Source organism: Rhopalosiphum padi, chromosome 1 (assembly GCF_020882245.1).
Source record: "Rhopalosiphum padi isolate XX-2018 chromosome 1, ASM2088224v1, whole genome shotgun sequence".
NCBI lineage: Eukaryota > Metazoa > Arthropoda > Insecta > Hemiptera > Aphididae > Rhopalosiphum > Rhopalosiphum padi.
In genome coordinates this window covers 28417729-28534037 of record NC_083597.1, presented here as the reverse complement: position 1 = coordinate 28534037, position 116309 = coordinate 28417729, and the positions used below count along the sequence as shown (strand labels likewise).

The window sequence follows — 116309 nt, the reverse complement described above, 5'->3', positions numbered from 1 at the left end:
AAAAAATCTAATAAATTCATACTGACACATACCATCACATAGTTTTTAAACCTTCAACCATTATGAAAAAAGCTGAAGCTAAATTTATTAAGAAAAAAAGTTATACGATAATAACTATAATTATTATATCCTCAAAAAATTACTAAAAACTTTGTATATAATTATTGTAATTACATAAGAAAATAACGCCGAGTTAGAATATTATAATTATTGAAGATTCTAAAGTAGCAACGTCATAATTCATAAGGTTTATTTAAATTTGAAGTGTTAAGCATTTTAGACTTAAGGGTGTAATGTAGAATATATTGATATTGTAATGTCGTGTGTGTAATTTAAAGTGTAATCAGCTACTAATCACCATTTTGAAGCAGGTGGACCATTTGGGGAGGGGGCAGTGTATACTTTGGCTCCCCTATTTTTTTCCGAGTGTTATTGGCCAGGATTAAAATTTACAATGCGCGACGACGCACGGGCGATGGCCAATGGCCCTATGAGTAAAAATTAAAATATATTATTAATTGTTAATTGTTATGAATACTATATAATGCGCAGGTAATATAAATGTATAATATAATATTATTATGTATACGTAGATAGGTAATAAATAATAATGCATAATATTTATTATTTTTAGATTCTTATTAGATCTTATAGCATGAACTATACCTATGATCATTAATCAAAGCTATTTCCAACTTTCCAAATAATGTTTTTTTCGTTAGTAGGTATAAATGCGGTATAATAAAATATAGTATAAATATAGGTATATATAAATATATAATAGGTACGTATCGGTGTATGTGGGTATTCCATTATACAATATTATGCTCGTAATTCAGAATAATTCTATATTTCTAACACTTATATGATGTCGTTACAGACTACTTACGGTTACACTTAGTACCTATAATATGATATAATGTTATATCTTCAATGGATGACAAACGATTAAATGATAATGATGGTCGTAGTGATAGAAAAAGAAGATGCTAACAAAATAAATTTAGACGAAGCCGTAGATAGATTTTCTAAAATAAAAACTAGAAGGTATAATATATAAGCTATAAAAGCATAATTAATTAAAAAAACTAATGTATTTTGTATGCAATATTGTATTATTATTTATTATAATATGTTAATAAATATAATATATACATTTTATTTGGAATAAATTGCATTGATTAAATATAAGTACCTATACTAAATATTTTTGGATCTATACTAAAAGGCAAATAAATTATTAATGAATAATTTGAATTCATTAAAATATACCCTACAAGAGTTTAACCCCATATAAGCGACTTACATACAAACTATATCTGTATTTACTGTTTTGAAATAAGTGGCCTGACAAAAAAAAATTGGTCTGCTTAAATATTTGCACCCTTATTATAAAACTCAAATAGCGCCTAAAGTACTTACATTTTTAAATATGAAGAAGTTTTTTGGTGATAAATCAGGTCTCGTTGGAGCTTTTAATGGTCAAATAATTTCCAAGTATCTACTCTTTTTAATAATTGGCAAAACCGACAAAAACAAAATAGGGGTAGCGTATTTAAAGTAGGTATCTTATACGCAACAACAGTTTTCAAAACGTTGGTTGAAATCGTATATTATAATATATAAGTATATTATCATTTTTTTAAAAATATTTTGACTATTTTATAGCATTTATAACCTTTTAGGTGTTAAAATTGTTTAAAATTCTAATGTTGACAAAATTCGTCAAAATCACGATCATTTTCAAATTATTTTATAGTTAAATATTTATAGCGTAGGCTAGAAAATTATCTACAAATCTTCATAGTTAATTTAAAACGAAACTGAAAAATCTAAAAAAATAAAGAACTAGAATTAAAAAAAATAACATTTGACATTAAAATTTAGACAAAATTAGATACTAATTTAAACAAAGAATAATGATTTTAGTTATTTTGTTGTATTTAAATAAAATTATAAATCGTGATCGTTAATTATAATAATTAAATATTAATAATATGAAAAATGCAAAAATGAATTCAACCTACAGTATTAATAATAGTAAAATAAATTACTTTATGTGTATAAAGCAGCAACATAAATATATCATAAAATGCAATTAGTAATATAAACAATACAATTTAAATAAACACATAAATATTAAATACACGCGTAAAATAAATTAATAGATCTATATAGTCAACGATAATGAAGAGGTTCATATTATATACTCGACTCATACGGTACAACAAAGCGGTTACCTATTTTATCTCGCCTTTTCTTTTTTGAATTATCATTTATACAGATCCGTTAGAAGTAATTAGTTCAGAGAATTTTAGTAGAAAGTTGATGACTATGTTTTATATTTTATATTTTTTCTTTTTCATAAAAATTAATTATTTATTTACAATATCAATATGTTAATATGTCAATATGTTTACTTAGAATTACGATTGAGTATTTTGTGTCTGGTACGAGATAAAAGAGTGGAAGAAAACGGGATATAAGATATGACTTATCTTGAAATCATGTTATCTGTTTTTAAACTTTAGTTTCGTTTTCGTTATTCCAATTGTCTTAGAAATTAAGAATTCAAAGATATGGTGTGTAAAATAATAAATATAAATTTGGTCCTTTAGTGTTTTATTGAAACTTTGCTTCGTGAACTTATATTGTTAAGTATTACAATAAAGTTATTGAGTATTTATAAATATTAATATAATTATTTATATTGTAATTTCAATAAATGTGATATTTTAATACATATTTTTTTAAACAATTAGTACAATTTTAGATTACCCTAAAAAAGCTAATTTTGAAGATATAAAAACTTGTTTAATCAAATTTGCTTAGAAAAATGAGGAATCCCGTCGGGATTGCAGGTATTTTGTTTTTTGTCTGAGAACTTTTTACTGCGCATGGATAAATAAAAATAGTTAAAAATTAATGTTATAAAATACAATTTTTATAAATTAAATAATAATTATAATTATATACATTAACGAAAAACTCCGAATAAAATTCAAGGACATTAATAATTAGTGTAAATGTGTAATCTTACATATTTGATCGCATAGTATAGAATAATCGTGATAGCCACTGTCCTACTGTACTTAGTTTGCATTTTTTTTCACTTCTTGTGAATAAACCAATTATACCGAGCCATTTTTATCCTAAGGCAAAATTCTAGTAATGTACCACCTGGATGGTGAGGGTAACACACTCGAAGTTTTTAATATTTGTTAATGAGAATCGTAAATATCTGAATATTACTGATTAGGTTTCGACCAAAACAAGAAATACAATTTTTAACCACAAGTATGTAATTCTCAACATTATATTATATCTACGGATTAGTGAAAAATCTTATATAGTTAATAATATTTTTTCTTAAGTTAATTATTTAATATTTATGCGTCTTTCAACATTTGGCGCCCAAGGCAAGCGCTTCGCTCGCCTCACCTTATATAGTTACGGTTATAAAGTCCTATTTGGTTATTACATTGTCATAATTAAAGGGTTTGGGAGTGGATAGAGATTGTTTTCCATTTAATTGTTTCTAAATTATACGTCAGTGATACATTGTTTATGAGTAGAATAATAAATATAACTTTATTATACAACATAGTTTAAAATTTTTTTTAGGAATAACTAAATAGTTTCAAATTAGTAATATACAAATACAATAGGTATTTTATTATAATAAAGTAGTGGGTATATTTTTCGATGTAAATTGTATTATAATAGCAAACTTAAATATTCACTTAAATAGCATAAGCATAATTTACATATATTATAGGTATATTATAGCATATTCAAAATATTATTGTAAGTTGAATGTGTGTATATATGTATGTTGTATGTATGTACCTATGTACTTATGTACTAATAAAATTACAATTATTGCAAAAAATAAATCGTACAACCCTTGTCAACTTAAAAATAAAATAAATCCAGTTTGTGTAAAATAGCGTATAGTTTGATAATGGTTTGAATAATAATGAACAATATTTAAAACAATGTGGACTGTAATTTTTTATTAATTTCTATGTAGTATATTAATAATACTCGCCCAGTCGCCCAGAGCCGTCAGCAAGTCAATGACTTTTGAATACACGCATTAGCCGTGTATTCAAATTGAATATTATCATTGTCGTTACGTAGATACGTGATAATTGATAAGATTATAATATTTTATACAATATGTTATTTTTTATAACATGGATGATTAGGTTCACCTTGAAACATAGTTTTAACGTATACCTATTGTATATTAAACTTAAATATACATTATAATATTATATATATGTGTATAATGTATATGTTACAAGCAAAGTAGGAAATCCGGGTATTGTGATACAAAGCCCGGGAAATGTGCACGATTTCAGAATATTTTGGCTAATATATAAGAATGAATTTTTTAATACTACAATTTTTCATACATTCACAAAAGTCAACTCAAAAGTGAATTGAAAATGGTTAGTTTTCAATTATTTAAAATTTAAAGGCCCACGGACGCGGGGGTTTCCGCGCTTCCAACGCTAGCTTAATAAATAAAATATAGTATCAACATTCAAATTCAAAAATTATTTCAAATGCTTATTTTTATATTTCTATTAAATCTAATATCCTGTTGATATGTAGCTAACATTCTAAAAGTAATAAGAATAAGCTAAATCAACACACATAATAAATCAAAATAGTCAAATAATTATTAATATAGATATACATTGGATAGGTATAAACTATAGGTTGGCACAGCATATCAAATGTTGTGAGCAATATACAAAAATTCCAGTTATACAATTTATCAAAAATTATCAAAGACCAAAAATAATAAATAATTATTATTACCAATTGATGGTCAGTGAGTGATTATATGGACAACAAATTTGATATTATATATGAGTGATATGACCTGCTATACATATATCAACGTAACCATATTTGGTGTACGGAAAATTAGAAATAAATCGTAATAACAATAATATAAAACAATTTATTTAGTAAGTACCACGTAGGCTCACGTAGTTTATGAGCAAGGGGCACACAGTCGAAAATCGCAATTTTTAGATCTCAAGTCTTGAACGAACATTTGTAATTATTGCTTATATTAGTCAAGCACTTTTATATAGGGTAAAATGAGTGTATTAACACGAACATGATGCAGGCGCGGATCCAGAGTAATTATTAGGGGGGGGCATTATATATTGTACAATAATTATATTATTATATTATAATTATTACCATAGATTATATATACAATATATATATAATATATTTATTATTTTAATTTTATTATATTCATAATCAATGCTATTACTATAAATATTTCTTTAAATTTTAAAGGAATTAACTTACAACTAAAAATTAATAAAAAAATCTAGGTAGAGGCATTAAAAATAACACTCTTTATTTAAGAACAATTAGTAAAACTATTAAAAAAACTATTGAATATTAATAAACCAACAATAATTATAAAGCAAAATCTAATTTTCTTTTTGTTTATGAAAAATATTCGACATTTGTTAAATTTTTATTTAAATTAAATATTCAATGTTTGTCTGTGAAGAAATTTTCGTTGTAAATATTATCTATACAACTATCTCTGCATTAATAAATTATTATTACAATATGTGTCAGTATGTGAAAAAAGTTAACTAAAATACATCTATTATTTATAATATGGTGTGGGTCTCACACTTAATCACTAATTATTCAAAGAGATACAGGCGTTAAATAATAATGAAAAAAATTGGTTTGCGCGGAAATACAACGCGAGTCACGAACTCAATAATTTTATTAAATTATAATTTATAATATGTATTCAACAACAAGATATATTTGATTTTAAATCACACCATCTTCTTAAGCATATAAATATACTTTGGATTATGAAAAAAAAAATTGTGATACTTCGTTCGGCATCCGTAGCGTCGTCAGTCGGCACAATTGGAAATTACAGAATTATAAATAAAACTATCCCCTAAACAATGTATTTATTATTATTTAATGTAAATAAAAACTAAATATAAAATCCTAAACTATAAAAAAATTTAATTTTTTTCATCGTTTGACATATTAATAAAGTAAATTGATTTTTTTTTCGTGATTTGGGGGGGGCATCGCTCCCATGGCCCCCCCTTGTATCCGCGCCTGACATGATGTCGATTTGAATGGTTGATCTTTAGTTTTTTGTTCCGTTTGTTTCGTCCCTGTAATACAGCCATACAGGGCCTGTATAGTTGACATTACTATTATTCCTAGTTCTATTGAGTCCTAACGTGTAACACGTTGTATCTTGTATACGTGTTGTATAGGACAGGTTATTGCACTCTCTATCATCGAGACAATTTATTGACCGACAAATTGTCAATATTATGTTTAGGCAATCCGTGTAGTGAGTTTTCTATTAGAAAATTAACAGAAGTCTAAATCCATAGGATAGACAGGATCTCATAGAATCTATAAGAATTAAAGAATGCTAATTTAAGCAATATTCTATACCATAATACAATGCCGTATAATATATTAATATCATTTAATTCCATTTATATAATTATATTATAATTTTTCATAACTTATACATTAATCGTGAATTTGCAATAGTCGGGTTTAAATGTATTATATATCTTCATTTTTTTTAGCGCAAAAAAATGATAAATACACTGTAATAAATAATAATATATTTTTAATTTAATCTAAGTATAAAAATTAGCATTATTAAGATTATAAGAGCATAATTATTGAGTGCATAAGTTTAATTAAATATCCCACGATGGACTTAATTAACAACATGCTTACACACTACAATGTATCAGACATAATTTCTGCCTTTTTATTTAAAAAATCGTCTGGTGAGTTTCGTTTTCATTTAGCTTTTTGGCCAAACGATCTTTTCGATCCACGGAATATAATAGGACACTCTGGTGTAGATGCCCGGTGTGTCCTTATTGCCGCAATATTTCCCGAACGACGTTATGCCGATTTGAGTATGCATACACGGGTAGTTTGAGTGTTTGACTATCAGTGGACCTCCAGAATCGCCCTACAGTAAAATGTATACGTTAAGTATATGTTATTATAATTATTAAAATGTATAAGGAAAATTCCGTGTCAATCCTCGACTGATATTATCATTGTTTTCTCACCGTACATGTGTCGATTCCATCTCTAATGTCGCCCGCGCATATCATGCTGTCTTCGATTATTCCGAGGTTTATTCTCGGGTTGGAACTTGGAGGATAACTATACTTACAATAGCCAATTGATATTGGAGCCAGATCCACTTTTAACAAGTCGTAACTAATCGGCCCATCTGCACAGATCACATATAGCGATTGAAAGTTCGTTATGAGTATACCGTAATTATAGCAAACAGGTTGAGATCTCGGAAAAAGCTCCGTCATATCCGGTTCTGCGGAAGAGATTTTGACACTTTCGCCATGCTACCACATTAAAGCGAATGATGACATAAGTCCAGAAGTAGCTTTGTAAAATATCAATTAAATATATCGGTTTTAAGGTAGAAATGTATTCATAAATTGAATGTCTATTTTAGGGAATTTGTTTATAAGTAGTAGGTTTGAAGAATATACTAATCGTATAGGTATTATACTAGAACTATTATAACCGTAATAGCTGTCTATACTATAGCGCTATGTTTAATTTTATAACGCCGATGAACACGCATAGATTTTTGTTATGGTAAGTGTTAACTTTTGAAACGCACCAAAAATATGAAATCTCAATCTACCACGCTGGTAAAATGATAGGTATAGTATAAAATTAATACTTACCGTTCGAAGTCCGACCCCAGCCGATAGCCGTGGCTATATTGAAGCGAAACTTTTGGACTGTGTTTAGGCACACGGGTCGTATGTACGCTGAAAACTTAACTTCTTTACCCAAACGGAACAGCGCTATGTCATTGTACACGTACGCCGGATTGTACTTAGGATGCATCACACGCTCCACGATTTCGTAGTCAACCGGGCTGCTATCTGAATAGATGTTTAATTCGCCCAGGCGTGCCCAGTTTACCAAACGTCTTTGTAATGAAACGTTTTGACAAATGTTTGTATTTAAAATCCTTATACACGTAAATATTTTACTCACTCAGAATTTTTGTTACAATGTGCCGCGCTCATGATCCACCTGTTGCTTATCAACGAACCTCCGCAGGCCCATGCCTTTTCCTCTTTTTTGTTGGACCCATAACCTAACAGTGCCTGCAAGAGGCAATGTTTCAATTGGTCAATTTTCATTTAGATTTTTTTTCATTTTTTATTTTTTATTTCAAATATTTACGGCACAATATAGCTATCATACCATATGCGGAAATTCTTTCGGCTCGGCTTTGGAGCCTCCAACGATCAGTGTTATTACACTGTGACAGTCAAGAATTTTTTCTAGCGACCCCGCGTTGGATGAAGATGTGTTAACCTTTTCATAAACCAATTCCGAGTATTGGCGACACACTGCACAGAGGTTACGAGAACAAATCGTAATTTATTAAACGTTGTCTTAGCTAGAATTGTAATACGTACTTTCAGTGGCAGAGTATGACGATGCAGTATTGGTAGTGCTTGAGGGCGGCTTTTTATTTGTTGTGTTGACTGTTACTGTGGGTGAACAGCAGACTATTGGCTTATGTTTTATAAATGAACATATAGGCGGGAAATTCTGACGTCGGATGTCCTGTTCTAACGATGGACAATTTTCGGGTTGTTTGCAGACATGATTTATAGTACTGTTCTTCTCTGTTTTACATATTTCACCTATAGAATATAAAAGTATAAACGTTGTTGTATTAAATATATATCTATTATATGTACGTATAACATATGCTTATAAAGTATAAATTATATTAGGTAAATTTTCGAAAAGTTGAATTTCTGTTACTTAGATAAACACAATTACGTTGTAAAACCTAAATTTATAGAAAATTTATAAGTACTGGATCAAATAAATGTAAAAAAAAATGTAATTTTAAATGTTAATAGATGATTACAATGGTCAATATAATTAAGTGTTTATTTATTATGGTTTTAAATTACCTATTTAATAGTTATCTATAATAATAACAGTACTAAAATAATATTGCCATATCTGTTATCATCAATTAATATTTCTAATAAAGGCGGACATTTGGGGCTAATCCTCCTTTCAATAGCCAACCATGATTTTATAATTCTATACTTGAATGTTAAAATGTTAATTTAAGTACAAATAAATTAATACGAACGTTTAATAATAATGTGCTACCTATATTAAAACTTTTAATAACTTATCAATATTTTAAACTCACCTTCGTACAAATCAAGTATATTTGCTGCTTTTTGTCCTGAAATTAATAGACATATTATTAAAGCTAGTAAAGTTTTAAAGTATGAGCAATATTTAATTTTAAAATACATTTTTTTGTATTGTTGTTGTTGTAAAACTGATGTGGCTATGATAATACGAATAAGCAGTTTTGCTTGTTTATCCCACCACATTCTAAATAATGAAAAAGATATTTATATTTATGTATATTATGTTTACATTAATAATACCAAAGTACCAAGGTTAAAAATTTAATACAACATTAAGTACTTAACTTGAGCCAAACAGGTTATTTTTGAGGTAAAGAAAATATCATTGCTTCAGTTAAAAATTAATGTGTACAATGTGAAACGAGTTCTAAGTAGGTACAATTCAGTAAAAATTAAAGGCTCATTTAATAAGTTCATAATAAAAGAAAACTTTATAAAAAATAATTTGTGGATGGTTTCAAGGGTATTGATTTTGGATAACCCTTATAATTACGATACTCGTTTGTGGTTTAGCAACTATAACACGCTTAAATTATTTTTAATTTTTTCCACCATACTTTTATGTAGGCATGATAAAATTGGTAAATAGTAGTGAATATAATAAGCGATTAAGTGATTAGTGGTTTATTTTAGTTTATTTCTGTAATCGCTGGTTAGGTTTAATTGTCGAACTTATAATTAATTTAGAGTTCGGATTTTAATGTTATAAAATAATACTAAATAATATTTGTGTATGGCAATGGCGTTTAGGTTTGAATTTAAAACGAATTAATAGTTTCTGTTTACTAGTTATACCTAAATATATTTGCTAAAGTAACTAATAATCTATTATTGTATTTTACCACATTTAGCACCATGGATTGAATTTATGATAAATTCAAATACTTAATATTATGTTCGTAATTTTAGTCTGTTTTTTGCAAATATTTCGGATGAATGTCGGTGAAATATTGACATTTTTATAACAACAAATAATATGGGAAAAACCCGATACACTTTTCTACTTAAATATACTTATGAGCTATGATCTATGCACAATTCAGCTATAATATCTTTATGCATCATGAATATTTTGTTTGAAAATTGTTGTTTAATGTTTTATTTATTTAAATTATAATTTAAAAATAATACGCATTAAAAAAAATCAGGATTTTTACCCAGAAGTGAGTAGAAAACAGGTTTAAAAAAAATGATGATTAAATATTCATTATTCTCGTGGGTTTTTATTAAAAGATATATCATTTTATTTATTTTATATATTATTAACGGAATAAAAATTTAAGTAAGTACAGAAGACTATATTTCTGTCTAGGGCTGAATCTCTGAATATATAGCTGAATTTATAATAATATTATAAAGCATTGCAAATATATTTATTCTAATATTCTATAATATCCAAAAATATCTTGTAGTATGTAATACAATACCTACGTATCACGTATGTATAATACTGTTCAGTGCTGCAGTAGATAGTGGTTAGCGTTCGGAACGGTATATACTATATACTGATTACTGAGAGCCAGTGATGTGTGGTGGTATTTGATTATTTGAAACTTGGTAAGCGCAAAAAAACCCTTAGTTATTGAATGTTTGGTATCACTAAATCAGTTTTTAATAATCGCTCAATAAAGTGCTTCCAACTGCTACGTAAAACAGTTGTCACGGTGTCCAATCGCACAAGGATAATATGCATGTAATATTATAATGTATAATGTTGTGAGCCGGGTAATCGAAATCCCCGGATGATCCTGTAAAAATATTGCATACATAAATAACAAAGTAAATAATTTTTTTCTATTTTTAATATAATATAATATATAATATAAATTCCATTAAAAAATGGAAAGGTATTTCGGGTGGAAACTGGTGACACCCCATGAGAATGAGATAGAACTTTCTATATAAACTTATCCTACAACGTTTTTGTGGAAATTAGTAAACACAGTTAGGTATTCAAATTTATTATATATAAGTTTAGGTACACCATTATATTAAAATGAATATTATAAATGTATAGTAAAGTTATTATCAATATTTAGCAGGTATAAAACTATAAAAATATATAACATTACAGCGTCAACGAATAATTTAATAGTATCATATAATATTATTATTTCAATACGTATGTTATTACTTAGAACAAAATCAAAAAATATTGTAAGAAATAACTTTTAACTGATTTTGTGTATTTACGATCTTATTGGTAAATAACATTAAATATATAGGTAATAGAAATTTGATAATGCGCGTGTTCATACTTTCATTAGCGGATGTTGAATTTCCATTTTTAGTTGATGGTATTTCAATTAACCGTTCATTAGCCAACACTGGACAACAATAACTACGGTTTCTAAATCAATGAACTCTGCACATATATCAAGATAATAATTACGAGTTATAATACTTTCTTTAAAAGCTTTACAATCTTTTGCATGAGTACACACATAATCTTTATTTGATCATTGAGCTTTACGACATACATCACCTAAATTAAATATATATTTGAGCAAAAACATTAGATATAAATTAATCATTTTTCTTTTATTTAAATTAGTTTTTAATTTAATGTGATTTCATGAGTTTAATGAATGAATGACTTCTCATCCAAGTTTATCACGAAAATATTATTTATTTATTAATCTGATTAAAAAATAAATAAGCATATGAATTACTTCCTTTAATCGTTTATGTTATGTTTATAATCATCAATAAGAAATATTTGTACATTATAAATAATAATTTATATCATTAAGATATTACTTTTTTTAAATAAAACAGGTTTTTTTTTGTAATTATTGCTCAGTGGAAACTTTAAATACGTATAGTTATAATTAGGGCTCGGATTTTAATACATTTGCATCTTTTTTTCTGAAATATCTTACACGATACTTTCAAAGCTACAAATGTGTTCCAAGCACTCCATATTCTGACCACAAATTTTTGTGGGGCATTTTTGTCTTTTTAATGCATTTTTTAATTTTTTGACCTATTTTTTGTATTATGACAAAAAAAAATTGACTTCATTCAAATATAAGTACTACTATACATGGTAGGCACTACGTAAAAAAATTTTAAATTATTTTCATTTTGAACATAACATTAGGTAATTTAGTTTTAAATTAAATAAGGCTGCAATTTTAAATTTTTTAAATTGTTCTTATTATTTTATTATTCTAAATGTAATTTAATTTTTTAAACATTTTTTTATACTATAATTTTTTTACCTAATAATTTGAATTTATTTAATAAATAATGTATTTTTTGAAAAGACATTTTCGGTATTTTTATATTCGAGCCCTAGTTATAAATGTATAATTAATAAAATTCTTAGATATTTATAAATTTATGACGTATTACTCATTATATTAGTAATTAGTACTTATTACTTAAACGCTTATAATTACATTAAATTATTTGCGGCTATGTACTTTTTATATTTTTTAAGTAAAAAAATCTTACTAGACCATTGTATATCATTTTTAAAGCTTTTTTCTTATTTTCAAATGAAAATTTTTTCATATTTTATTGAAAAAAAAAACTAAAATAATAGTGGAACATTTTAAATAACTATAATAATAATTAACATAAAAGGAGCTAAAATATTTTAAAATATTCTTCATTATATATTTAAAAAACGCTAATATAAAGATTTAATGAAATATTTAAGTTAATAATTTTTAATTATACTGAAAAACCAAATTGATTTTCTATTGAAAATAATTTTGGGTAAAAGTTTCAGTTTTTTCTTAATTTTATTTTTTTATTATTTTGAAAACTATCTATTGATATCGTACCACTAAAAATACATTATTATATACATTATGTGCAATTTAGCTCTTACTATAGTCGTTACTCATTAGCCTGTAGTCCTGTAGGTATACATTATTTGAAATTTGACTAAAAAAATATACAATAATTAAAACGTATTTAAGTTTCATGTTAGAAGTAATGTTAAAAGAAGTAAAATAGTTTTATAATAAATTAAGTTCAGTCGGTTATATTCAAGTTTTATTATTTTTTTTAAATATTTTCATAATTATTTGATAGCCTATGTCCAATTCAGTATTGTTTGTAATCCAGTAAACGAAATTCCTTTTAAATTTTAACACTTATGATTCAAAAAGGACATTGAAATTATTATTATTAATATAATAATATAGTTTATTCATAATAGTGTTGTATAAATAAATATTCTTTTTTATTATTATTGTTTAGATAATATTTAACAACTAACAATAACTTTTGATATGAAAATACTTAGATGGCAGATGCATAATCATAACAGTAGGTATTTAATTTATTTATAATATGTATACAGTATAACTACAGTTAGATCACTTAGATCTCAAAACTTAAAATACGTTATATATACGAACATTTTTAGATAAAATAATAAAGATTTTGTAATATTGCCAATGTAAGTTTATTCAAAATGTTTACGATCCTCAGATAATATACCTACGATAACTAGTTATATTGAATTTTTATTTCTATAATTTGTTATGCTTATAATATTACTATTTTATAAAATAAATTGACGTACCTTTGCTTAAGCCAAAATTTTTTACCACTAATTGTGAATTGTGATAATGTACTGAAAATGCATAAGGTGATAAGTGTAATGCTAAATAATTTAACATTAAAAAATATGTTATTTTCCATATTCGAATAAAATATTATACATAACCTCTAAAAACGATTCCGATTATATAAACGACTAATTGTATGATAAAATGCTAGTATATAATATTAATTATATATTACTGTTATGGAAATTGTGTTCTATGCTCTCACTGTATTATTACACGTACAGATAATGTAGTACTAATATATTATAGTATTATACTATACTTAGTAGTGGTAAGTTAATGTTATAGTAGTGCTGTGCAGAACAATATATTTATCCTATAAGGTGTTAAAATTATGCTCGAACATCAATAAGTATTTGAGTCTATCTACTTACTTATATTATGGATAAATACACAATTATATGCGATGTTTCTTATTGACGCCACTTATTCACCGAGTAAACACAATTTTCTTTTATCTTTGAAAACTTGCAATGCATTTATTAAAATTTTAGTTTTTGAATTCTAAGAAATATTTAAAAGGCATCATATCTCAAATACTTGGAATTTTATAATTGTACAGCATTGAAGGAGTAACCAATGACCAGTAGCGGATCTAGGATTTTTTTTTTTTGGGGGGGGGGGGGGCAGCGGGGACAACATTTTTAAGATTATTATATTCATATAATTTTATGAACACTATTTTTACACTATATTTATGATTTGACTTTAGGTCTTACATACATAATATAACTTTTTAAAGGGGGAGCGTAATAAATTGTTCTTATATTTTTTAATTATTCATTTATTTTATATATTGACGTCTCAGGGGCATTAGTACAGTACAAATTCTAAATATTAGATAATTAATAATAAGGTAAGAAATAAAAGAACAAAAAAAAAAAACGCAAAACTAGAGAACAATCAAGTGTTATGTAAATATTAACTATTACAATTTTTGAGTTTATGAATTATAGATGGCCGAATTGTAATTTTGTATTATTTTTTGAAATATAATTGCACTATTTGATCGGGAAAGTAACCAATTCAACTTTTAGTAAATTGTCGGTAACTATTCCGGCTAGAATATAGTAATAAAACAAATTATAACTTTAAGTCAAGTAGAGCAGTGGGTATACTAACTATTTTAGATACTCATTCAAACTTACACATTAAAATTCGTCCATAACCAGTAGGTACCTATCTGTTTTAATGGCCCGTCTTTTTATTACTATGATGTATTATAACAGCTATCATAGATACATATTGAGTGTAACTCGTCTTATTTTATTATTTTCGTTGTTATAAGATCGTAATAGAATGCAATTTAATGTAGATAAATAATATAAGATACCTATACTGGCTATACTATTATATATATATAAAAAATGACTAATAAGCTGCCTAGTAGAAATGTCATTCTTATTAATATAACATTATCTGTATGTAGTAGCTCTTGCATTCCAAGGTAATTTCTAGGAATTTCTACACATCATCTATAGGTTATATTGGTAATAGGTGGAATTGCTTATTACAAGGAAAAAAAATATATATTAACATTGAAATTGGCTATATTTATATTAAGTTTCTACGACAATTACTTAGGTACTAACACTTTTATTATACACATATAATACAATAAAGCAAATTACACTTAATCATAATTCATAATATTTATTTTGTTTTCTATAACCTGCAATGGCAACAATATATATCTAAACGATTATCTGTTTTCAAGCCAACATTTAAGGGTTAAATCCAAGGATAAAAATTAGTCTACGACCTGTCATGGACACCAAATAATGTACAAAATGTGGTGAAAAATGAAAATAGGTCAAAACTGGAGATTTTCATAGTCATAGAGCACCAGATAGGCTTTTAATATTCTAAAATAAATACGTTAAAATACTAGTATCCAAACATATTATTCAATATTTTAATACTAATGAGGTGTTAAAATGATCAAATTGGTGTCCAAACAATTAATAACTATTTTAGTAAAAATCATCTGAAGAACTATTATGAAGAGTTGAGCGCAAGTCAGCAATGTAGACTGTAGTATAAGCTTTTTATAGAAAAAAAAACTATTATTGAATATCTTTAATTATTTGAAAACACTATTTTTTCGATCCAAGCTATGTATTTGGATACTCTAGTATAAATTCCAGGTGTATCCTTGTCACCACAAAATTTCCCAAAAGATGTAATTCCGTATTGTGTATACATTCCGGTGTAATTGTCATGTTCTAATTGAAGTGGACCTCCAGAATCACCCTATAATCATTTTGATATTATTTAACAATGAATATTTAGTTTTATACAATTTATTACAACTTTCATAGTCCGTACCGAACAACTGTCTTTTTCACCATCAAACGAACCCGCACATATCATGCTATCAGGCAATATGCCAAATTGTAATTTTGGATTATTGTTTGAAAAATAACTTTCATTGCACTGTTTCGTCGAGAAAATATCCAAATCCACTTTCAACAAATTATCACTAAGAGGTCCAGCTGAAAAATTGCATGTAATGATAAAAAATGATAATGTTTTACTTACTATAATAATGATTTCAGATTTTTTTTTTGTAATAATCATATAAACCAACCCGTTGAGATTCGTCCCCAACCAGTAAGTATCTGTTTTAATGGCGTTAAATTCGGATTTGAGTTAAGACAAATCGGTCGCACTGCATCAGAAAATTCTACATCTCTTTCCAAACGGAATAGAGCTATATCGTTGTATAGCGAAGGTGGTTTATAACCGGGATGTATTACATGTTGTACAATTTGATAGTCTTTAGGTTTATCTAAGTTGCTTTCATCAACGACTCTTTCCGAAACTCCGAGACGAGCCCAACGAGCCATACTCCTTGAAATTAAAAGAAATATATTTCTATGATAAATAAAAGACAACGCACAATAATAATTTTGACTTACTTAATTAATATTTTAATATTTTATTTTATCATACTATTTACCCAGCATTTGCTTGTTGACAGTGCGCTGCAGTCAATATCCACCTTTCACTAATCAGCGAGCCCCCACATCTCCAATCCTCTCCATTTTCTGTGGTTTCACCAAATCCTATTAGCGTCTATCCTTATACAATTACAATAATAAATAATACTATAAATTTATAACTATCTTGATTTTGATAAAATGAATTAACTAATATTACCATGTGTGGAAACTGTTTTATGCTAGTTGGTATACCACCCACAGCTGAATACGGACCATTATCTAATCGAGTATTCAACGGAGTTTCAGATTGCACTGTGTTCGTTAATTTGAAATATTCATTACATTCTGTAAATTATTCAGTTTATAACATTTGTTTTAGTTGGTAAGATCAAATTTATGTTTACGTTGTAATAAATATACAAAAATCGTTAAAAGTCTTGAATGCTCTATCCGATTTTTAAATATATTCAAAAAATAAATAATACAAAAATATTTTTTTTTTTATGATATTTAAAAGTTTTTGAAATTGAACATATAGTATTATAGGCTTTCAACAGTTTCTCCTCCTTTAGTAAATTCAACGACACAAAATGAAGAAAACTTAAATTAAATATTAATTTAAAATGATTTTACAATAATATTACTATCACCAGAAATGAATTTGCCTTATTGTACTTATTTTTAATTATTAAAAAATTCACTGTTTATTTATAGTTTTAAAATAAACAATTCCAATAAAAATATTGTATATTGAAATGATTTACCTATGATATACGTCTTATGTTGATAATAGCATATATTTTATTACTGTTTTGCAATAAAAAGTTATAAACACCATATCTATATAAAAAATCAGTACCTAATTAACTATTTTTAACTGATTTCGGGTATTTACTACAACATAATATGTAAAGGTATAAACATTAATAATTTATGTTGAAAATTAATGTTCGTACTTTTATCGACAGATATTGAATTTTTTTTATTATTTTCTGGTATTTCAATTAACGGTCCGTTAGCCATTTTCGGACAGCAAACTATCGGTTGTAAGCCATTGAATTTACAAATTTCAAGATATTTACGAGTATTAATACTTTCTTGTAAAACCTTACAATTCCGTGCATCCGTGCACACATAATCTTGTTCTGGTCTTTGGCCTTTTCGACATATATCACCTAAAAATGTACGAATATATTTGAGTAATAATTTTAGATTTTAGCTTTTAAGCAGCGATAAATATTTTGTTTTACTATAATTTGTGTTTTTTTTTTATCCGACGTTACCTTTAAGAGTAGTTAAAATATTTAGATTTTCAACTTTTATAGTCAATTCTTGTAAAAAATTTGATTTATACGGTATCTATTTTGGGGGAGAAACAATTACTGGTATTTTATTTAGCTTTATTCTAATACTCAAAGTTTTAATGGTTATTCAAATGTATAACAGGTTTTTTAAAGGTGATATTATATTTTGTAATTATTCTTATTTCATGAGATAAAAACATTTCAATATTACCAACTTATATATTATCGTCTTCTATACACATAGAAATTTCAAAATATATTAATATAATACTAATAGTATTGCCCGTGACAAATTAAACGCCCATTGATTTACCAAAGGGGTAAATACTAAATAAGCTCCGTAAAATTTAAACTGCTCTGATTTTTGATACAATTATTTGGGTTGTTTTTACTAAATATTATATAATATAGAACAAAAATTATGTCTAATTGATCATCATATTTACAACAAAATTAAATAAACAAGTTAGTTAGCCAATAATTATCTTTGTAAATCCCTTTTTAAAAGGTAACATTTTTAAAAATCCGCACACACACACAATCACAGAATCATCGGCTTTGATTAATATTGATAGATAGATGAATGAGCATTCAATATTATAATATGTACATTGCACAGGTAAGGATTGTTTTTTTCCCGTTTTTCAGAAAAGTGATGAACACTGAAAAATGGGAACACATCACGGTAGCCTTACATATTATAATAATTCCTGTAAATGCGTAAATACAATGTAATATTGTTTTTCAAATGTATAAGCGTAATAAGAGTGATTCTTTTAATATGAACCACCTCTCATTATTTCAAAAACTATTAACATTTTTGAAAATACTTCTTTTATACTGTTTACAGACTAAATTAAAATTTTTATTTTTAATTTTTATATTTTATCGTTATACATTTTTTAATTTTTACTTTTTTTAATGAAATCATAGGTACATTTTTAATTTCATACTCTGAAACAAAATATTTTGATATGTAAAAATCAAAACTAGGATAAGTGGTTTATGAAGTATTTAAATCTTAGATGAGCAAAGTAGTAGGCCAACATAATCTTGCGTGGTATTACCTACTACTCCACTCCATTCTTCTAAACTTAAAATGATTATAACTTATAAATGCTCGTCCGAATTTCGATTTTTATAGATCGAAATAGTCCGAAAAATATTCTGTTTCAGAGTATGAAATTAAAAATGAATGTTGTTTTTCAAAAAATTACAAAACTTAAAAATTTACAAAAATTCGGTATTTATTCTCCGGATCCTGCACTAACAGTTCGACAGAAATATGATGTTTTAGAATACACTATACTAATAATATGATTGGAATATAAAATTCAAAAATATATATCCTAAACACGAACAATGGCGTACCAACACGACGAAATATTACACACACACACACACTCACGGAATGGTTGAAAAATACGGATATTATGATGAATATAATGTGGAAAATGTCATTGCCCGTGAAAAGGAGACGAAGAAAATAATGTCGAGTTACAGGAAACACACGAGTGTACTACGTCAGTACCTACTACATCAGTACCTAAAGTACCTTACCTTGAATATTTTTTATAGCCGTAATGGACCGACTATAGTATGTATGCATCGCTCGTGTGCACAGGTCGCAAATCTCGACATCTCGTGATACTTGTATAACTCGTGTACGGATTCTTAGATCCGTAACCGTCTGGGGAAAACCTACAAATTTAATATAATATGTCCGCCGAGGTCAGTACGACGCGGCCCCGCGGCGATGACGATTTATTTATCGACGATGACGCAAAAATGAAAAACGTCTGTACAGTGCCCACCCCCCAGCGGTTGCGGCTCGGGTACGGTGCGGGGGCATCAGATCTGCGGTGACGACCGAATACAGGCACACGACCGACTGGCCAATAATAATTAATAATATATGCACAGAAATCAGAATCGGGATTTGAGCGGCGTGGTCCGCTGGCTATCCGGTTTATACGTCTTGGGATTCCGGCGGTCGAGTTACGCCACCGCCATTGCATATAGTAGGTATATTGTATATTATAATTTATAATATCGCACATACGGACCGGACGGACCGGACAGACGACGGCGGCGTGGCGTTACCTGCAATAAGTGTAATGACAGCAACGACTAGTAGCCGTAGGAACGTTGTAAAGTGCGATAGACTTAGCTGTGGATCCCTTTCACACACACACATTGGCTTTTATTCCATTCCGAAATTTTCTATACGCCATGAAATCGGTATTTACTTAAAATGTATAGTATGCAATAAATAAATGAAAAATATTGCTTAACCTATCGAATTTATGACAGTATAGTACTAATTTTTAAAATATTGTAATATAAATATAATTTAAGATAAACTATATCCCTATAAAACAAATATACTGATCCACCAGTTCCCTACTCTTTCGAGAATCGTATTTTCGTATTAATAATGATTAATTTTTGAATTCAAATTTAACATATCCATGGCAGCAACCTTCTCAATAATGAATACATTAAAATGTAAAGTTATCAGAAGGCAATTATATAGAAAAAACCGGTTCAACATAAATAATATCTAGAAAATGTACTAAGAAAACTAAGCTTTTTTAGTTTTAAATTTTAATTAAAATCCTTGGTTGTTATACATTTAAACTAATAATTTATTGCTTTGCACGCTGCAATCCGTATTATTCAGATATATCAATATTTCTTAACGTTTAATCAGCAACCTTTCATAATTTAAAAATAAAGTATGAGTGAAAATGTGAATGCGTAATACGAGTGCCTTATGATGATAATATTTTGATTCTTTCTGTGATATTTATAAAAATTTTGTACTGTTAATTTATGTATAGATAACAAAATATTTGTTGACAAAACTTGAAAATGTTATGCAAGATTCATCGCCATTTTATTTTTACTAAAAATGTAAAAAAAATGTATGCATAAAACTATGTACTCAATAATTATTACCGTTTTTTTTTTTTTAATTTAAATAATTTTTATCTCGGTAAGAGCAAAGATTTGAATTTTAGTTTCTGCTGTGTCTCTGCCCCTTTTAAACTTTTTTAAATTTAGCACTATGTACTTAATATATTTCCTATATGGTAATTAGTCTGAAAATAATCTTGATATTAACCACTTTATTTATTGGAGTACAAAAATATTTGAATAATTTACTACTACCATTAGGGTTTAGGACTATTCAACACTGCATAATTTAAATACACAATTATGTCCTGTAATATAATATTAAATATTTAAATATTACAGTAAAAACGTGAAAAATAAACATAAATAAAACTGGTAGAAAGGTTCTTAGGTGTTCTTACACATAAAACGTATTTTAAATTAATTAAGGTCAGTGAAGATTTAGGGTTCTTCGTATCTAGTTAATAGTTATCATATTGAATACCTAATTTCAGAGTTTTATAAATATTGCTTAAAATCTAGTAAATAAAATATTTAAATAATAATTTTCATTTTTATAATTAAAAACGTACTTTAGGTATAGTTATTTTGACTTGTATGGAGAATACAGACATACAGTGCAATCTAAATGTAATCCCTATAAATATTCTATTCTATTAATATTATTATTATTTTAATAATCTATGAAAACTAGTCATTAGACTCAAAATACAAAATACATGCATAATTATAACAACTAGGTAACTAAAGCTAAACACTTAAAGCAATATATATTTAAAATATAAATTAAATATGTATACATTGTACTGTAGTAATGTCTTAAATTACATTAAGTAGATTAGATATTCTTAAAAATAGAAGGTATTAAAAATGAGATATAGCTACATAATATAGACTATATAAAATAAATTAGGTTAATTATTATTTAATTACGAGTATCAGAATAACATTCATAACATTAATTATAGCCAATAATGATAAATCGTACTTTGCAATGTTTCTAATATTTTTGTTTAATGCAATGTAGGTACATTAATCAATACTTAAAGCAAATCGACATACCTTTGTCCAAGCCAAGATTTTTTATAACTTGTTGTGATGATATGTTAAAAACGTAAAAAACGATTAATATAATATTGCATAATATAACTTTAAATAATTGGTTATTTTCCATTTTTAAAAAATAAAATATTTATAAAGTTACACCTAAAAACTTACAACAGATTACGGTGATAAAAATGACAAGATATTCCATATGATACACAGGAATATATTATAAGAAAATTATTTATTTCTATTATACGACTGTTAGTACTACTATGTACATTGTACAAGGATTAAGTAGTACCGAAATCACATAGTTTAGTCAATATTAATAATGTTATAGTATAAGCTACGTAATATCTATTAAATATGTGTGGAGTGGGAATTACGATCGAGCATTGATGTTTCAGATTATATTTTAGATAAATCCGTGATTTGTCATAAATATTAGCGACGTTTCTTATTCAACTTTTTTTTTTTTTAACAAAACACAGATTAACATGCTATTACATATAAAATATTTTTTTAATTGCCATAAAAACCGAAAAGAGCATCTGTTTTTTATGATTGTCTTAATAATTATATAGTAAATAATTGTATATCATATAATAATTATGTATCTCGAACTTTTCAAAAGGATGGATTTTATATTCAATCGTTTCTTTTTTCTCTCTCTCATATCGATATCATAATCATTATGTAACAGATTTTGAGACAAAAAAAATGGTATATTAATAAATGGTAGGAAATTGGATCCCACTTAAGTTACTTAACTGTACATTAAGTACTGAGTGGATCATTTTAATGGGTGTTTTACTTATTATTACTAAATATAAAATAAAAACAATATTCATGGGGATATAAGACATTTACGTAAATGATAGTAGCCAAGGGCTGCATACTAGTTGTGGTCATGGATGATTTTCGATATAAGCACATATTATAACAGTTGCGGTCACTGCAAAATTGCGGTCACAGCAAAGACTGAGCTTTAACAATGATAATAAAATGAGTTAAAAAAAAATAGAATTGAAATTATATATTAGTATTAACTAATATAATGTTATAATGAGTATCAAAAAAATTTAATTTGAAATTTGAAGTCTGCGGTTTTTAAGTAATCCCATCTGAAGATTGTTTTTGTATGTACAAGTTCCATGTTTTTGTATTGGAGTTGACTTTAGAGCTATTAAATACCATTTTATGTAAGTTTATACTATATAATATACATATACTGGATAGTAATCTTAAATGATTATCAACCGTAATCGTAGTTTGGTACGATAAAAGACAATATGATAATTATAATACTTGACTTCAACTGAAGTCGACCATTGTTGTTTTTGAAATATAAAAATACAATATATTTAAGAAATGTTTATTTATGTTTGTGCTTTTATCCCACTATTGAGTTATAAAAGTGCAAACAGTGACCGCAATTAGTAGGTAACCTTTTAGTTAGTTGACCGCTGCAACTAGTACGTAATTTTTGATTTGACCGTAACTAGTAAAAACCGTAGCCAAGCTTTATAATATAAAACGTTCACTTAGAATATTAAGTTGTTTTAAAATTTTTAAATATATAATTTTATTAAATTTGGTGTATGAACAAGGCAGCAAGCTTTAGATCTAAATACTACAGAAATTCAAACAAGTGTTTGGAAAAATATTATGTTAGTGAATTTTCAAAATTATCAATAGAGTTAATATACCGAAAAGTTGGGCTTACGCCTACAGAAGGCATTCCATTTTAAAGAGTTTAAAAGAAATTTAAATTCTAAAATATACTAAACAAAATAAAAACAATATATTGTATTTATTTTATTCTTTAATTTTATTAACTTTTATTGAATATTCTCAGTTGTTTGAAAACGCTATTTTTTCGATCCATGTAATGTAATTAGCTACTTTAGTATAAATTCCGGGGGTATCCTTGTCAGCACACAATTTCCCAAACGATGTAATCCCGTATTGAGTATACATATTCTTATAGAATTCATGTTCTAATTGAAGTGGACCTCCTGAATCACCCTGTAACCATTTTGATATTAATATCATTATAAATGTTTTTATACAATACATTAAAACTGTTATAGATCGTACCGAACAACTGTCTTTTTCGCCATCAAACGAACCCGCGCATATCATACTATCAGGTAATATGCCAAATTTTAATTTTGGATTATTATTTGAAAAATAACTTTCGTTGCACTGGTTTATTGGGTAAATATCCAATTCTACTTTTAACAAATTGTCACTTACTGGCCCAGCTAAAACATAGTAACAAAAAAATTGTAGATTTTAGTCAAATATAGCAGTGATTACACTGACTGTTTATGATAATCGTTTAAAATTTTAAACCAACCTGTTGAAATTCTACCCCAACCAGTTAATATCTGTTTTAAAGGTGTAATAGACGGATCCGAGTTAAGACAAATTGGTCGCACTGCATCAGAAAATTCTACATTCCTTTCCAACCGGAACAGAGCTATATCGTTGTAAAGCGAAGGTGGTTTATAACCGGGATGTATAACATGCTGCACTATTCGATAGTCCTTAGGCTGAACTACACTGTCTTCTTTAACGACTCTGTCTATAACACCGAGTCGGACCCATCGAGCCATATTCGAAGAACTTAAAAAACATATATTTTTATTATAAATTACAGACAACGCACAATATTGATTTCAAGATACTAATAATTGTACCTAAATAATAATAATAATTATTGTTTAAATTGTATTATAATATTTACCCAAATTGCTGACAATGTGCTGCTGTCAATATCCACCTTTCGCTAATCAGCGAACCTCCGCATCTCCAATCATCTCCATATTTTGTGGTGTCACCATATCCTATTAACGCCTATAGTTACAGTTACAATAATATTTAATAACAAAAAAGTAACAATTATTAATACCTATCTTGATTTTTATAATGTGTAATGTGTATAATTCAATAATACCATGTGTGGAAACTCTTTTGTTTTAACCGGTGTACCACCAACAGCTGCAATTCCAAACTTATTTGGTACCAATTGAAAATATTGATTGCATTCTAAAATGTATTCAATTCATAACATTTATTTTGAAAGATGTATTTTTCAACAAATACCCAGTCAATTAGAATAAAATCTTTATTATTTGTTTAAATATAAAATTTTAAAAATTATTTTAACTTTTAAGTAATAATTTCTAATTGATATTAATGATATTTAAATTTTTATAGGTAAATAATATAAATTACTAATAAGTTATTGCGTATTCATACTTTCATCGGCAGTTGTTGAATTTCCACTATTAATTGCTGTAGGTATTTCAGTTAACTGTTTATTAGCCGGACAACAAACTATCGGTTCTAAACCAATGAACTCGCATACATCAAGATAATTACGAGTTATAATACTTTCTTTAAAAGCTTTACAATCTCTTGCACTAGTACACACATAATCTTCATTTGATCTTTGAGCTGTACGACATTTATCACCTAATTTAAAGATACATTTGAGCTAAAACATTATAGATATAAATAAATCATTTTTTCTTTTATTTAAATTAATTTTTAATTTAATGTGGTTACATGAGTGTCATTAATAAATGAAAAACTTTTCTCGTCCAAGCTTATCACAAAAATATTATTAATTTATTAATGTGTTTAAAAAATAAATAAGTATATGAATTACTCCTTTTAACCGCTTATGTTATGTTATATAATTATAATCATCAATAAGAAATATTTGTATATTATAAATTATATTTTATATCATTAAGATATTACTATTTTAAATAAAACCGGTTTTATGTAATTATTGCTCAGTGGAAACTTTAAATACCTATAGTTATTATTAATAAAGTTCTTAGGTATTTATAAATTTATGACGTATTATTCATTATATTAGTAATTAGTAATTAAACGCAAATTATTTGAAATTTGAAAATGGATTTTAGTTTTAAAATATTTGAATAAGTTACTATATTAATGATTTCTATCCAAGTTTATTTATTTATTTTTTTTAATGTTTTAATTAATTTAATTTATATATTTATTTGATGTGAGTACAATACAATATTGTGTGTAATCCAGTATACAAAACATAGTAAAAAGTATCTTTTTAATTGTAATACTATTTATTTTAAAATGAATGTAAAAGTTATTATAATTATTATATAGTTTATAAACTATGCAGACTAAATAAATATTCTTATTTATTGATATTTCGTTAATCCTTGGAAACTTCCAATAGTTTATAATATGAAAACTTCTAGAAGCATAATCATAACAGTATTTAAAATATGAGTTTTTTACAATTTGTTGTATCTACAGTTAAATCACTTAAATATTAAGACTTAAATACGCTGTGAACTGTGTGAAGGTTGCATATTCTTTAATGTAATATTACCAACGTAATATTATTCGAAATATTTATGATTCTCGAATAATATACGATACCTTTTTATATTGAATCTATGTTTGTCTGATTTATTATGCTTGCACTAATACACGAATATTTTAAATTTATCAATATGTATTATATAAATATTGTCGTACCTACCTTCGTTCAACCCAAGATTTTTTATCACTTGTGATGATGCGTTGAAAATGCATAAAGCGATTAATGTAATTTTTAATATTGAATTTTTAAAAAAAATATTATTTCTCATTTTTAAATAAAATATTTATATGTATAACTTCTGAAAACGACTCCGGTGATTTAAACGATGAGTTGTATGATATAATATGCTAGTTATACGTCTAATATTAATTATATATTACTGTTGTAGTGTTATCGAAACTGTGTCTTGTACACTCGTAGTATTACATGTATGAGTAATACAGTACTAATATACATATTAATATATTATACTATAATTATAGTGGCGGTCAAATGATTTTGTCATGGGGGGGGGATATGGCTGATTTTTTATATACACTACTATTATAATCATTAATATATAATTTACGGTTATGCACTTGGCACTTATGCCCAATATCAATTTTTTAAATTAAGGTAAATTAGTAGATACCTTATTTATAACAAGTGAGGAGTGTGTCATTGAACATTCACAACCATCGAGCGGGGTAATTCCCGTATATTTTGCATAAGCAAATAAATATTAAAAATAATAACAGTCTTGTTCCTAGAATGAGTCTAAAATCTTGATAATAATAATATACGCGCATAGGCGTTGCTTTGAGAAAAAAATAAAACACAATTTAATACATTAACATTATAGTATAATATATATAAATTTAATTTTTATAAATATTAAAGAAAAAAAGTAATGGGGGGGAGATCTATCACCCTCGTTTGACCACCACTGTTATAATATATTAAATAGGTAGTACCTATTGGGTAATTGGTCAATATTATAGTAGAGCTGCGTAGTGCGTACTGTGTAGTACATACGTATTTATATATGCGGCATGAAAATCACAATCGAACGTTATAGAGTAGAGCGTCAATTATCATTGGGTTTCTAATTTTTGACCGAGGGAGTGTAAATGTTTAAATGTTTTATATGATTAAAAATAAAACTAATGTACCTATAGTGGTTTTATAACGTATAATTATAGTATGATAATATAATATTAATATTTATATATTCTTAAAATTATGTAATTTATTAATTTTAATTTTAATTTAAAAATATAAAATAAAAGTACAATTTTTTTTTCAATAATTTCTTTGTGTGGGTAATCTTCGCTCCGCTATCAGTATTTTAGTGTAAATACCTACTTATAACTTATGTGATGGATAATTACACGATTTGTTACAAATAGGTGAAATGTTTTAATAACATTACTTATTCAACGAATACACGTAACTCCGTTTTACACCTGAAACCTGTATAAAATAAATACGCTTATTAAAATTCAGTATTTAGTATTCAGTATCCTTCTGTTTTTCGTATATCTTTGACTGCAGAGAAAACAAATTTTGGTATAGCAGCCCTTTAACAGTCAAATAAACCAATATGAAAAAAACACACTAACATTTATTTTAAACATAATAATTGTTGTCTGTTGGTGTTTTAATAACACGAGTCATTATAATATATTTATAATTTTGTTCAAGTTTGATTTAAGACCAGACGATACTTTCAATCCAAGAAATATATTTTGATACTCTAGTATACACTACGGGATCATCTCCAAAATTTGTTCCAAATGATATTATTCCGTATTGGGTATGTATGATTGATCCGTTGTGTTTATATTGAAGCGGACCGCCAGAATCTCCCTAAACAATTTGATAAATGTATTATTTATACCATGCAAATATACCTGGCTTTAAAAAATATATATCATACCGCAGAAACGTCGATAGTGCCTTCTAGTGGAGTCGCACAAATCATTCTGTCGTTTAATATGCCGTATTTTAACAGTGCATTTGAAATGCCATAACTATCATTGCAAACACTCCCGGAGACGATATTCAGTTCTACTTTTAACAAATCATGACTCATTGAAACAGATTCTGAAAATTCATACTCAATTTTAAGATGGTTTACACGCATATTATAAGTATTTTAATATATTTTTAATACATAGGTATGTAAATGCTAACCGTAAGAAGGTTTACCCCAACTAGTAGCTACTTGCATTTGAGGTTCTAAAGACGGATTTGAATTAAGACAGATCGGCATTACGTACTCGGAGAACTCGACGTTTTTTTCCAACTGGAACAGAGCTATATCGTTGTAATTCGAAGGTGGTTTAAAACATGGATGTATGACGTGTCGCACAATTCGATAGTCTTTCGGTCGAGCGTCGTCTGTAGTCAAGATTATGTTTAAATCTCCTAATCGAGCCCAACGTGCCATTTTTCTTCAAACAGAAATGTACGTATACAAATAGAATACAAAGTTAATATTTTATCGTAAACCTATTTATAATTTAGACAATACAAGGAATTTTTTTAATTTTAGAAACTAATAAGTAATGATAAATAATGGCCATTAGAAAATGAAAAATATAATAGATATAAGTACATAGTATTATATTTAAACATTTAAAAATTTCTTGTGCTCACATTTAGTATGATATTGGGTAAAAATAGCCAAGAACGAAATATAATTTTGTACAAAATATTTAATATTAAATTAAAATATCAAACAGATAAAAAATTGAGGGTTTAAATAACCCAACGAAAAGTATATGAAATGGGTATGGATAAAAAAATTAAAATACTACATCACTAATAATTATTATCTATAATGTCATCAACCCATAAATGTAGTAAATAAATTGGCAATAATTATAACTTGTAAGCTGTAATCCATTATATATCAGTGATTATTATAGAATTCTAATCCTCATATAGTTAAAAACGTATATGGTAAATACTAAAAAGGGTTTTACCGATTTTGACCTTGATTCATGAAAGACATGATTGGTTTCCGGTAAAAGAATCACCCTATATACGGGATGATTCTTTTATCAAACAACACTCATTATTTCAAAAAGTATTAATGTTTTTGAAAATATTTTTTTACATAGTTTCAAATTGTTAAAAAAACAACGTTTTTATTAAAAATTTATATTTTTAAATATTTTTTATCCTTATAATTTTTTTAAGTTTTTTACTTTTTTTAATGATAACATTGTGTTTTAATTTCATATTCCAAAGCAGAATAATTTTCTGAGTATTTTGATACATAAAATTTGAATTTAGGGTGAATAGTTTATGGTTTATACTTATTCAAAGTTTAGACAAGCGAAGTAGTGGACAAACATTTTGCGGGGTAATCCCGTACCACTCCACTCCGCGCATCTAAACTTTAAATACGTATAACTCATAAACTATTTTATTTTTATTTAAAATAATATTAATTTTATATACTAGACATTTACATAACATTATGCCCTTTCAATTTTTCACAATGCGCAGCTGATAATATCCATCTTTCACTAATCAGTGAACCTCCGCAACCCCACGAACTATCTTCCAGCTTCTCACCAAATCCAATTATCGCCTAAAAGTAATAAATCTATTAATTATACTATATTATAAGTATTTGATAATTATTAAATTTTAATGCATACCATGTGTGGGTATTCTTTTGGTTTAGCCAATGGAATATTTTTTGAAATAACTTTCGTGTAACGTGATTTTTTAGTAACTTTTTGGTATTTTTCTATGACAATACTCGTTACTGATGATTTTAAATCTGCTTCACAGTCCATTGAAAACGGCTAACAATAAAGTCGATAATCAATAACACATTATTATTAGTACAGACAGATAGATATAACTTAAATACGCATTTTTTCAACTATCCACTGCAACTTACCATCATTACACGGAGAAAAACTTACGTAAGTGTATTTCTTTGTAAATCCGGACTCTGTTGTAAACTCTGTTAACTTTGCAGTCAAATTAGTATCTTCTATTTTAAACTTTTTCATTAACTTAGAATACTCCTGACACTCTATAAAGTAATAATTATCGTTAAAATATTTGCATATGATGAAAAAACTATATAAAAATATATCAATAAAACTGGCAATACTTTCGTTAACAATGCTCGGTATTTCATTAATCGAATTATTTAAAATTTTTATTCTTCGAATAGTCGGTGGACAACAAAATATTGGATTTTGTTCATCAAACGAACACAAATCAGGATATATTCCATCTGCAATCATCATTTTCAAGGATTCGCAGTTTTCAGTACTCTTACATAAGTTATTTGAATTCAATTCATCGCCTTTTTTGCATATATCGCCTGAAAAAAAATGTAATTATAATTATCAAAATATCCCATAATTTTTCTTATTTATATTTAAATAGGAACGATGAATGTATTGATTTTACAATAATGTGTGTGCTTTTTGGAATAAGTATACATGATAAGACATAATATACAAAAAATACTTAAATTTTCAACTTCATAAGTGATTATATTATTTAGAATTTCGACGAAATTTATAAAACCTTAAAAATTTTCAAATTATTTTGTAGTTGAAAATTTATAAAAATATTTTCTTTTTTATTTGAAAATTTAATATGTAATTCTTTATAAGTTTTCAACCAATATTAAAAAAAAAAATGTTCACCGGAAAGTTGAGTTAATTTTTTATAAACGTTTAAAGTTCTAATTTTCACGACATTAGATTTCACCCATAAAATAATTATTTCTCATTAAATATCTTTTAAACATTTTATTGTAATTAAAAGATGAATAACCGTAGACACATGCAATTTTCCCCATTTAAGAAAATAATTTATTTTACTATGAGTAACATTTAAGATTGAATTAATTTTTGTCGAAAACATTGCGTTAAAAATACAACATAATAAAATATAATATTATACATAAAAGTCTCTTTGAATGTTTTTGAGCTATATTTAATGATGTAGTCTAACGTCTCTACGCAAAATCGATTTTTATATATAATGATTATGATATATCATTGAATTTAAGTTTAATACACCCATTTCAGACACCTGGGTACTGTTCAGCAGTCAGCAAATCGGTGTAAGTACCTTAACTGGTTTAATTAACCATCTTTTTGATGTTTCTTTATTTTTTATCGTTAACTGTACTATTTTTAATAAATAATATTAAACCATTGCAGTATAAATACAAAAATATGCATAAGGCTTATCTATTGGTTTATAATATTTTCAAAAGTATAATTCACTTTTTTTATATATAGTATAGTATTATATGACCTTAGCAATAATATATTAATATAATAATATTCGAGTAGTTACTTACATATTATTATGTATTTAAAACAAATATCTCGTACATACCTTCATTTAAGCCAAGTGTAACTGATTTTTCTGACGACTCTTTGAAGAAGCATACAATAAATAATATAATATTTAAATGTATAATAATAGTTTTCATTTTAAAAAAATTGTAGTAACCTTAAATTTTACTAATAGATGAGAGCAACTAAAGTAGTTATGTGATACCTGTAGACTTATTGCACTGTGTTTTGGTCGAATCCGGAAAATTTAGCCTTGGACCTTATACTAAAATGCGGCGGCCCCACTATGTGGCCCTAAAACAAGTTTTGTGCGAGTCGTCTATCATCATCAAAATATCATTAAATCGAATAATTTATATCAATTAAATATAATCTATATTTTATTATGCTATAATATATTAATAATATATTTTGATTAATTTAACTATGATTGTTTTTGTAAAATTCAAATTATGTACTTATACATTTTATTTTAATTTTTATATCTTTTAATCATTATCATCATTGATGTGTGACTGTTGAAATCGTGAAAAATATTACACTGAACAAAGACCCATTTTTATATCATTATTATGCAAATTAAATTTTATTGACTGTATAGTTTATATGTGGCATGCAAGTTTTTTTTTAAAATTTATACTTGGCTTTATAGCAATAATACAAATATAAAAAAATACAACCCTCCTGACCGTTATTGTGTAGCTATTAGAGATGCATATACATTTTATAAACAGTAATATATGGCCCTTCTGGCTCAATAATAAATACGAATAATAAATATAATATAAATAGTAAGAAATTATTATTATTATTTCCGAGATACGAGGGCTTCAATTTTTTAAACTTAGGTATTCCATTTATTTATTATAACATTGTTATATTATTGTTGAACAGCTACACTTATTATAAATTTTATTTTTATAGAATAAAAACGACCGTTCAACGTCAGTATACATTTATAAGTGTAATTAAAATATAAAGTACTAATAATATTAATAAACTATTGTTTAACATACTTTGCACTAACATAGTACAATGTTAGAGTGTTACCCGGCGTATAGTATAGGCAAAGTAGATTACGTTACTGTTGTAGTGTTCAATATATTTTTCAATAATTAAAATTTAGCCCATCGAAACTTCGTTCGCCGAGAGAATATATATTAAACCATAATACACCGCGGATACTCGGATATCTTAAAATCTGGATAAAAATTAATTCGGATATCTGAATATTATGGATAATCGTGAATATTCAGATTTTGCAATAAGAATTATTCAGATATCACATTCTGGCTTAATATTTAAAAAATCTGAATATATATCCGAACACTAGTTATCACATAATTGTTAATGTACGAGATCACCAAGAGAAAATTGTTTTATAAATTATGGTGTGAAGTAAGTTGAGGTTTAAAACCAACCGATAAGTTATAAGTGTCGCATATTTAATATTGTTTCATGCCTATTCGTTATATCGGCCCCGGTCGATCAACTTATCGTTAGCTTTATTATAATACTGTGAAGAATGTGGGTTAAGAAGTATTATCACCCTCTTACGATCGAGTCGTTTTTATGTTTCGCTATGATTTTATTTAAAACGCTTAATCCTTTGTTTTTTGTTTAGTTGATTTGTACATATGCAATATATTACCTTTTGAGTGTATTATCCCATTAAATAAATTAAAAAATAATGAATAAAGACAATTTGTTATAAGTGAAAAAAATCAAATCAATATCTTATATTGCGATGCACAGACGAGATTATTTTCATGGTGATGGCCACTCTTTGTGTAATCTTGATAAACATTCTTGTTAACGGTTAAGCAGCGGAAGAATATTATAAAAATGTTTAATCTGTGCGTTTTGACCGACACGGATGGCGAGCAAAAATAGTAGCGATATCGCAGTGACAATGATACACGACTAACACTAAAGTGCTAAAAAAGATGGATGGCATTACTTGTTCGCTGAGATTACAAGACGTAAAAGTGATCATTAGCGGATCGCTACACGGGTACTGATGATACTCTAAAATCATCGCGCCCGATCGGTCATGTCTAGCTATTGTAGACTAGTGAATTAGAACTCTCTATTTTATACTACTCTCGTTTATTGATATAAACAATGATTTAATTAGTATTTAATAAATATTTAATGTAAGATACTAAAGGTACGGTTTCTCTGCAGCATCAAAGAGTGAAGCAGCACGGCGTCATGACACCGCGTCTAAACTCTTACTGTGTTCGGACGTTGCAGGGAAACCGTACCTTAAAACAATAACAGTGTTGTGTAATTTTCCTCACCACCTTTATTGTTAAACGACATACAATAATATCGTCCGTATTGACTATTGTATATAAATTTATGAGGTATTACACGAGGCGCGTTTTTTTTATTGTGGTGTCCCCTGTAGGCCTAATCCACATCGTAAGCCAGAAAGCGCGAATGCCGATCGACTATAATAATTGATATAGATAGATAGATCGGTAACTGCACTTTTTCGCGTATAAAATGCGTCTTATACACCAATATAAGTAAGTAATATGTAATATAAACAATTAATTATACATTGAACAAGAAAGTGTTAATTAGTTTAAATTTATAATTTTAGTTTTGTCACAGCACGGCATTCGTCCATTTCCTGCTTACTAGTGTTGAATTCAAATGGGCGACTTAACTTTTAAAGAAATAAGTGAGGCTGCAGGTGCTGAGTAATTATTAGTCATATCTTATTATAAGTCCAGGGAGTTAAAATGGGCTAAACAAATTTTGGGTACCTACTTATCGGATTTTTTTATTTAAATCCGGGTAAACTGTTATGTGGGTTACGGGTTTTGTATTCAAAACCGGGTGCAATTGTTTGAAGGCTAAGGGTGTGAGATACAAAAGTGGAACAAATCGTTTATAAGTTGTGGATTTTGCGTTCAAAACCGGGTAAAAATGTGGTGGTCTATGAGTTTTGCGTTCAAAACCGAGAGCAATTGTTTGTGGGTTTTGTTTCCAAAACAAGATACAATTGTTGGCGGGCATGGAGTACGGGATACCAAAATTAATAAAATTGTTTTTGGGTTATGAGTTTTAGGTTTAGCCCTTATTAAAATTATTTGTGGGTTTTGCATTCAAAACCGGGAAAAATTTATGAGTAGTGTGGGTAAGGTGCTGTTGTCGCTGTGTAAATGGGTTTCAGGTATGGAATAGAATAAAAATGTTTGCGGCTTACCCGTTTTGACTCCCTGAATTAATAATGTGACAGAACTATGTGTTTGTGAAATAAAATTTATAGAAAAAAAAGTAATTAAATTATTTAAATTATATAAAAGATAATATCCTTCCTCCGGTGGCTAATATTTAAATTCAACACTTTTCTAATTCTAAAATTATACTTAATATATATATATACAACTTACAAGTATGTAGTATGGTCAGCGAAAGTCAAACATTTAGTGTCCATTTATTTAATTTTTAACCTATTTTCGGTGAGCACTTTTCATGACTTGAACGTCCCAAAATTGTCACGGCCCATCGAGTTTAACTCGGTAATTTGTCGAGCTAATTCTGCCCTATCAAGACTTATATAAAAGTAAATCAAAATTTCTTACCATCACATGGACTCGCAATAATTTTTCTAGTGTATGTTTAACTGTTATGTAACATTGAAGTAGGTACATAAAACTATTCCTGATCTACGTTCTGAAGAATAAAAACCGTTGTTAATTAATATTGCATTCAATGTTGATGTCTACATCTATGAAGCTAAAACAATATTATGATTTATATTTAAAATAAAAAAACAAATTCTACTTGAACAAAAAGAAACAAGGAAAGTTAAAAACAGTTGCGGAAAACCTTATAAATTACAAATAATAACAGTAATCGAAGAAACATAAATAATATTTATGAAAATAAAAACTGATGTATATTATGTAAATGAAATTTAAAATAATAAAAACAATTATAAGAAATAAACAGTTCAATAGGTTCCTTATATTTATTATAAGAAAATTAATGACAAACATTATTTAGCCAGCATATTATTTTATTGGTAATGGTATTTATCATAAAATATGAATAAATAGTTTAAATTTTATACTATGTCTATAGTCAACATAGAATACCTAATATGAAATAATACTAACTACTAAAGTATTAAATAGGTATATATAACTAGTGGCGTAGCGAAGGTATGGTGAAGTGTGCCTACGTAACAAATATTTTTATTTTACCTTAAAAACTACATTTTTTCATTGTACATTTTAAAGTTGTAGCTGTAATATTTTACATAGCTATAACTAAATAAAAATGATAATAACAATAACAGTAAACCTGTAATTTTCTAGATAATGTTCTTACCTTTAAATTTGATAATAGGTAAATTTACTCTAATATTAAAGCTAATGTCATAAAATGAGTTTTGCTGAACGCAAATTTGTTATGAGTTATGATATACGTTAGTAAGACAGAGACGACACATGCGGGTATAACGTCCTCTTAACATTTCGAGTGCTCGATTTTGACAGGTAGCGGGATCATTATACATAAAATCAAAGTTGCTTGTTAAGTGCTTGTTGTGGAGGTACAGTTCTTATTTCTAAGTTTATAATATTACTTTACAATATTAATTATTTTAATTTTATTAAAAATTGTTCGTAAATAAAATTAGTAATTAGTAACAGTGAGTATAGATAGTTCTATCTATTTTGTGGTTCTATCTTTACTCAATGATATAAGTAAAAAAAATGTTACTATAGAATTGTCTTTAAGACTAAATTCTGGATCAGGGTAATGGGATGCACATAATATTATCAATAAACAAGTGGTACCAATAATGTATAATTGTTTATAATTGTTGACAAGCTACATTGACGTTTACTTACAGCAGAGATGTACAACCTTTTGTGAAAGGTATAGACATACGCTTTAATAATAATACCGTATTTAATTAAAATAATTTTTTCTCGTGATATTTAATATTAATTTATGGTCTTAAAATTGAAGTAAGGTCAATGAGAGCCGCATGAAAACCTACCCACGGTCCGTGAGCTGGAAACACTTGACTTAGAGCAGCGAGTGATTTAGAAATAACTTTTATTTAATTAACTATCAAGTGTGAAACCAAGTGAGAAGAATGTTAATATAATTACGATTCAAACAGATTATTGAAAATGTAATATTAGTGGACTTTAAAAATTATCAGAATTGATGCCCAGAAGTTGGACTTACTTCCGAAGAAGGTACCTATTTCATTTTAAACAAATTTAAGGATATTGGCATTGTAGCTTGCAGGATATATTTGTTATTTGTTACACAATAAAAATAATATATTAAATCGATTATTTAATTTGATTAACTTATATTAAATATTCTCAGTTATTTGAAAATGCTATTTCTTCAATCCATGAAATATAATTAGCTACTTTAGTATAAATTCCGGGGGTATCCTTGTCACCACAAAATTTCCCAAACGACGTAACCCCGTATTGAATATACATTCGTTTATAATTTTCATGTTCTAATTGAAGTGGACCTCCTGAATCACCCTATAATCATTTTAGTATTATATAACAATTTAGTTTTACATAATACATTACAACTATTATAGTTCGTACCGAACAACTGTCTTTTTCGCCATCAAACGAACCCGCGCATATCATACTATCAGGTAATATGCCAAATTTTAATTTTGGATTATTATTTGAAAAATAACTTTCGTTACACTGGTTTATTGGGTAAATATCCAATTCTACTTTTAACAAATTGTCACTTACTGGCCCAGCTAAAACATAGTAACAAAAAAATTGTAGATTTTAGTCAAATATAGCAGTGATTACACTGACTGTTTATGATAATCGTTTAAAATTTTAAACCAACCTGTTGAAATTCTACCCCAACCAGTTAATATCTGTTTTAAAGGTGTAATAGACGGATCCGAGTTAAGACAAATTGGTTGCACTGCATCAGAAAATTCTACATTCCTTTCCAACCGGAATAGAGCTATATCGTTGTAAAGCGAAGGTGGTTTATAACCGGGATGTATAACATGCTGCACTATTCGATAGTCCTTAGGCTGAACAACACTGTCTTCTGTAACGACTCTGTCTATAACACCGAGTCGGACCCATTGAGCCATATTCGAAGAACTTAAATAACATATATTTTTATGATAAATAACAGACAACGAACAATATTTATTTCAAATTACTTAACTAATAATCAATAATGAATCTCTATTGTATAGTAGGTTGTTAAAATAAATTTAAATTTTTCAAATATTAAGTAAAAAAATTATTATATAAGTAGTATTAAAATGTGCGCCCCTCTTAGAATTGTGCTCCTGGCTTCTGTTCTACTACCCTACTAATAATTTATTAGTATTTAATTTTATTATAATATTTACCCATGTTTTTGACAATGCGCTGCAGTCAATATCCACCTTTCACTAATCAGTGAACCTCCACATCTCCAATCGTCTCCATATTCTGTGGTGTCACCATATCCTATTAGCGCCTATAGTTATACAGTTACAATAATAACAATTTATAATAGTCTAAAACTATTAATACATATTTTTAAATTTATAAAATGTATAATTAAAATATACTACCATGTGCGGAAACTCTTTTTCTTTTACCGGTGTACCACCCACAGCTGCAGGAAAAACGACATTTGAAAATAACTGGTGCCAATATTGATAACATTCTAAAAAAATTATCAATTACAACATTTAATTTCAAAAGGTGTGTATTTCGTTTAATAAATTATCAATTAAAAATAAAATCATTATTTTTGGTTTAAATACTAAAATTGTCAACATTTTGATTTTAAACTTATAACGGTGAAATAAAATCGTTCCTATATATATGCATAATATTTTTAATATTCTGTATGAGATCTTTTATTTAATTTTTAAGTTTTTTGATTAAGCCTACAATTTTGAATTTTCTTGACATTGATTGGGACATTGATCAGGTATTTTGTTAAGCTTTTATTATACTTTATATTACTATTAATAGCTACGTTAAATTTGAATCCAGTAATTCAATCATCCATAAAAAAAAACGATTCTGACGGTGTGTCCGAAGTCAGCTTATATTTATATTATTATTTATATTTGTATTTGTAATATTTTACATTTTATTATCTCAAAACATGAACAAAATCACGATTATAAAAAATAAAACTTTTATCATTATGTCAATCATCACTCAGAATCTATTATTTTAAGCTCAAATAGCTCATAAAGTACTTTATTAATGAATACATTGGGAGTTGGGACCACGTTTTAGAAATAATAATTAATATTATAAGTTTTTATTAACGACAGAATAAATAAGTGATTATCAATGTTTAGGTAAACAACGTCGACATATACGTATTATATTATTATTTCATTGAATACTTATACAATATATATTTACAAAAAAATCAAAAAAAATATTATAAGCTATAATTTCTAATTGATGTCGGTTATTTACGTTTTTATAGGTAATAAAATATAAAATATATACAATTAAAATTTGATAAAGCGAGTTCATACTTTGATCGACAATCGTTGAAGTTTTTGGTATTTCTGTTAACTGTTCATTATACGCCGGTGGACAGCAAACTATAGGTTCTAAATCAATGAACTCACATATATCAAGATAATTACGAGTTATAATACTTTGATCGAAAGCTTCACAATCTCTTGCATGAGTACACACATAATCTTCTTCTAGGGTTCTAAGACATATATCACCTAAATTAAATATACATTTGAGCTAAAAACATCAAATATAAATCAATCATTTTCTATTTTTTTAAATTAATTTCTAATTTACTGTGGTTTCATGAGCGTCATTATTGAATGACTTCTCACATCCAAACTTATCACGAAAAACTTATTAATTTATGAATGTGTTTAATAAATAAATATGTATATGTATAACCATAACCACTTATACTTAATATGCTCCATAGGTATATCAATCAATATACTGGAATTTATAGTTATACAATTCAACATTTTATAATACTATGCTCATAAGTTTACTAATAATAATATTATAATGTTGATACAACATGTTGAAAAATAGTTTTCAATATTTTGAAGGTTCCCAAGTTTAAAATATAAATTTAAATAGTATTTCAGCGGATTCTTGAATCTGAGTGAGCTGTAATATTTTTTAGTTGCTTTCATTATAATTATTATCCATTGGTAGAAGCTGTTTGTTAAGTTCATTTATTATTCACTAAATGCTGTTCGAAGGTCAAGACAACATGAAATAGATAATTATGCTGGTATATGTACTATATATTATGTATAAAGTATTTAAGTATAAAGAACTACAAGATAACATAATGCAGCATGGTGAATTTCACAAATACAAAATATACTTTGAGTGGCAAGAACAGATAGAATTAGTGCCATGACTACACTCATTTACAATAAAATCTTATCATCAGAACTTATATTTAAAAGATTCTGAACAAAGCAATATGAATATATCAGTTTCAGTATAAAACACATAAACACATTGTAAAATTTAAATAAATTTACTATTTTCATATATTATTAAATGTATAAATCACATTACCTACTTAAAAACTATACCAAATTCCGCAATAGTAAAATATAGAAATATATATTTACTTAATGTACAGAAATCATTTTTTTAATTTTTTACAAGTATCCTTTAGCATAATAATTAGTATTTATTAAGTTATTTATATTTAAATAAAATTAGTCCATATATTTTGAAAATGTAATCGTGTATAGAAAATAATAAATTTAGTATAATGAGAATATTTCTTGTTGCTACAATTAAATTATGACCAAATAACAAAAATCAATATGATATACTGATACCTAATATTCAATCCTTAGGTGTTAAAATGTTATGCATTTAAAACCTCAAAATAGTTTACATATTTTTGTGATTTTATCTGTAAACACTAAAAGAAAAAAATAACCATCTTTTCGATATTTATTATTTCTGTAAAATCAACCTATGAGAAACGTTGTATTAAATGATGAAGCTTTATTTTACTTACAATAAAATATGACATGTGTTCATATCGAAAAAAAAAACTTAAAAAAATGCAATCTTTATTTTAATTTTTTTAATATTTACCAATTATTTTGAAAAGCGCTGGTATTATTCTGCTTAAAATCTTTAATTTATTTTTATGTTTATATTTTACTAACTATAAGCACTATATTATGTGTAATTTAACTCTCAGCTCTTGATCACTGTATTTATTATTAAGTTCTGAAATATTTAAATAGGTTTATATAAAAGAGTTTGAAAGTTTAAACTATTGAAAACAAAAGAAATATTTAATATTCTCAAATAATATACGATTACTAGTTATACTGAATCTTTATTTGCCTGATATGTTATAAAATTATCAATATGTATAAAATAAATTGACATACCTTCGTTTAAGTCAAGATTTCTTATCACATCTTCTGATGATGTGTTAAAAATGCATGCGGCGATTAATGTAACGATTATTAATATATCGTTAGGAAATATATTATTTCCCATTTTTCATTAAAATATTTATATGTAACTTCTTAAAAAAGAACAATTTCAGTAACATAAACGACAAGTCATATGATATTATTCTAATATATAATATATTACTAATTACTATCATCGAAACTTTGTCCTGTACGGCTGTACTCTCGTTGTAGTATTACACGTTGTATAAGTATAATATTATACTTACTTTAGTCTAAAGCTTTAACTTAATTAGCCATATAGGTAGTGGTAGATAATTGGTCAATTTTATAATATAACTGCGCAGTACATATTTATGTTGTGTGTTGTGTGGAAATCAAGATTGAACATTTTAATAAGTATTTCAGTGGTATACGTATACCTATACATATATGATGATTAAAAACAGGTTTTTTTATTTAAAAGTGATGTGGCTTAGTGAGTAGTGACATTATTTATTCACCAAATACATGCTATTCCCTTTTAAATTTGAAACATTTAATGCATTTAAAAAAATTCTATTTTTTTTAAATTTCGAAAAATACTTGAAAAGGAACTTATTTATAATACTTAAACTTTTATAGGTGTACAATATTCACCATTGATGGAGTATCCTGTAACATACAAACTTCCTATTTTCAAATGCAAAAACCGTTATTTTTATTGTAAATTGTTAAGCCATGTAATGATGTAATGAATCAAATTGGCTAAAATGGCTACAAATGAAACACTACTCTATACTATTATGTTAATTGAGATGTTTATTAATAAGTGTTATTAATAAATACAGAGTGAAGAGACTTGAAACCTAAAATTTCTTTGTCTTGTTCGTGTTATTTATTAAAAGTTATTTATATATATATATATTTTTTAATGTAAATATATGGAAATACCTTATTGTTTCCTATATTCAATGTAAATTTTGTTACACTTATTACACTTTATTATTTATATAATATATATTATATACAATTACTTACTTGTGTACTTTAAGTTAAGTCAATTTCTCCTCATTCTGAATTCAACGGATGAAGGCCCAAAAACCAGATAAACACAGTATAAAAATTTGCTCCTTGATGAAATAATGAATACACTTGGTCTAAATAAATAATGATAAAGATACAGACAAAACGTATAAAAGGTAAAAGACTGAAAGAGAAAGAATGTTTAGATATTGTAACAGTTGCACAGTATATATTTTAATGACATACGAATATACGATATACCTACTATACGTCTATACATACATGATATTTCACTGTTTTACACTCAATATGACGGCTATACAAGCCTACAACCAGTACAACCTAATATTTTGTGTCTTCCCACGCTTGTCTCAATGTTACATGAATTACATCTTTGAAATTACGTATAAACAGTGGCGTATAAAGAAATTAATTTCAGGAAGGGTTAAAAAAAATTTTCTATTCTTAAATTCCAATTAATTATACAATCAAAATGCCAGTACCAAGTACCAACCATACATTTCATGGGGGGAGGGTTTGAACGCCACTGCACATAAATAAATTTGGTTTTAGATAGAGTTCACGTGCATTACACTGCAATTTTATAATATTTTGAAATAAATTAACGCAGGTTAAAATTTTTTGTCTAGAAGTAATGCAAATAAAAGTGGTACCTATATAATGATCATTGCGTGAATACCAGGCTTCAAACTACCACATATCAAGAGAAACTAGACAATTTTCTTATAATTAGTGTTTAAAAGGGAGTTAATGAATCTCTGGTTAATTGAAGTGATTAGATTAGTGCCTAGTAGTAGCCCATTGTACCATCCGTCACCAAAGTCATCATGTACAGTGTATATGCAATATTTAAATAAAACAGTAATTAAAAATTGAATTGTTTTGTAGTTATATAAATAGTGCTAAAATCACCTATTGATTAGTCTGTATACAATTATATTTGCACAAAGTATTTCATCAAATAAATTAAATTATAATTTAACATATATTTTATTCTTAAAACGATTGAATATTTGTATTATTTTCAACATATTATTTTGTCACGTTAAATAGTGACTAATCTATATTTAATCAATCATGTATCTAGATTTAAGAATGTAGAATAATTAATTTAATATATACTAGCTCTTCGCACATCATTGAGTTTTGAAATAAAACCTCTATGATTTTGAACTTTGAAGTGTTGATATTAATTTATTAATTTTCATAAACAACTATATTAACTCATATATGTATAGTGGAATGGCGTTTTATCGACTTATATATTCGTATAGGTACAAAAGAGAAAATGCTTTCCTTCATACACGGGGCGGCTAATATAATATGCCCCAAAGCGAAACACAGATGATACGGGATATTGATTTAAAAATAATATTATATTACAGTGAATCAATAGATCTTCGTAAACATGAATTATTAATTATTATACTATACTCGACGGTTGTATAATAAATTGTATTATGCCTTTTTTAAAGAAAGGTTAAAACAAAAAAAAATAATCACAAAAACATCTACGTCATATACATTATTAGGTTAAAATATTAAAAATCATCGGTAATTTTTCGAAATTAAAATACTTTGCCAAATAAACAAACAACAACGTCGTCAAAGCATACGCGTTGTCATGATGTTATATTTACGTTACCAATCAATCGATCGGAAATAGCCCACCAATAATATAATAATATGTTATATAAATTTATCATTATACAGTCCGTGGGAATATCCGACGTACGAACGCATATAATATTATATGTAACTGACTTTAGTGCCTCAACTAATAATCCTGAAGAATATTTTCGCATATCAGTTTTTATTCCATACTTATACTCTTTTATAAGTCAATTAAAATCTAGATTTCTTAATCATATTGATATTTTTTCGACAAGAATTCTACAACAGAAGAATTCAAAAATTTAGCTGAATTTTACGAAGAAGATCTAAATGGTAATAATAATTCAATAATAGAAGAGTTCCAACTGTGGCAAAGGAAACATAAAAAATTGGAAATAAAACCAAAAAATTCAATTGATGCACTGAAGTTGTGTAATGCAGACATATATCCAGGAGTTATAAGTTATTTCAAATTTTATCTACACTTCCTATATCTACGGCTTCAAACGAACGGACGTTTTCATCACTAAAAAGAATTAAAACATATCTACGCAATACAATATCTGAGGTAATAAAATATTATTAAGACATTTTAATTTTAAAACTAATATTTGTGATTATTTTGTTTTAGAAAAGACTAAATGGTTTGGCCATGTTAAACATTCACAGGGAAGTTGAAATTACTGTTGATGAAGTGATAGAGGAGTTGGCAAAAAAAATCGAGATGACTGGAATTTATTTTATAACAATACTTCATATGTTATGTAGTGCTCAATACAATATATAGGTATATAAATATAATATTACATAAGACTATACAATTATATATTTTGTTCAACTTCCTCCAAAAACTGCATAAGGACGTAACTATTACAAGATATCATAGTTTATAGTATATAAACTATTATTCATATATTATATAGTTTATCATAGATTAATTATGTATAAACTGAAGACCCCCCCCCAGAAAAATTTGAAAATACGCCACTGGATTTCTCGTCACTTATACGACCTATTTGTCTGAATGCATATAATTCTTTAAGATTCCCACTCCCAGTTCCCAGATATAATATAGCTACACAATGGGGAAAAACTGAAACAGGTAAGTCAGATTAATATACTCAATATATAACTAGATATTTAATATCATTATATTTATTCTACATTTATAATTTATAAATATAATAAAAATAAATTATAAAATTTATTTACATGTATTTACAAAATTGTTTATCAAAGCTTTAACTGGGTCGAAAAGAAAACAACCAAAGTAAATTGAATATCAATACCAGATTCATACATTTCACAATTATTTTATTAATATTTAATTATTACTTAATATTTAATAGGTACTATAATATTGGTTCATTTATTTATTAATATTTAATAAATTTAAAAAAGTACATTAATAATCGCATTGTGTTTATATAAAAGTAGATCATGCGATTAAAAATAAAGATTAATAGTTATAATTTATTATTATTTTATTTGTATAGATGTAGGTATATTTGTATATAGGTACTGTGAATGTTTGAAGATAATAAATAAATATAGCAAGAAAAATATAATGATAAATTCATTTCTAAATGCAAATTAGTGATTGATCATAAGATGGGTGGATTGATGGAAATAAGTATAATAAATTTACAAAGTTTTGAATGGCGGGAGGCGAATCATCTAATAACTCATGACAAATTATAATTTTAATATAATTAATAATTTGTCATGCAATAACTGATCTTGTCTAATCAAATTTAAAATATTAAAAAAGACATAATGTTATCATATATACCGTGATTTAGAGCCGTTTTTATCATTTCAAACTACATGCGTAACGCGTTATCACTTATCAACATTTTGAAATATATCCCGATTTTATTTTTCCCTTTGGTAATTTGCCAATTTGGCCTTTATAATTATACAATTCAAAAATTTTTCGGTAAGCTTGTGTTTTATATTTTTATAACAATATTGAAGTTTCTAGTTGAAACATAAATTACAATCAATTTGAAAATATATTATTTAAAAATGTTACTAATCATTGTGTTTTGTTTGTATTAATATAACATTTTTTGTACAATTTTCATAAAAATAATATTTTAGTAACAATTTAATTTTTATTGGTACCTTAAATTTGTACGATATATTATTATTTATTGTTGAATTTAAAACTAAATAATAGAATACATTTTAAATTTTATCATATTCCTTGTAACTACCTACCTTATTTATTAATATTTCAAATACAATATTAAAATTGGTAAGTAGTGAGTACAGACTCATTGATAGATACAAAAAAAAAAGTAGTATGGAAATCAATCATCCTATCCAATTTAAGGACTTACAACTCATTTGCACGTGTTCTGATGATTTCCTTGTGAATGACAAAGAATTTCAACAATGTTTAAAAGGATGCAAATGGTAATACAGTTAAATTATCAATAGTTTTGTTAATAATACAACATTTTCAATATTATTTGTCATTATAAATAGGTCAACTGATGGTCTGAGTATTTTAACAAATAGTGAAGACCAAAGACTTCGAATTTTCAATATTGAAACAGACGAATCAAATCAATGTAAAAAATTTCATAAAGTCAATGAGATAAAAGAAGGTGGTACTATATATGATTATGTATGGTACCCAAACACCGTGCAAAATCGTAAAGATGTAAAGTTGTTAGTAAATGTATATAAACTAAAATATTAAATCAATTAATATCAAGTTTAATATTAATAATTATTGTCATGATATTTTCAGAATTTTATGTACTAGCAACCGATCACCTATTCACCTCTGGAACGCTGTAGATGGAGAATTAGAAGCAACTTATAGAGTATATGATCAGTATGTTTATATATATAATATATATACATTAATAACTTAGAAACTATTAAATATATAATAGTATTTACATGATATAGATATTTTCTTCTCAGTTTAAGCATTGTTTTGAAATAAGACTTTTCTTCAAAAGCTGATAAGACTTGTTATATGATTAATTTCAAACTGTTGAGTAATTATGAATAACTGCAATTATAGGGAAGTAGCCCCCTGCTCCCCTTAATTTGGGCCTAGGTATACCTGTTTATTTCATTACATAGTCATATTAATATATATATATTATGTACATTGTATATATATATATAATGTGTTTAAACTTCAAAATTATTACTGTGGAAAAGAAAATCTTAAATCATCTTATTTGACATTGTAATACCCCCTAATTTTATAAAAATATTAATTTGTAATTTGTATAAAGTTTATCATACTACATGCTTTCATAATATTTATTATCTAACAGTGTTGATGAAGTGGCTCATGTTAACTCATTATGTTTTAACTGGTCTGGAGAAGAAATTTATTGCGGTAGTTATGGAAAATTAAATATTTTCCGTACAGACCGTCCAGGACGTGAATTTACTGAAATATCTACTAAAGCAGATTTGCATAGATCAATAATATCGACCATAACTATGAATCCAGTAGACAGGAGTATTTTTGCCGTTGGTACATACAGTAAAGATATTGGTGAGTTCTTCTTTTATATTATTATTACTGTAATATTAAGTATTTAACAAAATATTTTTCCAGGTATATATGGCGGTAATCAACTTATGTACATATTAAGAGGACATAAGTCAGGAATTACCCAATTACAATTTTCACCTGATGGGTTGAAATTATATTCGGGTAGTAGAAAAGGTGATAATGATATTGTATGTTGGGATTTAAGGAATGTTGGTCAAACTCTATATTCTGCTGAAAGAACAGTGACTACTAATCAAAGAATTTGTTTTGACATTTCATCAGATGGACAATATTTAGTTTCAGGTAAAACCATCTAGTTTTATAATAGCTAATATATATTCAAAAATTATATAATTTGTAAAGTGCATTTATTTAACTTCTAATTTTTAAAATTTAATTATTTTTAAAGACCATTAATTAAATATAATTTAATGATTGCTAAATCACTTTGTGGAAACCCTTTATAAACCTTTCAATATTTTAATTACTGATGAATGTTGATTTACTTATATGAATTATTTATAAGTCCTGACAATTATGAAATATCATTAATTTTAATATTATTTTTAGGTAATTGTACAGGTGAAATTAGTACTTGGAAATTAGACCAAAATATTGAAAAGTCTGATGGTGTAGAAAGTGTTCTTACTTTAAATTCTAAAATTCCTGTTCATAATGACTGTGTGAATGGTGTCAGGTTAGTAATAACAGATTATATGAACATTTACATATTAAATTGTCTGAAATAACATCTAATAGATATTAAATAATAATAATTGAAAAAAATTAACTTATTTTTGAATAAGGTTAATTTTAATTTTTTTAAAGAATTACAATGATGATTATCTTTTGTAAAAAAAAATATAACCTTATTATATTTTATAATTAATTAATGAATTTCGTAATGTTATTTTCAGTTTGCATCCAACTCTTCCTCTATTAGCAACAGCATCTGGACAGAGGCATAATGAAAATGATAACGATGAACCACAATTGAAAAACACTGATATCAGTTTAAAATGCTGGGAGATAATTTAAATTAAAAATTAATAACTTGTATAATTTTGAATTTTTAACAACACAAATGATACATCAATATACAATTAATAAATAATAAACAGATTAATAGTTATTGCATTACATTGAAATAATTAATATTTACTAGTGTTGTTATAAAAAATAAAGATAAAACAATAACATTAATATACTGGTATGAATTTGAAATAGCACTAGATGGTGCTTGAGTAGTTGAATCGGATGGATTGAACCACTCATGCATAAGTGGATGACATCTCTCAAAATAAGCAGAGTTGAGTTCCACTTCCTTGTATGAATCATCAAATGATTTTTTCAATTTTGGTGATAAATAAGTCAAATTTCTGATTGCATTTAACTAGAAAAATAGCATAAATTGAAACATTCATAATATCTCGAAAGACATAAAAATATATACAATTATTTTTTAGTCATTAATATTATGTTATTGTTACTTTATTTAAACAAGTCTAATATACCTCATTAATTTCTTGCATTGTTGCAGCACTTGAAGCCAAATAAGAGTATATAAGTGTAATCATCTCTTCACCTTCCCACATATTACTCAGAGATTCATTGATTTTGTTTTGTAAAAAGTCGGTTGCTGCATAAATACCAATTTGAGTTGATGTTAATGATTTAAACACAGTTTTATAATCTTGTGGACGTATTGGACAATTAGCATCAAGTAAAAGGTTTAAATACCTAAAGTACGATGAATATTATTTTTTGATTATATAATTTAAAATCATCATTTTATTACTCTTTTTTATTAATATGTTATGATATTTACCCTGACAATATTGTGTAATTTGTACTGCAAGCCAATGCTAATAGTGATGCTTGTCTTTCTGAGGTTGACGGCGTTATTTTAAATAATTCAAAAACTTTATTCCATGTTTCAGTTGTTCCATTTTTGATACCACTACAGAGAGCTGCTTGTTTTACATCTGGCGGTATTCTATTGAGAGAAAATGTAGGGATTAATTTAAAACAAATTTTAATTATACCTATTAATCAATTTATAAATTACTCTGTCCCATTTTTCTCCCATGCATTATAATAATTTAAAGCCGATTTAACACATGATTCAACATCTAATTTGCATGCCCAATTTGAGAATTCTTGCATACTAGTCTTTGTCAAATGTTGACCGTCATTTTTCTCGTATTGGTCACTGACTTTTTTATATATTATTTCTGCATACGTTTTTGCAAAATCCTAAGGTTTTAAAATTTTTTTTTAGATTTTGTGTATTTGAAAAATATGATTTTTAAATACAAACAGTTATATTACTTGTACTTGTCCTCCTGTATGTGGACAGCGTCTTAACCGTTCTACAATGTATGACATGCTATTCTTCACTGAGTACCATGGAATATAATCATCTTCTTTCTCTAAATAAGTCACTAAGGTAAATGGTATAAAATGTGACAATTCGCCTGCTCTTGCTAAGTTGAACGAATCATCAATCAGTTGTGCTCTGTTAAGAACATGTATCGTTTTTGGGTTGGACCTCAACTCGGCAATTAGTCGATACCAATTTTTAACATCATAATTAACTCTGTAAAAACCTATAAACAAATAAATACAATTATTTTAATTAATCTTATTATATAAAAATTGTAAATGGTATAATAAATGAAATTGATATTGAATAAAATCATAGGTACCTGTTGATTGAAGATTAAATATTACCCATCCTGCATCATTCATTAGTGGTATAGTTACTTCGGTTTCTGTATTATTCATCCAAACAGTTGGTTGAAGATTATTAAATTGTTGGTTTTTTTGATTAGTATATGTAAGACCAATATGCCACAAAGTTGTGTAATTTAATTTAGGTACGTCTACTTGATATTGTTTCTGCAAAAATAATTATTTTCATGTCATTTAAATAACATTTAAGTACCTACCTAAATGGATTTAGTGGATTGAATATTGATACCTATTACTTAGGTATCTACCTACATCAAAAATTATCATAGACATGAACAGACCACCTTCATGGGCCATGACAAGGGAAGCCTATTTGTTAAAGCCCTTATCCATACATTAATAATTAATTGAATATTAGTTTTGATTTTTCCTACGAAATACGAATAATAACGCAGTTGATAGAATAATTAAAAATTATAACAATATATAATAGCACATTTACTTTTTATTTATGTTGGTAAATATATTTTGTGAGCAAGGTGATAAAAAAAACTAGGAAATCCAATCGGCTGTATAGTAGATCGTACATAGCATGTGTCATGAGGTACCTACCTCATCGTCATTGAATGAATAGATTACTGTATCTACTGAATTTTACGTATACGTATCTACCCTATTATGTATAATTTGAATTTAACAATATAAATAATTATGACATACGATTGATTCTAACTAGAGATGATCTGTTAGCATATATAATTTTATTAGGATATAGTATATACCTCATACCTGCCTACCTATGTGTATAATTATAAAAATAATATAGACTGAATTAATTTTTGACGAAACTAAATTGTATAGGTATATAATATACATATACCTATTATAATAGGTAATTGCCTATTAAGATCTTATTTATTTTGTAAATATATAATAATAATAATACTAACCAGGCGCAAACGAGGTTTTGGGGGTTTAAATCTCCTCCGAAATACTGAAATAAGGTAATAAAATAATAAAAGAAGCAAAAAATAAATTACCTGACCTACAAATGAATAGTATTTTCCTTCCCCCCATCAAAAAAAATAATTGAACTAATAAATCAAAAATTTTAAATATCTATAAATAGCACGAAAAGAGAATATTTTAAAAATGCTAATACCTATGAATATTTAATGGCAAATTCAAATCTTTAAGTTCAAAGTTAAAGATATACCATTTCTACTGCTTCCAAAGGTGATGACTGATGACGGACATAAAAATGAAAAACACGTTACCATTGTAAAACGTCAATAAGTATTCATAGGTATATTCTATATTCCTATAATAGTCAATAGGTATTAGTCGGCTCATCGGTCTCCTCAATAAGTATCTAAAATTTAATTGAGAGTTTCTCATAATCCATAAGGTCTATCTAAATTAAATCCTTATAATCAATCGGATATAATTAAAATAATTAAGATTTAGATTTGGGCACTGTGAGAACAGTGGACAGAAATTAGATTATAATATAGGTACCTAAGTATCTGAACAGTAATATTTATATTAAATTTATGGTGCAAGCTAGTAACCGCAGAGAGAGTCTGCAGTGCATATTCAGTTGACCAGTTCCTCCCGTAGTCGCGCCTAAGAATATTATTGAATAATTTTAATGTTAATATTTATATAAATACGACATACTTGAGTTACAATAAGATAGTTGGGATTTCCTGAATCGACATTTACTACAGGATATCCTGCTTGATCAGTCCATGACCTCATATACTCTTCAACTGTAATTGTATTTCCTAATATTCCTGATTTATAATTCGCGTCAAATATTACATTATCAAATGAATTCCATAAATTTTTTGGTTCAGCAGCTTTATATCTAAAATTAAACAATAACAGTTAGTTAATTTTTAAAGAAAAATTAATTAGGTAATAAGCTAATATATTGTCATAAATAAGACCTATTTTGCCTTTATTAAGTATTTACCTACATACACGTTTATTAATATTATACATATCAAGATATTACATGTAAAATAATTGTTTAGTATATATTTAATATTTTAATATTTATACTTATTAGTTATCACCTGTCTATCCTATTACTACTAATCTATATTAAACGAGCGTCACTATGTTTAGCAAAAATGTAGTACTCTTCCTTTTTTTGATTAAAACTTCAGTTCCCTTTTAATCCATTATCACTATTCGACTTAACACTATCCCTTTTCAACCAGTACAGCGTTCTTTAAAATTTACAATTATAACAACTGAACTTGATAGTTTTTATATTTAATTAAATATGATTATATCCATAAATGTTTGTGATATCAAAGTATCGAAGTTATTATAATATACAACTGTGTAAAAAAACTTTGCTTTCGTGAATATGTATACATAAAATATAAATACCATGGTAAAATAACATTTTTTTGCATGAATCATGAATGAACAAATTTAGATTAAAAATCCTTGGAATGTAATACTTATGAGGAGAAGAATAATTAAGATAGACACAGCTCGAGAGGTAAGTATTTATGTGAATATTTTCCTACTTCTTAATGTTATTATATGATTAAAGGTGTTTAATTACTGTATGATACCTTTTTAAATTATAATAAACTAAACATAACGAAGTTTTTTAATACTAATATTATAATTTATAGTTGCGATCAAGTACCTAAATTTTTAAACTTCCCCTTTAATGAATACTGAATTTAAACAAGTAATATCTAAATTATATCTAATAACTTACTCAAGTTTTTTCAAAACTTACTTATAAGTATTTAAGTATAATGTTAAAGATGTTCTAAATATATCATCATTCAATGCATGTTTTAACATTCTTAATACTGAAGCTCCTTTGTTATAAGTAATTATATCAAAAATACTTTGAATTTCATTTGGTTCTTTAACATTTGCTGTGATTGGATGACGTGTTCTATGATCGTAAACTAATGCTTCTTGATGTTGTTCAATGACAAATATATCTCCAATACGCCAGTCAGGTTCTGCCTATAGAGACCATTAAACAATTATTGTTTAATTAATTTTGATTCATAAAACAATAGCGTTTTTAATAGCTAACCACATGAACTGCAAAATATTCGAATAATGTGGCAAAAGCTTCATTTAACCATACATAATCCCACCAAGAACATGTTACAAGATCACCAAACCACTGATGTGCCAATTCATGTTGAACCGTTGTAATTACAGTTTCTTTATCTTTTTCAGTAGATTTATCTGTCACCAGTAAATATTTTTCTCTGAAACATATATTTAATAATAAAGTAACAACTAACAAGATGAAAGAACCTATAGTACGAGTGGAATACCTATTTAGTTTTATAAATTATAAGTATCTATTTCAGACTAAGAATGAAACACATTTTACCATACTTATATTCATTAAATTAAAAACCAAATGGTAAATATAGTACCTACACGAAAAGAATTATTATTATTATAAACAAATACTTTATATAATTACTAGCTGTTAATGTACCTAGAAATAAGTGAACCTCGATTCGTCAAAAATACCGCTAACTGTTCTTCGAGAATACACTTACCTGTAGTGAATGTTTAGTCAAAACTTTAAGTATTTAAAGTTAAAGGTAAAGTAAAAGGTCAAGGTGCAATTAAATTTGCATTAATTATTTTATGTGGTCTGCATCGCGAGCTTTAGTGTCTAGTTATCAATCATTACCGATATATATCAAATCTTTGTGCCTAGTGATGGCGGAGATAGTGCCTATTGGATATTATGACACGGTAATTGTCTGATATTTTTATTTCGTGAGTCAAAAAGTGAAAGCTGAATACCGTATTTAATTTTCCAGTAATCAAAATAATTAAAATATATTTCAGCTAAAACTTGTAATATTAATTAAAACAATCAAATGAGTACATACTACCGTGGGGCGCCGTACTTGGGGTTGAAGCCTGGTCATGACCAAACCAAATTTTTAAGTGTGGTATATGAGTAATAAATGAATTAATAGTATAAATCATTAAAATATCGCTAATATTAGAATGGGGTGGGTGTTAAAATTTAAATAAAGGGTCAGTGGCTGTTGATCAGACCATTCAAAATTTTGTTCGGCGCCACTGGCATATAGTATAGTACTATAGTATATTAATAGGTTATACTAATTTGTACTTGATAACCAATATACATATAATTTGATATGAGATAATATTATAACAGCTTCCCGTTTTTACCCTAATTGCGCTCTATGGTGTACATATAAAACAAAAAGTAAAATATAATAAGTGTAATCACTAATAATTCAAAAATTACTTTTGAATTATTATACTCGTATGTTATAATATATATAAATAATTTTTATTAACAAATATTATTTTTTTTTACCTATATGTATTTAATCCCCAATTTTCCATCGCACCAAACGAAAAGTCTGGAACTGCTAAAAGGTCTATTTTTGAATATGTATAAGGTATGTTTGTGTAAAGTTCCATCAGATTGAGCAATTTATTCGCCTTTTCTTCGATGTATGTTACTTGATTGGTATAATCTGCATGCGTGTAAATATAAACTTTTTGATCTTTCGTTGTGCTTACAAATTCAGAAACTGAAAATGCTACTAAATACGTAGAGATCGGCTCTGTAGTTTGATACTGATCAGATACATAATTAGGTTTTGAAGATCTGTATAATATAAATTTGACTTTAAAATATAAAATATTTAAATAACTTTTCAAAGCTTATGCTTGTCAGATATATTTTTTTATTATTTTTTTTTATAAGCTTACTCTATGATAATTTGTTTTGCTATCGGCATATTTGATAAAGAAATTTGAGTTTCTAATCTTGTGACTTCAATTGAAAAAGGCGTTTTAAATGCAGGTTCGTCATAACACGGGAACGCCCTTCTAGCATAAGTAGGTTCAAATTGAGTAACAGCTAACCATCTAAAATAAATACAGAATAGAAATAAATAATAAATTAATAAAAAATTATAGTTCATAATGATAAATAGGTAATATAGGTACACATATGTATCTTATTCTTATTTTCTACGTAAAAAAAGTTTTAACATAATTTATCTAAAGATTATAGCATCAAATACATGATAAATTTATGATTTCAAATTAGACATAGTATGCTAGGTACAAATAATAGTAAATAGAATTATTTTTATTATTACTTTATTCATTATTAGTTGTTTGTAAAGTTAATACTTGAAATTAAAGTAATTGAGGATTGGAAACAATGATTTTCTGTATTTATCTAACACACATGGAAATGTGGAATATATAGAAATTTAAACACGTTTTCATTCCAACGGTACGAATGATCTAGTGAAGAATTCTAAAAACAGGTTTGAATTTGTCGTCAAGTTTACTTAAACAGGCAATTCTTTTCCATTGGGCATTTTGAGCACGTACCCAGGGCCCTGCGATCGATGAGGCTCCCTAGCTCTTGCCAGATCATCAACCAATAATCGATATTTATTACCAATAAATAAACTTGTTTCGAGAAAAATCAAAGAATAATCGCTAATAGTAATAAAAAAGTAAAAATTAAAAATAATTTATTGTTAAATTAATCTAATTTTTTCTTCCTTCACCACCCTATTTACCTGTTTTAATAAAATAGTACTCCGTCCAAATCGTATAGGGGCTCCATTATACCAGTGTCCAGGGCCTCAAAATGGTTAAAGATAGCCCTATACTTAAGATTAAATTTCCCAAATGTTTGATTTTATTCTCCTAAATTCTAAAAAATCCATACTAAAAAAGGATTAATATATAAAGAAAAATGGAATACATTTAAGATATTTCTTCATACGGGTAATAATAAATTTTAATTCAAACGGGAAATGCTCAAATAGCAACTAACAACCTATAAACGTATTATGTATACCCAAGTAAATAATAATAAACTTAGCCCTATTTATAAGTTGTAAAAATTTAATGTGTAAAATAAGCCATATTTTTTTTCATTTTAGGAATTAGGAACAGTTACATATACTTTAAGCGAAGTGTATTGGTTTTACAATGTGTTTTTAAAAATAACGGAATTATTTGTTATCATCTATTATAGTTTTTATTGATTGAAAAATAATTTTAAATTACTTTAACTCAAGTAACTTTGAAGTAAATAAAATACTATTGTTATTTATAAAATATACGTACTGGTACTAGATAATTACGAATGTATCTAAAATAAATCTCACTTGGTTTTTTTACTCTTTTCGTCTGTGTACCAGCTTTTATAAAAACCACTCATGTCGTTCCGTAACTCTCCAGAGTATGCGATTTCAACTTCATACACTCGATCAGCAATAAGTCCAGGTGTCTTAAGTTGAATTATAAGTTGTTCATTTTTAACCACAATATGGTTTCCGGTTACCTCGACTTCTGCAGATGATGAATTTGTATCCTTTACATTGATTTTATTAATTTGTAAATCGTCTACATTTAAAGTTAATTCTTCTGTTGTTATTTTCACGCGAATCGTTATTAACACGGTACCAATGAATGTGAAATTGTTATTTTCTGGTATAATAAAAGGTTGTACATTTAACCTATAGGATATTGGTTCGGTATTGTTAGGCAAACGGAACACATCCATATTCTCTCTTACCTTGGTTGCATCCTGCGCAAAAACGCAGGAGCAAGATACAACTAAGAACAATAATTTTAACATGTTAACTTAAGCAATGCAAATTATAAACTAAAAACTAATACTACTCTTACATGAGCATACAAAAATATTTTATCATGGTAAGACATTTAATGATATAATGACTATGAGTCTTGACTCAAGTGTTAGATAAATACGCCCTATTAGTTACTACCTACTTTATATTTACATTGTTTATCTTTTTAATGTGTTTAATCTTTAATGTATTTTAGTATTTAAAGATAGCAAGTTAACAAGTCTAATGAAATAATAATTGTCGATGTATACTATATATTGCACAGTCGATACATATTAACATTTAACATATATTACCTATCTTATATAATGTCAATATATAAGTATAATATATTAATATTACTCATATAGTCCAATCTCTACTTAGGTTAGTGTTATACTTAAATTCATTGGAGTTCCCACTCCCCCTTTAAAATGACAAATAAACATTATTGACTTTTTTTGTGAATATTTTCCAAAGAGAAAAGTGTATTACACTATTACCTATACAATATTTTCATCGTAAAATTGCAATTAAATATTTTGACTGAAAAAATACCTATTATAGTACATTTTTTATTTTAATTCCGCAATCATTGTCTATATATTAACCATATAAATAAGAAATACTTTATTGTGCCAAGCTAAAATTGCCTTAATTGTAAAGGTATTATTATTATTTAACTTATCCCCCCTTTGTTTTAAGCTTTGGTGAACGCTTTTATAAATTGTGAATGTTCTTTAAGCAAAAAAGATAATTGATTTCCTTTTCCTAAAACAATAATACGTAGTTATTATTTATTGTAATATTTATAATTCAATTAGTTCTATACTATTAATTTTTCAAGTGGAGTGATATAGACATGCAAAAATATAAATAATATTAAAATGTATTAATTGTATCAAATATTTAAATACAAAAAAAAGTTACTACGATAAAAATAATCCTATAGACTTTAATCTTATGTATTTTAATACTAAATTCTAGATAGAAAGTGACTGCATATTAAATATACGCCTATACCTACGTTATATTTATACACTATTGTAAAGTTATACCTATTATCTATAATTTAATAAAACTATAAAACAATAAAATTTTGTATAAGTACCTACCGGCTACCAATATTTATAGTTATATAAACTTGTATAGGCTAAATGACAATTTAAATATAATAAAATGTGGGAAGATTAATAAAATAGAATTGAAGTCAAATGTGGAGACAGAAACAATTTAAATATTATACTTTTCTTTTTAATTTTATATAAATATAATTCGGTTATTGTTATTTATTTCAACAATAATCAATAACAGCTCGGTGATTACAATTTTACACACATAAGAACAGAAATACATAAAATTAATGATTACAATTAGATTATATAATTATATATAATTAACAATAAATGATAATAACATATAATTATAAAAAAAATTAGATAATCTATAAACATGATGATGAATAATAATTAAAGAGATAAAGTGCTTTGGGTAATAAGAATTATATTAAAACTGTTGGTAATAGGGTAAGTATATTAAGATATAATATAGAAATAGACGAAGACGAATTTAGACGTAAGGATTTGTTGGCTCACAAAAAATGATTATTATTTTTCTTATATATATATAGGATTGAAATTGGTTACAGAAAATAAAATAGTTATTATAATTGAATACACTTTATGCCTGCATTATAACAAATTACCTTTTGAAACATGATCATTGACCGGTATGGCGACATTAATTCCAGTACTCTCAAACGCTATCGCTTTAATAATTTTTGAGAATATGTGTAGTCCGGTCTCCGGAGTTATTTTTATTATTTTGTATTATGAATTATGATACAATATTAGCAACTGTTAAAATAACACTAACAAGAATTAGGAATAAATAATAAAAACAAGGTATCGTGGCCATTAAAAACACTACAAATCATGAACAATTAATTGTAAAAAAATAACAAATAAACAACTCTACAACTCTATAAGTACCTACAAAATTATTTATAAATTTATTTATTTAACATGCAAATTTAAAACATTAATACATCATGATACTATTTAAAAGCTTTAAATACTGAAACTTTTATATTTTTTGATATTATCACTCAAAGTTAGGTTAGGTTAGGTTTAGTGTTCTTCAAACAAAAAAAAAGAAGTGAAACATATATAGTACGTAGATATTAAGTGTACCCTCATTATTTGAATATCTCTTTATTAAGAAGGTAACTCTAATGGATGTGTTAAATTTGAATTAATTGATAAACATTGTAGTATTGTACCTACACAATTCATAGGTATAAAACGATTCTCAACTTTAAACACAAAATTTCATAAACTATTGAAAATTATAATTGCATTAGATAATAATATAACGTTTCAAATGTTTTACTATTAATATTTTTTTAATTATAACAAAATTACAATAAATGCCCGAAGATAAATAATTATTTTAATTGTGAATCTTAAATTTTGTCAAAATATTAAGTATATAAAAGCTCATAAAAAACGTATGTCACTTAACACTAAAATGTATTTTTTAAACTATTCCGGTTAAGCTTTAAACTTTAGAACAACATTTCTAAACACACATTATTATACAATCAATAGATACATCCATCGCTTTGTTCGTATCGTAAACATATTAGTAAATAGGTAATAATAATAAATTATTATATACCTAGTCTATATCAATTATTCGTCAAAATAAAATATTATACATTTAAATGTTTAACTATGCATCTAAGTAAACTATCATGTTTAATAATAACACTTAAATTGAGTAGGTTTTATGCGTAATTAATGAGTGCTATGGGTGCCTAGGTACTTCGTTTAATACAATATTAATATTTTGTATCTTTAAGTTCATACCTAATTATAATGTGGATAAGATATAACATAGAGCTGAAAGAAAAGTACATATATTTACAAATACATATCTATACATTACTCTTTTCAAATATGAAATAGGTAAGTACAACTATACCAGCTTAAGAATAACCGTATAGGTAGGTTAGTTATTAAAAATTCAAATTAATAACTTTTTACCGCATATACTCAGCAAAACAATATTTTTCTAAATTGCAGCCCATCTTTTTTAATTCAAATTTTGATTACATTGTGTTTTTTAATTAAAAAAATGTAATTATTGAAAATGACTTGAATTTTCAACAAGTCATATAAAATAAAATGTATAAAATCATAAGTAGATGTAAAAATTTTAAATTAAGAATATTATATTATTTTAAGATTATGAAAATGTACTTAACAATCTGGCATGTTATATATGAAGTATTTTAATAGTTAATAATAATTTATAATGTTATTTACACAATTACAATCAGTTGCAAATATTACACAAGTATCTACCTATAATAATACTACTCTTTAATCTTCATGTGGTTTATCTTCGGGCCTACGGCCTACCAGAGGCGACTCCAGGGGGGGCCTAGAGAACGCTTCCCTTAGTTCCTTAGGCGTTAGGCCTTAATCCCGTATTTTTAAAAACTATATATTATTAAAAACAAAATTAAATAAAAAAACATATTATTTATTATACCATCGATTATTATATAAACGTACACCTGTGCAACGTGCGAGTGTGTAGTTATGATTATATACCTATTATTATACCTAACCTACTCTGAAGTATAAATAAAATATGCTGTAGTATGATATTATAATGAATATTATGACTTAGCCCCCCCCTCCAAGATTCTAGAGCTGTCCTGGTTAGGTTAGGTGAATTGACCTATTATCAAACTTTTAGGTAAGAACACAATCTGTGTTTTCTCGTTGGATTTTTACGATATTTTAATTTTTAGGTGAGTTATGAGTATGAAAAATATTAATTATTTGAAAATGCTCATAATTCACTTAAAAATTAAAATATTACATTTACACGTATTTATTGAAATATGAATATACATTATAGTTTTGAATATTTTACAATTATTATCATTTAAAATCTTACAAAATCTCATATATATGGGGTTATTTATTAGGCAAATCGTATAGGTACAAGCGACTTGGTAGTTTGTTCCGACTGTTAGTCAATGGAAAATCAAAGTAGAGCGTAAACTATAATAAATAGATGGAATTTTGATTGTACCATGATTCATACCTAATATATTATAAATGCACACTAAGAAAGGGTTTTGCGAAATTCGCAATTCGCATTTTAAATAGTGACTCACGCATGGATTGGACGGCTCACGAAAAATGATTATTTTTATTACTTTTTTATATAGGGTTGCGGGTTGCTATTAGGCATCAGTTATAATAAGTCAGTAAATAAAATATAGTTATTACAATTGGATACATTTTAAACCTATGTTTTATATTTGATCAAAACCACTGCGATTGTTACACTCAACACGTATTTGTACAGCTTCTACTCGTATCTTGCTTTGTTTCTTCGATTATAATAACCATGTTTAGATATTTTAAAACGTTCTTATTATGAACGTCTTGGTCTTCATATCAACAATAAACTTGCCGTCATGGACAGGTAAATGTCTATAACTTTCTGGGCATCCTATCTTCTATCACTTTATGATTATGAAATATTTATATTTTTGATTTATTATTAAAAATAATACGTGTTTTATTATTTGCATATAAATTATAAGATACTCTTTTTTATGTTATAATCATAATTTTATCCAGTATTAAATAACAAATTGAACAAAGTTTGAATCATATATTCATATAAGAAATGTAATTTTTTCGGACTACGAAGTACACGAGAACAACTAGTTATATTATAATTACCTAAACGATAATAGTAGCGCCATCTATTGCTGCTATCATTTTAAACTTTTTTTACAAGTGCCCCAAGAACGGTGGTTCTCGCAGTCACACGACTGCCACTCGCTTTAGTTTTTTAGATTTTCGACATAAAGCAATCAAGCACAACCAACTATATGTCTTTATACGTTATATATTATAGACGATATAGAATATTACTATATTAGTGATCTGTAAGTATAGGTATGGTGATTTACGATCATAAGATTTATGTTTTAGGACCTAGGCCCTATAGGATCAAGGGCGTTGCTGGGGTGCGTCCCGTTATCTATATCGTCGTGCCCACGGTCTTATATACGACCGTGGTCGTGCCTTTTTAAGAGCCCAAGTGTGTGCGTGATTATATTGCTATTAATTTTGATAATAAATCCCAAGTGCGTCCTAAATTTTATTGCTGATAATACATATACTATAATGATATCTATATTACTACACTGTATATTAGGTACATTATGTTTGCATTTAGGTATTTTGCATTATAGTCGATACTCCCTTACGTAGGAGAAACCTACTATTCGTAAATAATATTACATTCTTAAAAATATAAATAAAATATTATAGAAGCAACAATTTTGATTTAAATTTTTAATCATAATAATATAGGAGTATCTAACAAAATTGGATCAGGCAATGAGAAAATTATGGCAGTGAAAAATCAACCAAAAATAAATAAATAATATTATAAACATTATAAAATATTAGTACACTCACACTACAACATTTTAAAAATGGTTGTAGGCTAAAATAATTAAATAAAAAATAATAACCAAATATTTTTGGGGTATACTTAACTACTTAAGCCAGTTCATATCCTCATTGCTCATGGTGCTCTGGAGTCTAGGTAATTAAATTAATAGGAATGCACTCAAAACATTAAATAAAAATCATTTCCGGACACACTCGGGAAATTCCCATTACTCATGATCTATAAGTTGAAAAAAATGTGTACACTCCGGTTTGAGACTTAGACTTAGTTTATTTTTACATAATCTAACTTCTCGACAAACAACAGCTTTATGTTACGTAAGTTACGTAAATGGTAAAAATAGTAAAAAAATAATTTAGATGATTTATTATTAGGTAGGTATGTTTTCTTTTTTAATTATAATATTAAAATTCCTGTTACCGACATACCTAGTTTAATACAATTCTTATGTAATCATCATGATTTTAAATTAAATAATGTGTTTATTTACCTATTTTACTTAGCAAATTCTAAAAAACATTTGGTAAGCTAAAAATAATAATAATAATAATAAAAATAAATATTAAATTACATTATTTACATTATTATAATGTATAAAAGTTTAATAATTAAGTAAAACTGACAATAAAATAATCAAGGAGAATTAAATCGGTGGCACGCGAAACATTTTTGTTTTACATTTTTCTTGTATATATGTATATATATAGGTACTTTTAAAATATTTTTATTATTTAATATCATCGACACGCAAGAAACAAAAAAAAAAACAAAAACTATGCAATTTTTGGCACGTCACGTTAAAAAAATTTACCACCTCTGTCCTGTATAAAATAATACCTAGTCATATACATATTAAAACTACAAATCGACTACTGAGGAAGTGAGGAGACATCTTAAATCAGTTATAAATCAATCAAAATTCATACTTAATAATAATAGTTTTAAATAGTGACGAGTTTACGATATGCATTAAATATTGAGTATTTGTTATTGTTGGAGATATAAGTTCCTAGATTTCAAATTTATTTTTATAAATTAATTAATAAACGAAAAAGACGTCTTTGAATTTTAAAATTACCTAATACTTAATAGTTTAGCCATATCTAAGGTAGTACCCGTTTGGAACTTAAGGACCAGAAATGGTAGTTGGGGGCTTTAAGACTCGACGACTCAACAGTCAACAGCCCTGACAATAGCGAGGCTCCAGACTAATTATACCTAATACTTTTACACCCAGTATCCACCATACTTTTATTGGTCGCGATTAAGCGGCGGGGGAGGGCTGGTATCTGTGTGACTTAGCCCTCCAAATAACTAAGATAAATATTATTAATTTATGTTATTATTTAACAAATTTTATATAGAAGATTGTAGTCCCCTCCCCTAAAATTCAATCGAGTCTTCACTGATGTCTATCCACAAGCAGAGGCGTGACGAGCATATTTCAAACCCTATAAACAAAGTATTTAAACAATGACCCACCCACTATACCCCCTGCAACATAATATATAATCTAAAACTGTACGTAGTAATCTGGAATTTTAAATTTTAATTATAGGACAAAGGCCAACAAACAATTTAAAATAAAAAAATACCATGTTAATTAACTATAGTACCAACTATACATTCATCCACACAAATTTTAATTTTTAAGCTCAACACAAATTTCTTGGGCTAAGCAATTGCATTAGACAACATCGATCACCACGCCACTGTCCGTAAGGGTAGCAGCGGCTCTGTAACAGTGTTATGTATCATGTCCACAGATTAATGTATATATATTAAAAATCTATATAATATGTTTATGTTTACCTATATAATTTATTACCTAATCTGTGTGCACCGTTTTGGTCATGTGCGTACATACCAATATAATAGTCATATTATATTATAATAATACATTTTATTGCATTATTATGTCTAAAGTTGTTTGTATTATTTATTATTATTATCGATTACCTTGTGGAGTATGGACCTGAGTATAATTGTTTTAAATGTTTTAACATTATAGCAAATGGTTCGACTGCCGTTCGCGGTGCATTAAAAATCAAAACTTTTTCATATCATTTTATATCAATATATATACAATTTGATTAGCCATTAACTACAGTGTACAACGCTCTCTTGTCATGCGCCAGGCCGACAGGCACCAGCATCGAGCATACATAATAGTGCCGTTTTCCGAAAACTAGTCTCGTTTACTCTGCCCAATATTGTTTATTTTGTGCACTTACCAATGGGCCCGATTATACACCGTGCTACATGTAAAAATGTAAACTTTGTGTACCGTGGCGCCCGAAGGTAAGAAGCAAAAAGCCCGTAATATACGTATCTGGACCGCACGTCACTATGTCAAACTACTTGAGTAGCGCCTCCACTAAGAAATCCGAGTAAGTCGATCTGTAAAATTGTGCTTACGAGCAACACACGACACGTATGTGGAGATTTTGATGGGTTGGGAACCTTGTGTGAAACATACCAAACACACGCATATTATATCTAATTGTTTTTCCATTTAATGTAAATGTTGTGGGGGGTTAACCGACCAGTTGTACATCAGTTGATCGACTGGTGTATAATGTGTAAAAATCATTGTATTTTATACTCATCGGGCAGGTGTAGTTTGTCGTTGATTGTGACTTGGATATTTTTTTTTCTTGTTTCAACAGTGACAAGTATGACGACGAACTGACCGATAGAGACGATACTAAAAGGTAGGTATTGCCAATGTTTTGTGACCATTGTGTATCTACTACTAATCGTTGATATCATGTTATGAAAACAATAATCATTAGAAAGTCAAGAAACCTAAGTGAGAAGAAACGCAGGGATCAATTTAACAACTTAATCAACGAATTAAATCGCATGTTGTCCACGACCAATAGAAAAATGGATAAGTCTACTGTTCTGAGAACAACTATAAACTATTTAAATAAACAGAAAGGTTTGTTGTGTTTATTTGTTCTGTTGTAAGATATAATAAATTGCACTTCTCAATCATTTTTAGATATATTATTGAATTCAAGAGTACACGAAATAGACAATGACTGGAAACCAGAATTTCTATTGAATGAAGAATTTACACATATAATTTTAGAAGTAAAATTAATTTTAAAATTTTTTTGTCTAAGCTACATTTTGTGATTTCATAATTATTTAGGCATTGGATGGATTCATTATAGTATTTACATCATTAGGAAAAATTCTCCATGCTTCAGAAACTGTCACTGCTCTTCTTGGTTATCTTCCGGTACTATTTTTAATTACCTTTAATCGTTATTGTAATACCTATTATGTATATAATGCTACCTTTATAATATCTTTGTGGTTTTCATAAAATTATATTTGTTTTAGAAAACCATGGAAAATTTATCAATATTCAAAATAATTCATGAAGCTGATCATTCAATGTTACAAGATCGAATTGTAGAATCCAGACTTTCTAAGAATTATGATAATGGTAATAATTTATAATATATAAGTATCAGTATTGCAAATATTAATATTGAATACCTGCTATTTATTTTTCTGTAGATCAAATTGTATTTTCTTGCCATTGTAAAAGACATGATCCATTTAAAGATAAAGAGGAAAAAAGTCAATTTGAATTGGTGCAATTTTTCGGTTACTTCCAACCAAGTAGTGAAATATATCATGGTAACAATTTTAGGATTTCATCTCCATTTAGCAGTGAAGAAGATGACCTAAAGTAAGTCATACGTTTTTTGAAATATAAATTATGAAGTTCAAAAAAACAAAATTTATTTTTAATGTTTAGCCTAGTATTCGTTGGTATTGGACGAATTATGACTCCACAGCTATTAAAAGAATTACCAGTTATGGAGGATATAAAAAGTGAATTCACCTCTAGACACAGTTTAGAATGGAAATTTTTATTCCTCGATCATAGGTATAAAAAAATATATATTCTGATACAATTTCTTTCAATTTTTAACTTTGTTTATTTTTGTATTAATTTCAGAGGTCCATCAATTATTGGCTATATGCCATTTGAAGTACTAGGGACATCAGGTTATGAATATTACCATATTGATGACCTAGAAGATGTTATATTATCACACCAAGCTCGTAAGTGAACAACTAGAAATGTTTTTAGTAAACATTAACTATTTATTTTTTAGTTATGCTGAAAGGCGAAGGAACATCTTGTTACTATCGGTTTTTAACCAAAGGCCAACAATGGATATGGTTACAATCAAGATATTATATCAGTTACCACCAATGGAACTCTAAACCCGAATTCATTGTTTGTCATCATCAAGTCATAAATTATTTTAATATTATTAAAAAAGAAAGTGAGACTAATGATGGAAGAAAGAATAGTAAAAAAAGATTATGGCATGTTCCTTTAAATGAAATTGAACATCAATCATCAAATAGTGATTATGATTCATATCCAAAGAGATATTATGAACAACAAAGTACAGACTCGCCAAAAATGGTTTGTTAATTAAATAGTATCAACTTGATAATTTAGTAAATAATAATAGCCAGGGTAGACTGCTTAGGGTTATGATAATCTTAGTCATCTACTGGTCTGTTCTAGTTGATTAGCTTCATTTTGAATTCATAATATTTAAAATAACCAATCAGAATATTAACTATTAATATATTACTTTAAAACTTCAACGATATATTTATATATTTAAACTATTATTCAACCTGCCACCTTGTCAATTTCCTCTCAATTTTGTAGCAAGACAAGAGTATTTTTATATTATAACATTTTACATACAAATTTAAGTATCGTAAAAAAAAAAAATTGTTAGAACACATAATGTTCTTAACTATAAGTTGTTTAATAGGTCAATTCACTCTTATACCGAAGCTAATAACACAAGGTTGGTTCAACTGAACACAAATTTGCCATGTTACGGGTGATTCAAATTTAAAATTAATAGTGCTCTGACATCCTTTTAAGGCATAATTATGTCTCAACAACTTCAATTAAAACATTTTATTTTTTGAAACATCAACCTTGGCTTCTAATGTAATTAAAAATTTAAAAATGAATTTTTAATTTTCAAAAATTAAATAAAATGTGTTTTTACTGAATAAATATATAATTAATGTTGATATATATGTACTAAATGTTTAGAAAATTAGATCAATTGAAGATATTCAAAATTCTAATTGTGAAGGTGAGTCATTGACATTGGTAGAAAACAAACAAGATATTTCTGAAACATTAAACAATTATTTAGAAAATGCCCAATCTTCAGTAAAATTACCTGCTGGCTCAGTTTCCCCAGTAAGTATAATTGCTTTAAATAATATATGTTTAATACTATGTTATTTCGTATTTATAAATTTATAACACTAATAACTTATAAGTTGTAAAATAGAATTAAAATTTAAATGTCATAACAACTGTAATTTTTAAATTATGAAAAATTAAAACCAAAACTGATAATGCAATTTACATTTATATTTTGTTCTTATTAACACATTAATGTAAATGCAAAAATAAATGTAGTCACAGGAAAATCTTATTCAAGATCAGTTACAACGTAAACAAGAGCAATTACAAAAAACTATAGTCAAACAACAGGAAGAACTAAAGAAAATAACTAAACAATTATTAATGGCTCGATGTGGAATTTTGCCAACATTTATGGATGTATGTAATATAGGTTTATGGTTTATTTCAGTTTAAAGTTGTTCTAACATTAAAAAACCATGTTTAGGATTCTTTACAAACATCCTCGCAGACTTCTGAGCAAACTACTCAACAAGAGACCTCTACCAATACCTCTACCAATCAAATAATTTGTTCTGATGCCAGTGGAGAACTTTTTGAAACGCGTCCATTAATTTCTTCTGATGTTTTATTATTACACGAACGAGTAAAATTACTTTTACTTAGGTATTAATTATTTATTTTATTTATTTATTTTGTTTTTAAAGAATGAACAAGTTATGCAACATTCCTATTCATCAAATATAACACAGAACATGGTCAACGAGGGAGGAGGACAATTGGATTATAGTTATAATAATCAATCTAATGATGTTCTTTTTGAACAAAGTTCTCCTTGAAAACAATAACTATTTCAAAGGTAGCCTTATTTCTCATGTATATTTCTTTAATGTTTCGTTGTTAATATATATATCCAACGCTCAATGATTTTTTAGTATAATAGTATATAAATAATGAAGTGAGTAATATCACTATTTTACTACAAATTACCAAGTATGTATTTAAAAAAAATTGTATAAAGGATTTTAATCATTTATTCTTAAAAATTAAATAGTCATTTATGTTTTAGATTTAATTTTTTTTTACATGATTTGTAAATTATATACTGAATGAGGTAAAGGAAAAAAATATAGCCTCGGTTTATATTTGATATTTCTAATTATATATTAAGGAAAATGTTGTGAATTCTGAATTACTGTGATCTCTTAATAGTTTTGAAATATAAAATTAAAAATATCCCAGTATGCTCTACAACAACTAACATTTATTTTTAGAAAAACAAAATTAAAATAAGAACCTTAAAAAATGTAATATTTTCAATAATAGAAAATATAATTTTTTTATCCATTTAGTAAAAACTTCAGATATTTATTTTATCAACAAGAAAACTAATAATTAAGTAATCCTTTATATTAATTTATACTATTAAAACTATTTAATTATATAATTATAATTTTTGATCTAAATAATTATTATATTTAGAAAATTTAGAAGACTTAACCTAGCTACTAACTATTTAATTGTAAATATCATAAAATTGTTTGATCTAGTTTCTTCATACAAATATTTTTAATTAAATGAAACCAGCCATATTTTTTGTATATATATTTATATTAAAGTTTTTCAATTATTTAGTAGGCTATACTTGTGTTATTTGAAAAAAGATGTTCCTCTTTGTAGGTTCTGTTGTGGTTCCTTTGTTCTTGTACCTATAGTTATTATTACATGCACAAAGACTTAACTATTTTGACTCTAAAGTTTTAAAAAATATGTATCTGTCAATTAAACACTGTTAGTCATAAGTGTACATTACTTTTTTATGATTAACATTGGGTGCTATTGAATACTCGTAAAGTGATAATTTTTTTTATTATTTTGTAGTTATTTTCATGAATAACAATGCGTTTATTTATATTTAATATTTCATAAGACTTTTTAGTTTGTATTAGTGAAATTACAATAATGTGCTATTTAAAATACATACACATTTTGACTTAAGAATAAAATAACCAGAGACTTTTTATTTAAAATGTGTAGAATACTATAGTATATATTTACTTGATTTGTGTTTTTATTGATTTGAGTGTAACATATATTGGTGTATACAGTAAAAATCACTTGAAAGAGCTGGATAGTTTTGTTGTTAACTATATAAAATTATATGTGAATATAAATAAACATTTCTCATTTGTTTTTATAATGATTACAAATACAATCATTAAATACAATGCACTGTATTTATCAAAACTGTAAATGCAATAAATAATTTTATAATAATTCAAAGGACATTATTTTTTCTATTATATTAACTAATTGATCATGATATAAAATTGTCCTATGATTTGGGTCTAGTCTATACATATACTTTTGTATGTGTAATTACTTTTTTACATATACTTTTGACTGGATTAATAAAAAATTTAATTATGTGATTTTTATTGTATATATAATATATGTAGTGATTTACAATATGACATTTATTATTTATTTTTGTGGTACCTAATCTGTGTATTTTAGTTAGTAGATAATTTTAAATATTCTGTTTATTTCATACTTACAATTTAATATTAATTTTTTTTTATAGTATTTATCTGACCAATTGAGTTCAAATTGTATTTATATTTATGTGTTGTTTCTATTCAATTATATGTATCAATCAAAATTAGAAACAATAAATATATTCAATTTATTATAAAGAGAATAAATAATGTGTTTTACCTATAATTATTTATCAACAGTCACATAGTACATAATTTAAATAATTTAAATTTTTTTTTATTATCTTTAGACAAATATAATTTAAAAAAATATATATAACATACATAGACTTATAAAAATATGAAGTAATTAAAATATATAAACTGGATAATGTCAGTCAACTATTGTCCATTTCTACTCATTTTAATCTCAATTTGTCATTATAATCTCATTAAAATCACTTATTCAGTATGCGATTTTACTGTTTGATTAATTAAAACATTGGTTGTGTTTTCTGTTTCTTCCACAGCATTAGATTTATCCTTGAGTACTTTTCCACCAGTAAATCCTGTAAAATAAAATAAAAATAGCTTTTGGTAATTAATTTAATGTAAAATATTCATTATTTTAGAACTTTTATGTATTAGAGAATATTTTTTTTTACATAATTTTAAAATTTTTACTCTTTTGAATGACAATATATATTGATAATTTATTATTATTCAGAGTATCTCTAGGATATTTATAAAACAGTGAAAAAATTAAGACTTATTGAGGAACCATACAAAATAATTATCGTTGTAGCTGCCAACAACCAATGTATTTTCTACTTTTATAAGTATGTAGGTATCAGAGTAATAAATAATATTATTATCAAATATATTCTTGAAAGAATCCACCTGGTATATAAACTAGAAATTAAGTATATATACTTGTGTTTATTCTTAAATAATAAATATTTTCATAATTCAATGTAATGTTAATTTATTAAAACAATATATTACAATTCATAAATTGTTAAGTAATAAATATAGGGTGAAGCACTAAAATAGCAAATTTTCTAATATAAATTATGAAATTAAAGAATGAATAATATATAGAACACATCAATAATATAAAACAAAGATTGAAACTCAAGATGACAGACTTCTATCTTTATTTCACTGGATCATATTTTTTAAGTTTGATATTAACAACTATTATTATTTTTGTAAAAAGATTGCAGAATTCATTGCAGAATCATGTTTATTGAATGATGTAATGTTTTTGTTAATATTTAATGAGCATTTTATCTTAAATTATTATCAATAAAACCTATTTGAAGAATTGGCCATTTTATTCACTGCCCATCCTAAATAATAAAAAAATTATGAATAATATAAAATTAAATAAAAATGTTTTATTACAACTTTCAATAAGTTATTATTAATCAAATACTTTTTGAGAATATTAAAATGTCAAATGTCAAATGTAAAAAGTGGATATTCATAAATTTGAGAAAAATTAAATTTAACTTGTACAAATAAAAATTATTAACTATGGATGTAAGTTAAATTTAAAGTTATGAATATTACCTAATACAAAACAGGTAACAGTGGCAAATACTCCAACTTTAGCACCAGCCAAACATCCTAATGGACCTCCAACACAAGACCCAACCACAGCTCCAATAAGTGGATAAGACATTTTCTTCAATTTCGCTGCTTTACGTAATGACTGTTCAGCTTGAATTACATTTTCTTGGGTTGTCTCAGTATGAGCTTCAACCTTTTCAACATCTTCTTTTTGATCCTAAAATTTAAACATAAAAAAAATACAACATAAAAATAAACTAATTAATCATTGGACATTTTTCATATATTAATATAAAAATAATAGTTAAAATTTTCAACAAATTAAACCGTTGATTACAATACACAAAAATTTACATTTTAGTATTTACAAAAATAAAATCAGAGATTATTTAATATAAAGTGAAAAAAGCTCATTTTACAGTATACAAAATATGCAAGTACAAATTCATTTTTGCAAGTTTTTAAATGTAAATTTTACTTCTTACTTTAGGGACATATTCACTTATAAGATTTCTAGCAGGAAAAAAAGTAATACATAGACTGACAAGATACAAAAATGAATGTTGGCATTTTTTACATTTCACTCACCTCAACAATAGTGATGTTTTATTATATATTTGAAAGCAATAGTTAATATTACAAAACATCATGGAAAAATGATCATGAAGAAACCCATGCTTGCTGAAATTTCTTCAACATTTTTCAAAGTTTATTTTCTTTACATTTAAGAAAATTAACAATTAAATAAAAAATTGTCTCTTCAAAGACCAAAGTAGCAACTAGACTCAATTATTATCTAATAGACGTACAATATAATTTTGAAATTTTTTGACTTCCTGAAAAAGGGTGCAAAGAAAAAAAAACATTGTAAAACCAATCCATTCATTCCAAACTTTTTAATATTTAAATAAAATTGCTTGGTTTCTACAATCTTTTAGTAAGTAGTAAACATGCCCCCAATAAAAAATCAAAATCAAATCAAAGTAATTTATTTTCAATTATTACTGTTAATTAGTGACATGTAATATTATTCATTACATATTTTTATGAGATTGTCATGGATATATTTTGTAACATGAGAAAAACATATTATTTGAAGGCTGTACTTAATTTTTTCTTATATTATGTCTATACCTATTATAATTTATATACATTATTTATTTTTACATTTATTTTCCTATAGAATCTTAACAGATGTATTATTTTTGATAAATTGTTATGATTAGATAGTTGAAAGTTATGTAATAATTATGAAAGAAGAAAGAACTATTGAGAGAAAATATATTAATAATAAATCTATGCATAAATAAATAATATTTTTCATAGTTTAGTTACTAGAATTGATAAATGAAAGGTAAGCTTAATTTTAATACATACATTTACTAATTTACTGAGATCACGAAACAGATCTTGAATGCCTTGTATGTCTTTCTCTACATTTTTAACATCAGATTCAATCGCCAACATTTTTTCCTGGTTTTGTTTTTCTTCTTCAATAGATATTAATAACATACGTTGTTGATTTTCTGCTTCTAATTGTTCAGTATTGTCTTTATACATATCTTCTAGCACAGCATTAGATTTGTATTCATTTAAATCTTCATCTATTCAAACCAAAAAAAAACAAAAAAATTCACCATAGTTAATGTCTAAAAAAATATTTAAAAAAATTACTTTTAAACATATCAATTGCTTCCAATATCAATTGCCTGCTTGGATTCATTAAGTTATCAAAAGTTTGTAGATCGACATCAGCAACTTGATTTCTTAAGGTATCCATTTCTCTAAGCAATGCTGTAGAGCGTTTGATGGACTGCAAAGCTTTCATTTGTAATTGACGCATACTGCTACGGTTTTCTAAACGTCTTTGCTGTATGCAACAAATTACATAACAGAACAATAAAAATAATCGGTATAACCTGTAGACAATACACTAACCTTGGCAAGATTAGATTTTAAGGTTTTCAATGTCTCCACTTGGTAAGGAATTGCGTTCTCGACAAAATTTTTGATTGGTAGATCTAAATGACGAATCCTTTGTTTGGTGGTCCACAGGCTCGAACTTTCGGCCATGATTATTCTCCAGAATCACAGCCCGATTGTATTAATTATTTAAGTTACGATTGTATTCATGTGATGTACAATTCACAGTATGAACATTCGACCGTACAAATTGTAAACAATGTCGCTCAGTCGCTGAACCGCAAACATCGACTAAAATACTGTGTAGCAGCAAGTTGTTGGTAAATTTAATATCAACTAATAAATAATAAATGTTACAATGTGAACAGTATTAGTGTTCGCGTGATTGAGAAATCGACTGAATGCGACTGAAGACTGTGTAGTGTCTCAGACAAAAGTGCGTCTACTGTAAATTGTAATACTATAGGATCTACCGTCTAGGACTAGGTAAATTATAGTGTTTTATGATATTAAGTAACTGGAAAATACACAAAGAGTTAAGAAATGATAACAACAATATGTTTTTATGTTTATCAAAATATTATTATCACTTGTTTTGTTTTATTTATTATTTTGTTTACTATGGTAAATTCTTACTTCTGTATTTCTGTGTAATCGCCAATTATTGGTCACCTTACTTGCTTAGTTATTTATTCAAGTCTGCAAACTCTTTTCACGCTCTCAATAACAATTTACAATATAAGTCAAATTTTAATTGTTATTTATTCAATAGTTAGTAGTATTACTACTATTACTTGACTTTTTACTTTAGGAGTTACAGCCAATGTTCTCACGTCGACAGTAGTTATACCGGTAATGTATACACCATAACAAACGAACTATTACGTAGTTCCTAATGATTTAGTTAAAATATAATTTCATATTCTTATACGTAACATTATTGAGTGCGGTCGTCGAAAATTGATTGAAACTTACAACACAATAAATAATACAATACATATACTTCAATTTATTACTCATTAATCAACTACTTTCCTATTGACCACGAATTAAGATATACTTAATTAGATATTAAATTAGTGCTATAGACCAATGTGTGGTATTTGATATTTTTAAGGAAAAGTGATGTTATGCAAGACAATTTTTTTGATGGACTAAGAGCTACTACGTGGTTTTGGTTCAATTTAAATGAATATAATTTTATTAAAAATGTTAAATGGTTCCGAAAAGAATATAAAATATTGGTATGACAATATAGTTCAATAAGCTCGTAGACTCGTGGTATAACAAATTTCGGAACAAATTTAGTTTACATCCCACTCGCTCACTCAGACTGTTCAAAACGAAAATATCCCTTGATTTGTCATGCAAAACCACCTAAAATAGGTCACTTAGTAAAATCAAATATATTTTGAGTGCACCTCTAAACTGTATGGGGTTATTCGCTCATTGCAATTACTCGCAAACAAATAAATTGTTTTCCTTCAAAAACTTCAGCGTGCAAAAACACACTTTTTCAAAAAAAAAAAATCAATCAAAAATGTAGTTTTTTATTATTTTTATCGAAGATACCACAATATTTCAAATAATCAATTGTTTTCCCCGTTTTTTTGGTATAACTTTTGTAATAAAAATGAGCAACAATTTTTTAAACACATTCAAATACAGTGCCTTAAAACACACATTTTGAAAAACGAGCTTGGTAAACTAGATTAATACCCAAATTTCAAGAATCTGAGAACAAAATTTGTTACATCGATGTTAGTATTGTATTTCAAGATCAAACCTCTTATTCTTACATTTAAAAAGTCTCGCTTATTAGCTACTTGGTAAGTGCTATCATAAGAATAGAAATGTAAAATTAACACATAAATGATTAATATTAACTATTCACTTTTATACATTTGTTTTTTCATAAAAAAGAAGTAGAAAAATATTTGTGTAGATATATTGACTGTGGATTTGAATCTTTTAAGTTAATAAAATATTATTTATCAAGTATAAAATAACATCGGCATGACATTTTTTTAAATATTTTTTTGTTACTCTTTTAAGATTTAGATGATAAGAGTGAGTTTTTTAGCAAATACATTTTTCTAAATATTTTTAATAGAACATTTGTAATTTACTGTTAAATAATATCATATAATTTTTCATTGCAGTATTGGTTTAATCTCATATTAAAATGCCACCCAATTCTATTGTAAAAACATCCCTTATTGTTGGAGGATTAACATTTCTGGGTTTTATGGCTGGAGGAAGACTTGGTTCTATGTTTGGTAAGATTTCTTAATTTTACATAATAGATTTATTTACTTTATTTTTATAGAAAAATGTATAGAGTAATTAATAAGTACAATGTACATGGATATAATATTTGAGTTATGTAATGTTTCAATATTATGTTTTTTAGGAGCAGTTATTGGGACAGTAGTTTGTTCGATGTTTAATACAGAAGAACCAATAAGATATCAAGAACCTCCAGATGATTTTGTACCTTATCACAGTCTAAACGATACTAATCGAAAACATAAAGTCAATAAATCTAAAAGTACATTATATTTAAATATATTATTTTTTTTTTTTAGTATAAACACTATATTTTTTGTTAATAGATGAGCCGTGTGAACCATCAAAATGCTCAATATGTCTTGAACCATTTAAGCCTTCAATTGTATTACTGCCATGTTCACACATGTGTTTATGTGATGAATGTTTTGATAAAGCAAAAAAAAATAAAATTTCTACTTGTCCAATTTGTAGAAAAATTATTAATAAAATTATTCATGTGTATCCTTCATAAGGAGTATTCGAACCAATTAAAATTGTTAGGTTATATTTAAAAACAAAACTGTTTAATTGTTTTAATTTTTAAATGAACTTAATTTTTTAAATAATAATTGTTGTATTTATCTAACAAATGTAATTTACTCAATATGTTTTTTATGTATAATTTTAACGTTTGATAAGCACTTTTAAAATACTAAAACTAAAAATAATATTAAATAATAAGTAAAGTAAAAATGTATTGTAATTGACTTTATAATATTAATGTGTTTGTATATATGATGAAATTGATGAATTAAATAAAACCAATAGTTCTACATTTTTTTAAATATATTATATTATCAATATTTGAGATATAGGTAAGTAGAGTAAATTAACTGACTGAAGAACAAAATGCCTATTAAATGCATTATTAGTGTTTAATATAATATGCAACTTTCATATGATATAACTGGATTTAAAATAATTTGGTGATCTTTAGCTTTTTTTGTACCTAGCTAGATATTTTAAACAATTAGGTTAAATACTGAGAATCATGAGACATCTTTTGAAATTGTATAAATCACTGTAGCAAGTGTTGTAAGACATCTAGGAACCTAGGGTACTAGTTATCTATATGAGGGTGTACACAGTGGATGTTTTAAGTCTGAATGTATTAAGCCATAGTGTGTAATTAAATGTGCATTGGATGAAGAACGACTAGGCAAACATGATCATCACAAATCCTTATAAGAAAATCATTAAAATTACAAATAAACATTTTTATGTACTATCATAAGCGTAACATTAAAAATTATAATAGGTAAAGCACACCAATAATCAAATGCCACATATCAATGCATATAATACAAATCATATGTTATCTACATATTAATAACATAGCACTCTGATAGGCAAAATAGTTTCAAAATCAAAAAGTAGAATAAATAAGTATAATAATTAATAAAATATTGTCTTCCTGGTAACTGCACACATTAATTGATACTCATACTTAGTAAGTCTTTATTTCATAAAAATATTCAGTGAATTCATAATCCATGAGGTATTAATATCAGACTGGAAAACATTGAAGCATCTAATAAATATTATAAAAACAAATTAGTTAAATAAACGGCTTAACCAATAAAACTTGTGCTTACACTATTAAGATATCACCCATAGTTTAAGATGTTATACACACATGAATGAAAGTATTGTCTTACAAACACATAACATAGCAAATTTTGCTTTTTGAAGAATCCGCTTAACTCCTTTATGCTTAATAATACAGTGAATTTACCTATTATTAAATTTAAATGTAAAAATATTATCTAGTGGATTTACGTGCCGCTAAAATGTTTTAATAGCGAAAAGAAAAATATTTAATTCAATATGTATTTCTTAAGCTTATTATTTATTTTATTATTACAAAATATATCCCTAGGTGGCTAGGTATTCTAGTTTTTCCCTGTTTTTGCAATCAACTTACTAATTGTTTAACTGTATTCCTTTTGCATTTTCTTGACGGCATGACCGGTTGTATACCGATTTATTTTCTTTTTGTTTCAACTGTTATTTTTGTATTGCTTCAGTAAATTTCCATATTGTTGGATGACATGAACTCAATAAATTATAGAAGCCTTTATGCCAGTGGTTTTTAACCGGTGTGCCGTGAGCGCTCTTGAAGTGTGCCGCGAAAAATCTGTTAATAGTTTTATTAGTATGTATTCAATATTTATATGTATATATAGGTATATATATAAAATATGCTTCACATATTATATGGATTGGTGTGCCGCGAAAATTTTGTTGGAAATGAAGTGTGCCGCATGATTAAAAAGGTTGAAAACTACTGCTTTATACCACCTTTCAACATGATTGTTTGTCCTAGGTAAACCAGATACAGTAGACGTATAGCAGTTACACAGTGAAATAGGAAACCTGAGGTTTCTCTTATTACGTCTGTTTGGCAGGGCCGTCCCGAACAAAATAATAAAGGGGGGTGAGATGCATTAATGTGCCAACTCGGGACGGCCCTGCAGTATTTGGACTACCAATCCATGTATCCATGAAATAGGAAATAAGTGATTCTAAGACATCTTCATTAGTTCATTATCAATGTAATACGTACTTTCCGTCATTTTCCGGGACAAAAGCCAAAGCAGACAAGTAATGGACTTGCAATGAAAATTCCGAGTTTGTTTTGAATATTTCTATCATTTCGAAAATAGTTTGGATTTTTCGCCAAAAATGATGAAAATAAAACCTTTTTTTGTTCGGTATTGAGAAATTGCATTTTAAATGCGTTTAATGAGATTTGTTAAAAATCGGTCATTATTGTTTGGGACAGGTATCATTGTATACGAAATACGATTCTGAATGGAGATGATTTTTCAGTCAAGGATATTATATTATATTATTACCTATATTTAAATTATAATTTATTTTTCTCAACTATTAGTGAAAGTTTCAAGTTTCTACAACTTATACTTTTTTTAAATAACAACAAATATTTTAAATCGTTTTAGAATATATCGTTATTTTACACGATTACGTAAAAAAATTAAATTTCATGGGCTCATAATTTTTTTTTTAATATTGACGCTGAAGTATTTTTTTACAGTTATTTGAAAAAAAAGTTATAGAGAACTTTGTATTGGGTTTTTTAACCTTAGGTATAAATCATACAAATGTTATGAATTTTCAACTTCAAAATTCCTTGCAAATATGCAAATAATATTTTGTAAACATTTGAACTTTAAATGCTTATAAACAAAAATTTTGATTTTTTTTTTTTTACCACGATCAGTAAAACTTAAACATTGTATTAAATTTTAAAGATTTTTCGGAAGGCCAAATTTTTTTTTTAGGAATTTCAAAAAAAAAAAAACAGAAAAATCGAAAATTTTAATTTGTCTATAAATAGCTTTTAAAAAAGTCAAAATATTTTGAAAATTTAATCGTAAATAGATAACGCTAATATAAACATTTGGTGAACATTTCAAGTACTTACAATAATTCGTTTTTCAGTTACAGAACAATAAAAAAATCGATTTTGTCGAAAACTCATTATGCATAATGCATTAAACTACCCGTTTTTTCGTTACCTTTTAAGGGTTTTCATGGCGCTTTTGAATATAGGAATTTTTTTATTTTTGACCCCCCCCCCCCCCACAAAGTACCAGCTAAACTCATTTTCCTTTTCAATGAGGGGATGAAGTCAAAAATCAAAGCACTATTACTAGTATTACTTCTCCAAAACGTGATGACAGACACAAAAATAAAAAAAACATACATCATTTTAAAATCAATACATTCATCATTCCGTTCAGAATCTAATATAAAAAAAAACATACAAGATTCACTAGATAATACTCTTACTTTCAAATCTGATAACTGATAAGTAAATTCACTACAATATTAGCATAAAAAAGTTAAATTGATTTTTCAGAACTTACACATTTAATTTATTCAATTTACAATTTACTTTATGTAAGATGGAGATAACACTATGTAGTTGTATATAGTGTTCTCTTAAGTAATATATTACTTAATATTTTTCAAGCTCTCGGAAGAAACCTGAAGTAAAGTATTAAAATTATATTTATGTTATTATAATACAGTGATTCCCAACCTTTTTCATTTTACGCCTTATAAATTACTAAAATCTCATTAACCCCTCCTTAAATTAGAGTTAAGGCGAATTTTTTTTTAGTGAGCTATACAAATAAATCATACAAAATAACTATATAATATACAATATACAACTATTTACTTTTATTATTTTCATTATTTTAAAAATTTATTATAAATCAATTTATGAAGTAATAATATTAAGTATAAGAAAAAATTATTAAGTATAAAAACCCCTCCTCACCGAGCAGACTCTAATTCCTCCTGGTTGGGAACCGCTGTTATAATACTATGTAATATATTATATGAATAATTAATATCAACTGATCATAATTTTTTTGATACAATTTATTTCTAATTACTCAAGTGTCAAGTATGCAAAATTATTACAATAATTCACAGTTTATTTTTTAAATAATTATATACACAACAAAACATCATTTTAAGCACAATAATAATTTACATATACACACTTAAACTAAACAATTATACAAATAAAGTAACTTTAAAATAAATTAAAAAAAAATATATGTATATATATATATATAAATATATAATTAATGGCAAAATGAAAAATGTTTATCTAGAACATAGATTTTTGCCCAAATTCTATAGATTTGTGCTTTTGAGATCTTATACAAGACACGTAGAAAAAAAACATACGTGCATATTATAAAATACTACTCGTTTAGTGAGTTACATTAGTTTATATTTAAGTACACTTGACTAAAGTGAATAAATATTTAAAAATTTATTTTAGGTTTTAAATTACCCTGTGGAAAAATTTTTCGTTCAAATAACAGAAACGAAAGTACATTACACATTTTTAATATAACTGCGATACATTCGGCAAAAATAAAATATTTTGCATAAAAGAAGAACTACAATTTATTTTTTTAAATTATAAATGCTTTTGGTAACTAAACAATTGGGAAATGCATAATAGAAAAATATTTTGGCCTATAATTAATGTTGATTATTGGTAATAATGAGATACACTTTCTACATAACCCTTATTAATATTAAATTTAGGGAAATAATCAACCATTTCTTTGAGGTCTTGCATTTAACTTTTGATGATTAACACAGGCCAAAATATTTTTCTAGTTTTAATTATAATTGGCCAATGACAATTTTAAAATTGAAACTAGTGCCAGTTAAGGTAAGGTACATTTAAATATTTAAAATCTAAAACTAAAGCGAGGATAGTTGCCAGAAGAAATAAATCATAAATTAAATACAAAAAAAAAAAAAAAAATTATAGGGATTATGTTTACAACTATAAAAAAGGTACCTAATTAGGTGTCAAGTGAATTTCTGTTATTCAAGTCAATTAAGTGATGCTTTAAAATAATAAAATTTTTAATATTTCAAATATGTGACTTTTGTGCAAAAAAAAAAAATAGTAAGGATGGGCTGAAAATGTTTTGAGTAATTTACCTGAATTGCAAAATTATAAGTTCTAATAAAAATTATGTTAACCAAATTAATATTAATTATGGCCCTTTTCTTATCTACATAACAAATTTAATTCAGTGTCATAACTATGAGCAGTTTTCAAAAACATTTAATTTTAAAAATTTGAATGAAATGTTTAACATTGTTATAATAAAACAGTATTTTCTTTATTATTTTTTTTATAATAAACAAATTGCCAATGTAATAATATAATTTTAAAATAAATATACTTTATATAATTCTAGTTATAAATTTGTTATTATTTTTATCACAAATTTAATATACATTGGGACATTTCATATGCTATCATTTATAGAATAATTACATTTAAGTTTTTTCAATTTATTATTTTATACCCTTAAACTGGATAGATTATATTAAACAACTTTTAATTATTCAGAAAATTTTTAAAGAACTTTATTTGTAAAATTTAATATCTACCAAATTATAACACATACATTTAGTAAATTTGAAAGTTATTAAATTTTTAAACAGAAATTTATTATCTCAACATGAGGAAAAATGAAAGACAAATTACTTTTAATTTCATAAAATTTTATAAAAATTAATTAAAATGCCAAAGAAGAAGTCTTATTAAATTTATTTAGTATTACTTATATTATACTCAAATTTTATCTATTTAAAAGTCAATTACAGTAGTAAAGACTATTCGACTTGGTAAATCTTTTTCATTGCAACCCATTTTAGAAAATTATTTAAAAAATATATCAATTAACTTACATCAATATAAAAGTTAAATTTGATGTTTTAAAATGAATAGCACATGACAAATTGTTTAATAGTATACACAACATACTAATAAATAATTCAAAATAAACTATATTATAAAAAGGATTATATTTTTAGTAGTACTTTGGTATTATTAATAGATAAATTTGAATATGACAAGCCATGGCAACTAAATTATAATTATTTAGTATCTGGGTAATACACGAAAAATAATAATAATACTATAGTTAAATGGTATTACAATATTGTGTTTATTGAATAATTCACTGTAATACTTGATTTATCTTTATTACAAGATATATAAAAACATTAAGGGACGGAGTCGAGTATGTAATAACTACTCCAATATAATTCTGCATAAATTTATATTTTAAAATAAACTAGTGTTGGGTGATTGAAAACTTAATAATATTATCAACTTTGATGTTAAAATCATGTGAGGTAGGTAATTTAATGTTATACTGCATAAAATATTAGATATTGACTACGTGATAAAAATAAACCGAGAAGATAACTAACTGAATGCATTTAAGGGAATCTATTATGAATTCCAGAAATGTATTAAATTTTACAAAAATATCTGAATTATTATTAATATAAAAAAATACTGTTTGGTTACAATTAATAACAAGATACAATGCATGGTAAGAATAAAAAATACATAAACACATAATATACAAGGTAATTCACCAAGCATGAAACTCTCCATTCTTTTAAATTAAATTATGAATTTATAAAAACTCTTGATTTTTGGATTTTTTACTATACTTAATTTTGTATACTATTAAAGGAATGTCCCGTGATAATACAAAATTATTTTTTAAAGTATGAATAAGCCTTAATCTTATTAATTGTTAAATAGGTGTTTTAAAAAAAAAATTGTATAAATCCATATCAAAAATTAAACTAGTATTTTAACCAGATTAGAATTTTCTAAAAATCATTTACTTAAAAGTTGGTTCTCTTTTGAAAAAAAGAAATTTGTATTGGCACAGGACATTTCTTAAATGATATGCTATCTACTTAATATACTTAAGTATCCAAACAGAATTTGTATAAATTCATTACTAAAAGAAAAACAAGGTATGGATAAGTTTGCAATCACTTGATGTATAACTTATATATATTATTATAAGAAACTTTGTAAAAGATTATATTTAATCTTGAGTCTATAACAAGAACATTTAAGTTGAAATAAATATAAGAATACATATTTATAACTATTAGTATATGAAGTTGATCTCATATTATTTTAATGAAATTGGATACACACAATAAAATATTGTTGGGAATATTTACTATTTTCAAAAATATGGTTTATAATAATTTCAATAATATAATAAAAATAATGAAAGAGACTGAAAGTTATGAAGTGATACAACAAAATATGTGGCAATATATTTTTAACTCAAAAATAGAGTAAAAATAAAAATAATTTAATCTAATTAATGAAGCAAGTTCATTATTTGCATATTTTTAATTAATTTAACTTTGAAAAATGAAAAGTATAAACCATAACGACGTATGTGATGCAACGACTTGTTTGTAGACTAGATAAAGAATATTGTTTAAACTAAAAATTTGGTAACATCAAAATAATTGTCAGGAAGAATATACTTAGGTTTTCAAATCTCTTATAAAATTTTTGAAGCCCATCCTTACACTATCTTAAATTTCTATCTTAACATATTTTTTATCTTAAACATTTGTTTAATTAAGTGTAAGGTATTTTAAAGAAAAAATATCTATATAAAAAAGAAAGGAAAAAATTAAATTAACACAGTCAAATATTACCATAATCGCGTTTAGGAAATCCATACACTGAGGAACCAATATTTTAATGTTCACGCTGTGGTCAAACATTTCCTATGACCAGTATGCTAGGACGGTAAAATGCTGCGCACCGCTTCATCTGTTGCCGGATCACTGCGTTGCAAATTCAAAATACTGTCTATGGCGCTTTGCACCTGTGCATTTATTTCTTCATCATCAGGGCAATGACGTTTGCTTTCTGATGTAGACTGCTCATCCTCCAGTTGGTGTTCACGTTTTTTAGATATGGATTCATCATTACAACCTAAAAGTTATTAATTAATAAAAATAATAATTTTTTTGTAACATTAATATGCAACTTACTCGAAGCAGTATTAACTGAATTTGTATTCAAATTTTGTTTTAACTGTTGTAATTGCGCAGATTCATCAGCATCAAATCTTCGTCCCAACATGATCAATTCAGATGTTTGCACTTCTCTCTAATAACACACAATTAAAATAATTTTCAACTTTCTAAACATTAAATTTAAGCCCCAGAATTATACACATTTGCATATTTTTTATAATAATTAAAAAAGTTGTAAGACAAAATATAACTCAATTCATGATTTAATATGAAACAAAATATAATTTTTCACATTTAAATTCAAATATTTACTGTTTATTGAATTAATTTAATTGTTATCAATGTTTTATTTGTTTTCAATTAAATCTATATGGTGCTTACAGAATACAAAATTCTTGGTTATGTCAATACATGCTATTATTCAGAAATATAACAATACATTTTTTGTTACTAAAATCATTTTCTAATATAAATATAAATTTTCGGAATTTGTAAAAGACACTTTTTGTGGTAATTTATAAAAAAAATAAACTAATTTACTGTCATTTATAAAGGTATAATTTAGAAATGATTTAATAAAAAATAATAAATCAAAAGTTAATTTACTACAAAAGAAAAATCATTGATACATTTCGAACATATTTAATTAGTAGTAGTTGCTATTTCATGCAAATAAGGCTATAGAATACTCTATAACAATAATAATGCATATAATTCTGAGTCCTAATATTAACATATAACACAATATAAGTATGATGCTTACCATGCTTTCTTTAAATAATAGATAACGGTATTTATTAAATAATGACGCTTTTTTATCCAACATTTGTTTGGCAGTTGACTCAAATATTTCATCAGCTAACTCTAAATCTCTTTCTGATAATACGGCTTCATTTAAGCAGTGGTACCGCGATAATCGTTTTACAGCATCACTTACTGAACTAAAAGGCGTCACAACATCAGGATTAGTTGCACCAGATTGATCAGCTGCTATCCGCTCAGAAATTCTATAATAATAAATATTATATTTCATTACATCGGAAAAACTTTTATATCTTAATACATAGAATATACTAAAAACTCAGTTAGCTAACTTTTACCCTATAACACTTTTAGTATAATTATTTCTAAGTCATATTTCTATTTCATGAGAAAACAGATTTTATGCATATCAACCGAGATACTGCATTTGACCATGTGACCTTTATTGTGATAACACATGCTCTACATAGGCAATACCAGCACAAAGCCTATTCGTACGAGAAACTGACTACATTTAATTAAATTTAAGTCCGAAATATAATATTAGTAAATATCCAATAAATTTATAATGTAGCGATTTATTTTTAAAAAGTAATTTATATTAACATTGTTAACTTCTCAATATAGAGTTCTATGTCATCATTAATTGTAGTATTACTTTCAAGATTCAAAAAAAAGACCTAACCTCTCTAACTTGATTATCAGTAAATAATTTTGAAACTGATGGTTTGTCACATACATGAATTTATAATCACTTAACAAAATTGTATAATCTATTTTTTCTTGAATATTTGAGAGGTGTATCATTAGTACTTTACCTAGTTTTGAATGAAAACCTTCATCAACAATTTCGATATGTCTTTGATTTAACACAAGTCCACATATACATAAGTTATTATCAAATATCTTTACGTAAATAGTATTGAAATTTGGCCAGATAATATCCTTTTTTAGACTTCCTAATAAGACATTAATTGGACAAAGAACTTTTTTTACTAAGACATAGTGGACTAAATAGATTACGGCTACGCAATATACAATGAACAAAAATACCTCGTAATCCAAAAATGTCTAACCTTTTAAATACAAAATGGTTTGGATTGTATATTTATATTTTAAGATGGAAAAAAAATTATGATAGTATACTTTATGAAAACTCACAGGATAAAAACAAAAAAAAAAAAAAAAAAAAAAAAAAATGGACACTGAACACTTACAATGATATTCGTTTTGAAGCACTGAATGCAGGAAGAGTTGGAGAAGGTTCACAAGATGTTTGAGTTCCAACCTATAAAATAAATAAATAATTATTATTAACTATAATATTAATTTAACAATTTCTTTTATGTTTAAAATTATAAATATCTCATTGTTCTATAAAAAATTAATGAAAAAATAAATCTATAAATGTAGGCTCTGTAAATCAATGAGGTTTATTTAATTGAATTATTAGTACCCAGCATATATTTTTATAAATTTTACTATGTACATTTTTAAATTTAAGTAAAATCACTAATTTATTTCCATATTTTTTAATTTTAAAATGTAATTTTGAGCTTTAAAGCTAATATATAGGGTTTGAGACTTCTTGCATTTGAATGTTTTTTTGTAGTGATCATACATTATTCTAGGCATTATAAATTTGTTTTATGAAATAGTGAAACTAAATCCTTAGTTTCAGTTTTCATATTTTAGGAAAAGTGCATATTTGAGCAATTATTAGAATAGGTATTTGTGCAAATTTCACATTTCTTAAATTTGTATGTACGTAAAATTGTCTGGAAAAATCATACTTAAATAAATTGTAAGTAAATCATAGTCTGTTGTATCTAACTCGTACATCTGTTTACAATAGTTTGTGTTTACAATAGTTCTTTGTCACTTAAGAATCAACCTTTTTATTGACATTGTATAGTTGAAATAAAATCTAATGACATCCCGATTCTAAATTGTACAACAAAATGAAAAGCAGTATTTATTCATTCGATAATCACGGTTAACTGATCGCATATCACATGTTTATGTTATTCCTTATTAACTCAGGATAAGTGCCAGTTTTTTTTATAAATTATAAATTATAATTAATTTGTTTTTTTTTTCACAATTTTTATTGTTTACCTACCTAATTTTTAAATTTTTATTTTTATAATTATAATATGTGTTTTCAAAGACAAAATAAAAAAATTAGCTGCATATTTTGACGATTTTAAGTACAACTAGTCCCGAACCCTATTAATACTAATATAATAATTAAGTAAAATTTGATAAATTAATAGATGTTCAAGATATAATTTTTATTTTAAAAATTATTAATTACTCACTTGTACATGCAAGGGAGATGTTGATTTATTACTAGTTGGAGGAGATGCAGTAGTTGATGTTTGCACCGTAAGAGGAGGTGACAAGGTATGAGGTGGACTTGATGCCATTGGACAAGGTGGAGGCACTAATCTTACAGGTGTAGATACCTAATAAACATTTTATTAATTATATATTGAATTGCATATAGACAAATAATTAAATTCTTACATAGGTAATTCCTTGTGAATTTTGTCCAGAAACAGTAGGAACAATTTTGCCACATTGTAAAATTTTTTGTTGTTCATTAAACAATCTTTGTAAAGCAGTTTGCTCACTACTTGTACGGTATTTTTTTGCGCTCAGAGCAGATATTTGATTTTGAACTGCTTTTAACAACTAAATATTGACAAAAATAATAATAACTTTTTTTATTTATACACAATTTAATTTAAAACTGTTGACAAACCTGTTGTTTTTGTGGCGTAAGTTGTATAGTTTTTACCCTTTGATTTGAAATACTACTCTCTGGTGAATTTAATGGAACTGGTGTATCGTGATGTTCTTTCTCTTTTTCATCACATTGAAATACCATTGGTTTCACAACAGCAGCTCTTTTTACTTTTCTTGGTTTAATAGGTGCTTTATTAGCACAAGGTGGAACAACCATAGTTTTATTGATCAATATATTTGGATGAGATTGGGCAATACTATCTAAAAACGCATTTTGAGATTGAACTTCTAGTGGAACAGAAGCTTTAGGAGGACTATTTGGCCTGAATATTTTTGATGTAACCGCTAATGGACTTCTGTTATTTGTTCTATTAATAACAGATGTTTGATAATTAGACAATGTTGTGTGATTATCATTTGATTGTGATATAACGGCAGCGCATGGTTTTGAAAACTGCATATTACTTTGTTGTGGTGATGTTACAATAGTTAAATTTGGTCGATTTGGCAACATTGGTGTAAATGACTGAGAAACATTTGGTGATGGTATAGGAGAATTATATGAGGCAGGACTCTTAGAATTACTTCTAGAACTATGAGACATAGCTGGGCTACATTGAGGACTTATCACAGATTGAATACTTCTAGGACTATGAGAAGATACTGGTACGGTTTTAGACCTTGATATTGAAGTTTGCATTACTCTTTCAGAAGTATGAATTATTGGAGTTTGATTTTGTAATTCTACATTTTTATTCAATGTAGAAGAAGAATTAGTTACTATTTGCAATCGGTTTTGTTCTTCATTAAATAAAATATCATTGTTTCTTGAAGAATCATTGTTAGCTGCTACTAACAGCCGACTATCCATCATGTTAGATACAAGTTGAATACTACTACTTTGCTGATGGTCTAAACTTGACACCATTGTACTACTGCTATGCATTACTCGAATACTATTATTTTGCTGCATTACTTTATTTTGATCTTCAACAGGTGTTGACATGACAAATTGCTGATGATTTTGTCGATTTTCAACACTTACAGGAGTACCAGCAGTGGGGAACATCAAATGTTGGCCATTAATAATATTTTGTTGTAATGATTGAGGTTCTAATACAGTTACAATTTGAAGACGACCAGAAACATCTGCCAAAATGCGCATGCCAGAACCATTTTGCGGTTGGGTGGGTAACGTTGCATTTCCTCCTTTAAGAAGTAATGATTCAGCACCAGCCACACTCAAAACAGCATTTTGAAGAATGTGACCACCATGATCAGCAACTAACTGAGCTAACTGTGTTTGAGCTGCAGCAGCAACACTTGCAGAAACATTCTATAAATTAAAACCAATATTGATCAGGTTAATAAAAATATTCATAATCAACAAAAACAATTTTTCATCATTGCATAAATATACAAATTAGTAATTTAAAAATATTAAGAGTAATAAATTTGCACATTTACCAATTAAATTTCAAACCATTTCCAGGACAAGAAATGTATTGAAAATAGCATAAAAAATATAGTAGGTGCAGGATTCGCGTAATCGCTAGGACATCACCACCAGTGCATATAAATTAAAATCCGAATAAAAAAACACAACTTAGAAAATGTCCAAGTTGAATCTCATATTGTATAACCTTAAAATAGCGTCACGGTATAGAAAAAATCATAATGATTATTTTGGTATAACAAAAATATCATTTGTATAATTAAGTTTGGAAATAAATATGATATAATCACTAAAATCACTCAACTCATCACAAAAAAGATTGTTTACTTTTCATTATCATTAATGTGATCAGTAATATGCTGCCTATTTAGCATACTTGAGCTAGCTATTTTGATAACTTTACTTTATATTTGGTTGCTGAAGAGCATATAGCATCAGGAATAAAATTATAAAACAACTATTGTCAGTTTTAATATACATGGTAAAAAATCATATAATATTTCAATTTACCTGAGTTAATGTATTAGTGGTAATCTGTGGTTGGTGTACAATCATACGTCCATCTTCTACTAAAGACAAACGAAAACCTCCCTGCAACATTATTTAAGAAATTAATTAGATTTTTATTTGAAAATAATAACACCCAGCACTGAACATTTACCTGAGATGAAGAAGTAGGAGTTTGTAATTGAGCTAATAAAGGCGCAGATTGCTGATGAGATTGTGGAGGAGGGGTTGGAGTTTGTTGTATTCTATTATTTTGATTTAATTGATTTTGTTGCATTATAGGTGTACCAGATTCTTCTTCATCAATGCCTAAACAAAATCAGAAATAGATTAGTCAAATAGAAAAATATTGATTTGTTTGTAGTACTAACCAGATAATTTGATTAGATTTGCAAGGTCTAATCGTACAGGTTCATCATCTTGTGGCCTTGAATGCATTTTTGGTTTCTTTTTTTTAATATTCATTGACCTATTATTTGATGGTTGTGTGATAGTGGATTGAGGTGATAATGCAACTAATGCTGGACCAGAACATGTTTGGATTTGCTGTAATTGAACACTTTGGCCACTTACCAACCTCACAACCTGATATTAAAAGAATTATATAACATATTAATATTTATGAATATTTCTTTAAATGATTACATTATTACTAACCTGGTTTGACTGTTGTCTAGGCTGTTGAAGTAAAATTTGAGTACCATTGCAAGTGACTTGAGCTTGTTGGGTATTATGGTTTTGAGTATTAGGGGATCTAAGAAAAAGCTGAAGACCACTAGTTGTTTGTGGACCAACTATTACACCAGCAGTAGGCATAATCTAATTTTGGTAAAAATAAAAATATTAAGTATAAAAAAATAATTTATTTAGGAAAGTATAATATATTATATGTATTATATTATAAGACAAAGAAAAATAATAATAATACAATGATATATTTAAATTACCAAACATAAAAGAATTGTATTTTTTAATAAAATGAAAACTTACTTGATTTATCAAGAAAGCACCTTGTTGTTGACTATGTATTGAGGTTGAATGATGTGTTTGTTGCGACTTAATGCTGTTAATACTAGCATGGTTCTGTACATGATTATTAGGTTTAGGTAATATTTGGGGTGGTTTATTTTTTACTTGAACATTATTTACATTATTTCGACTATTTGATTGAATAAATTGTAAAACCGGCCCATTAGTACTCATCATCTGTATGAAAAAAAATGTATTAACTTAATAAACAATATAAAATTATTATTAATAAATTATTTGCAAAAATTGTTTACCTGATGGATAACTTGTGGTTGGGGTGTAATAACCCTCTGTTGAGGAGAGGGAGTAAGTGATCGAGAAGAGAATGGTGATGAAGGTGATTGTGGTATACATTTTGTGTTTGTGGTATCCAATATTGCTGTAGCCTGTTGTTGTTGAACCATTGTACCAGATGTGTGCTGCTGGGCACCCATCTAAAAGATAATATTAAATCAGTGTTATTTCTACTAGATTAAAACTAACAATACATTTAATACAGATGATCGTACATTATTCTTGCTAAAATAATATTTTAGTTTTTAAATATTAAAATTGTAAATTGATTATCATAACCTGATGATTGGGGAATTATTTGGATAACAGTTTATAAGGAAAAATTAGTACATAACAGTTAATTAAACAAGTATTATAAAACATTTTTGTAAGTATACATGAACAATTGCTGTAAATAGGCAAAATGTAGGTGACTGGTAAGTTTTAAACAATACTTTAGATTTTCTAGAAGTGATGTCACCGATATAAAATAAATAAATACATTAATTTATAGTTATATACCTGTCGTATGCTTGTTGAGTGAAGAATGTTTGAGTGCTGAACATGTTGATGTAGCACTTGTTGAAAACTTGTATGTTGATGTAATGTTGCAGCTTGTTGTGTGGTTACAGTTGGAAAAGTGGTTATTCCTTGTCCCTGAGAACTTGCGAGAACTAGTTGAGGTCCTCCTGCAAGTACACCATTATTTCCTGTACCCTGAAAATATGATTAATAATTATTAATCATAATAATTGTTAGGTATAAAAACAAAACTTCAATAATTATTGTGATATATTTAAAATATTTACTGTAGTTTGATGATGAAGTGTTAATGTTAACCCTCCTGCAGCAGCTTGTTCTTGTTGTGCTTGTATATGTTGTAATTGTTGATACTGTACAAAAATTGATATTTACAAACATGAGTATTATGTTTATTTTATCATAGGTATTTAAGAGACAAAATTCAATAGAAAACAAGTTACATACCTGATGATGAGTGAGAAGCACTGAACTGGCAGGGCGGCCGTCTAATAGGCCCTGTGGTATAGAATCCACGGTGCCTTCCAGTCTGCAGCACACACCATACATTCAATTACGCTTTAGCCACCTAGAATTGAATTTTATTCTGATTTATTTTTCTCGTTGAATTCTGTCAGCTACCTAAAGTATAAATTTATAGTAAGTAGGTATATAATATAAAATTGATTTCATTTAATCACTCATTTCAAAGAGAAACAAATAGATTTAGTACAAGGCTGCCCAAACCTAAGTCTGTCAATGCATTTAAATTTTATTGTGTATTTTATTTTATAATACCAACCAGTTAGCATTAGGTATATGTTTATTTATTGCAAGCTTATCAGTATTATTTATATATTTATAGATTTTTTGATATTATTAAAACATGTGCATTTAAAACTTTGTTTGATTCGAATACCTACCTATTTAGTTATCAATGTATAGAATAATCATAAGTGTAAGCAATTATTGTTCATAAGATGGCCAGTCAGCTAAATATAATCGAAATTAAAGTCCGCTTTCAAAATAAATTGGGAAGCCTTGCTTGGTTGAGGACTAGGTACACAAATGACAAATCCATCAATATCTATTGACTTGGTTTGTAAAAATAGTTAAAAAATGATTATGGCTGAGTATCTATGTAATTATTTATAAATATTTCATATATTTACTTATTTTATGAAACAATTCAAATTTGGTTTAGGATCTCTTAGATTTAGGATCTATGAAAAATAAAGACTCATAAATTTGGTTATTCGTAACTCGAATCGTGATATTAAAATTGTAAAAAGTTTGGAGCAACATTCAAAATATTAGAACACTTAAATGGTTACATAACAGAAAAGATAAAATATGCGAGATGCGGATAAGAAGACAATTATTGTCATACAGAAATTATACCATTGAAAATGCAAAACTGCGGTAAACAAAACCGAAAAAGAGGAATATATCAGACATGCAACGGCAACGAGGCAATAAATTTCCCGCCTAGAAAGTCCACACACGATTCGCACTTCCTAGTCGGTCGCGATTTATTAAATCTATCGTCGAGACGAGAATCTCGACCATTCGTTTCGAAAATTCGGCACATAACGTCTTTTAGCTCCAGCCAAATGGCAACGGAACATTTTAAAAATCGAAAACCGATCACGTCCTAAACGCCGTGACGGGACGAGCTACGGTGGTCACGGACAACTGCGATCGCATTAAAAGTTTACTATCGATTACCCAATAACGACTTGTGACCGGAACACGCACATAGCACTTTATCAGCGGCGTTGTGGTGTTGACAAAACAAAAACTGCCCGCTGGGGAACATTAACTCCCGTACACGTACTGAAGTGCACGCGAGATACGTGTCTTTGTCGGTCCAAGAGTCGCTGCCGTTGCTCAAAGTGCCGTGCGAGCGTGTACCGGTGCAACTTGCAGTGTGCAGAAGAGGCTCGCACACGGCCGCACGTCGTATAACGGCAATAACACCAATACGTCCAATTACAACGTCTACCTATTATAATAGATTAGGCTCGACGGCGTACAGGTAATCGTAGTACTATTATACTTTATTGTTATTGTTTTTGTTGTTACGGTAGGTAGATGGGGGCAAATGGGTATATCATCATCATTATTATTATTATACTGTTGTTGTTATTGTTATTACTTGTTGTTGTCAAATGCAAATATCGTGATTATTTTTCGTCCGGTTTTCACGGCAAACGGTGATCCTATTTATTATTTATTGCTTTAGCACCCTTACCGTTTCTCGCACGACGCCAGCAGCAGTGTCCGGCAATTCGATTCCGTTACATAATAATAATAATAATAGTAATAATAACAACGACGACGACGGCGGCGGCGACGGCGACGATCGCGATAATTCGATGGCGGCGCGCGGCACTAATGTCGCGGTAGTTCGGACAATAACATCGCCGTCGCACAACGATACACGGACGGCAATTAGCGTGGCCGATAACAACAACATAACATGATATTCACAATAAACACAACGACGCGCGATACGTATTTCGGGCACTACTACTATAATACATTATCCGTCGTCGGCGGCACGGCCACATAATTGATGATGAGCGAGTGTGTGTGTGTGTGCGAGCGCGCGCAAGTGTGTGTGTGTGTGAGTGTGTGTGTATGCGCGTGTGTGCGAGTCGCTCGCGCTCCGCCGTGCGTGTGTAAGTGTGTGCGTGCGTGCGTGCGCTATCGCTATCGCGCGGCGCCGCGCCGTAGTGTTAGCAGCGCGCGCGCGAGCGCCCGTGTGTGCGTCTGTGTGTGTGTGCGCGCGCGCGGCGCCCCCCTCCCCGCCGTCGAAGACGATGTGTGCTTGTGTGCGCGTGTACACAAACAACAAAAATCGAACGGCCATTTTATTGTTTTGCAAACGACGACAACGCACGAAAGGATAAACCTGCTGCTGCCGCCGCCGCGGCCGCTACAGATCCGTCATCCCATAAAACCGCCAGTGTTGCCAAAACAGTTTATAGAAACCCGTCCGATCGCGGCCGACGATCCGTCACTGCCGTGTTCGCGCCCCACGGTCATTGTTGCCGCGCAGTCTCGCCTATAGACGGCATACACATAATATTGTTATTATTATTATTATTATTAATATAATATTATTACGATACTACCGTCTCGTCTGTTGTGTTTAGTGTTTACGAGTAAGTTTACGTCGTTTACGACAACAACAACGATAATAAATCATATCACCATTCACAACGTCCGCTCCGCTATCACGATGCGACTAATTTATTGCGTTAACTCGTTGTCATACCCATCACACGTCCTTAATTATTATCGTTTTTATTACTCGTTAATTACTGCATTAGTGTAATTACTAAATTAGCAGTATTAGTAATTACTAATTAGTACTAATTACGTATCGTTATGAATCGCGCGTGTTTATTAAATATCGTTTAATTAGTCCACCACAACGGATTTTGAATAATAATTTTGTTTACAATCGTTTAATATTTTTTTCTAAAGCGCGAGAAATAACAAATATTTTTTATTTTTAAATATTTATGGTATAATTAATTTATTGTTTAGAATTTGTTTAATTTTGTGTAATGCAATATTGGTGGGAATAATTAAACATAATATAAAAACACGAATTTACTCATAAGTCACAATTTTATAACATTAATATTATATATTATGTTGTATTAATTATATTACTATACTATTTATTTATATTTATACCTACCCGTACAATATTATGAATGGATGTATTTTATTTACGCACATTGTATACTGTATACTTAACAATGTCGAGCCATGCTGTGGAGAAGGAAGTAATTATATAGAGTAATAATCAAGACTATATTATAATGATATACAAATTTAAGACACGACGTATTTATTGTATTGCAGTCCTTGCATTCCTAAGGACACTTGATTATAATATATAGTTATAATCATGCATAACATAAAGAATAAAGTATACAATGTGGCCGTGTTGGTGTGTACAGAGAGAAAGGACTAATTCTTACGTCCTTAGGATTTTGAGAAAGAATAATTTTTTTTCTAGCAGTATTTTATCGCCTTTAAGGTTTTAACTATTGCATACAGCGTATAGAACCTGGAGCAGGTCTAGAATTTTTTTTTTGGGAGGGGAACATTTTTCATATGATGTATCATATCATATAATTTTATAAACACAATAGGGGAACTTTTATTCCAGTACTTTTTATACGAGTACTTAAAATTTTAATTTTTTATTTATTTATCATTTTCATTATAAGATAAAATGTTCAACTTTTTTTTTAGGCATGAGAAATTAAATATTTTTATTTTACTTCATAAATTTTGATAAAAAATTATTTTTTGGGTCAAAATTATTTAAAATTTAATACATGATCCTACAAAAGTTATTCTACTTATTCTTATATCTGTATAAAAATATTAAAAATATATAATATATTTTTTTTATGTATTTAAAGTTAGAATTTTTACGAAATTGCAAAAAATTGCTAATTATTTAATTAAAAATTCATAAAAACTTTTCTTTGTTATCTAAGTTGAAAATTTAATACAATATTCTTCGTAAGACAATTATTTTTTCTAGACTTTTTAACTAACCTATCAATTTGGACAAAATTGATTATTTAAACAATAAATAACGGTCTATTTTAATTATATTTTGATTATAGACTATAGTAAAACATTATTCGTGTATACCTACTTAAACTTTTATGTATATTATTATTTATTATCATAAACCTAACCGTGTAACTAGGGGAGGACTTGGTGGGCTTTAGCCCCCCAGAATTTTTGGGTAAATGTATGTGATTATAAACATATTAGTATTAAAATTATTTAAAATATAAATAAAAATAAAAATCTTAATCATTTGAGTTACCCTTGGAAAACCTCCGGTAATCCGGACGACACTCGGTCTGAATTCATCCGGACTATTGAAACTCTACTCAGTAGTACTATATATATAGTTCTATATAGAGTCTACTGTAATAGTTATTTTGATTTATAAACAATCAAACTTTATTACATGTGGTGATTCGTAATCTCCACCCTTTTACTTCAAGTAAAGATTATTATTTCCGCTCTCTTGAAGTTGGTAGTTTGAAACCACTGGGAAATTTCATAATATTGAAAATAAATGTATTGTCTATTTGCTTTTTCATTCATCATGATTCATAGTAAAAAATGTTAAACATTTATTGTAATTTCTATATTATACCTACACAATAAAAACAATCGTTAAGATATCTATGTTCTATATAATTACAAATTTTGAGACTGAGCATAATATTTTTATTAAATTAAGAAAAAAAATGTAAAAAACAAAAATGCTAAATAGTAAACACCAATAAATATTTAATAGTTTATAATTTATCTAAATATTTTTAAATTGTGTATAGGAAAAAATAAATTAAGCGATACTAAAATTTTCGAGTTCTTACGTTTAATATTTTTTTGCAGAGTAATAGTCAATGATCAATATTGCTAAATATATTGTATTTACAATTTTTGTACGATTTATTGTAGAAAAAAATCGTTATAATGCGATTTGAATATGAATATCCAATGTCAACATTTGAACTACGATTGCTCATATGACATGTGATAACACTATTATTATTTTTTTTGAATTTCAGTAAAAAAAAAGTAACCTCGTTTTTAATTTTCATGTTAAAAATTATTTTATGAATTTTTAATTACAAAATAATTACATTTTAACAAATTACTTTAAATAATGCTTTTATATAAAACAAATTTTCTGTTTTTGATATTTTTAATTACGGTAATAAAAAATTATGAAAAACCTTTTACAAAATTACTAAGTTTTTGAATAAATAAAAAAAATAGGTTATTTTTATATTAATAAGTATTTTAAAAGTTATATTATGTTAGATGTCTAAAAAAATGTTATTATGAATATTTGATGAAAAATGCTTGTACCTAATTGTTTCTTTTTAATTTTTAAGGTATTAATAAAGGCCTACAGTTAAGTAATTTTGGCTCTAAATTGTAATTGATTAGCTCTTCAATTCTAAATTTTTTTTATAGATTGTATATAATTTTACCACATGATTATAAGCGAGTAATTACTAATTATTATTATTTGTTTATGTAAATTTGTGAAAATACCTTTTAGGAAAGCTTATACATTAGTTAAATAGTTAAATAATTAATGGGTTTTACCAGTGGCATATTTATGATGGGTTTCCACCTCCCTGCCACCTTCACCATCGATACAAAAAAATATTTTGAAGACTTCAAATTTTAAACATGTCAATATTCAATAATATAATTATTTATTTATTTTAAAAATTAAAATTATGACACCCCCTTCCCACGCAAAAAAAAAAATTAAATAAAATGTATTTATATATAAAATATAAATTTTTAAAAAAAAATAAGTTTTTAAATACGTTACTGAGTTTTACTACATATTAACATATTTTATATTAATAACTTTTTTCATAAAAAAAAATTAATTAAATCGGATTTTTTCCGTTAAGTAACTGATAAGTTACTTATAATAAAACATAATTTTATAAGATCTTTTCTTAATTTGTAATTAATTCATTACTTCATATTCAGTAAAACATGTGTATTCTAATTTATATATAGTAAACTTTATTATTTTCATTATCATATATAAGTAGGTGTTTAATGTTCTTATTACTAACTTAAGAGAACCCTTTTTTTTAATCCATATTAATTATTGCTTAATCTCCATATTAATATTTCAGACTTGTTTAATATTACTGATGTTCTAAGTTTTAATTTTATATTTTTCATTCTACGCTGTTCTTATTAAACACAAATACAATATTTTTATATATTTGTTGTCACAGTTATTAATTAAGATAATTTTAATTTTTTTACACCGTTTTACCTCACTTATCTCTTAATTAACCTAGCTATAATTGTTATCAAGATTTAATTATTCTCATATTTGATGAATTACCGCTGTATTTTATTCTATGAGAACTTATCATACGATTCATATGTATATATTTAGTAAATTATTCAATTTATTTGCAGTTTACACATTTATTAATAATTCAATGTAATTTATTTAGAACTAAATCCTAATTTAGTATATTCAAAAATTAAATTTGATCTTTAATAATATCTAATAATTAAAGATTTATAAATATGATATATAACGTATTAACTAATGTTTAATTGTTATTTTTAATGGCATTATGTTTATCAATTTACATGTACATATTATATTATAATAATTATTAATCGGTAGTTGGTATAGACCGTATATGACAGGAATTAAATAGTATATAATTTATTGATATAATTAACTTTTATAAATATATAGTCAATATTCGATTATATGATAGCATGTATTATTTTCTCCAGTGAATTTATTTATACTGCAACCATAATGTTCCTGCGTGGATAGCCGTAAAGTATGCATACGTTTTACGTCATTCTCGAATTGCTTACATATGTATACCGTAATTTTTAACGAAAAGTTTCTTTTCTTTGCGATATTAAAAGAGTTTCTTAAATCTCTACCATTACACAATATACACACCTGTCAAACTCGGACCCTTTCAAATAATTCAAGTACCTAATTATAAACTGTAAAATTAAGTGTATGTAGGATTTCTATTTTTTTCTATAGTTCTGTACCTATACTGCTTACTGTTCTGACTTCTCTAATCTCTAGTGTCTAATCCCAGTGTCTCACACAATAACAATAATACTCGGGATGCCATCACGTGCAGGCATAATCTCTAATTAAAATTTTTAAAAATATTAACAACAACGATAAAACTAATAAGGCTCTAAATAAACATTGATTATCTGATTATCTATATCTCTTTAAATGTTTTCTCAAACTTTAAAAATTGCCAAGTTGTCAAGAATTTGCTTACTATTTGTAATGTCAAACCATTACTCTGTTCTCAGTTCTTACCTATTTCGGATGAATCAGACCTAATGGATTGAACAACTCAACGAAATCTTCTAGTCAGGGGCAGCCGCATACCTCTAACAAATCATTTAAGACTACTATATTGCCTCTTCTGATGTTCATTAACGGCATTATTTATTATATAGATTGGAAATGAATTAAAACATATTATTTGTCCCAATCAGTTTCTCTTCTAAATTTACCTTATCCCAGGGAATATAATTGTCTATAGTATGAAATTAAAAAGTGTGTATTAACTGGTTTTATAGTTTTTTCCTTTATTTTATTTTTGATTGATTGATTTATAAATACATATTAATACATTTTGTCATATTTTGTAAAAATATCTTTTCTACATAATATATATGTTACGGACAAAAATCAAAATTAGGTAAACCTCAGAAATGCCCAGGAAAACGCAAATTATGTACGATACTTTGGCAAACTGTCATATTTTGGTTTTTTCTCTGATAAACCACAACCAACCTCATTTGGGCAAACTCGTAGTGACTTATATTGTAAGATTTTATTACGTATTTACGTTTATAAGAGACCACACGTAGACAATTTTGTTGTTATCGTATTTAATCTACTCTTTATGTTATATATTTACAGAATAGGTACACTTTATCTAATTAGATTAATATTTCTGGTTGGAGGATAATAATTATAACCATGTATGTACATAAAGCACCCAAAAATATATTTTTGTCCTGTTTTTATAATTAAATATACTAATTTTTTTTATTCTTAAAATTAACATTATACTTAATAGCATTATATTTACATTATTATTTATGGATATTTATTCATATTTTATTATACTTGAACAATAACATTTATTTTATAGGTTGGTTACAACTCTGTTTATTTGTAACATATATACTAACTGTTAACCAGGGACATGCCTAGAAATTTTGTTCGGGGGTGGGGGGTCAATATTTTTCCGCATATATATTATATTATGAATAACTTTTATTAATAATTTTTTTTTTTTTGGGGGGGGGGGGGGGTTGAACACCCAAAATCCCCCTAGGCACGCCCCTGCTGTTAACTATGTATACATAAATTAATAAAGTATTATATATTATTCATAAAGAAATTTTGATTAATTCATTTTTATGTGTATGACTTAAATATATTTTGATAGGCGTAGAGACAAAGTTTTATATAAATTGTGTATTATGATACTATAATAGTATGAAAAAATATTTATTTTAGTGATAAGTCTATGCTTCATTTCATCTTAAAATAGATATATACAATTTAGACAACCTATAGAAAATTAATCCAATTTTTTAAGGACAGTAATGCTTAATTCCATATTTACTAATTTTAGTCATCAAAACTTCAAAGAGTAGTCATTAAAAATATCCACATGTCCACTCCAGTCGAAGACATCATATTGACAATTAAGGAAATCGGACAATCGGTCATTCGGTTAGAAATGTAACTAATATAAGACAATACCATACAAAAATGTAATTTCTCATGTGTTTCGTTGACTTTAAACCAAAAAGTACCTAGTGCTTGTATAATATTCCCTATCACATCGATACTATATGTCTATATACTAAAAACTATAAAATGAAAATTGAAGAATCACAAATTCACATCGATTCACAACGACAAATACTACAATGCCTATACTAATATCATTGGACATAATCTCAAAAAGTATTAACGTCTTTGTTAATATTTTTGAAAAAAATTCAATCAAAAGTTAATCAATTTTTTGTATTTTTAAATTATAACATATTATTTATTTCATATTTCAAAGCAGAATATTTTTTTGAGTATTTAGATATTTATGATACACTTATTAGAAATACATTTTTGACAAGCATAGTAATTATGATTTAGAACATTTTTTTTCAATTTGAGAGATTAGAACATGATTTTCTAAGAGCTGGCATAAACATTAGAGATATTTGTGTAATTATTACTAATTTGTAAATTTGTTCCTCTAATATTCGTGGACACTGTGTAAAGGATTATCTTAGGATGTTGGAAGTTGTCTTCTATGGTACTATTAGCCGTGGTACTGAATACTGTGACAGCATACCAGCCATCAGGTTATAGTAACTGGTTATACTATTTTATATTTGATAAAATGTTATCTAATAGTTATCTTATCAAACAAATAACAAATATAATATTTTGTATTAACCGCTATCCACAAATTTAATTATTATAAAAATTAAACACATAATTAATAAACATTTGTTAAAAAAAAAACATTACATTTATTAAAATAACTATAATATTTATTAAAACATTTTAACATTTATTATCAATATAATGTTAAGTGATCTGAATAATATCTTCCAGCATTGATTAACTGGATACTTAAATATTTAATCAATGCTTTCAGTATTCACTATTCACTAATCACTATCACAATATCATAATTATTCACCGCCATTTAGTATTTACAAAATAGTAAATACTAGTGGTCAAATGGTCAATTGATTTCCATAACTTCTGACCAACTCTGAACGCATATCGCATTGACGCGTGTATTTATTATTTCGTCTTTGGGTGTTATGGGTAAAACGCGTTCTTCTAATTTTGTGTCATTGTTACACTCAGAGATTGTTCGTGAGTATATCTATATTTCATAACTTCATATTTCTAAAAACTTATTAATTATCATTTTGTCAAATATTATCTATATAATTATATAATTATATATATTATTAGATTTTTATAAAGAATTTACATTTTTAAATAAATTATTTTGTTTATTTCAATATTCATAAACAGTTGTAGCTTATTAGGTTTAATTAAAGGAAAAAAAAGAAAAATTAAAATTCTTAATACACATATTCATGATGATTCACTAGCATGTTCGACCTCATTTTTAACTTAAACAATAAATTTGTTTAAATTTTGATTTTTGTAATTTATTATTTTTATGGAGACCAAATTCTTAAACATTTAAATATTTAGATTATTATACCAGTGTCTTATGGGGATACCAACTAATTTGTTTCTGTAAATTGTTAACCAGATGACTTGAAAATGTTTATGTATCTAAATCACATTTTAACAAGTAGTTTTTGAATAATTTAATTTTGTAATAAATACTATTTATATTCTGTATAACTACTAACTTTAATAGCTTCGTGTTGAGGTTAAGTTAACCTATTAATATTAAATTAACCCTATGTATTAGGCTTTAAGAATTATAAGGGCTGTGAATTTAATGCACTAAAAACCTTAAAATATAATAATATCATATAATATCACATAACTGCAATAAAATATGCACTTAAAATATTTTCGAAATTGAATTTTTATATTTATATTGATTAGTATATTATTTGCATAAACATTTATTAATTTAATAAAAAAAAAAATTATTAAAAAATTAATTTTATTTTAATTTTTATTTTGAAGTTGATTTATTCTTTAATAATGCTATTTGCCTGAAACATTTTTGAATAGGTTTTCAAAGATATTAATTGATGAAATTTAATTAAAAATACCGGAAAATGAACTAAAAATAGAAAATGTGACCTTTAGATCTTTTCAATAGATTCGATAAATGTCAAAAAATGCAAAATAAAAGTTTCATAAATGGATTTGTTGTTACATAATTCAAATTATTTATTTACAAAGCTACGTTTCGAAATTCCCCCACCAAAAAAAAAACTTATAAATAACTTTCTACAAATCTATCTTCAGCTGCTCAAGCCCACCTTAAATTAAATATGAATTGAAAACAAGCATAAAGATTAAAAAATAAACATTTTAACTATAACTTGATCCTACTCAATTTAATGGCTCTAGTTATGTCTATGCATAGGCCTATAATGATTTCAAAATTATAAGCATAACAATTAATATTAATTTATTAGCATTTCATAAATAAAAGTAAAATAAAAATGAGTACCTATTATAAATACTATATTTAATATAACATCTATTTTATATTTTTATAGAACCATTATTATTAATTTTTTTAATTTTATTATTCATTCAGTAACTCATAAAAATTATCTGCATGACGTTTTGCAGTAAAACAGATTGATTCTCAATTTAACATTAATTTCAAACATTGTTTAAGTTATATAAATTTAAATAATTTAATGAAAATATAGGCTTCAATGATGAATATCCTTGGTTTATCACCCTATATTGATACATAAAATTAATGAGTTATAAGAAAATATATTTTTTTAATTTTTGTATTTTATTTATAATTTAATTATATAGAAATTCAGGTATAAATATAAATAAAGTCAAAAAAGGTCATAAATATTAGATATTTTAAAAATAACAAACAATTTATTACCTAATTAGTAAGTATTGATGTATTGTAAGTATATGTGTATACCGTCAAAAGATTAAACACTAACGTCATTATATTTATGTCCTTGAAGTTTAAGAATATCTTATCTATATTCTATTATGGTTTATTACAAATACACTTATATTGTGTTCAATATAATGACTTGGCATTATTTAAACACAATTTCCGTTTCTGTATTGTGAGTTAAATTTTTTTTTTTTAACTAATTTCTAACAATTTTTAATTTAATTATATTATCAAATTATTTTTTAAAATACAGGTTGAATTATTGGTGTATAGGTAGTTATATTAACTTTAAATTTAATGGTAATCAGAAAATAAAGATAAAAGAAAAACATTTTCTTTTCATAGGCTAATAAAAACTATTTACCTATATTACATTTTAAATATCTTGTTTGAACTGTAGTTAATACATTTGTATACTCACTTTAAATGCAGAGAGTTTTAATAATGTGGGTATAATAGCATTTAAAATATTTTATTTATATGTTTTTAATTGTATTCTATATATATATATCTATATTTTCTGATTCTGAATTTATTATTTACAAATTAATAACAATATTATTAAGGTAGAATATAGAATAAAACCACTGTAAAGGGATTTGGTTTTGTCTTTTATACATTTATTAATTATTTTTTTATAAAAAAATTTATAAATACATTTTATTTTTTTAGAACATTGCTGATAAAAAATACACCTGGTTGTAATTATTATTCACAAAATGGATAATAACAAAAACAAATGTGTTTTGTTAACTGGCGGTGCAGGGTATGTTGGTAGCCATACTATTATACCTTTAATTGAATCCGGGTATGAGGTGGTGGTCTTAGATAATTTGTCAAATGCATGTAAAGGTATGTTATACTACGTTTATTTAATATGTGTCAAACCATTAAACAAGATACTGTATTCATTCCTCTATAAATATTTTTTTGGTAACGGTGTAATAAGCAGTCTACGTGTATACCACACTGGTGTTGTACGTGATCTACCAAAAACTACATACTAATAGTTTATTCAATTTTTTTAAAGTAAACTATTAATTAATTTATAATAAAAATAATAAGTTGCTTTTATATTGTTAAAAACTTATCGAACATTAAAACCTATGATAAATGTGTATAACTTCACCATTCTTCTTGCAATTTCCTTTCAAGCATAGGGGAAGTATTGTTGATATTTAATATCTAATAATATTAATCAACTTGTGGATTTAGATTAGGTAATCACAAAAACTATGGTAAATCTTTTACAGCATCAGAGTGCTTTACATGTAGATTACACAAATTATGGCTGATAGCTTACGACACTGTTACTATTTATTTGTATTTATTATTCTATTCAGTTATTAATAATACAGATTAATTCATATAAATACTATTTATTTAGTTATCAAATGTTAATTAGAATTATATTTTTTAATAATGATACCTTTTTTATAGTTTGTTATTAGTTTATTGCATTGTTTAAATCATAGTAAGACATTAATTGTGAAAAAAAAATGATTATTTAATAGGTAATTTAAATTTTAAATTATTATTATTATTATTATGTATTTAAAAAATCAGTTAACATAATATAAGTTATAATTTTTAAACTTTAAATGTAAATTAAATGCAATAAAAGTAGATTTAATGGTTTAAAACTTTACATTAACCTGTTCAATAAAATTTCATAATATTTATATAGTTACATATTTACGCCTCAATCAGGTTAGCATCTGAATAGAGTTAATTATAACTGTTTTTCATGCTTTACATCTAATCTAATTTCTAAACTGTATTATTATTTATTATGCTTGCTTTTTTACTTGTATATTATATTGAAATCAGTGTTTGAAAAAAAATGAGTATTGATATGTATATTAAATGAATAGTATTAAACATCATTCGTTTTTTCTTCAAATAAATTATTAACAGAATTCATATCTGAAGAGCACTTGGATAATTGTAGGCTTTTACAGTTATATACATTTTTGTATTATCAATTAGGTGAAAAAATTGAAAATATTTTAAATAATAATTTCAGTTCATGTTTTTTTTTTGTATTTATACTCTCATAAAATATTTGTCTTTCTTCATTTGGCAATTCATTTTTTAATAAATAATTTAAAAAAAATAACCTAATGAATATGTTCATTAGGTAATAAATGTTAACACGAACAAGTTTAATTTTTTAAGTGAACTTTTCCAACACTGATTCACTTCTTTATAAAAATAACTAACAATTTGTTGTGTTTTATTTTGAATATTTACTAAAAAAAAAAAAATGTGTTTTAAAATACTTTTAATAAAGGAAATGAAGGACAAAATCCAGTTCCTATATCTCAAGTGGAAAAATTAGTTGGTAAGCCTATCACATTCTATAACGTTGATCTCTTGGACTACGATTCTCTCTCCAAAGTGTTTGATAAGGTTAGCTGTATGGTTTATTATATTAATTTATAAATGTTACAATATATTTGTAAATAATTTTAGCTTATAGTTGTATACATGTAATGATTATTTGTAACATTTACATAACATAATTCTCATTAAAACTTATGTAGTAAGAGCAAAATATTCACAATAAGAATGTAGAAAATAAATATGATACAGTTAAATAAAAACTCAGATAAACCTCTGTAGATGAATATAGATAGTGAATATATAAATACAAAAATATAGGTGGTTCAGGGGTAAAGTTTCTGAGCATGTGGTGAAGGAGCTGGTCATGGCTATATGATGTGATCAGTGGTGTAAACAATGGGGGAAACCCTCCTATAGACCTTTTTTTTTAAATTTTATAAAATAGTGTTCCTAAAGTAAGAGCATTACAAAAAAACAAAAATAAAAAATGGCCAGGATTGTGGTAAATTTTTATTATGTCATATTTAAAAAATAGTACACTGCTAAACTAATGACTAATCAGTAATCATAGTATATTAATTTTATTTAATAAGATTATTAGCAGAATAAAATTTGACACCACCACTGATAACAACAATGCCCGCATGTCCGTCGGCTATTAATATATTTTTCTACATTAGAAAAAGTTTTAAGAAATAAGAATATAATACACGGATGGATTTTACACATTTACAGTAGTTTATTATTTATTATTTTAATTTGTATGTACCTAGGTTTCAAATTTTTTTTTTACCTTGTCCCTCCATACATAAATTATGTTTATGCCACTGGATGTGATGTGATGGTATAGAAAAGGGGAATTCTGATTGCGAGTAGAATAAGAGAGGGTTCTAAAGAAGACTTTCAAGAAGATCTGGAATATTCTTTATTTCTTAAAAGAGAATTAGATATTATCAAACTAGTAGTTAGCTTCAATGTGTTATAAGGAAAAGATTTTATATTTATAAGATTTTGTGATCGTGTGGATAAGTGAATACTTATGATGAGTAGTTGGATATTAAGAATATATGAAATATAATATACATTTTTTGTCAAATAATTTACAATAATTAATTAATACTTGATACATAATATAAAAAATTATATTTATTGATTTTTTTAGCATAATTTCTGTTGTGTTATTCATTTTGCTGGATTAAAAGCTGTTGGTGAATCATGTATCATTCCTTTGACTTATTATCGAGTCAATGTCTCAGGGTCAATCAATTTATTTCAAGTATGTGAAGTGTAACTACTAACTTGTATAGATAATTGCTTTATTAATAAGTAATCACTAAGTAAAATTATTAAATATTTTATGTACACTAATAAAATTAATTGATAGGTTATGAAAGAACACAATGTAAAGAAACTTGTATTTTCCTCCTCGTCTACAGTATATGGTGAACCACAATTTTTACCAATAACTGAATCGCATCCAGTTGGTCAAAATTTACTTAATGGATATGCTAAATCAAAATATTATATTGAAGGAATAATACAAGACTTATGCAATTCTGATAAAGTATATTTTAAAATCATCATAATAATATATTCATTACTTACCTCCTATGTGTGTTTATTATTAGGAATGGTTTGTGATTATTTTACGATATTTTAATCCAGTTGGAGCTCATCCTTCTGGAATTTTGGGAGAAGATCCTACTGGAATTCCTAACAATTTAATGCCATATGTTGCTCAAGTTGCTGTTGGAAATCGACCATGTATTAATGTTTTTGGAAATGATTATAATACTGTTGACGGAACAGGAGTAAGAGACTACCTTCACATTATGGATCTAGCCGAAGGTCATGTTAGTGCATTACAGAAGTTACAAAATGCAGATGAAAAAGGAGCTATAGCCATAAATTTAGGCACGGGGAATGGATATTCAGTATTACAAGTAATATTTTTTTCAAGCATGCAATTAGATAAAGAATTAAGTCAGATTTTAAAAGAAATTTTGAATTGGTAACATAAAAAAAAGTCATTGATTAATTGTAAAATTATATTTTAACACATGAATTTCATATATTTTAGAAAAAGGAATTGTAATTATCCGAAAAAAATTTAAAAATATTTATACATAAAATAATAACTTGAATAGATTCTTATAAATATTTAATTTAAAAGAAATACTATCAAATCATGTATAGCTATTACCTGAATTTAAAATATTTAAATATACCATGTTATTTAGGGATGGGTTTTAGAACCTCTGAACATTTTAAACTTAGAAAATATAAATTGGGGAAAAAAATTTAAGTTTGAATAGTTTAAGTACAATCAAGTTTTATAACTTCAAATATTATTTAATTTTTTTTAACAATTTATTATTTAGCAATCTGTTATAATTTGAATACTAACATTATATAATAATAAACAGAATAGGTTTAACAGATTAAAGAAACTTATCATTGAAGATATTAGTTGGGATAATAGTTACACTATGTTCAAATATAACAGAAGATTCATAAAAATAAATTGTTGGTTAAGTTAAAACACTGTTATATATCTATTTTATTTTAAAACCTGTCATACATAAATTTTTAAGTTCTGATTTATGTTATCCCTAAATTATTGTTTTTTAAAAAATACAAAATATAATTGTATTTTATTTTATAAAAAAAAATTAACCATATATTAAATCATGTTTGTTAATTATTCTGTTCAGGTAATTGATATGTTTAGTCAAGTTAGTGGACAAAAAGTAAAATATGCTATTGTTGATCGTCGATCTGGTGATTGTGCTTCTTCTTATTGTGATGCATCATTTGCCAAATCATATCTTGGATGGGAAGCTAAAAGAACTTTAAAGGAAATGTGTGAAGATACATGGAGATGGCAGTCGTTGTATCCTCAAGGTTTTTCTACTAAAAAATAACCATACCATGGTTACTTTAAAATTATGAACAAATTATTATTGTTATTGTTTTATTATAATTATTATCACTTATAAAACATTTTTGGGCATTTTTAAACTGTTTTATGTTTATTTAATTTATATTTCATATATTATTATACAATAATACAATTAAATATACAGTTTTAGTATGATATTATAATATTATATACTTGTATATTGCTTACAATAATTTTTCTCCGACTACCTTATTTTTTTAAACTTGTTTTAAGTATAACTATGTTGAAAGATCTATTCACAAATCTTCAGTCCACGAGGTATTTGGGCTAATAAATTATTATTGTTGATGATTAATATTTTGTCTAAGTTAAGGGCAATAATATACCCAGATCGGATGTGTGTGTGAATTAAATTCTGAATATATCAATTATAATGTTAAATATTTTTAACTTAAAATATGATTTTGGCTTACCTTACAATTTACAATATTTGTTTAGTACAATTTTGTCAGTTCAAAACTGTTATTACTCTAGTTATAAAAAAATAGTATGTTAAAACTGGTGGTTTGCCTATGGGGTTGGTAATATTTTCCAACAATAATTATATATAAAAAATTTGGTTTTGGTTTAAATAAAAAAAATATACCATACCTATGCCAAATTTATTTTTAAAGTTTGCTTAGTTCTTGAATGAGTTGAATGTCAGTTAACTACTTAGACATATAGTTTATAGTTATACACCATTTTGTCATTGTTATGTATATGTTTATCTGGATATGGTCTTAATGGGAGTAGCTAATAGGTATGTTTATCATGGTGATAAAACAAATATAAATATAAAATACTTAGACTTGGACCATATAAGTTATAACCTATTTAAAACGTTTAAGTGATGTTAAATGTAATATGTATGATAGATACTATTATCCATAATTTTTCAATATTAAATTGTACCAACCTATTTATAGATAATAGCTAAATTGCTAAATAGCCAAAACCTAAAGGTATGTGCAGTGTTTGGTATTTGTCGTTATAATTTACGTTGTTTTATTTAGTATTTATACATTTTTTTTATTTTTTACTTAAATAAATTTATTATTATTTCTTTAGACAAGAAATCACCTACAGATAATCAGTGTTTTTGACTTGATTACTTTAAGAAAGATGGTAATTTTATAGTTATATTGTAGTCACTAGTGAACCCAATACTATATTATTAACTATTACACTTGATAAATTCTATTCGTCTATTGTATGACCACTTAGAGTATTTATAAAACATATCCCTCTCTGTGTTGAATCCAAAATACGAAAGTCGACCAAGCCCGCTAATAACAGGGGGGGGCAAATGCCCACCCTGCCACCCGCCAAATTACTCCACTGATTTTAAGTATTATTTTAATATTTTTATTGATGATATAAAATAATATGTAGTTTTGTAGTATGAATATTATTACAATATTACAATTACAAAAGTATATTCAAGTCAAAATTAATCGAGATGGTATTTTACACAATTGTACAAATATGTATAACGGAAATTTAATTTATCAATATACAGTTTCAGCGTGTGTCTGTTGTGTTTTTGAGTTTTTCATTGACTTTTCAAATTTAAATCCACAATTAATTGTTGTTTTATACATCATGAATTTTGTTGTACTATTCCCGATAAAAAACTGGTTTTGCTTTTATAATATACGATTTTAATATACGATTAGATAGGTACCGACTACCGATAAGAAAATAGTAGTATGAAATATGAATTATGAAAAACAAAGCTGGTGTAAAATTATAATACATTTACGTGGTTATATAATAATTAACTTCAGTAGTATAGGAAGACTCGTTAGCGCCGCTGGCAATCTTAGAAGAAAAAAGCGCCTTTCTAGTTTTATACCAATTAAAAAAATTGACAAAAGTACACATCATATACGCGTTCTTAACAATAATTAAATTAAATTAATGGAGCAATTTAGGATCTTCCTTGTACGATTTTCATTATTTGATTAATAAATTAACGCATAGTGTATATAAATAAACAAAATCATACACATTTAAAAATGTATAATGAAAAAAATTTCGTTTTTAAGGTAGAATAAAAATACTTATTTTGTAGGCACACTTCGCCATCTCTCGCTACGCCACTAGCTATATATAGGTATCTATTTAATACTTATAGTAGTTAGTAGTTAGTATTATTTCTCATTAGCTATTGTATGTTGGCTATAGACATAATAAATAATAATATAATTTACAATTTAAATTATTTATTCATGTTTTATGATAACTACTAAATAAAATAATATGCTGGCTAAATAATGTTTGTTAGGTATTAATTTTCTTTTAATAAATATGAGGAACCTATTATTGAACTGTTTATTCCTTATTATTGTTTTTATATTTTTTTTAAATTTCGTATACATAATATACATCAGCTTTTATTTTCATAAATAATATTAGTTTATTCAATTACTGAATACTGTTGTTATTTGTAATTTCTAAAAGTTTTTCGCAACTCTTTTTAACTTTCCTTGTTTCTTTTCGTTTAAGTAAAATTTGTTTTTTTTATTCGAAATATAAATCATAATATCGTGTTAATTTCATAGATGCACACATCAACATTGAATGCAATTTTAAACTAACAAAGTAACAACGGTTCCTTTTCTTCAGAACACATATCCGAAATAGTTTTATGTACCTACCACCTACCTCAATGTTACAAAACAGTTAAACGTACACTAAAAAAATTATTGCGAGTACATATGATGGTAAGAAATTTTTTTTACTTTTTTATAAGTGTTGATAGGGCCGAATTAGCTCGACGAATTACCGAGTAAAACTCGATGGACTGTGACAATTTTGGAACGTTCAAGTCATACAGAGCGCTTACCGAAAATATGTTAAGAGTTAATCTTGAATAAATGGATACTACATGTTTGACTTACGTCTTACACTGACCATAGTCCATAGTACATGGTTGTAGATTGTTGATATTAAAACTAGGTGAGCCAAATTTGTCCAATCTGGACTTGAATCTTAGTCAGTACAGCTATAAGTTAAACTAGGTACTTACTTAATTCAAGTAAGATAATTTTATATATTTTGTAAATAACTGTTTAGGTATATATAGAACTATTAAATTATTTTTAGTATTTATTCTAGCTATAATGTAGTATATAATATAAAAGTATTTAAATTGCTTTATATTTATTTAATACATTTACGGATAGAGGATTATACATGTGATTGAGGCAGATGATAATTATTCAGTGACTAGAGAATTTCGGTGATTTAGTAGATAAGAATAAAAATTGTTCGTATCACATCATCCCCGTATTATATTCTTACCATGTAGGTACCTATAATACTATTATTTTATTTAGTGGTCATCCCCTTACGCGTCACCGCTCACCACTTACCTATCCACTTATCCAACACATCGACTATCGTCGGCCGGCAACACGCACACAAATTATACACATTACCCGTTTTTTTCGATATTTTATATGCAGTATAGTGTTGAAGTTTATAAAACAGTGCAAATCGTTTATTTATAGGTTTCTTTATTGAATTAAATTTATTATATTGTATTATTACTTATTAGTACATAATTTAAGTTGTTATTTATTTTTTTAAATTATTTTAATGTAAGTATTCATATTATGTGTGCAAAACGCTATATTGTTTATACTATTATAGTTTATTGTTTTTTTTTAAAAAAGGTGTACGGACAAAGTACGGTGTATCCAATTATTACCTATATATCTATAAAATGACTATTATAATATCATGTCATCTATTATCTTGTGCGTGAGTTTTAAAAAAAATATATTATATTAGGTATATAGGATCAGGTGGATCGATTAACCAGTCTGTGATCCGTAAAACATTTATACGTCGTTTTGTGAGTAATATTTAATTACTTCAGTTGTACTATTATATACACTAAAAACCTTAGAGTAGGTATTGTAATTTTATTAGTTTAGCTCCAATAGCTGTTTGTCTACTCCTCTACTTTAAATATTTACAATAAAATATTATTAGATCATAGACAGTTATATTTATATATTAATTATTAAGTATAATTTTAGAATTAGAAAAGTGTTGAATTTAAATAATAACCACCGGAGGGGAAGGGTATTATCTTTTATGTAAATTAATTACTTTTTTTTTCAAAAATAATTTGTTTTCTATAAATTTTATTTCACAAATACAAAAACTCGCGATGTATGCATTTAAATATGTTAACTATACTAATTTATAATCGAACGTTTTTGGTTATTAATAATTTAAAATGGCTGTTATTATTATACCAAAGCGTATAATTCATAATTTCTATATTCTAGTTACGTCACATTATTAATTCAGGGAGTCAAAATGGGTAAGCTGTAAAAAATATTGGCCTAATATTCCTATCTGAAACCCACTTACACGGCGACAGCACCAGCTACGCACATGGGAGTTACCCATTTCCGCCAAAATAATATTTGCCGTTTCCGCCATAGCCTTTTTCCGCCAAAAACGAAAAGGGTACGATTCCCGTTTCCGCCAAAAGCCATGTCCACCAAAAAAAGTTTGGAAACCATTGGTTTTAATTTTTAAGCAATATTGAATAAATGTTGTGACTTATGGTATGTATAAAAGATAGTAATGTAACATACTAACATGTAGTTAATAGCAATGGAATTTGTAATGTATACATCGATAATTGTTGATAATCGTCGATAACGGAAGGAAGCATATACTGTATCTAAGTATCTTAGTTTAATTATAATTAAATCATTTTTACAAATACTTTAAGATACGATACAGACGGATACTTATATCAAAGTTAACAGTGCTCAAAATAATATAAAAAAAAAATTCAAAAAACAAAAAAATATTAAATCGTTTAAAAACTACAGAAGACGCAATTACAAAAAAAAAATTCCAATTAAATTAGTAGGTACACTTTTGTCAAAACTGTTTCTTTTAATTATAAGATTTTTTAAAACCTGACCTATACTTACGATTGTAATTTTTTAAGACTTGACATATACTTGTATTATAATTTATATTTTTTGTGACATTTTTAAATATTTTAAAATGACGATATTATGTGTTTTTTCAAAACTCTATTGAGACTATATTTTAATATATTTTTATTTATTTTTGATTATATAATATTTTAAAAACTAATATAATTGTGCCTATATTCGACTAATTTATTATTATTATCTACTTGTATAAAAATTTATAATGATAAGAATATGTAACAATTGTACATGGTTCCCAAATAGTAATTAGCGGAAATGTCTCTTCACAAAAATAAATTTTGGCGAAAACGGGAATCGTACCTTTTTCGTTTTTGCCGGAAAAGGACTACGGCGGAAATGGCTAATATTATTTTGGCGGTAACGGGACATGCTCACACACACTACTCATACATTTTCCCGGTTTTGAATGCAAAACCCACAAATAATTTTAATAAGGGCTAAACCTAAAACCCATAACCCAAAAACAATTTTATTAATTTTGGTATCCCGTACTCCATGCCCGCCAACAATTGTATCCGGTTTTGGAAACAAAACCCACAAACAATTGCTCTCGGTTTTGAACGCAAAACTCATAGACCACCACATTTTTACCAGGTTTTGAACGCAAAATCCACAACCTATAAACGATTTGTTCCACTTTTGTACCTCACACCCTTAGCTTTCAAACAATTGCACCCAGTTTTGAATACAAAACCCGTAACCCACATAACAGTTTACCCGGATTTAAATAAAAAAATCCGATAAGTAGGTACCCAAAATTTGTTTAGCCCATTTTAACTCCCTGGACTTATAATAAGATATGACTAATAATTACTCAGCACCTGCAGCCTCACTTATTTCTTTAAAAGTTAAGTCGCCCATTTGAATTCAACACTAGTAAGCAGGAAATGGACGAATGCCGTGCTGTGACAAAACTAAAATTATAAATTTAAACCAATTAACACTTTCTTGTAAAATGTATAATCAATTGTTTATATTACATATTACTTACTTATATTGGTGTATAAGACGCATTTTATACGCGAGAAAGTGTAGTTACCGATCTATCTATCTATATCAATTATTATAGTCGATCGGCATTCGCGCTTTCTGGCTTACGATGTGGATTAGGCCTACAGGGGACACCACAATAAAAAAAACGCGCCTCGTGTAATACCTCATAAATTTATATACAATAGTCAATCGGACGATATTATTGTATGTCGTTTAACAATAAAGGTGGTGAGGAAAATTACACAACACTGTTTAACTGTTTTTATCTTAGTATCTTACATTAAGTATTTATTAAATACCAATTAAATCAAGTTATATTAAGAAACAAAATATATTGACGTTTTTTTAAAGTATTAAAATATTTACAACAAAATAGTTTTGAAAAAAAATATTCTTCAACTTTTTATAAAAAAAGACTCCAAGTAGTTATTATATTAGTCCTTATTTTACCATCAAATACACAAACGGAAGCGGGTCAAATTGAATATTGCCAAAAATATTGCATGCATACAGTAATAAAACATTGATTTAACATTAGTTAATAATGAAATAAAAACAACTAATATTAGTTGTTATTATATTTATACATACCAATATTAATGTATTGTATTAATGCTTTTATTTTTATTTCATGTTAATTTAAAACTTCATATTTTACTCTTTACTCTTTACTTGTTTACTGAATCGTTGTGTCGAACTGTCGACATACAATAACAATGTTTACATGCGATTATACACGTCTTTGATTTTACTAAACATGGGCCACAATTCCTCTAAAATCATTTTTTTTCAAAATTATCTGTTTGACCTCTGAATTCTGATAACTGGTAGATTGGCAATTAATTGTTATATATAATTGGTAAATATAAAAGAAAGTGCTTGGTAGCAGTATTTTGACAAACAGTTTCTATACCTTGAAGGCTTGAAGTCCTATGATTTGAATGGAAAAAATGATAAAATTCAACTATATCCTATATAGGTTATACAAAAATGTTTATCAAGATAAAATAAAAAATGCATTATCTGTCTAGTTGGATATAAATTCTGTACTACCGTGGATGATATATAATGTATTTTACTTAACCTATAATTCAGCTCTGATGAGAGGAAAACTGAGGAGCTTTTAACTTCCTTAAAACTATCCTATAACAGTGTTATAAATTGTATATACAATTTACAATTATGAATGTATTATTTCATAATCAGAAATAAGATTAAAGTAAACTAAAAAGGTACTCATATTATATAATATTACATATTTAGTCATAAAG

The 116309-nt window shown here is 26.4% G+C and overlaps 11 protein-coding genes, 2 long non-coding RNA genes and 1 pseudogene across 23 annotated transcripts; 5 read left to right on the top strand and 9 right to left on the bottom strand.

The window, feature by feature from the left end:
• Positions 1-6653: 6653 nt before the first annotated feature.
• On the bottom strand, positions 6654-9480 carry LOC132917993 (venom protease-like). Its single transcript, XM_060979027.1, has 7 exons — positions 9290-9480; positions 8529-8759; positions 8311-8459; positions 8098-8210; positions 7779-8029; positions 7131-7297; positions 6654-7027 (listed from the first exon to the last, which is right to left on the bottom strand). Exons 1-7 carry the CDS (start codon positions 9477-9479, stop codon positions 6854-6856), a joined length of 1275 nt encoding a protein of 424 aa, XP_060835010.1. The 5' UTR covers position 9480; the 3' UTR covers positions 6654-6853.
• Positions 9481-10722: 1242 nt separating this feature from the next.
• On the bottom strand, positions 10723-11857 carry LOC132917998 (uncharacterized). The gene is made up of 2 exons (XR_009660362.1): positions 11555-11857; positions 10723-11044 (listed from the first exon to the last, which is right to left on the bottom strand). It is a non-coding gene; the product is annotated as an uncharacterized LOC132917998 (long non-coding RNA).
• Positions 11858-15417: 3560 nt separating this feature from the next.
• On the bottom strand, positions 15418-22395 carry LOC132917994 (venom protease-like). Of its 4 annotated transcripts, none has more exons than XM_060979029.1 (7): positions 22116-22395; positions 17787-18005; positions 17048-17175; positions 16848-16963; positions 16476-16738; positions 16214-16380; positions 15418-16138 (listed from the first exon to the last, which is right to left on the bottom strand). In XM_060979029.1, exons 1-7 carry the CDS (start codon positions 22225-22227, stop codon positions 15965-15967), a joined length of 1179 nt encoding a protein of 392 aa, XP_060835012.1. In that variant the 5' UTR covers positions 22228-22395; the 3' UTR covers positions 15418-15964. The 4 variants fall into 4 exon arrangements, with proteins under 4 accessions (XP_060835012.1, XP_060835013.1, XP_060835015.1 ...); XM_060979030.1 differs by lacking the exon at positions 22116-22395 and adding an exon at positions 19695-20039; XM_060979032.1 differs by lacking the exon at positions 22116-22395 and adding an exon at positions 19369-19630.
• Positions 22396-23905: 1510 nt separating this feature from the next.
• On the bottom strand, positions 23906-32036 carry LOC132925286 (uncharacterized). The gene is made up of 15 exons (XM_060989696.1): positions 31861-32036; positions 30611-30826; positions 30417-30529; positions 30144-30293; positions 29952-30073; positions 28666-28925; positions 28409-28575; positions 28183-28338; positions 26650-26770; positions 25368-25583; positions 25063-25154; positions 24853-24962; positions 24463-24731; positions 24201-24367; positions 23906-24128 (listed from the first exon to the last, which is right to left on the bottom strand). The coding sequence occupies exons 1-15, from the start codon at positions 31955-31957 to the stop codon at positions 23955-23957; spliced, it is 2430 nt and encodes an 809-aa protein (XP_060845679.1). The 5' UTR covers positions 31958-32036; the 3' UTR covers positions 23906-23954.
• Positions 32037-36643: 4607 nt separating this feature from the next.
• LOC132917995 (serine protease snake-like) lies at positions 36644-41515 on the bottom strand. 2 transcript variants are annotated; one of them, XM_060979033.1, is made up of 7 exons: positions 41236-41515; positions 39355-39555; positions 38422-38516; positions 38215-38324; positions 37689-37957; positions 37427-37593; positions 36644-37357 (listed from the first exon to the last, which is right to left on the bottom strand). In XM_060979033.1, the coding sequence occupies exons 1-7, from the start codon at positions 41345-41347 to the stop codon at positions 37184-37186; spliced, it is 1128 nt and encodes a 375-aa protein (XP_060835016.1). In that variant the 5' UTR covers positions 41348-41515; the 3' UTR covers positions 36644-37183. The 2 variants fall into 2 exon arrangements, with proteins under 2 accessions (XP_060835016.1, XP_060835017.1); XM_060979034.1 differs by lacking the exon at positions 39355-39555.
• A 1245-nt stretch (positions 41516-42760) lies between these two features.
• On the top strand, positions 42761-44710 carry LOC132925262 (52 kDa repressor of the inhibitor of the protein kinase-like; annotated as a pseudogene).
• A 1185-nt stretch (positions 44711-45895) lies between these two features.
• On the top strand, positions 45896-48574 carry LOC132921360 (telomerase Cajal body protein 1). Its single transcript, XM_060984352.1, has 7 exons — positions 45896-46323; positions 46396-46581; positions 46664-46750; positions 47208-47434; positions 47498-47737; positions 48005-48131; positions 48352-48574. Exons 1-7 carry the CDS (start codon positions 46211-46213, stop codon positions 48470-48472), a joined length of 1101 nt encoding a protein of 366 aa, XP_060840335.1. The 5' UTR covers positions 45896-46210; the 3' UTR covers positions 48473-48574.
• On the bottom strand, positions 48468-56832 carry LOC132921352 (aminopeptidase N-like). The gene is made up of 12 exons (XM_060984341.1): positions 56323-56832; positions 54896-55054; positions 54495-54791; positions 53208-53388; positions 52896-53134; positions 51809-51998; positions 50143-50335; positions 49766-50043; positions 49503-49690; positions 49263-49430; positions 48949-49174; positions 48468-48827 (listed from the first exon to the last, which is right to left on the bottom strand). The coding sequence occupies exons 1-12, from the start codon at positions 56793-56795 to the stop codon at positions 48564-48566; spliced, it is 2856 nt and encodes a 951-aa protein (XP_060840324.1). The 5' UTR covers positions 56796-56832; the 3' UTR covers positions 48468-48563.
• A 7450-nt stretch (positions 56833-64282) lies between these two features.
• On the top strand, positions 64283-70230 carry LOC132928592 (circadian locomoter output cycles protein kaput-like). The gene is made up of 14 exons (XM_060993383.1): positions 64283-64691; positions 64971-65015; positions 65097-65245; positions 65309-65400; positions 65462-65551; positions 65656-65761; positions 65836-66010; positions 66080-66211; positions 66284-66390; positions 66444-66763; positions 67421-67573; positions 67799-67942; positions 68010-68168; positions 68230-70230. The coding sequence occupies exons 1-14, from the start codon at positions 64651-64653 to the stop codon at positions 68359-68361; spliced, it is 1845 nt and encodes a 614-aa protein (XP_060849366.1). The 5' UTR covers positions 64283-64650; the 3' UTR covers positions 68362-70230.
• A 45-nt stretch (positions 70231-70275) lies between these two features.
• LOC132928599 (syntaxin-17) lies at positions 70276-73989 on the bottom strand. The gene is made up of 5 exons (XM_060993395.1): positions 73513-73989; positions 73249-73444; positions 72952-73178; positions 71575-71791; positions 70276-70568 (listed from the first exon to the last, which is right to left on the bottom strand). Exons 1-5 carry the CDS (start codon positions 73645-73647, stop codon positions 70462-70464), a joined length of 882 nt encoding a protein of 293 aa, XP_060849378.1. The 5' UTR covers positions 73648-73989; the 3' UTR covers positions 70276-70461.
• A 165-nt stretch (positions 73990-74154) lies between these two features.
• Positions 74155-76601, top strand: LOC132928608 (mitochondrial ubiquitin ligase activator of NFKB 1-like). Its single transcript, XM_060993408.1, has 4 exons — positions 74155-74349; positions 75660-75776; positions 75911-76048; positions 76113-76601. Exons 2-4 carry the CDS (start codon positions 75683-75685, stop codon positions 76298-76300), a joined length of 420 nt encoding a protein of 139 aa, XP_060849391.1. The 5' UTR covers positions 74155-74349; positions 75660-75682; the 3' UTR covers positions 76301-76601.
• LOC132928613 (uncharacterized) lies at positions 76570-78831 on the bottom strand. Its single transcript, XR_009662052.1, has 3 exons — positions 77753-78831; positions 77424-77563; positions 76570-77359 (listed from the first exon to the last, which is right to left on the bottom strand). It is a non-coding gene; the product is annotated as an uncharacterized LOC132928613 (long non-coding RNA).
• A 1395-nt stretch (positions 78832-80226) lies between these two features.
• LOC132918426 (uncharacterized) lies at positions 80227-94139 on the bottom strand. Of its 3 annotated transcripts, none has more exons than XM_060979639.1 (17): positions 93681-94139; positions 91991-92164; positions 91813-91896; positions 91526-91720; positions 90985-91164; positions 90692-90907; positions 90359-90520; positions 90073-90286; positions 89856-90010; positions 89705-89785; positions 87755-89074; positions 87517-87684; positions 87309-87455; positions 86205-86275; positions 84989-85232; positions 84241-84358; positions 80227-84181 (listed from the first exon to the last, which is right to left on the bottom strand). In XM_060979639.1, exons 2-17 carry the CDS (start codon positions 92090-92092, stop codon positions 83985-83987), a joined length of 3654 nt encoding a protein of 1217 aa, XP_060835622.1. In that variant the 5' UTR covers positions 92093-92164; positions 93681-94139; the 3' UTR covers positions 80227-83984. The 3 variants fall into 3 exon arrangements, with proteins under 3 accessions (XP_060835622.1, XP_060835621.1, XP_060835623.1); XM_060979638.1 differs by having other exon boundaries at positions 93777-94139; XM_060979640.1 differs by having other exon boundaries at positions 91991-92111; positions 93777-94139.
• Positions 93542-109217, top strand: LOC132918428 (UDP-glucose 4-epimerase-like). 5 transcript variants are annotated; one of them, XM_060979646.1, is made up of 7 exons: positions 93542-93560; positions 104434-104613; positions 106055-106173; positions 107270-107383; positions 107492-107671; positions 107736-108050; positions 108822-109217. In XM_060979646.1, exons 2-7 carry the CDS (start codon positions 104481-104483, stop codon positions 109029-109031), a joined length of 1071 nt encoding a protein of 356 aa, XP_060835629.1. In that variant the 5' UTR covers positions 93542-93560; positions 104434-104480; the 3' UTR covers positions 109032-109217. The 5 variants fall into 5 exon arrangements, with proteins under 5 accessions (XP_060835629.1, XP_060835624.1, XP_060835625.1 ...); XM_060979641.1 differs by lacking the exon at positions 93542-93560 and adding an exon at positions 101790-102038; XM_060979642.1 differs by lacking the exon at positions 93542-93560 and adding an exon at positions 103836-103933.
• Positions 109218-116309: the final 7092 nt, after the last annotated feature.

Excerpts from the sequence above, each read along its gene's own strand:
- LOC132917993 (XM_060979027.1), bottom strand. The coding sequence starts at position 9,479 with ATGTGGTGGGATAAACAAGCAAAACTGCTTATTCGTATTATCATAGCC. Across the intron at positions 8,760-9,289 it reads TATACTTGATTTGTACGAAG|GTGAAATATGTAAAACAGAG; the intron begins GTGAGTTTAAAA and ends TATATTCTATAG. Across the intron at positions 8,030-8,097 it reads CATTGTAACAAAAATTCTGA|ACGTTTGGTAAACTGGGCAC; the intron begins GTGAGTAAAATA and ends TTCATTACAAAG.
- LOC132917994 (XM_060979029.1), bottom strand. The coding sequence starts at position 22,227 with ATGGAAAATAACCAATTATTTAAAGTTATATTATGCAATATTATATTA. Across the intron at positions 18,006-22,115 it reads AAATCTTGGCTTGGACAAAG|GTGATATATGTCGAAAAGGC; the intron begins GTATGTCGATTT and ends GTACATTTTTAG. Across the intron at positions 17,176-17,786 it reads TTCAATATCTGTCGATAAAA|AATGTAATGAATATTTCAAA; the intron begins GTACGAACATTA and ends AATAATTTACAG.
- LOC132925286 (XM_060989696.1), bottom strand. The coding sequence starts at position 31,957 with ATGAAAACTATTATTATACATTTAAATATTATATTATTTATTGTATGC. Across the intron at positions 30,827-31,860 it reads TACACTTGGCTTAAATGAAG|GCGATATATGCAAAAAAGGC; the intron begins GTATGTACGAGA and ends ATTTTTTTTCAG. Across the intron at positions 30,530-30,610 it reads ACCGAGCATTGTTAACGAAA|AGTGTCAGGAGTATTCTAAG; the intron begins GTATTGCCAGTT and ends ATTACTTTATAG.
- LOC132917995 (XM_060979033.1), bottom strand. The coding sequence starts at position 41,347 with ATGGGAAATAATATATTTCCTAACGATATATTAATAATCGTTACATTA. Across the intron at positions 38,517-39,354 it reads TTCAACGATTGTCGATCAAA|AATGTTATCAATATTGGCAC; the intron begins GTATGAACTCGC and ends TAATTTTTTTAG. Across the intron at positions 37,958-38,214 it reads GCGCATTGTCAAAAACATGG|TTCTTCGAATATGGCTCAAT; the intron begins GTAAATATTATA and ends ATGTTATTTAAG.
- LOC132921360 (XM_060984352.1), top strand. The coding sequence starts at position 46,211 with ATGGAAATCAATCATCCTATCCAATTTAAGGACTTACAACTCATTTGC. Across the intron at positions 46,582-46,663 it reads AATCGTAAAGATGTAAAGTT|AATTTTATGTACTAGCAACC; the intron begins GTTAGTAAATGT and ends TGATATTTTCAG. Across the intron at positions 47,738-48,004 it reads TGGACAATATTTAGTTTCAG|GTAATTGTACAGGTGAAATT; the intron begins GTAAAACCATCT and ends TATTATTTTTAG.
- LOC132921352 (XM_060984341.1), bottom strand. The coding sequence starts at position 56,795 with ATGTTAAAATTATTGTTCTTAGTTGTATCTTGCTCCTGCGTTTTTGCG. Across the intron at positions 53,389-54,494 it reads TGGGGATTAAATACATATAG|AGAAAAATATTTACTGGTGA; the intron begins GTAAAAAAAAAT and ends TATATGTTTCAG. Across the intron at positions 51,999-52,895 it reads TTATACTTAAATACTTATAA|ATATAAAGCTGCTGAACCAA; the intron begins GTAAGTTTTGAA and ends GTTTAATTTTAG.
- LOC132928592 (XM_060993383.1), top strand. The coding sequence starts at position 64,651 with ATGTCAAACTACTTGAGTAGCGCCTCCACTAAGAAATCCGA. Across the intron at positions 66,391-66,443 it reads TATATTATCACACCAAGCTC|TTATGCTGAAAGGCGAAGGA; the intron begins GTAAGTGAACAA and ends TTTATTTTTTAG. Across the intron at positions 66,764-67,420 it reads GTACAGACTCGCCAAAAATG|AAAATTAGATCAATTGAAGA; the intron begins GTTTGTTAATTA and ends CTAAATGTTTAG.
- LOC132928599 (XM_060993395.1), bottom strand. The coding sequence starts at position 73,647 with ATGGCCGAAAGTTCGAGCCTGTGGACCACCAAACAAAGGATTCGTCAT. Across the intron at positions 71,792-72,951 it reads ATCTCAGTAAATTAGTAAAT|GATCAAAAAGAAGATGTTGA; the intron begins GTATGTATTAAA and ends TTTAAATTTTAG. Across the intron at positions 70,569-71,574 it reads TGTTACCTGTTTTGTATTAG|GATTTACTGGTGGAAAAGTA; the intron begins GTAATATTCATA and ends TTTATTTTACAG.
- LOC132928608 (XM_060993408.1), top strand. The coding sequence starts at position 75,683 with ATGCCACCCAATTCTATTGTAAAAACATCCCTTATTGTTGGAGGATTA. Across the intron at positions 75,777-75,910 it reads AAGACTTGGTTCTATGTTTG|GAGCAGTTATTGGGACAGTA; the intron begins GTAAGATTTCTT and ends TATGTTTTTTAG. Across the intron at positions 76,049-76,112 it reads TAAAGTCAATAAATCTAAAA|ATGAGCCGTGTGAACCATCA; the intron begins GTACATTATATT and ends TTTTGTTAATAG.
- LOC132918426 (XM_060979639.1), bottom strand. The coding sequence starts at position 92,092 with ATGTATGGTGTGTGCTGCAGACTGGAAGGCACCGTGGATTCTATACCA. Across the intron at positions 90,521-90,691 it reads GTGCTTTCTTGATAAATCAA|ATTATGCCTACTGCTGGTGT; the intron begins GTAAGTTTTCAT and ends TACCAAAATTAG. Across the intron at positions 87,456-87,516 it reads ATTCACAAGGAATTACCTAT|GTATCTACACCTGTAAGATT; the intron begins GTAAGAATTTAA and ends AATGTTTATTAG.
- LOC132918428 (XM_060979646.1), top strand. The coding sequence starts at position 104,481 with ATGGATAATAACAAAAACAAATGTGTTTTGTTAACTGGCGGTGCAGGG. Across the intron at positions 106,174-107,269 it reads TCTCCAAAGTGTTTGATAAG|CATAATTTCTGTTGTGTTAT; the intron begins GTTAGCTGTATG and ends TGATTTTTTTAG. Across the intron at positions 107,672-107,735 it reads ACTTATGCAATTCTGATAAA|GAATGGTTTGTGATTATTTT; the intron begins GTATATTTTAAA and ends GTTTATTATTAG.